Source organism: Diabrotica virgifera, chromosome 1, assembly GCF_917563875.1.
Source record: "Diabrotica virgifera virgifera chromosome 1, PGI_DIABVI_V3a".
In the NCBI taxonomy this organism is placed as follows: Eukaryota; Metazoa; Arthropoda; class Insecta; order Coleoptera; family Chrysomelidae; genus Diabrotica; species Diabrotica virgifera.
Window position 1 is genome coordinate 45,747,620 of NC_065443.1, and position 115,367 is coordinate 45,862,986.

A 115,367-nucleotide genomic window follows, 5' to 3' on the forward strand; every position below is an offset into this window, starting at 1 on the left:
GTAAAACTTTTATTTTATTTATTCTTGAATATTTCCTGGCAGAAATGGGATAACAACACGAAATTTGGTAGGCGGAGGTTTTTTGGGACGAGAAATCTAAATTAGCCACCAAAAATGATGTATTATCCAGAGGGCGTCACATATGTCTTTCAGAGCTATTTAATACGTTCAATTTTTTTATCCTCCACTCTACATACTTTTTGAATCAAAACTTTTATTTTCTTAATATTTTTACTTAAGAGGATCGGTACGTATTTTCGGCTGCAATGCTATTCAAATGGGGATTCATTTTTTTCGAATCCTGAGAAAACTAATAAATATGTTTGAAAAATTTAAACGCAGAATGAAAGATTACGTTATTAGCGAGGGCCGAAAGTCCCTGAGAACTTCTATAATGTTTATTTTAATAAGTTACAGGGGTGAAAAACTAAGAGAAAATTTAGTGTGATTTTTAATTTCAAATATATCATTCAAAATAAACATTTTATTTATTCTAAGGGACTTTCGGCCCTCGGTAATAATTTAGTCTTTTATTCTGCGTTTAAATCTTTCAAAAATATTTATTGGTTTTTTCAGGATTCGAAAAAAATGAACACAATGCTGTGGTAATATTTTCCAAATCTATCTTTGTCTTACAACGCACTCAGCCGAATATAATATTGTCAGCGTATATTGTCAGTCAGACACTGACAATCAGTGACAATTTTAAATATTTGACATTGCATCGGGAATATGTTGAGTTATTGATTAAATATTATTGATATATAGTGTATTTGATAAATATTTGATTTAAGACGTGAACTTAATAAAAAGTTATTTATTGTGTATTATTTGAGGAAGATCCGGAAGATCCAAGCAGAGAATACATCAGGATAATATATTCTGTGATCCAAGTATTTTGTTGTTAAAGATGTTCTAAATTGTAAGCGTTCCATAAAAATATATTATTAAAAAATCACTTTAACACTTTTCCTCTTTCCTCGATTGAGTATTAGTCCTTGTTGTACAAATATATTAGTACAATCACTGAATACATAGTTAGTGAAAAAATTATCACATTTATTAACTGAATTAATAATTTGCAATTATAAAAATAACAGTTATCCAAGAACATTCAAAACCCATCTCTTTAAATTAATGATGACATTTTCAAGTAGAATGACATTCTAGACTAGAATTTCTAGTAATGTTTCCATATCCATACCAGTGTGAATTTTACTACACGTAATTTGCCGTGTAAAGACAGAAAAAGTTGGGATACATCTAAAATATTTGCGAATTATGTACCCATAGCCTTATCTCGCTAAACTCAACTGTTTTCGAGATAAACGCATTTTAATTCTGCGGTGCAATATAATTTTATAATATCATTGTCTCAATACTAAATATCAATACTTAATCATATACATAATATATCATTGTAGTTTTTTTATTAAGCGCAACAGGCCTTGTAGACCTAGGACTAAAATGTTTACATTTCTGATTACATAAATAATAAATTACTTAATATAACTTATATACCTTATAAATTGTATTTAATTACACTTTAGTCTTTTTATACACTTCTTCACCACCTCCCTCCATCTCTTTCTGTCCAATGCTAGTTCTTTCCATCTCTCAATGTTACTTTTCTTCAGGTCTTCATACACACTGTCTTTCCATCTTTTCCTTGGCCTGCCTTTCCTTCTCTTTTATATTGGTCTTCGTGAGAGTACCATTTTTGGCATTCTTTTACTTCCCATTCTCTCGATGTGCCCCAAATATCGTATTCGCTGTGCTTTGATCGTCGTCGTGATCGTTGGTTCTTTATAGAGTTCTTCCAATTCTTTATTGGTTCTTCTTCTCCACTGACCTTCTATTTTCACACCTCCATATTACATATTGCTCTTTGCATTTTTCTCTCCCATCTTTCTAAAAGGTCTGTTTCTGATTTTCTGAGCACCCATGTTTCGCATGCATATGTTACTGTAGGTCTGATAAGAGTCTTATAAATTCTTATTTTTTTTCTTGGTACGTATTTGGATTTCATTAATGTGCGTAATGCTCCATATTTTTATTTCCTTTAGTTATTCTTGCTTTTATCTCCCCTTCCTCATGACTATTTTCATCTATTTTGGCTACCAGGTAAATAATTTCTTTGGCTCTTTTCAACGAGTATGTTTTTTCTCCATCTATTTGTACTAAGAAGTTATTTTCTTTTTCTTTTTGGATCTCTCCCATTATCATATACTTTGTCTTTTCTTCGTTTATTTTAAGTCCCAATTTTTTGGCTTCTGTTATTATGTTTTTCATTAACTTTTGTAGTTCTTTCTTGCTTGTTACTAATAGTGTCAGATCATCTGCAAATGCTATGCATTGGTGGCCGTTTTAAATATCGTTTCTTGTATGTTTATTCTGCTTTTCCTGATTATTCCTTCCAGTGTTAGATTGAATGCAGTTGTTGATAGTGAGTCTCCTTGTCGTAATCGTTCATTGGTTTCAAACTTTTTAGGTATATACTCTTTCCATGCTATTTCATGTGTTGTGTTTTCCATCGTCATCTTTACCATCCTGACAATTTTACTTGGTATCCCCAATTCTTTCATCAGTTCGTACATCTTCTGTCTGTTTACGGTGTCGTAGGCCTGTTTAAAGTCGATGAACAAAACATATAGTACTACTGTTTTATGTTCGTAACAGGTAGTCTGTACTTCTTTTAAAACAAATATTTGGTCCGTCGTTGATCTGTTGTTTCTAAAACCTGCCTGGTATTCTCCCAATATTTATGTTTTCCGAATATTGATTTAGTCCTGTTTTTATACTTTTTGCCAGGATTTTGTAAACTATTTCTAGTAGTGCGATACCTCTATAGTTTTCGCATAGCATTCTATCACCTTTTTGTGTATAGGGCATATCCTTGTTATGGTCCACTCTTCTGGCATTTTTTCTACTTCCCAGATTCTTTTTATCAGGTCATATATCTCTTTTTGTAGTCTTTCCCTCCTGATTTTATAATTTCGGACGATATTTCTGTTGTTCATGAGCTTTTGTTTAAGGCCCTTTATTTCGTTCTCTATTTCTTGCTCTGTGGGCATTTCTATTGTTATCTGATCATATTCAATTTAATGGTTTGTTTACTTTTGTATTTCGCTCTTATTTGTAGTTACACCCATGATACTATAAATAACAAGATAATATATTGCACATCCGGAAGTCGTGACGTAACTGGAGACCGGCCAGTTCGTAATGGTTCGCAATCATTCGTAATGTCCGATTAGTTTGAATTGTTCGCGGTTGTAAGCTAATTGTATTTTATATTTTATTTTTGACAGTTATTTTGACAGTAATCTCGACACTAAATTTTTTTCGAATACATTGAAGTTTAATGTTATTTAGCTAATTGAATAATTTCATCACAGAATGCATACAAATCCCATTTAACTTTAACAAGAATTCCAATTCAACTTCCGGTCTCCAGTTACGTAATCATGCGCGAACTCGGACGTATTTGCGCAAACGGGAAGATACTATCTCGTTATTTATAGTATTATGGTTACACCCGAAAAATAAACTTGAAACCATAATAATTGTGCAAGTTACCATATTTATGTCATTGCATCACAAATCCCATTTAAAGAAATTTGCGATACTTTTTTGAAAATTATTATGGTGTTAAGTTTATTTTTCGGGTGTAACTACGATATTATGCAAAAAATTATGTTGCATCGCAGTTTAAACTGCGTTTATCACGAAAACGTTTGAGTTTAGAGAGATGAATGTAGTATAAGTTTTTTAAGTAAAAATAATTAGAGAATAAAAGTTTTGATTTAAAAAGTAAGCAAAGTGGGGGATAAAAAAAATTGAACGTATTAAATGAGCGCAGAAAGACGTATGTGGAGCCCTCTGGGTAATACATCATTTTTGGTGGCGAATTTGGATTTCTCGTCCCAAAAAACCCTTACCTACCAAATTTCGTGTTGTTATCCCATTGCTGTCAGGACATTATTCAAAAATAAATAAAATAAAAGTTTAAATTTGACACCCTGTTTTTCGGTTATTATCAACTTTCGTACTAAAGTAAGTTAGCTTAAATCGACCTATTTTAAGCTCAGGAATCTAAGGTTAAGCTATAGCCCATTCTTTACTAAACACCCATAGGTATCAATTACAAAAACAGTTAACAGAAAAAAAAACAGTACATTTGAAAAACAAATAATACAAAATGTGAATAATGATACAACAATTACAGAAACAATATCGAGGTTGAACGATATATACAATACGTATACTTTTCTTATACTTCATTATAGATTAAGTATTCTACCTTAGTCATCTTTAAATTATCAGTACGAGGGGGTTCAATGAGAAGGGATGCGCAATACAAGATGTTGCTTCCTGATAACACCTGTCACTCCTACTCCTATCCTTACCTACAAGAAGTGTGGCTAATCACCACAGGAAAACCTGAGCAACCTTGCCGGAGATTGGGTAACCAACCTCAGTGGAAATAAGGGTCAGGGCTGATGAGGAAGGGAGAAATGGTCCTCAAAAAATAGGGTTGGGCGATGGGCCAACTACTCATCTCTGGAAAAATACTACACACCCTATTCTACAAATTGGCAAACCAATTGGCAGTAAAGAGCTGAGAGTGGCGTTCATAGTGGACAAGAAAATAAAATGCAATATACTAGACTCCCAAACGTTAAGTGAAAAAATGTGTAAATTACGAATTAAATCAAAGTTCTTTAATATCACAACTAGCAACATTCACTGTCCAACTAAAGAAAATGACATAGAAGAAAAAGAAATGTTTTATTAACATCTAGACACTGCATACAATCAGTCACCAAAAAATGACATCAACGTAATAATCGGGGAAATGAATGCTAAGATTGGAAAAGAATCTGAATACATTGGAACAATAGTAGGCATAGCCTTCATGAGGGAACTAATGAAAATGGAAGCGTAATAGACTTCGCTGCTAGCAAGGGAATGATCATAAGCTCAACCTTTTTCCCTAAACGAGACATCCATAAGGCTACATGACTCTCACCGAATGGTAAAACAACCAACCTGATAGACCATATTTTAATAGACAGAAGGGCGGCAACAAACGTAATCGATACGAGAGCCAGGAGGGGAGCGGTATGCGGCTTGGATCACTTTCTTCTACAAATAAAATTTAGATGCCGTATAAATAGACAGGAGAAGAATAAATACCCAAAAACAGAAAAATTAAACCTGGACATCCTGAAGAATCCAGAAATAGAGAACGATGTCTAGAAGAACTGAATAGAGAACTCTTAGAACAGAGATAGGAAACAATACAAGAAGAATGGAGCACTGGCGAAGCGTCCATGTAACCACTGGTACCATTGGTAACAGTTAAAAATCTTGCAAATAAACATTTTATGACTGCGGTGAAATAATTCTGTTTATATTTTTACCAATAGAAATATATTATATGTTAATAGTACCCAATTCAGTAAATAGCCAACTACTCGTAGACAGACGAAAATATTAGCGAGTTTATGTGACTCAGTTGCACTTTATTATACGTTGTTATCACTTTCAGTTGTGGTTACATGTAGTGATCCTCGCTGCCGGTCGGGACCGGCTAGTTTCTGAAAATTTTGAAGGAGCGACGGCGTGGGTGCGCTGTGTATATCAGTAGGCATGTTACCAGTTTTTGATTTGGTTACAGTACCTATTACAGTGTGCGTGCAATTAACCATGGATGAGTGTCGCTGCGTAATCGACCAACTACTTGAAAAGTAATTCTCCTTGTATAAGTTTGAAGAAAAAATGAGATTATTGAAAATGGAAGACCTATTTTAAGCAATTTAAAAAAGGAATCAAAAAAACTAGTTCGATATTTTAAATTTAGTAGGTACAGTGAAAATCCTTGGTTATGTGGTTGCAAGAAAAATAGACTGTATTGTTGGCCATGTCTTCTTGTTTCTACAGAAAAATGGGTGGACCAGCGGCCGAGTTCACGATTTAAATAGTTTTAGAGTTTTAAAAAGGAGACATGAAATTTCTTCGTTACCTACATGTAAGATGTATAGCCAATTTGATTCAGTTTGGCAAAACAAGAATCGAAAGTTTTCTTAACCAAGATTTTAAAACAAATATAAATTCTAAATAAGTTTGTTAAAAAATAGATAGGTAGGTATATCCTTATAGTCCAGAAAGCCACTGCGCATCCGCTAGGAAAAATATTCTGATTCGGATTTTTTGCACAATCTTACTCAAAAAGGACTCCTTTTAACAAATTTGCGTGTTGCCAGGACTAAAAGGTGGTCAAAAATTTTTTAAACGTTTTTTTTTTGTTTTTTCCTAAAATTATTTTTTTTTTGCATGGAAAAAAGTTTTTTTATGTTTTTTGGATCATTCCAAACAGAAAAGGTCTTTAGTGACTTTTTTCTAAAATTGATAGTTTTTGACATATAAGCGATTAAAAATTGAAAAATTGCGAAATCGGCCATTTTTAACCCTCAAAAACTATGTGAAAAACTAAAAATTTGAATGTTACCAAGGTAGGTAGATATTCTTTAAACATCGATTGATGAAATCCCGAAGAGTTTTTTGCAATACAATATTCAAAACTCCTTTGTTTTTTAATTGCTAATCAAGCGTGCGCGACACTATTTTCCACCGACAGCATGGTGCAAATGAAAGTAATAAATTCGTTATTTCGTAAACCGGCGACTTTAAGGAAAAATCCCGAAACAGGTCGATTTTTATTTTTAAGTTATGATATTGTAGAATATATGGTATACTAGTGACGTCATCCGTCTGGGCGTGATGACGTAATCGATGATTTTTTTAAATGAGAATAGGGATCGTGTGGTAGCTCATTTGAAAGGTTCTTCAATTCTCTATTCAGTAATGTAAACATTTATATAATTATTTATACAGGGTGTCCTTCTACTTCTTTTTTTGTCAAATAATTTAATTTAATAAAAATCTTTTGGACACCCTGTATAAATAATTATGAAAATGTTTATATTACTGAATAGAGAATTGAAGAACCTTTCAAATGAGCTAGCACACGACCTCTATTCTCATTTAAAAAATCATCCATTACGCCATCACGTCCAGATGGATGACGTCACTAGTATACCATATATGCCACAATATCATAACTTAAAAATAAAAATCGACCTGTTTCGGGATTTTTCCTTAAAGTCGCTGGTTTACGAAATAACGAATTTATTCCTTTCATTTGCACCATACTGTCGGTGGAAAATAGTGGCGCGCACGCTTAATTAGCAATTAAAAAACAAAGGAGTTTTGAATATTGTATTGCAAAAAACTTTTCGGGATTTCATCAATCGATGTTTAAAGAATATCTACCTACCTTGGCAACATTCAAATTTTCAGTTTTTCACATAGTTTTTGAGGGTTAAAAATGGCCGATTTCGCAATTTTGCAATTTTTAATCGCTTATATGTCAAAAACTATCAATTTTAGAGAAAAGTCACTAAAGACCTTTTCTGTTTGGAATGATCCAAAAAACCTAAAATAACTTTTTTCCATGCAAATAAAAATCATTTTAGGAAAAAACAAAAAAAAACGTTTAAAAAATTTTTGACCACCTTTTGGTCCTGGCAACATGCAAATTTGTTAAAAGGAGTCCTTGTTAAGTAAGATTGTGCAAAAAATCCGAATTAGAATATTTTCCCTAGCGGATGCGCAGTGGCTTTCTGGACTATTAGCACACTTATAATAGATACCGTATGTTTTTGGCCAAACAAGAATTAGCGTTTCGTGGTCATTTTGAGGGCGACGACTCTGACAACCGAGGCAATTACAGGGAATTGTTAACAATAATTGCCAAAAAAGATTAAAAATTTTTCCAACATCTAGAAACATCAACTGTTTTTTCGAGAGTTTCAAGTGATATACAAAATGATATTATTAAAACCATACTTATATACATTTAGCCATATCTTCATTTTTAATAAGATTTTTTGCATTTGGTTTTGGTAACACTTTAGAAAAAGTCACGCGTCGCCACTGGAATGGAGTAAGATTTAAAAAAATAGGAAATGGCTAAAAGAGTGATAGGAATTAAAGAAACATCAAAGAAAAGAGCTTTGGTTTGATGAAGAATGTAAACAAACAATAGACAAAGTAAATGAACTATACGTACAATACCCAAAAAAGTCAGTGGTTCGTCCACATAAGTAGGAATAACAATTTTTAATTTTCTTGTTTTTGTAAAGAATGTTTTAATTCATTTTCTTTTCAATATTATGGGACACCCCGTATATACGAGTAGGCCAATACCTAATTCAGTGAGTATGTATTAATTTTTATCATTATTTTCAAGTAAAAACCTTAAAGTTTTTTGTATGTAATTACCTGCCTACTCGCCTCATTTTAAAAAGACAATTCGCCAACCAACTCTCTTGGTTAACAGTCACTTACAATTATTCCGAAAAGTGTATAGAAACTCAATATAGTCCTCGCGAGTGATTTATACTACTCAGCAATAGCAGTACGAAAAATAGCAGGCCTGCTCCAGCTTGTGCAACGAGAAATGACAAGGTAGGAAATATTTTTATTACAATTTACTTTAAGGTCTGGTTTTTTTACTGTTATTTTTTTTATTCTATTTTAAATTCACCCTATGCTAAACAGTCCACTAATAAAGCTCTCACTGAGTTAGTAGTCTCCTCTAAGATGATTTATTGATCCGTTACGAGCCTGATAGATCCATTTTCTATATTTTTTTCTTGCATTTTTCATTTTTCTAAGAGGGTAATATAGTCGAGGAAAGTTTCTTTTAAACCTGAATTGTTTGATTTTATTGTCATACTTTGCTAATTTACAAAGATCAGAATCAAATTCAGGTTATTTAACCGCATTTCCTTTGACTTTATTTTTTTGTTATTCTTTAACATAAGGCGATAAAATATTCTTTACAAAATTAAAATCACGTATCAATTAGTAAATTGGTTTTTTGTTTGTGCCGATCGTTAGTGGTACCTATACCTCAGTTAATGTTGTTTTTTAAGTAAAAAAGGAACACATTAATGTAAAAGTAATTATTATTAAATTGTCAACGTCGGCCAATAGACAAATTTTGTTATAATAATTATTATACAGGTTGACTCTATTATAGATGAAACTGTGTGTTTATTTTACACAGTAATTTTTATTTAAAGGGTTTATGTTTTATAATTATTTTTTGTCTATAAATATTCAAATACCAGAGGACATAGTTTTCTATTTTACTAGCGCAAAGTTCGGTTGTATTTTATTAATTTTCGTGTGGTGAACCTATTTTATTTCCTAACGCTAATTTCATATTTTTCTAAATTTATTAATTCTACATTTAAATTTACAAAATGGCAGATAAAATTAAAAAATATCAATCTTTAAGACAAGTTGAAGTGCAACAAATGACTGAAATTCATGCTGTTGCTTTAAAGGTAGCTGCTGACGATAAGAATTTTTACCCGGTTTTGGAAGTTATGTATGAAGGATTGGAAAAAATTCGTGACAATTTTTATGATCTTCATAATAAAATAATTATGTTAGTTTCTGAGCAAGATAATGAGGACGCGCTATTTAAAGTCGAAGATGATTGCCGTAGTAATTTTGACAAATTATATTATAAAATTAAATTAACATACGTGCAAGCCTTTAGAAAATCTTCAACATCAAGTCAGCAAACTACATCAACTTCACAGTCTCAAAATCCTTTACCTATAAATTATTTTAATTTACCGAAACCGGAATTGCCATCTTTCAGTGGAAAAATAACTGAATTTAGAAGTTTTATAGATCAGTTTGATGCTCGCGTTCATACTCTTACTTACTTACAACCAATTGACAAATTTAATTTGTTACTATTGTGTTTAAAGGGTGCAGCGCGCGATGCTGTGGATCATATTGACATCACAGCAAACAATTATCCAATTGCCTATGATCTGCTTTGTGAAAGGTTTAATAATGTTAGGGTAATCGCTGCCAATTTATGGAATAACCTTGAAAGTTCACCACAACTGACTTCAGAAGATCCAAAAGAACTACGCAAGTTGTTAGATACATTTTCGAAAAATGTGGCATCTCTAAATAAGCTAGGACTACCCACAGTACATTGGGATTTTATACTTGTTCAAATGATTTTAAAACGATTAACTGTTTCTTTAGTAACACGTTTTGAGCTTTTTCATAATAATTCAACCATCCCAAGCTATAAAAAACTGATTGATTTTTTAAATCAAAGTTGTCTCGCTTTAGATAATATTGATTTTCACACTAAACCAAAATCTAACTTTTCTAAAAAACCTAATTCTTCCAAATCTACATCATTGCTTGCTCAAACAGAACCTGAACCAAAATGTTCTATCTGTAAAACTAATGATACCCATGCCATTTATAAATGCTCCGTTTTTTTGGCAAAATCTCCTGTAGATCGATTTCAATTAATAAAAAAGAACAAGATGTGTATTAACTGTCTTGGATCACATCGTTCTAGCCTATGCAAATCTACATGGACTTGTCACTCGTGCCATAAAAAACATCATACACTACTTTGCTTCTCCTCTTCTAAGAAAGAAGAGAATGTTCAAGATTCGGCGGCATCCACTTTAAATTCAACGACTGGATCATCCGTTTCTGTGTGTTTTTCTTCCGCTGATAAAAGTACTTTGCTTTCCACTGCATGTATTGAGGTACTTGATTGTCACGGTAACTACCAACCTGTTAGGTGTCTGTTAGATTCGGGAAGCATGACGTCCTTCATCTGTCAAAAGACCCTTAGGCGTTTAGGTTTACGTCCCATGAAAACTTCAGCTAACATCCAAGGATTAGGTTCTATGCAGTCGAACACTAATTTAGGTGGGGTTACCATTTCTTTTAAACCAGTACGTAAATCTTCTCCTATTTTGACAACCGATGCGTTAGTCTTGACAAAAATATGTGAGGATCAGCCTTTATGTAATTTAGAAGTTAATACTTGGCCCCATATTGCTAATTTAAAGTTAGCAGATGATAACTTCTTTCGTAGAGGATCCATAGACATTCTTTTAGGAGCTGATGTATTCTCTACAATTCTTTTGGATGGACGTATTTACGGCAATCAAGATGAACCTGATGCAATTAATACTATATTTGGCTATGTGCTTATGGGAAAAGTAAATATTTCAAAGGCACCTACTCTTACGTCTTTATTTTGCCAATTTGAAGATACGGTTTCTTTGGATCAGCAAATAAAGAAATTCTGGGAATTAGAAGCAGTCCCTGAAGTTTTTTGCTTAGCTCCTGATGACGCTAAAGTGGAAAATATGTTTATGAATACTTATACGCGTGAACATTCAGGACGCTTTGTAGTAGATCTACCTTTTAAGGAAGAAAATCCTGTCTTTCCTAATATTAGATCACTTGCTCTTAGTAGGTTTTATTCATTAGAAAGAAGGCTTCAAAAATCTCCTGAACTTTATGACCAATACCGCACCTTTATGAAGGAATTTGTTGAGCTCGGTCACATGGAACCTGTCCCATTGAATAACTTCGATTCACCTTATGTTTACTATTTATCGCATCATTGTGTTTTAAGACCTGAAAGTCTAACAAGTAAATTAAGGGTCGTTTTTAATGGTTCCGGGCATCTTCCAAATCAACCCTCACTCAATGACAAATTATTCACTGGTCCTAAGCTTCAGACTGACATCTGTACAATTTTGATTAATTTTCGATTGCATGGTTATGTAATTACGGCCGATATTTCTAAAATGTATAGGCAAATTTTAATTAATCCTACTCAAACAGATTATCAAAGAGTACTTTGGCGTTCTAATAATTCTGAACCTGTTCGAGATCTTCGTATCAACAGAGTTGTTTATGGTCTCTCTTGTTCTCCTTATCTTGCTATTAGATGTCTACATCAGTTGGCTAATGATGACGGGGATTCGTTTCCTCTAGCAGCCGAGGCACTTAAAACTGGAACCTACGTTGATGATATCGTTTCTTCCTGTCCTAGTTTCGAAAATGCCTTAGCACTAAGAGACGAACTTATTGCCTTACTTGCCAAAGGAGGTTTTGAGTTGAAAAAATGGTCCAGTAATGTACCCGATTTATTGAAAGGGTTAGCTGTATCAGATTTAGCAATAAAACCTCTTACATTTAATGATGATATTTCGTCCAAAACACTTAAAGTATTAGGGTTGGAATGGGACGCTTCTTCGGATACATTTGCTTTTAAAGTTCAAGTTTTAGACTCTTCTTGTACAAAACGTCATCTTTTGTCCAATTTAGCAAAAATATTTGATCCTCTTGGATTTTTATCTCCAATAACATTTCTAATTAAACACCTTATTCAAAGAATATGGACTCAAAAGATTGGTTGGGATGATGCTCCATCAAAAGAAATTATCCGTTTGTGGAAAAAATACATTGATGATGTAGCATATTTGAGTAAATTAAATTTACCTCGTCGTTTATTAATTGACGATATTTTACCCTTAGAAGTTCACTGTTTTGGTGACGCTAGCGAGAAAGGTTACTGCGCTGTCTTGTACTTTCGATGCTTATCACCTTCAGGCCAACCTTTTGTTTCTTTTGTTATAGCTAAATCTAAGGTCGCACCCATTAATAAGGGACTTACTATTCCCAGATTAGAATTGTCTGCTGCGGTTTTAGTGGCTCGACTAGTCTCCTTTGTTTCTTCTGTTATTAAAGATAAAGTAGAAATCAAGGAAATATACTGTTATTCTGATTCTGCTGTTACATTACGTTGGTTACAATCTTCCCCTCATCAGTGGAAAACTTTTGTGAGCAATAGAGTAGCTTATGTGCAGGAACGAGTAACTTCTTCATGTTGGCACTATGTTCCTTCTGAAGAAAATCCTGCTGACATTGGTTCAAGGGGTTGCTTACCCTCTGAGTTAATTAACTGTTCCAAATGGTGGGCGGGGCCAACCTTCTTACAATCTGATCCGCTAACGTTCTTTGAACTTAATTCAAAGGAGTCTACTAATGTAAATTTGGAAGTGCGGACTGTCGCATTGATTGCTGAAATTCCCAATAATTTTTTAGATATTTTATTGGATCGTCATTCGTCTTTAAATAGGTGTGTTCGATGTTTGTGTTACATTCTTCGTTTTTTCCATTATGTAACCAAAAACCGATATGGTAATCTGGAAATAGGTTGTTTAAGTTTATTGGAGCAACATAACTCCTTACTGGTTTTTGTTAAACGAACACAGCAGATCTTTTTTAATACTTTAATAAATTTTATCCAAGATAAACAGCTGCTTCCAAAAAATTTAAGAAAGCTTTCACCTTTTATCGATGCAAAGGGAATTCTACGTGTAGGTAGTCGCCTAGCTAATGCGCCAATTTCGTATGATCGCAAATTTCCGGCATTACTTCCTAACAGTTGTAAATTAACTGATATGATTATTGAATCTACTCATCTGCAATATCTACACGCCGGGCTTCAAACTGTTCAATACCTAATTTCTCAGCGTTTTTGGATTATATCTTCCAAACGAGCCATTCGTAGAGTACTGTCTAAATGTGTTAAATGTTTTAAGGTGAATCCTTTGTCTCCAGTTCCGTTAATGGGAAATCTACCGCTAGCTCGAATATCTCAACTAAAACCTTTCAGTAATGTTGGAGTTGATTTTGCGGGCCCTTTTCCTATAAGAGCTTCCAAACTTCGAAAGTCTCAAACTCTCAAAGCGTATTTGTCGCTTTTTATTTGTTTCTCAACAAAAGCTCTTCATTTAGAGCTCGTATCTGATTTATCCACTGACGCGTTTTTAGCTGCGTTTAAGCGATTTGTCAGTCGTAGAGGCCGATGTCAACATGTTTATAGTGACAATGGCACTAACTTTGTTGGAGCCAGAGCAGAACTTAACAGATTGGCATCACAAGCTGCTTCTCATGAATCTATTCAATGGCATCTCATTCCCCCTTCTTCTCCACACTTTGGAGGTTTATGGGAATCTAATATTAAGACGGTAAAGGGTCATTTAATTCGCACAATTGGAGAACAAGTACTAACTTTTGAAGAGTTATATACTATTTTTTCTCAAATTGAGGCCATCATGAATTCGAGGCCAATATGCCCGTTAAGTTCAGACCCAAACGATCTTAGTGCGTTAACTCCAGGACATTTTTTGACCATGGAGCCTTTGAGTGCTCCGCCCGAAGAAACGTTGCTCGATGTTCCGCACAATCGGTTGAATCGTTGGCAATTATTAAATAAGTTGCACCAACAGATTTGGGAACGGTGGTCTAAGGAGTACCTCCAAACTCTTCATCAAAGGGCTAAATGGAATTCTCCGTCTCCAAACGTCCAACTAGGTACCTTAGTGGTAATCCGCCAAAATAATATTCCCCCGCTACAATGGCCTTTGGGCCGTATAATTGAGGTTCATCCTGGATCTGATGGTATAGTTAGAGTGGCCACAGTGAAAACTAATAGTGGTATATATAAACGCTCTATAGTAAAATTATGTCCTTTGCCTTTTGAGCCGTAACAATACTGCGTATTGTGGTGGGCGGTTGTGGTTCGTCCACATAAGTAGGAATAACAATTTTTAATTTTCTTGTTTTTGTAAAGAATGTTTTAATTCATTTTCTTTTCAATATTATGGGACACCCCGTATATACGAGTAGGCCAATACCTAATTCAGTGAGTATGTATTAATTTTTATCATTATTTTCAAGTAAAAACCTTAAAGTTTTTTGTATGTAATTACCTGCCTACTCGCCTCATTTTAAAAAGACAATTCGCCAACCAACTCTCTTGGTTAACAGTCACTTACAATTATTCCGAAAAGTGTATAGAAACTCAATATAGTCCTCGCGAGTGATTTATACTACTCAGCAATAGCAGTACGAAAAATAGCAGGCCTGCTCCAGCTTGTGCAACGAGAAATGACAAGGTAGGAAATATTTTTATTACAATTTACTTTAAGGTCTGGTTTTTTTACTGTTATTTTTTTTATTCTATTTTAAATTCACCCTATGCTAAACAGTCCACTAATAAAGCTCTCACTGAGTTAGTAGTCTCCTCTAAGATGATTTAGTCAGGTTACTACGATGTTATATCTTTCCTATACTGTTGTACGGAGTTGAGTCGTGGATTCTCATAGAGGCCACCTGCAAGAAACTTAATGGCTTTTGAAATGTGGCTTTATCGTCGAATCCTGAAGATATCGTATACCGACCATATTATTAATCAGAGCTGAGAATGCAAAAAGAAAAAGAGCTGTTAATCAAAATAAAAACAGCCAAAATCGAATACCTCGGTCATATCATGAGGAACAGTGAAAGATGATATGGACTGCTGCAACTAATCTTGCAGGGAAAAGTAGAAGAAAAGCGAGGACCAGGAAGGCGAAGGATTTCCTGGAAGCTAGGACAAATAATCCCCGGACAAATAATCCCGGACAAAAAATCCCCACAATTTTTTTTGGACAAAATATCCCCACAAAAAATCTCGGACAAAAAAATCCCCAAGAAATATTTGCTGCCGAATAATTATCTAAAAGTTTTCCCGAAATTTTGACAAATTTCGAATTCCAATTCCATGCTGAAAACTTTATTTGTGTTATATTTTTGTTAACTTTATTTGTTTATACATGACAAAAAAGTGTGAGTTTTTTCAAAAATCGTGGAAAATATGGGGAATGAGCTAAGGCTCCGTTTTCATGACAGGCGCTTAACGCACATTTTGGTAACGCGCGATTACAACTACATACATTTTACTTGAGACCGTTCACATGTCAACGAGCGTCTTAATGATCTAAAACGCGCATTATCATGTGAACGGCCTTGGGTAAAATGTATGTAGTTGTAATCGTGCGTTATCAAAACGCGCGTTAAGCGCCTGACATGAGAACGGGGCCTTAGCTCATTCCCCATATCTTCCACGATTTTTGAAAAAACTCACTCTTTTGTCATGTAAAATTTGAAGTTTTCAGCATGGAATTGAGATTCGAAATTTGGTAAAATTTCGGGAAAACTTATGGAGAACTATTCGGCAGCAAATATTTCTTGGGGATTTTTTGTTCGGGATTATTTGTGGGGATATTTTGTCCAAAAAAATTTGTGGGGATTATTATTTATCCGTGATTTTTGTGGGGATTTTTTGTCCGGGGATTATTTGTCCGGGGATTTTTTGTCCGGGGGTTTTTTGTCCAGGGATAATTTGTGGGGATTTTTTGTCCGGAATTATTTGTCCGGGGATTATTTGTCCGGACCCCGTTTAAAGTGCTTATTTTTGAAAAAAATTGGTTTTTTTTAAATCAAATAAAAACTAAATTTTTTTTAATATTGAAAAAAACTTAAAAATTATTAATGATACCAAGAATCTCAAAGACTAAAAAGGTAGGTTTTGCTTTTCTGAATACATATTTTGGATCTTTTGTTTTTGTATAAGACAAAAATTGGTCAAGATATGGCTGTTCAAAATGTGCATAAACTCGTAATTAGTGACTTGTTCAAGTCCTTTCAACTGCAGTTCTTTAAAAAAATAAGCACTGAACTGATGAAACTTACAGATTATATAAACAATACATACGTAAAGTAACTTGTGAAGCGTACGTAAAGTAACATGTGTACCTTGTGATATTGTTCAAATTTTATTTAAGATGCTAATCAGGGGGTGATTTTACGAGTTTGTTTACCAAAAAAATAAACCAACTTTATTTTGAGGGTAACTTGTTTATTTCTGATGTTAGAAAATTTTTAAAACAATAAAAATAAAGTTTTTTTTAGAACTTTAAAAAGTTTTTTTGAGTTTTATCCGAAAAGTGTTTTATTTTTTGGTTACTTCACGTTGAAATATTCGATTTGGAATTTGAAGAATAATAACCTACTTTTAATAGCTACAACTCTGCTTCTACTGGGTCTACAGACTTGATACATACACATTTTTTTTTTCACTTTTTTACGAGCTATATTTTTCTAACAATATTTTTTCGATAAAATACTTACTTTTTGAGTTATTTGCGACAAACCATATAAAAACGTGCTTTTTTTTGTTGAAAAATGAACATATTCACTCGCATATAACTCGAAGAGTATTGACTTACTGAAAAACTATAGAACACAAGTTGTTTAGAATTAGTAAAATCCATATCCTGACTTAAATATCCATCTTGATTGTTGTTTTTTCACCCCTGAGAAGGGGCGATGCTCACTCCCAGGGCAAAAGCACACATCGGAACACTATCACTTTTTTTCTTTGACATGTTAGCTATGTGTTGTGTAAATGTGTATGCCAAATTTCATGTCAATCCAAGCGGTTCTTTAAAATTCAGAGGTTTTGCAATATTTTACCGTGAGAGAACGGGCTTCTAGCTATGTTTTACAGTGTAATTATTCGATATATATGTAATAATAAAGTAACATTCATATACAGTTAAGAGCATATTAAATAAAATATTTAAAGAAAAAACCACATTATAGACAGATTATTATTTTTTTAGAAATAATATCCATCCAGAATATTTTAAAATTAATTTTTTTTATAAAGTATCGTTTTACCAAAATGCCCAATAGCTTATTACAACCCTGATGTTCATGTTTATTAACCATTGATAACTTTTTATGCGAAAGAAGGAACCAATAAGTCAATGAGATGCTTTTATCTCAGCCATCCCGATTTAACGAATATTCCCCCTGATGATAAACAAAATATATTGACTTCTTATTGAATTGACCCATGACCTCTTAAGAGATACCCGTATTTCTAGATAACTCCCTACAAAGTCAGTTTGCTGGCTTAGGCCTTACAGCGCGGACCTAGAAAAGTACTTTATCGTTCACTTCAGATAAAATTTCGATTGTTCTAAAGCCAATATTGCCGCAATTATCAGTAACTGTTTATAATAAGTAATTTTATTTTTAATTTTTTTTTGTATTTTTGGTAGGGAAATCCCATAAAAGTTTGGAATAGTTATATAGTTATGTGGCTGTCTATAGTGTAATGGTGAGAACAAGTTAACAGTGGTAGTGACAAAACACCTAATGAAAGTTTTATTTCTAGTAAATAAGTATATTAAATTGTTCAGTATGATAGGTACTTTACATTTTAATACATTATTATTATTTAAAAAAATCTTAAACTGTACGCGGAGTTAAAGAGAAAAGAAAAGCTCTACAATATTTCTTTAGACAAATTCCCAATCTTTTTATATTTCCATTTACCGTGTACTGTACATCGTTTTATTGTCGCACACTCAAATTCTTCATATTTTTATCCTGTGAATCTGCGTATCTGTATACCAATTTTATTACTGTTTTCTCTTATAATTTACTCCCTTAGTTCACATTGTTCTTACCTTATAATTATTGGTTATTACGTCTGATTCATCATCATCAGCCAACCAATTCACGTCCACTGCTGGACATAGGTCTCCCCCAATTGTTTCCACACTTCACGGTTTTGTGCTGATTGTTGCCAGTTTTTACTAATCTGCCTGATATCATCTGTCCATCGTGTAGGCGACCTTCCTCTACTGCGTTTATCTTCTCTTGGTCTCAATTCCATCAGCTTTCGTGTTCATCTTGAATCTTTCAGCCTGGCGACGTATCCTGCCCAGTTCCATTTGAGCCTGGTGATACGTTCTATAACATCTGCGATACCGGTTCTTTGTCTGAGGTCTTCATTCCTTATTTTATCCCGTAAGGTTACACCCAGCATGGATCTTTCCATACGCCTTTGAGCAACCTTCATTTTCGACGCTGTTGCCTTGGTTAGAGTCGGTGTCTCTGCTCCATATGTCATTACCGGCAGCACACATTGATCAAACACTTGTTTTTTTAAACCGATCGGTATACTGCTCCTAAATATGTCTCTCAGACCTCCGTAGGCTGCCCAAGCAAAGTTAATCTTCTTTTTATTTCGCATGTTTGGTTATCTCTGCCAATTCTAATTTCATGACCCAAGTAAATGTACTTTTCCACTAGTTCTACTTCTTGTTCACGTATAATCAGCTATCCACTAGGAATCAGATTAGTCATATATTTAGTTTTAGAACAGTTCATTTTCAGGCCTATTTTCCAGCAGATAGCATCTAACTCATTTAGCATTTCCTTTACTTCTCCTAGGTCATCAGTTATAAGGACCATGTCATCTGCAAAACGAAGATGATTTAATTTTTCTCCGTCTATTGTGATCCCTTTATTGTCCCAGTTGAGCATCTTAAAGGCATATTCCAGAACAGTTATGAATAGTTTTGGCGAGAGTGTGTCGCCTTGTCTTACGCCGCGTTCTATGCTTATTTGTTTGGTTTTCTCATGTAACTTAAAACTCATTGTTGCCTCTTTATAAATATTATAGATGAGTGTACTGTAACGATAGCCAATGCGGCATTCATTTAGAGCTTCTAAAATGCTATCCAGCTCTCTCCAGCACAAGGGGCATATTATATTCTATTGACGTTTCAATTAGTAACTTTACTGCCTGCAGATGGTCGTTTGTTCCAAAGTTTGATCGAAATCCAGCTTGTTCTTTTGGCTGGCAAAAATCTACCTTCTTTTCTACTCGTGATGTCACTACTTTTGTAAAGAGTTTGTATAAGTGGTTTAGCAGGCTAATGGGTCTGTACTGTTCTAAGTCTGTCTTATCTCCCTTCTTATGCAAAAGTATTGTTACTGCGTTTTTCCATTTTTCAGGTATTGACTTTTGATGAAGGCATAAGTTGAAGAGATTTTTTATTTTACCTATAAGAATGTGGCCTCCGTTTTTAATGGCCTCTATTACGACTCCATCTTCACCTGGTGCTTTTCCATTTCTCATTTTTCTCAGTACTTGATGGATTTCACTAGTGGTTAACTCTGGTAGTATTTCGGAGCCTTGGTTTATTATTTTCTTTGAAACCGCTTCCCTCAGATTATTTTAATTTAGCCTTTGGCTCCTATATAGTTCCGAACAAAATTCTTCTACGATATTTAGTTAATCTTCTCTGTTTGATGTTATTTCGCCCTTTTTATTTTTTAATTTATGTATTTCGCATTTTCCATTGTTCAATTTCCTTCGTAAAACTTTCAAACTTTTGTTTTCTTCTATGGTTTTCTGGATGCCTTGAGTTTTAAACTTCCTTAGATCTTTTCTTTACGTCTGATTACTATTTGCTATTTGATGTTCTTATTTTTAGTCCCCTTAGTCTTTAAATATAAATTTCTGTTATGTTTCCTTTGTTCTCCATTTTTGGTAATCCGTTCTATAAATCACCTTCCATACCTAGTTTGGAATACGGCCGGTTTGCGCTCGACCGTTTTGCGCCCTTACCTGAAATCGACCGGTTTGCGCTTTGCAATTTTCATAATAGAAATATCTAACAACTACTATAGTTTCCTTAATCGGCCGATTTGCGCTCTCTTGCAATATAATTTTAATTTCATTCTACAATAATAGTCTGGTGAACCTACCTGACTCAAAATCTGTGGGGAAGGAGGAAGACCAAACCCTTCGGTCCTAACTTAACTTTCGGGTATTTCCGTCTTTAGACATTAATTTTCGTAATATTATCAAGAACCACATACTTCAGTGAGATATTAAATTAAATTTAAATATTAAAATAAAAGATTATCGCAATTTTTACTATACCTACAGGCTACAATAGACCAAGAGGCAGAGCTGAAAAATCTATTTGAATTTACTAAAGCTAGATTTTTCACAGTTGATTACTGTGAGTGTGTAGCGAAACATACTGCGGTCGGTCAAGCTAAACGTAGAACAGGGGTTACTGAGAGGGTATCAAAGTTGCTTTCCTACGAAGGTAATTATTTCCATTTACTAAGGCTGAAAATCGGTACACACATTCTAAATTAAATATAAATAAAAGTTATTATAGTCGGTCAGCTGTATGATTTGACAGAGCCGGTCAGTCGGCCCCAATAGTCGATTGAGGAAATGAAGTATTTTGGCTCGCAATTTTTTCGTCAAGCATGGATTTACTTGAAATTTTCACAAGAAGGTAGGTAATAGTCCAAGGATCATTTTATGTATCATGCCGCTATCATACGCTAAAACCTTGGGGGTGGTTGCCACCCCATCTCGGGGGTGGGAATTTTTTATTACATTTTAACCATGTAATTCGATGTAAAAAGTAATTGTAAGAAAAAAATGTTTTTACATTTTCTTCGTAAAGCTAATATTTTTCGAGTTATTCGCGCTTGAAAATAACAGTTTTTCGACGAAAAAATCGACTTTTTTGGAGGGTTTTTTGAGAATACCTCGAAAAATATGCATTTAATCAAAAAAACTGTCGATATCGAAATTGTATCTTTTAGTAACACAAACCAAACTCTTTTCCTATAATATCTTTAAGATCAATACAAACCTAGATACGGCATGTTAAAGGTTAGCTTTTTTCGTCAAATGCACAATTTTAAATATTCAAAGCCAAATAATGGGAAAAATTTGCATTTTTCGAGGAAAACTTAAATAATCTTTTTTCAAGTATACAATTAGACCTTTCAAAAAAATAATAATAAAACGTTTCTAGCATGAAAATTAAGCGACTTACAAAAAAATGTCGGTACCTTCTTTTCTCTACGAAAAAATCAGTGAAAACAACCCCCTAACTACCTTCCTAATTCAAAATTGGTCTTCAACTTTCTGTAGTTCCTTTTATATTTATATTATCAATACACTCAAGGAGATTGACCTATTTAAAATGCCTAATTTTGAGAAAATTGGAGTTTCACCTTTTACTTCAAAGTATCTCCGAAAATCCTGAAGATATGAAAAAAATTATAAACTACTAAATTGTAGCATTTTTAATGACTAAAATTAACCTGTGAATAGATTTTCATTACAGTGAATAGTTAGTCAGACATAGCTGTTTAAAACCTCTAATTACCAGCAAATGCCCCCTTATTCGAGCCCTTTAAACCCGACCCAATTAAAAACTAAGGCATCTTACGGAATTTAATTTACACAGTCTTATAGCTTTTAAAAATCCTACAAAATCATTTTTGAGGGGTCTCATTACTGAGAGGGTATCAAAGTTGCTTTCCTACGAAGGTAATTAAATCCATTTACTAAGGCTGAAAATCAGTACACAATGAGATATAATATTTTTTCAAAATTAGGCATTTTAAATAGGTCAAACTCCTTGAGTGTATTGATAATATAAATATAAGAGGAACTACAGAAAGGTGAAGACCAATTTTGAATTAGGAAGGTAGTTAGGGGGTTGTTTTCACTGATTTTTTCGTAGAGAAAAGCAGGTACCGACATTTTTTTATTATAAGTCGCTTAATTTTATGCTAGAAACTTTTTATTATTTTTCTGAAAGGTTTAATTGTATACTTGAAAAAAGATTTTTTAAGTTTTCCTCGAAAAATGCAAATTTTTCCCATTATTTGGCTTTGAATATTTCAAATTATGCATTTGACGAAAAAAGCTAACGTTTAACATGCCGTATCTCGGTTTCTGTTGGTCTTAAAGATATTATTGGAAAATAATTTGGTTTGTGTTACTAAAAGATACAATTTTAATAACTACAGTTTTTTTGATTGAATGCATATTTTTCGAGATATTCTCAAAAAACCCTCTAAAAAAGTCGATTTTTTCGTCGAAAAACTGTTATTTTCAAGCGCGAATAACTCGAAAAATATTAGTTTTACGAAGAAAATGTAACAAACATTTTTTTCTTAGAATCACTTTTTCCATCAAGCTACATGGTTAAAATGTAATAAAAATTTCCCATCCCCGAGACGGGGTGGCAACCACCAAAAGGTTTTAGCGTATGATAGCGGCATGATACATAAAATGATCCTTGGACTATTACCTACCTTCTGTGAAAATTTCAAGTAAATCCATGCTGGACGAAAAAATTGCGAACCAAAATGCTTCATTTCTTCAATCGAGTATTGGGGCCGACCGACCGGCTCTGTCCCGTCATACAGCTGACCGACTATAATAACTTTTATTTATATTTATTTTAGAATGTGTGTACTGATTTTCAGCCTTAGTAAATGGATTTAATTATCTTCGTAGGAAAGCAACTTTGATACCCTCTCAGTAACCCCTGTTCTACGTTTCGCTTGACCGACCGCAGTATGTTTCTCTCTACACACTCACAGTAATCAACAGGGCCGGCAATAACGGGCCTGCAAGGGATGCATTGCAGGCGGGCGCCCCTGTTTGGGGGGCGTCAGAATGAGCATTTTTTCTGCTGGTATTATGTATAAATTCATTTTTTTAAAATGTGGTTTAATTTCGTCATAATACCCTAATCTGTGTTTGTTAGTTTTGCATATCAAATAATATACAAAAATATGCAACGCCGCATAGAATTCTTACCATGTAGTAATATAATTTATTGGTCAAAGATATCATATTATTTCAACCAAACAACTTTGCTATGAGAATGCTTTGTTTATGTCCTTCAAATTTCTTGCAAGTTGTTAGTGTTGTATCATCAGTTATGAGAGGAAATGAATAATTTCTAGTAAAGTAAACAAGATTGTGATACTGTTTTCTTGCCGCTCGCGCCTGTATTAATCCCATAAAAACATAATATTTAAAATAAAGATTTTACTTTAAATTTAGTTTAGAGCTCTTTAGATTTAGTATTATTTCATGTGATTATAATACAGAATAGTTTGTAAGTTGTACTCTGCAGTTAAAAAATCTATTAGCATTCAATTAATATAAAATTATATTTGTTAAGTACTCAGTAGGTACATACTATTATTAATCTACGCTTAAGTTATTATTTTTATTTAGTTAAATAAAAATGGATTAAAAAATTTATCTAGGAATCTAGGGCACAAATCGAAAAAGAAAAAATGACACAAAAAACAATATCAGTTCTCTTAGCCAATTTCTTAAAAAAGTTAAAGTGAAGTTGTTGTGTCAGATGATGGGTCCAATTAAACTGTAACCGAAATTTATTTACTGGGTACATTTGCGAATGGCGGGACACCGACTTAAGTCGCTGCCCGGAACACACATTTTTAGGACACAAGTCCAAAATCAAGTCATTAATAGGGAGAAAAGCTCTTCTAGCTACCCCTAAAATCAGGGGATTTAACACATAAAGTAATACAGAGGATGTTCCATTACCCAGGGCATCTAAGGTAACGTTCAGTACAAAGCCTCCTTATTCGTTATGTACTGCGATGGGGAGGGGTGGTGGTACAGCTTGGGAGTCAGGTTACGCAGTGTAACCGGTTTGATCTTCGGACATGTGGGTCTCACTGTTCCATTTGAACACACATGATGTTCCCGAGGCTGGGGTTGTACGAGTATCTGTGTATGGGGGGGGGGCGCCTGTGCTAGTTTTGCAGGCGGGCACCTTATACCCTAGCACCGGCACTGGTAATCAACTGTGAAAAATCTAGCTTTAGTAAATTCAAATAGATTTTTCAGCGCTGCCTCTCCGTCTACAAGCAAGTAATTAAAACAAAATTGTCCATGTTTCTATGTGTATTTCTATAATGAGAATTATAAAAAAATAGGCATTGAAATCTAAAAGCCGTGATTTTTTTAGCATTATAAAGTGAGTACAAAGACATACATAAGATTTTTTGTGTTTCCACTTTCCAGGATATTTCTGAACCGCGATAGTCTTTTCCTTGCTAGTCCTCTCTTTCCCTTTCACTATGAGTTGAGCATATTGGTACTTATTATTTCTCAGTATGTGGCCTAGGTATGATGTTTTTCTAACTTTCACTGTGTTGAAAAGTTCTCTTGCCTTACCTATTCTATGCAGGACTTCTTCGTTTGAGGTATGCGATGTCCATGAAATTTTGAGAGTTCTCCGGTAGTTCCACATTTCAAAGGCCTCCAATTTATTTACGGTTAATGTTTTAAGTGTCCACGTTTCAACTGCATAGAGAAGAGTCGACCAGACGTAGTCGAATATTGATAAACGTAGTCGAATTTCGACTACAAAAAATTATTTCCTAGTTATCCTTACTTGATAGGTTTGCTTAATCTCCACGGTTCTCTTTAACTTTCCATTTATTATTCTGCCTTGATTAGTTATACAGGGTGTCCAGAAACTCTACCGACAAACAAAGACAGGAGATTCCTCAGATAATTTTAAGACAATTTAACCCAATTCACCTAGTCCGAAAATGCTTTAAGGGATCTAGAGCTCTTTGAAGATGGCGTCATGAAATTAGTTTTTCTTAAATACCTCCAGAACGCTTCTATTTAGAAAAACGAAAATTGGTATGTATATTTACTTTTCAGAAATGAATCGATTCCATCCATTGCAGATTTCTAGTACCAGTCATAGGCGTCCGTTTTGGGTAGAGCAACGGGTATTTTATCGCATAACTTTTTTGTCCTTAACTTTTATGCATTTTTGACACCGGATTATTAAATCGTGAGGTATTCTAGTACTAAAAGATACTCTTGCTTTGAGTCGGCAGGACACACCATTTTCTAGAAAAATCAATTTGAAAGTTTTTCGTTTTTGGAATTTAAAAAAAAATTGAAAGAACTTTTCAACAAAAAACGAAGTATTTTACCAACATAAAGTAAGAGTAACTTTTAGTACTCGAATACCTCATAATTTAATAATCTAGTGTCAAAAATGCTCAAAAATTCAAGACAAAAAAGTTATGCTATAAAATAACTGTTGACCTACCCAAAACGGACGCCTATGACCAGTACTAGAAATTCGCAATTAATGAAATAGATTTATCTCTGGAATATAAATAAATGTACCAGTTTTTGTCTTTCTAAACAGTTTTTTTTTTTGAATTTTTTTTTTTAATTCAAAAAGCGAAGAATTTTCAAATCGATTTTTCTAGAAAACGGTGTGTCCTACCGATTTAAAACAAGAGTACATTTTAGTACTAGAATACTTCACAATTTAATAATCTACTGTCAGAAAAGCATAAAAGTTAAAGATAAAAAAGTTATGCGATAAAATAACCGTTGCCCTACCCAAAACGGACGCCTATGATCGGTACTAGAAATTTGCAGTAGATGGATTAGATTTATATCTTGAAGATAAATACGCGCACCAATTTTTGTTTTTCTAAATAGAAGCGTTCTGGATGTATTTCAGAAATACTAATTACAAGACGATATCTTCAAAGAGCTCTAGCTCCCTAAGCCCGACCGCACATCAAAGAAACATGAAACGTAAATTACGTTTCATGGAAATAAACCACTGCTAAACAAATATACGTCCGGCCATTTATGAAACTCTCCGAAAATAAAAATGTGCCATGAGCATGAATCACACTCGTTTCATTGGTAGGCGGACTTTGAGATTTGTTTAGCAGTGTTTTAGTTTCATGAAACATGTTTTTCGTTTCATGTTTCATGTTTTTCGTTTCATGTTTCTTTGGTGTGCAGCTTGGCTTAGGAAGCATTTTCGGACTAAGTGAATTGGGTTAAATTATCTTAAAATTATCTGAAGAATCTCCTGTCTTCGTTTGTCGGTAGAATTTCTGGACACCCTGTATAAATCAGCAGCCCCTTCTTTATAAAGTCAAAGCTTCCAATCCACAAGTTATGTTCTCTATAGAGATACTCAATAGTAGCTTTTGTGAATTTTGTGTATTTTTGCATATTGTATTATTCCAAACTAGGACAGTCAGTCACTTGCTTAAAAAATACAAACAAAATAAAATGTCTCTTTTATGTTATTTTATAGCACATAAATACATAAAGTCTCACAATATATCTAAGAACCTCATTAATATTCAGTTCAGCGGGGTGCTTTTGTTCGAGGTGTGAAATTATATAAACAAGGTATCATTTCATAAAGCATGTAGAACCCTTGTTTAAGGAATTTCACACTTCGAACAATAGCACTCCAGTTAGCTGAATATTAATGAGTCTCTTAGATAGCTTGTCAGAGTATACTCTATAACCCATTTCCATCTTAACCTAATTTAACTTTTAGAAAGTTTTTTAAAGGAATCGGCAAAATTGGCTTGAAACAATGTCGAGTTGATATTTTCTACTGACCAAAAAAATTTAGTTTATGTTCTGTAGGTTCATCTGAAAGATGAAGTTAGTGTTAGGGACACTTTTGTATATTTTGTGCCTTATCAGTGACGGACTTGCTCTTCCTGAAGGGCTGTTATATTTATATAATGTGCCAGAAGCGATACCTTTACCAAAAGGGGATGATATTTCCAGTAGTGAAATTAGGTTAAGGGAGCCTATTGTATTTTTTGGCGTAACCTATGAGTCTATTTTTGTAAGTATATAATTATTTTTTCATAAAATTATTAAGTAATATGTTATACACTAGATTTTAATTTAATTGTTCAGTGGGTTCTAAACTACTTTTTTTTTGGACATGTTAAGTCAAATATTGTGTTTATATGATATTAGTCCACAATTGATTGTAATAATAATTACATTTTTAACTAAAAAAATTTGATGTTTTGATTTTCACTCCGAAAATCGTTTTGAAGAGATTATTCAAGATTTTTTGTAAAACGAAAATTGTTTGTTATTTTCACACAATTTTTAAATAATAATCTTTTGAAAATGATTTCTGGAGTGAAAATCAGAACGTCAAATTTTTTAGCTAAAAATGTAATTTTAATTACAATCAATTGTGGCTTAATCAACACAATATATATTTACAGGGTGGTTAATTAATACATATATATATTTTATGCAAATATACAGTACGGTACAAATGTCTGGAATAAATTCGTTATTTCGTAAACCGGCGACTGTACGAAAAAATCCCGAAACAAGGCAATTTTTAATTTTAAATTGTGATATTTTGGCAAATACTTCATGCTAGTGACGTCATCCATCTGGGCATGATGACGTAATCGATGATTTTTTTAATGAGAATAGGAGTCGTATGATAGCTCATTTAAAAGGTTATTCAATTATGTATTCAGTAATATAAACAATAACATAATTATTTATACAGTGTCAAAAAAAATTTTTTAAATAAAATAATTAGCAAAAAAGAAGAATATATGTAATTTTTTTAATTCAAAATAAATTTTATCGCTGTCAGAAAACAGAAAAAATGTTTATTTGACAAATAAATATTGCTTTTCGCTTAAATTAAATGTTCAAACTTCCAAGAGGCAGGTGGTTGGCGGGAGTTGGTTTGAACATTTAATTTAAGAGAAAAGTAATCCTTATTTGTCAGGTAAACAATTTTTCTGTTTTCTGGCAGCGGTAAAATGTATTTTGAATTAAAAAAATTACGTATATTCTTGTTTTTTGTTAATTATTTTAATTTAAAAAAATTTGGACACTCTATATAAATAATTTAAATAATTATATTACTGTTTATATTACTGAATAGATAATTGAATAATCTTTTAAATGAGTTATCACACGACCCCTATTTTCATTAAAAAAATCATCGATTACGTCATCATGCCCAGATGGATGACGTCACTAGCATGAAGTATATATGCCAAAATATCACAATTTAAAATTAAAAATTGACCTGTTTCGGTATTTTTCCTTAGAGTCGCCCGTTTACGAAATAACGAATTTATTCCAGACATTTTTGCACCATACTGCCATGCCATACTGTAAGAAGATTTAAACTAAACCATTTATTGCTCTGTTATAGATATAAATAGCGTCTTACTACTTTATGTGTTTTAGTTAAATATTTAAAATGAAGCTATTTTGATAACGATTATCGAAGTGCACGTCAAAACTTAAACGTGAAATAAATTTCATTTCAAACTCAAATTGTGGCTTATTCCCAAATAAAATATATAGTTTTAAAATGAATCATATTCATTATTTTAATACTTCCTGAAAGGTATTTATGATATCAGCAAGGTCAATCAGTTTACAATACGCAAAATTAAACTAAATAAATTTTCTGGTTATCCATAGGGATAACGGGGGAAGCACGGATAGAGCTTATAAATATAGTATGTATCAAAATAAAATTACGTTTTATTATACGTTATTCAATTCAATGTTTATATATCGAAACCGTACCGGACAGACTGCGTTATTTATCGGATTAGGATTTTATAAGATTAGATTATAGGTCTGGATCCCGCGTATGAAAAAAAGTTGATTAATAGCAAGCTGAAAATTTGTTAATAGCTTAAGGGTGTCTAGTCGGACAAACTTTGATATATGGAAACACTGGAACAGGGAAAGTTTTAATTGTGGAACAGGTTAAAAATTTGGAACGGACAGACCACGAAAACGGCACATGTATTTTATCCGACAGAACAGACTTAAACTCTTCGAACAGAGATTAAACTCTCATGCAAAAATCAGACTGCTATTTATCAATAAATGGGCGTTTTAATGAGTGGAACATGTAGAATATGTCAAATGCTAGGAATTATGACAGGTGATAAATAGCAGTCTGATTTTTGCATGAGAGTTTAATCTCTGTTCGGAGAGTTTAAGTCTGTTCTGTCGGACAAAATAGATGTGCCGTTTTCGTGGCGTGACCGTTCCAAATTTTTAACCTGTTCCACAATTAAAACTGCCCCTGTTCCAGTGTTCCCATATATCAAAGTTTATCCGACTAGACACCCTTAAGCTATTCACAAATTTTCAGCTTGCTATTAATCAACTTTTTATTCATACGCGAGATCCAGACCTATTATGGTATTTTTTCAAAACGTTATTTTTTTGGAAAAATATTTTTCAAATTATATTTTAATTTTTTGAAAATCTGATTTACTTCATGTCGTTCTTACTTAAAAAAAAATCTTAAATATAATTTAATAACTATGTGATAATTAAATGATCTTTGATTAAATTTGAAATAACCGCATCTACTGCTATTAAACTTACCTTATCACCCTAGAGATAAAAAATCTCAAAAATATAAAATGTTTTAAATTAAACAATATTTTAACAAAAATATACTTAAAATAGAAAAAAATATACCGTTCAGACAGAAGGTCAAACGTTTATTAAGATTAAATTTGGACGTTCATTTTTTCTATCATTTCTTTCGCAAAAAAAATTATGATAACAACAAATATTTTACTTTTTTATTTCACAATAATCTATAAACTAATAGATTTTCAATCCTTTTATCAGCCGACAAATTAAAATTCTATTAGTATTATGATAAATGATAAATAAATTTATTTTTGGCAATATTAAATATGACATTAATTATATAAAAGTGGTTATTATCGAAATGAATTGATTATCCAGTTTTACATTTTACTCTATTCTGAAAAGGTTTGTGCTGATAATAGCACTATCACTAAACGACAGCTAAAAGAGAACGATCAAAACGATGAAAAGGCAAATACTGAATGTTAAACTACCAGGATGAAAAACAAGTAGCCATTCGTTATAAAAACAAAATAAAATATGTTCTGACACAAAAAAAAACGACAAATGGAACAAAATAATTATACACATGTGACTGTGGAATTACAAAAGACCAGAGGGAAAACCAAAGGTTAGGTGGTCATCATCATCAGTGGTGCTACAGCCCTCGACCGTCCCAAGTCTATTTCGCCAGTCAGCAATATCTATTTCCAACCGTTGCCAATTTGCTACACTTATTTTTCTAGCATCTTAATCTACGCCTTCCTTCTATCTAAGTTTAGCCTTCCTTTCCGTCTACTTCCCACCGGCTGTGACATACGGATTTGACTAGGAGGGTTCTACTACTTAAAGTTCCATCTCCTATCGGAGGTTGGGTATCATAATGGTTATGGTCACTTTGTTGGCTGCTGCTCTGAATAGTTGTAATGAACTTCAGTTAAAACATTCTCTAAGGTTCCTCAGCCAGGAGATGCGTCTTTTTCCTATGCTTCTTCTTCCTTGGATCCTTCCTTGGATAAAAGTTCTCAGTATGTAACTCATATTTTTCTCCTCTGGTTATGTGACACAAATATTCCAGTTTTCTTGTTCTTATACTATTCATAGTTTCTACCTCCTTATTAATTTAAACGTCGTACCACTTCAACATTGGTAATCCTTTGAACCCACTGAATTTTCAATATTCTTCTGTGACACCACATTTCGAACGCTTCTATTTTTCATATCTGTTGTCTCTTCAATGCCCAAGCTTTCATTCCGTATAGTAATATAAAATATATTATGTAGCATCTTAGAGCTTTCAATCTGAGAGACAACTGAAGGTCTTTGTTTGTAAGCATTGTATTTATTTTTATAAATGCTTACCTTGCAGTGTCAGTTCAATAGAACAAAAACCATACTAATCAGTTTCTCATTAGAAAAATTCATATTAGTAATGGTAACAAAAGCAACTGGAACTATAAAAATAGTGTGATGTGAAATGTTTAAGCAAATTTAATTTCAAAGTCATAGCCAACAAGGTAGAATATTGTATATTTTTATTAATATTTTACGCACCAACAATCTTACTACGTTGTCATTTTGATATCTCATTCAATATTAATAAATTAAAGATTAGTCCACAGCGTATTTCAAACATGCTATGCAGTGTACAAGGATAGCCCCATGCGAACTAAATGAAAATTTGCTGACAACGTTGCCGCTCTTCACGGCAGTGGCCGTGAAAGGTAGTATTAGGCAGGTACTTGTAGACGATTATCGCTGTTAACTGCTGTGGAATACTAAAGTAGAATTTATTTATGGGAATTCCCAGAATGGTAAACCCGCTTGCAATGTACAACCATACTGATTCTAATGTTTGAAACGGTGTGTAAATCGGTATTTATTTTCGAGAAATTATGTTTGATTGAATATTTTCACGGCCAACCTAATAAAATTTCACGTAATTTTTGTTACAATTAATGTTTGACTTAAAGAATCACGAATAACTCACAAATTAAAGCAGTTTAGGGAATGTTTAAAAAAAGTAAGTACCATTAAATATAAATTAACTACAATATACAGCGTGTTCCATTTAAGAAAATTTAGAAAATGCTTGTTACGAGTTTCGGCCAACCACTAAAATTAAACATTTCGCTATATTAATAATTTTTAACAATATTAGACTATTTTAAAAATCATTTGAACACAAATAAAGTTTTTGATGTCAAATCATTATATTTCTACAGGGTGTAGATGTTGCTACGAAATTAATAAAAAAACGTAATTATCTTTTAAACTACCCCGTATGTCATTACAAAACCTCATATTTTAAGAAAGAACACATCGAGGAGAATCCAAAAATGTAACATACACAGGGTGTACCATTAAAAAAACGAAGTTATAAGCCACTTCCGTTATAGATAACCAGACGTAGCAAATTGATGAAAATATTTTCACTAAACAGTTCACTCTTCAAAACCCCTTCATTCCAATGTTCATGATTCAGTTACCTTTAGTTCTCGAGATATTTCTAATTGACCGTTTATCTGCCTCATCCTGTATATATGTCTAATAGAAATAAGTAAAACAAACTCCAAAATACCGGAAATCTAAATATTTCTTACGTTGGAAAACAAATTCTGATCACAACCTAAATCTATAATAATGCTAAATCTATAAAAAATCTATAATATGCATTCCACATGTCAATTTATCTAGGTAAAAATTCAACGAATTTGTTTTTTATTAAGTAGTAGGTACTTAATTTGTGAGTAAATGTAGGTAAAGAAAGACAATTTAAGATTTAATTTCGGTACAGAGACCACCAGTCCCACCACCATTCGATTAAATACATTTCATCTTCTCGGGTTCCTCAAACTTGACTTTCTAAATTTTCAATCCTTTCTTTTTACAATATTTTCGTTATTCCTTATCATCATTTTAAGATCATTTAGATTCACTCATTTTAGTTGCATGTTCAAGGATTCTAAGACTTTGTCGTCTAGAATTTTCAATCAAGCAAAATCTCTCATACTTCTTTTGTATTTTATAAATTCATAATCGTTAGTTTATAATTATTTATGTCATTGGAAAACATATAATCAAAAAATTAAAAAGGACCACCATCACATTCATTTTTAAACATAAATGACTTATTAATCTAATATAATTATTATCTCTACAAGGCTATTGAACTTCTAATTTATGAAAACAATTGCAAGATGTTAGATGTTGTTTTCTGGGAACAAATTTTGTTGTTTTATTTACTAACACGCATCATAATAAAATAAATAGTCGTCGACATTCTTGTATGATAAGTCACAAAATACTATTGTTTTTACAAATAAGCCAAACAGTGTCTTTTCGTTACTCACGCTAATTAGGAGGATTAACTGTTTCAATAGACTCTATTAAATTATCGTTAATAGTAGCTATGATAAAGTGGCCCTACAATAATTAAAATGTACCATATCGGTTGTTCTATCTATCAAGTTTCTAAAATATCGAAAGCAAAAGAAAGTTATTGGCATAACGTTTGAATAGGGGAAAGAAGAGTAGTCTCTTGCAATTTTCTAGTAAAGGTCATTGTAATAATTTTATTGTGCCAAATTTGATCCATTTCTGGACGTATACATCTCTTTCTCTTCCACTGATCTCTGTCCAGTGTAATTTAGTTCAAATATTTAACTAGGCAAATTATATACTTATAAATTTTCACAATACATTCAATGGAAATACACTTACTTCAATGAAAATTCGTCTTTTTCTTTTTATACAGATATGACTCTTTAATGTGTCTCCTTGGGTTAGGCCATGGAGTTGGGATGTCTACAGTTGAGATGTTACATTGTAAAATGGCGTACATCCTATCCTCCATGCTATGACATGCTGGATGAGCCATACAGCCTGTAGTCAACACCCCGAAGTATGAGCGGGAATACAAAGTATAGCAATACTCATACGCTTATGAAACGCGCCTGGCGGATCATAAGGGCCTTTACATTTTACTCATTTTCAACTAGTCTTGAGTAAAATGTCTTTAATCTTTCCTATCAGCCTCTCTTGGCTAACTCTTGTTTCTTCCGACCCCGAATGGCTATTAGGTTTCCGAGGGCAGACGGGTCACTATATTTATTTCTACTACATACTCTTCACCGAATAATTGCCGGTATAAGCAATCCTCCACTTACTGACCAACGGCTTCGGGCGGATGAGTTGGTAAGTGGTAGGGCACTCTTTTGTCCTAGGGTCAAGAAATTGGCCCTAAAGGCGGATGAACCAATGAAGTGGTCAACGGCATAAGGATACGGAAGGAAACGGAAAACCACTGTATTAAAGGTCTAACATGGCATTCCTAGACAATCATAATTGCATCTAAGAAAGCCCAAAGACACCTTACTGATCATGTAAGGCGGAAACCAAGATCCGGCAGGAGAGGTACACTTGAAGAATATGAGGCCTCTCAGGTCGTCAGCAAACCCTCAGAAACCCTCATAATCAGAAGGAAACCAAGAAAACCATTGGTTTAGAAAAAAAAATAAAAAAAAGAAGAACCCTAAGACTGGCCACATGGAACGTGAAGAGTTTGTATCAACCAGGTAAGCTCGATAACCTAACAGCTGAAATAGATCGCCTTAAGATAAATATATTCGGTATCAGCGATGTTCAATGGTAACAATGATCTAAGACATCGATATGGAGTTGCCATACTTGTAGACAAAGAGACAAATAAATCTGTCGTTGGTTTTACTCACTACTCAGAAAGATTAATGATCAGTTACAAACATTCTCTAAAAAGATAAACGTTTTGCAAATATATGCACCTACTGCCGACAAAGATGAGGCCGAGATAGAAAGTTTCTACATGCAATTGAACAAAATCATAAGATCCACAAAAAAAGATGACATATTGTTGGTGATGGGAGATTTCAACGCCAAGATTGGAAAAGGAAAAGTGGATGGATGTATGGGAGAATTTGGCTTGGGAGAAAGAAATGAAAAGGGGGACAGACTTGTCGAATTCTGCCAAAGTGAGGAGCTAATAGTAATGAATACATTATTTAAATTACCTAAAAAAAGACTTTATACCTCGATATCACCGGCAGATTCGGAAGATCACATTGTAAGAAAACAGATGGATTACATTTTAATCAAATCCAGATATAAAAACACTATAAAGTCTGTGAGAACATACCCCGGAGCTGACACAAATTCAGATCATAATTCATTAGTAGGCGTAATGAAGCTAAAACTGAAAAAGATCCAAAAACAAACAAATATACCACGATTTGATGTCTCAAATATAAAAGAAGAACCTGTACGTCAGAGGTTAAAACAAGAAATAAATGATACCTTTTAAAGAAAATCAAACAAGACGTGATAAAAACAACAGATGTTAATGACAAATGGAACATGATACAAGAAACGTTAGTAGAGGCAGGAAAGAAGATATTACCCACAAAAATAATAAAAAAATAGAGATGGATGACTTCAGAAATCCTAGAGCTAATGGAGAAAAGAAGGAAACATAAAGACAGGAGTAAAGCAAAATACAAGGAAATACAGAGATTAATAGGAAAGAAAATAAAAGAGGCCAAATCCACCTGGCTGGCAAATCAATGTAGTGAAATAGAAGAATATTCTAAAAAGTATGATAGCTTGAATATGCACAAGAAAATAAAGGAAATCACAAATACACAGCGAAAAAAGAAAGATGACCTTCTTAAAGACATAAATGGAAAAATTATTATAGAAGTCACGGAGAAATTAAAAAAGTGGAAGACATACATAACAGATCTGTTTGAGGATAATAGACAAGAACCGGAAGAAATCGACAGCGAAACATGACCAGAGATCATAATGGAGGAAATCGAACAAGCAATACGAAACGCAAAAAACGGAAAAACTGTAAGTCTAGACGAAATACCTGCGGAATTACTGAAATGTCTAGACGATGAAACTCTACCTGTACTACTGGATCTGTTTAATGAAGTATATAAAACCGGAAAAATCCCTCAGGAATGGTTGGTGTCCACCTTTGTAACAATACCAAAAACAATATATGCCAAAAATTGTTCGCACTATAGGACAATATCATTAATAAGCCATACCCTCAAAATATTTCTAAAGGTGATTCATGGAAGATTATACAGAAAGCTAGAATATGATATGGATGATACCCAATTTGGGTTCTGCAAAGAACTTGGATATTTATTCCTGTTTCATTGACTTCGAAAAAGCGTTCGACAGGGTCCGATATGAAAAACTAACAGAATTATTGAAAATCAGAGATATAGACAGACGAGATTTACGAATTATCATAAATCTGTATTGGAATCAAGAGGCCAATATAAAGATAGAACAACAAAAATCCGAGAATATTGATATAAAGAGAGGGGTAAGACAGGGTTGTGTTCTGTCGCCGCTACTGTTTAACCTATACAGTGAAGCCATATTTCAGGAAGCGATAGCGGAGCTAAGTGATGGAATCTCTATAAACGGCAGAATAGTAAATAACATAAGATTCGCTGATGACACCGTTATAATGGTAGACACCCTGGAATCGCTACAAGAATTGCTAAATAGGATTAACGATTATTGCATTCGATACGGACTAAAAATAAACAAGAAAAAAACTAAATTTATGATCGTCTCAAAGACAGAACATGGAAATGAAAGGTTAATGATAGAGCAAACCCAAATAGAAAAAGTAAAGACATACAAATATCTGGGAACCTGGGTCGATGACAAAAATGACCAAAGCAAAGAAATTAAAGTCCGAATTGAAACTGCAAGGCAAGCATTTATAAAAATGAAGACACTGCTTACAAACAAAGACCTTCAGTTGCTTCTCAGATTGAGGGCTCTAAGATGCTACATATTTTCTATATTGCTATACGGAATGGAAGCTTGGAGATTGAAGAGACAACACATAAGAAGAATAGAAGCGTTCGAAATGTGGTGTTACAGAAGAATATTGAAAATTCAGTGGGTTCAAAGCATTACCAATGTTGAAGTGCTACGACGTTTAAATAAGGAGTTAGAAATTATGAAGTGTATAAAAACTAGAGTACTGGAATATTTGGGCCACAATACCAGAGGAGAAAAATACGAGTTGCTGAGAATTATTATGCAAGTAAGGATCCAAGGAAGAAGAAGCATAGGAAGAAGACGCATCTCCTGGCTGAGGAACCGTAGAGAATGGTTTAACTGTAGTTCATTACAACTGTTCAGAGCAGCAGGCAACAAAGTGACCATAGCCATTATGATATCCAACCTCCGATAGGAGAGAGAACTTTAAGAAGAAGAGTGTGCCTCCATTAAGTTGTCGTTTCATCGTTTTCGTAGTCTTCCCACTGATCGTCTCCTTATTGGAGAATCTATGTATGCCATTCTACTCTTCTCTTTCTCACCCTGTCCTTGATGTTCTCCATTTTGCATCTCCTTTGTATATCTGTACTTATAGCTCTCTCTCTCTCTCTCTCTCTCATAGTGTCTTACCGTCAACCTTTATAAGGGCTTTCCTTTCTGCTGCTTCTATCATTATCTTTGTTCTTTCTGTATCGGGTCACGATTCTGCAGCATGACATTATTGGACTGATGGCTATTTTATAAATTCTACCTTTCGGTCCTTTTACAATATTTTGTTCCTTCATATTGTTACATTCAAGCATCATGTTGCTCTGTTTTGTCTATTAACTTGATTATACGATTCTATTTCGAGCTTTCCGTAGCTAGACAGTGAGATGCCCAGATATTTAAACTCCATCAGTTATTCTATATAGAATAAGACGGACACAGAAAAGAAATCTAACTGATTCTGATGGAAACATTGTCTTAAACAAATAGAGTAAAATAAAAACGTGGAAAGAACAACTAGAGGAATTGTTTGATTGCTGAATAGAATACAGCTTTGAGCTACAAGAGGAAGTAAATGATGAACCAAGAATATTGCAGCAGGAAGTTCAGTCGCTGTAAATCTGAGTTTATTGCACTTCCAAAGAAACCAATCGCCAATAAATGCGAAAATATCGTACGATAAGCCTCATGAGCCATCTCCTGAAATCGTTTCTAAAATAATCAAGAGAATTTACGAGCTCTGTGAAAGTCAAATGTAACCCAACCAATAACCAATTCGGGTTCATAAATGCTTTTGGTAAAGGAGACGCTTTGTTCTCAGTACAAGATTATTCCAGAGATGCAGAAACATTAACTGCGACGTACCTGTACGCATATGTGATTGATTACAAGAAAGCGTTTGGTCGAGTACAATATGTCAAGATGATGCAAATACTAAAACCATCAGAAATTAACAACTAAGATCTGAAAATAGTTAGAAATATTCAAAGAAATTAGACCGCAATCTCAGAATTGAAAGTAAACATACAATTTGTGAAAATCATGCGTGGAGTGATGCGGTCAAAAGACTACAAGTCCTTATGCACAAAATCATATATTAGAGTCAACAATATAAATTCAATATAAAGGTAAAGAAGACAGATCTCATGATAATGTAAGAAAAAGATAACATAAACTACCTCGGCACCTAGATCCTAGAAATGCTAGATCCACCTTATAGGGCAGTCAATGAGGGTATTAAGCTCCGAATTCCATCCTACTACATCGATTTACTTGATATTTTTACAGTAAGTACGGAATATCTCAACAAACAAAGTCTACCCTATGCCGACGTGCGCTTTTATCTTGGGGGTGGTTCCCACCTCTTCTCGGGGGTGAAAAATGTTTTGGTTAAAATAGCTACGGAAAAGGCTAGATAACCTAATTTTAAGCAAAAACTGATCTATGATTATTTTCTGAAAACTCAATACTTTTTGAGTTATTCGTGATTACTTTCGTGATACTTTCATTGAAAAATGACACCTATTCGGACGGATTTTTGCGAATACCTTAAAAACTGTGCATCTAACAAAAAAACTATATAAAATATTTCTGTAGGTTATAAAAAAAACAAAGAGATTCGTTCTTTCATAAATCTTCTAGTTAAAATACAAAGAGGGATATGGTAGGTAAGAAGAGTTTGTTTCTTGCTGCATGCTCAAATCGGTGTATTCAACTTGAAATAACAGAGAAACTGTCGATTTTAGGTGTATAATGGTACTACTAACTTTTGTAGTGCTTGAAAAGACCTTTAGAATGAGCAATACTAAATGTCGATTACATTCAAACTAAGCGAGATATTCTGAAAAAAAGTTGATGACTAATGTATTTTAAGAAGAAATGCGAAGTATACTTAACCCCTCATTCATCAGAATTTAAATACACCGTTTTCCTTCTACAATAATTTTTATAATAGTGTTATTTCTATTTTCAAAATGTTAGGCTGGATTAAAATGAATGGTTTTTGAAAAAAATAAGATCAAATTATAGAGCGCATTTTTAAATTTTCTTAAAAATCTTCCTTTTCCTCCATGACTCTCTAAAAAGATAGACACGAAAAAAGATACCACTCAAAAATGTAGGGTTTTTTTATATAAAAATTTCCTTTTGTTTTTCATTACTGTATCTCTTATCATTTTCAAGTTACATGGAGAAAAAGGAAGATTTTTAAGAAAATTTAAAATGCGAACTATAATTTTATCTTTTTTTTCAAAAACCATTCATCGTAAACCCGTCCAACTTTTTGAACATAGAAATAACACTATAATAAAAGGTATTGTAGAAGGAAAACCATGCATTTACATTTTGGTGGATGGAGGTTAAAATTACTTCTCATTTTTCTTAAAATACATTAGTTATCATTGTTATCAATAGGGAGCGGATTTTATGCTAAATGCATATTGCATGCATATTTCGCATTTTTGAGAACTTTACTAAATTTTGCATATTTTTAAAGAAACATGCATATTTTGTGCATATTTAAAAGATTTAAGTCCAAAAAAAAAAATTTTAAATTTTTTAATTCGACACAAAATATTTCCCCGCACAAGCTGTCGTATCTATTAATTCGGGAACTACCTGAAGAGATGCCTTTTCATTTTTTCTTAGAAAATACCCGATCTTTACACAAAGTACTTATAGTGCTTATAGTACGCCGTTATAAAATGATTGTAGGATGTTAAAATGATGAAGGATGGTTTACCGGGAAATCCAAATTTTATTCACTTTTATTATATTTAGTACCTACGTACCTATAATCCTGGTGATTCTTTTAAATCCCCTATTGTTAAGAGAATTTACACCTTCAACCATAGTTTTACGATTTTCTAACGGAAATTGAAATATTCAAGCTTTAGGTCAGATCCCGTAAATCAGTAAAATTAGTAAAATTACATGGTTAAAGCTGGTCAACAAATTAAATTAATTTATGCAAATTTAGTTCACGTAACTTGTTTAGGGCATGGATGTAACAGAGTAGCTGAACATATTAGGGGTGAATTCCCTGATGTAAATGTACTAATAAGTAGCGTAAAAAAAGTATTCGTCAAAAGTCCTTTACGGGTCTAGTTGTACAGGAACAAATTACCTAATGTACCTTTAGCTCCCGAATCAGTACTGAATAGGTGGAGAACTTGGTTGGAAGCTGCAATTTTTTCTGCTGAACATTTTGTGGCAATTACGGAATTACTTTTAGAATTTAACGCCGAAGACAGTGCTGCTATTATAAAGACACAACATATTGTTAAAACGACTTCTTCATTGACAAACCAGCTAACTTTTATCAAGACACATTATAGTTTTATAGTAAAAACCATAAATAATTTAGAAAATCGGAAAATGTCTTTAACAGAGTCCGTCGAAATAGTTAGAAATTTTAAAGCACACATTTCGAAAGTTCCCGGTAAAATCGGTAATTCAGTTAAAAAGAAATTAGAATTGGTTCTAGAAAAAAATAACGGCTTTAAAATTGTGGAGGACATATGCGAAATTTTTAGTGGAAATTTTGAAATTGATTTTGGTGCAGAATTTTGGGCTTTAACAAGTTATTCTAAATAAGCCCCAATTACTTCCGTTGATGTTGAAAGGAGTTTTTCCAGTTATAAAAATATTTTATCTGATCAAAGAAAATGTCTCGTAAAAAATTTGGAAAAACACATTGTAGTGAATTATAACCGAAGATATATGTATATAGTGATATTGTTGTTTTATTTTAAATAGGTAACTATTGGCATCAGTTTTTGTAAAAAATGTGAATAATTTGCATATATGAAAAATAACGATTTTATTTGAAAGATAATAAATAAGATTGCCCCCCCCCCCCCATATAAAAGAACCCCCTAGAATAGAATAAAACAGAAAATTTGTGGTTTCTCGAAATGAGCATTTTTTTAATTTTTGTGCATATCTTGCGCATATTTCGTAATTTTTTACTGCATATATATGCGCATATTTCATCAAAATTGATTGCATATAAATCCGCTCCCTAGTTATCAATTTTGTTTGCAGCATATCTCGCGAAGTTTTAATGTAATGGACCTTTAATATAGCTCATTTTGAAAGTCTTTTCAAGCACTACAAAAGGTATTGGTAGCGTTTTACCGCTAAAATCGACCGTTTCTCTGTTATTTCAAGTTGAATACACCAATTTGAGAATGTACCAAAAAACAAACTATTTTCACCTACCATATCTTGTTTTGTATTGTAACTAGAAGATTTATGAAGGGGAGTGTCTCTTTGTTTTTTTTAACCTACAAAAATGTTTAATATAGTTTTTTTATTTAGATGCATAGGTTTTAAGGTATTCGCAAAAAACCGTTCGAAAAGGCCAATGTTTCAATGAAAATGGCCAATTTTCAACCAAGAATATCTCAAAAAGTATTAAGTTTTCAAAAAAAAATTATAGAACAGTTTTTGCTTAAAATTAGGTTCTCTAGCGAATTCCATGGTAATTTTAGCCAAAAAACTTCCCACCTCTAAGAAGGGGTGGGAACCACCCCCAAGATAAAAGCACACATCGGCATAGGGTATACTTTAAATTAGGAGATAAGTAGGGGCTAGGCCCAAAATTTCATTAAAATCCATGCAGTAGGATAGAATTCGGAGGTAATATCCTATTCTTGCTCCCATTGACTGGCGTATTAAACTGGACGGGGCCTTTTTCGACGCCATCGGTACGAGCAAATACATAACTTACATTAGTTTATCGTCAGCCTCAAGTGAGACGTCTTTAGAGTCATCCGCAGCGAAAGGGTTTCAAAAATATGAACAATGAAAATTCATACTGGAACAAATAAAGCAAAAAAAATTAAATAATCATATTTATTTATCATAAAAAATATAATAAAGTTATGCTATTTATTATGTACACGACACGCAAACCCTGCATATAGCTTCACAAAATATAAATATGGCAATGTTGTTATATGTACTATTGCCATCATGAAGTTGGATCTCTTGTTAGACATAAATTAGATGGTGCAGTGGTTGACTTCAGACGAAGCCTTAGATGTAGCTGAATCTGAATGACGGCAAGTTCTTCAGATATCCGTTGTGTTTTTTAAAAAGCAGCTGCAGTTTTATTTCATGTCGGCGAGTTATGAAAGTCTTTGTGTGGTACCACGAAGCTAGGAAGTTCCATCTATATGGATAGGGTGTGTCCCACCAAAAGGTGGACAAGAAAAACAAGGCCAAAAAAATTCTTCCATTGAAATAACATACTTTATTTTTATGTTGTAGGTAAATTCAAATGGACTCTTATCGTTCCAAACGGAGATCCCAAGATTTATAAACATAGAATTTCCACTAGATTATCCGATCATTGCACCTTTCTATTCTAACGTGGATACTACATCGGTGGGAACTGTATCCTACTACGAAACAGAAAACCCAGGATTAATACAGAGGGCCACGGAAAATGTCCATGATTCATTCCTGAACTTTTCTGACTACCAAGCTACTAGTTTACTCATAGTTACATGGCAAGGTAAATATTTAACTAAATTAAATTAAAGCGATCTAAACTAAATATCTAAATAAAAATGATCTACATTATAATACAGCAAGCGCCAAGCTACTAGGCACATGGGTATAGGTAGGTACCTAATTGCTATGCTTATGGGCTAATCCGGTCCGTTCTCAGATGTGACTTTCATTTATGTCATGTTATTGTTAAGAAACTATTCAAAATAGTTTTTCCATACAAAAAATACATTAAATCGTTACTATGTTTTAGAATACCTTTATTCAAACACCAAGAATATTACAATACTTTAAAACTTTTTACAACTTTAACAAAATGACAACTATAAACACCAAATACAGCTGTTCTATTAATTATCAACTTTCTATGTTGATATTCGGTTTCTATGCATTTTCTGACGTTTTAAACGTCACTATAATGCGTTCCACGGTCACATTTCAGTACAGACTCTTATGAAGAACAGTGTTGCCAAGAGATATTAATATTTATATTACATAAATTTTAAAGTATTTTTATACGTCACTTGGTCTATTAAATGTGTCAGTATGTATGAGAAATCTTGTAAGCTGTCAAAGCAAAGGGAGTTTAGCTCGGTGGTAGCGCGTTCGACCGGAGATCGAGAGGTCCCTGGTTCGAGTCCGTGTGTTATCTAACTTTTTTTTATTTCTAGTATTGTTTTAATAAAAATTTTTGGAAAGCAGTAAGTAAAAATTAGTTTAATATTTAAATACAAATAACCTGTTGAAAGTATATTTATTTCGTTGAAATCATATAATAGAAGTATAACTTCTTACGTGCGTACAAATTACACGTGTTAAAAAGAAAAAGTACCTACATTTTTAAGGCACTCATGTGAATTGCAGAATTCACTCTTCACAAGTGAAGAGTCCAGGACTGTAATAGCTCAATGTGCTCTTGTATCTAGTAGCGTGGCAGTTATTGTATATTAAAGGTACACTATGGATCTCGTTCCCTTTTTTAACAAGATCTATAACTATATAGGCAGATATCTTCAATAATATCACGATTAGAGAAAATTGGTATTGAAAACATCTCTAAAAGTCACACTACAACGCCATTCATCATCAGCATTAGCCGTTTTGAGTCCACAACTGAACATAGGCATCCCGCAAATAATTTCCTTGCATCCGATCTTGAGCACATTGAGCGCTTGATGTCGACCAATCATATTGTTGGAGGACATTCTCAATTACGATAAGCATCGTGTCTAGATCTTCATTTTAAAATTTTCTTGACCTATCTTTCATCTATGACTCCAGAAACATGGTATGTCCAGTTTCATTTCAGCTTTGCAATTATTTTAATTGCATCGGTGACACCAGTTTATTTTTCTAAAATACTATTTTGCTAAATTAATTATTATGTAGATCACTTTAAAAACAGAAATGTATTTTTTTAACAATCGAAGTAGCACAGAAAACGACAATAAATATTGTTCCCATACCACCAGATTGACAACAGGTGGAATACTTTCTTTGGTTACAACCTCCCGAGATTTTCAGAAATTATAAATCATACAGGATACCGAGGAAATTAAGATGAGAGAATTTTAAATAATTCACAACCCATCTGCTCAGCGTGGTAAAACGATATTTATTGTCGTTTTCTGTGCTACTTCGATTGATAACTTACTTTGTTCTTCGGTAGATGGCTCCAGTACATCCGCGGTATTTCGTTCTTTGCAATTCGGAAGGGCCCAAAGTATGATACCTGGGGAAATCGGAGAGAAGAGGATATGGGACTACTGATTAGGAGGAAAAAACCTCCGAAACCGGTATATACTCTTCCTGCACTCTCCGATTTAACCAGAGTATTACGCAGCTGCTGCATTGTCGTGTTGCAAATAAATTGAAAATGTTTATACATTTAACTCATTTACTCTTTTGTTGAGTACTAAGGAATTTTTCTTGTTGGAACTTTTACCACGCTGAGCAGATGGGTTGTGAATTATTTAAAATTCTTTCATCTTAATTTCCTCGGCATCGTGTATGATTTATAATTTTTGAAAATCTCGGGAGGTTGTAACCAAAGAAAGTATTCCACCTGTTGTGAATCTGGTGGTATGGGAACGATATTTATTGTCGTTTTCTGTGCTACTTCGATTGATAACTTACTTTGTTTGTCGGTAGATGGCTCTAGTATATCCGCGGCATTTCGTTCTTTGTAATTCGTAAGGGCCCAAAGTATGATACCTGGGGAAATCGAAGAGAAGAGGATATGGGACTACTGATGAGGGGGGAAAACCTCCGAAACCGGTATAGACTCTTTCTGCACTCTCCGATTTAACCAGAGTATTGTGCAGCTGCTGCATTTTCGTGTTGCAAAGAAATTGAAAATGTTTATACATTTTAATTCATTTACTCTTTTGTTGAGTACTAAGGAATTTTTCTTGTTGGAACTTTTACCACGCTGAGCAGATAGGTTGTGAATTATTTAAAATTCTCTCATCTTAATTTCCTCGGCATCCTGTATGATTTATGATTTTTGAAAATCTCGGGAGGTTGTAACCAAAGAAAGTATTCCACCTGTTGTGAATCTGGTGGTATGGGAACGATATTTATTGTCGTTTTCTGTGCTACTTCGATTGATAACTTACTTTGTTTTTCGGTAGATGGCTCTAGTACATCCGCGGCATTTCGTTCTTTGTAATTCGGAAGGGCCCAAAGTATGATACCTGGGGAAATCGAAGAGAAGAGGATATGGGACTACTGATGAGGGGGAAAAACCTCCGAAACCGGTATAGACTCTTTCTGCACTCTCCGATTTAACCAGAGTATTGTGCAGCTGCTGCATTTTCGTGTTGCAAAGAAATTGAAAATGTTTATACATTTTAACTCATTTACTCTTTTGTTGAGTACTAAGGAATTTTTCTTGTTGGAACCTTTACCACGCTGAGCAGATGGGTTGTGAATTATTTAAAATTCTCTCATCTTAATTTCCTCGGCATCCTGTATGATTTATGATTTTTGAAAATCTCGGGAGGTTGTAACCAAAGAAAGTATTCCACCTGTTGTCAATCTGGTGGTATGGGAACGATATTTATTGTCGTTTTCTGTGCTACTTCGATTGATACCTTACTTTGTTTTCGGTAGATGGCTCTAGTACATCCGCGGCATTTCGATCTTTGCAATTCGGAAGGGCCCAAAATATGATACCTGGGGAAATCGGAGAGAAGAGGATATGGGACTACTGATGAGGAGGAAAAAACCTCCGAGACCGGTATAGACTCTTCCTGCACTCTCCGATTTAACCAGAGTATTACGCAGCTGCTGCATTTTCGTGTTACAAAGAAATTGAAAATAGTTATACATTTTGTATTTTTTTAGTTACACATAAAAATTACAATTACAGGTGTTGGTTACTTCAACAATGGATCCGATAAGGTAAATACGTACCAAGTTGTCATTTCCACAGATGGTGAGCAGTCGTACGTCGAATTCTTATACCCTGAAAATGGGATTCAATGGATTCAGGGCACAGGGGATGAATCAGGTTTACCAGATGCCCGAGCTCAAGCGGGGATCATTTCTCCCGAAGGAAAAGTGTTTTCACTACCTGGATCCGGAACCGAACAAGTGAAAAATTTAAAAGAGTAAGTGTTCTTCTTGTAGTATTCATGTATTGCTAAATTACTAATGTTTATAACGGCAGCTTTGTTTAAAGTTGCTAGAAAGAAATTCATTATCCTATAATTTATCTCCTCTATGGAGATATCTGCACCTTTGTGGTGCAGATATTCCATCAGATGAGAAAGTTATAATAGGAGGTGATTTCAATGCACATGTGGGCCAGGTGGGATATGAAACAATACATGAGGGATTAGGCTTTGGAACTAGAAATGAAGCTGGAGATGACATGCTTGAATTAGCAAAAGCATTAGATATGGCGATTGTTAACATTCTTTAAAAAGAGAGTAACTCAACTTATTACATACAAAAGTGGACAACATCGCTCCCGAATGGACTATTTCATGATAAGGAAAGAAGACATACGTGAATGCAAGGACTGCAAGGTAATAGTTAGTGAGACAGTAAGCCAACAACATAAGCTGCTTGTTCTGGACATCGAAGTAAAAAAGCGAAACTAAACAAAAATATCGGAGAGGACCACAAAAAATCAAGTGGTGGATACTAAAAGATGTGAAAGAAGGTCTATTCAGGGAAAGAATAGTAGAAAAAATATGTTGGAATATGAAAGGAAGCCCTAATAAAATTTGGAGAAAAATGGTCAGTATTATTAGAGAGACTGCTATTAAAATACTTGGGAAAACGTCAGGAAAGAAGTGTGAGCATAAAGAGACTTGGTGGTGGTCAAACGAAGTACAAGGAAAAATAAAAGAGAAGGGAGAATTATATAAAAAGTGGCAAGAAAATAGATCGGACACATATCTCAAAACTGTGTGGTCGCCAAACAGGAAGCGAAAGTAGCAGTAGCAAAAGCTAAAACAGAAGCGTATTCAAACCTATACGATCAAGTTGATACCAGGGAAGGCGAAACAAAGATATATAAAATAGCCAAATAGAGAGCAAAGAAAGCAAAAGATTTTAATCAGATTAGATGTATCCGAGATGAAAATAATAAAATACTAATTCACGATAAGGATGTCAAAAGGAGATGAAGAAATTACTTTGACAGTTTATTAAATGAGGAATTTGACAGACAGCCTGTGGAGTTAACGGAGACAGTAACAGCAATGGTCACCAAAATAACAAACGAAGAAGTGGCTCAAGTGTTTCAAAAAATAAAGAAAGTAAAAGCAGCCGGACCAGATGATATTCCTGGGAAAGTATGAAGAGCATTGGGGGAGACAGGAACAAGTTGGCAGCAGGTCTATTTAATAAAATTATGGAAATTGGACAAATGCCAGACGAATGGAGAAGCAGTATATTAGAACCTGTTTACAAAAACAAGGGAGATATACAACAATGTACAAACTACAGGGATATAAAACTACTTAGCCACACCATGAAAATTGTGTGAGAGAGTAATTGATAGACGGATACATGAAGAAACCGAAATATCCGATAATCAATTTGGCTTTATGCAGGACAGATCAACAACAGATGCAATTTTCATTAGAAGGCAACTGATGGAAAATATAGGAATAAAGAAACAAACGCTCATATGGTATTCTTTGATCTTGAGAAAGCATATGATAGAGTTCCTCGAGAGATTCTTTGGAGGGCACTCAATAAGAAAGGAATCCCTGGTGAATATGTTAAGATTATAAGAGATATGTATGAGTGAATAACGACTAGTGTTAGTACAGGTGTGGTAAAGACTGATAAATTTCATGTGAAAGTAGGATTGCACCAATTATTTTCATTAGTTTTGAACCAGATAACAGCGAAACTACAGGGTAACATTCCATGGTACTTAATGTATGCTGATGATATAATATGGTTATGTATGCTGATGATGATTAATAGGAAATAGTAAAAGAGACTTAGAACAAAAACTGGAACAGTGGAGACAAGCTCTGGAGGAAAAAGGTTTAAAACTTAGTAGGACAAAAACAGAGTATTTGGAATGTTCATTTAAAGATGGAGTTACTACAAATAAAATGGTATCTTTGGATGGTGAAATGATTGTAAAAGCAATAGTTTTAAGTACCTAGGATCGGTATTACAGAGTAATGGAGAAATATATAGAGATCCATGCAGTAGAATTAGGGCTGGATGGATGAAGTGGAATGAAGCGAGTGGTGTGTTGTGTGACAGAAAAATTTCAATGAAGCTGAAGGGAAAATTCTATAAAACAGCCATAAGAACGGCTATGATGTACGGAACTGAATGTTGGGCAGTGAAAAAGAAAGAGGAACAACGAAAGCATGTGGCGGAAATGAGAATGATTAGATGGATGAGTGGAGTGACAAAAAAGGATAAAATTAAAAATGAGTACATTAGGGGAAGTCTACGTATAGCACCAATTGATGCCAAAATGATAGAGCATAGGTTGATGGTTTGGTCATGTTCAACGTCGAGACTTTAATCACCCAATACGAAGAATTTCTGAAGTGGAGATTCCTGTAAAGAGTAGGAGAGAAAGACCAAAGAAGACCTGGGGGAGACGATTAGTCAGGACATGTTGGTAAAGGGGATTAATATTGATATGACCCAAGATAGAATTGTGTGGAAAAATGCAATTAAAGAAGCCGACCCCGCATAGGGATAAGGCAAAGAGAGTGATGATGATGCAGATCTTTGTGGTACCCTCACCTAAAACCCACATAAATGTGGTAGGTTCCCCAATCTCCAAGGTTTTGTAGTTTTTTGCCATTCAGAAATGTATGTCATTGTATCCAAGTGTTTTGGACAACTTTTCCAAGATACTCCAATTTCAATTTCCCTTCGGTTTTAATTGAAATTGCTGTCAACTTTTCTGAAACACTTGATTTTGCACTTAAATTTTGTTGCAAAGAAGAAAAAACAATAAATAATAAAACATTTTTTATTAAATAATATATTTTTAAACAAAATCTTTTGTGTTATCTGTAGATGGACAAATATGGGATTGGAAGGTCAGTTTATCTATAGGATCGATCAATTGGAAATTGTTGAACCTGATGTCGATTTCGGTAAGTCTTATAAATAATTAGATGTCATTACGTCAACGTCATTAGTGTCAAAAGTTCATAACAGTGGAGTAGTGGAATAAAATTGCCTGAGGTTGGGCCAATTATCAACAAGTATTACGACGCGGTAAATTTGAATTACTCCTCCTGATTTGAAAACAGAATAACGTATGTCCTAAAAGTTTTGGCACAAAATATTTATCGAATTTTTTTATGAATGAAGAAATTTATTTAAACACTAACTAGTTATCATAGATTACAATTTAATACTTAACTAAACTATACTATCGAATTATGTGGAGTTGTCCACTCTTCTCTACTAGACGCAAATTTCTTCGAATGTCTTTCGTGAGGTCCTGGGCGGAATTCAGATCAATTTTCCTTAGTTGTTCGCAAATTCTTCGTCTTAATTGTTCCTCATCTTTGGATTCCAGCCACCATGATAAATTTCCTAGACAGTAAAGCCCAAAAATTCTTTATTGGGCGAGCCTGCGGCAAGTTTGGAGGATTATCGGTTTTGGGAACAAAGGGTATTTGAATTTGGTGTTGTAGCGGCCGGTTTTGGGTATCTCTTGAGTAATATAACATCTCAAGGAGTTACGCTAGAGAGTATCTGGGGCATTTACGTCTGTTTCGATATTTTACACCAATATTCGTCAATTCCAACGATAACATAGTACTCTTAGAAGGTCTGTATTGACGAGCCAATCTTCTAATTTCCATTCCAAGCTAATTTTTTGAAAAACGACTAAAATCATTTATTAAAGGTATATTTGTTAAAATCCCTAAAAAGGGCTACATCACAACAGAACTAGTTTTCGATCGCCTGACCGATCATCATCAGTGCTTACGTGATCTAACATGCTAACCACTAAAATATAAAAATATGTGGACAAATACCCTTTAAAATTGATCCGTCAAATTTAAAAGGTTTAAAGGGTTTTTACCCACATATTTTTATATTTTGGTGGTTAGCATGTTAGATCACGTAAGCACTGATGATGATCGGTCATCCGATCAAAAACTAGTTCTGTTGTGATGTAGTCCTTTTTAGGGATTTTAACAAATATACCTTTTAAAAGGATTTTAGTAGTTTTTTAATATATGGTATACAGCCAACTACAGGAAAACTTTTTCCTCGTGGATTTCTAATTTTTTGCTCCTTTCGCCAATCTTTCTGACTTCTGGGAAGTAAGTGTACGTGATCTTCCACATGTTGGTATATTCAGCCATGGTATTCCCTACTCGCACTTATTATTGTTCTATAAATGATTCTGCATGAATTGGTTTCATTCTGAAATAATCGACAGATTTTAACTTTGTTTACCCGCCCAACCAACTTGTAGATACTTTTTCTTATTTGTAATTTATACTAAATCTTAAAGCGAAAGATTAAAAAAAAATAAATCTACATAAACTGATAGTAAACAATGTAATCAAGCTTTTGTTTCCAGAGGCAACTTGAAATTATTTTATTTTTGTTAAAATTAAAGCCCATGAATTTTGTTCCAAAACTTTTAAGACATACGGTATAGTTATTGTATTTATTTTCTCACCTCACATATTTATTTTATTCTTAAAGGTGGTAAATCTGATGAAGACGACAACACTTGTACCAGCGCTAAAACTTTGTGCCATATCCAAGCAAGGTGTATAGACTACGACGAAGGATTTTGTTGTGAATGTAATCCAAAGTACTATGGAAACGGAAGACATTGTATTAAAAAAGGTAAGAAATGGATTCTAAATAACAGTACATTGTGTACCTAGTAGGAAAAGCATTCCTACATTCCCAGACGATGTAGAGATTGCCGTCGAGGTGCAAGCCGAGACAAGGCAATACAGAGTGTGGCTTTTCCTACAAGGTATACTTACTATTTTTCCCTAAAATCAAACATTTAAATTATATTAAAATAAACATGTTAAAATTTTCAAATAGACATATTATTATTTTGACTCAAATATTCGTGATGCCACCAAATACAGGTTTTGTAACTATAGAAACAAAAATATTGAATTGGAAAATTTGACGCATTTGCTTATTTTTGGCAGTGTTTTTCGTGTTTTTCATCTGCTATTAGGAAAACATATTTCCTTACAGTAGGAATAGTACATTGTTTACCGGGTAGGAAAAGCTTAACATTCCTGGACGACTGTGAAGATTGCTAAGTCGAGGCGCAAGCCAAGACTTAGCAACACAGAGTCCAGGAATGTGGCTTTTCCTACGAGGTAAACATACTATTTTTCCGCAAATCGTTTAAAATTCGACAGATATTGATTGATTTAAAAAAAACGCGATAATTTTATTCCCAAATAAATGGTGCTTTGAAATTCCTAATAAAATTACTTGGGTTACTATGGAAACGTATTGAGGTTGAATTATCATTTATGTAGAACACTAACAACTGTACGGAAATATCATTTCCTTACAGTAAGGAAGTCCTGACTTTTTCTTCAAGAAATTTTGACAGGAATGTCAAAATTTCCTGGCGATTTGCGGAAAAATAACATTTTCGTACAACTATTTTTCGTTTCTAGGCAATGGCTAAGTGTTATAAGGAAATATCGAACGTTTATTTCAAAAATGTCTAAATTCCTGAGCGATTTTAGGAAAAAAATATTAATTAACTAGTTTATGATTTACGTCTTATGTATTAAGTTTTCTAGATCTAATTTTCTAACAGGATAAAATCATACACTGAATTGATTTGCGACAAGGTAGCATGCGAAACAAGTAAATAAGACTACTCTCGTAATGAGCCTGCTTGCTGCTCTCGTCATCATAAAAAGATTTCCTATATGGTAATTTCATTACATCCATTTTAGTCCTGCCTTGGCATAATGGAAGGAGCAGTAGGGAAATATCAGTGAATATTCAGAAAAGGAGGTCCACTACAAACCAAATATTTGTAGTAGGTAAAATAAATATTAGACAAATTAACTGAACGAGATACATACTTATATCACCTCTTCGTATACTTCAAATAAAATAAAAATATGATACCATAACAATTAAGATGAACTATATAAGACAATGCACGTTTTGAAGATACCATCTAAATTAATTAGACTGCTAAAAATATGCCTAATTAACACTGAAAGTCGAGTAAGGATCCAAAATACATTTTCGGAAGAATTAACTAGTAAAGAAGAAATACTACAAGGATATGAGAATTTTTACTGCCCCTTCGACGATTTTTCTTCCAAACTTCATCATTTTTATAGTAATTTGGTCTTCTTACACACATTTATTATGGTAGGGGAGCCCAAGCGGGGAAATATGCAGTTACTCTGCGCGTCAAATTATTACATGGAGAGAAACCTTGTATCCTGTAAAAGCACCTCTACCATATATTGGCTCCTAATACAGGGGTCTCCAAAAAAAAATCTATCCTTAAAAAAACTCGAAATCATCAGATTAAGATCAGGTAAGTTAAGTACATGCAAAACAGTGTATATTTCAAAAATCTGACGATTTAAGCGAGGCCTAAGGATATGGGCGAGTCACAAAGTTTCACAAAAAAGCGAATATTGCGTGAAATGAACGTCAGATCGAAAAACTGAAAAATACACGTACCTATTCAATATTTTTGAAACATTTATCGAATGACACCAAACACGACACCCCCTCCCGGAAGTGGAGTGGGGGGTTACTTTAAAATCTTAAATAGGAACTCATATTTTTTTATTGCAGTTTTGTATTCCTTACGTAAAAATAAGTAACTTTTATTTAAAATAAGTAACTGCAAATTTAGCATACTTTCCTCCCCTACTATTATTTTTCGTCTGTCTGAGAGCTGATTTTATTTCAGCATCGGCGATTTCAGGGTCGCTTCTGAATCAACGTTACAGATATACTGTCAATAAGAGGTATTTGAAATTATTACGAATCTATATTCAGTGTGACTACAGATACACTCATGTTTGATACATCATATTTACTGTAACTCAAGGGCCAGTGCTAAAATCCATGATATTATTAGGAAGTTTCCCATACAAAGAGGGGTAAGACGGGATGATAATTTATCTTTAAAACTTTGTAGCACTGTTTTAGAATATGCTTTTAAGAACCCAGAATGGAATAATAAGTATCAGTACAGTAAGTAATCAGTACAGACGAAAAAAGATTAAACTGCTACGATTTGCGGATGACATAATACTGATTCAAAGATAAAAGAAGAGGAGCAGGCAATAAAAAAGTTGACATGTAAAAGTTGTAAAATATGATTGGTGGTTGGGATCAAGTGCTTTAGTCTTTAATTAATTAAACGTTTAATAAAACTTCTCCCATCTGACTTGAATATACTTTATTTACTGGTATTCAAACTACGTGTACCTATAAACATCAACAATAATGACGACCTATCCCAAGCATATCATCGCAATCGTCTTTACATTAATAAATACTTACCACAATATCTATATCACCAGGGTTATTGTTTATATACACATTTAAATAACAACATGCATAACATTTCAATGTTACTAAGGTCTGGTTTCACCAACAACAACTAAATCAATGAATAGTTATTCGTCGAATAAAATTTATTAATGTTTATATTGATATTTTGTTTTAATATAATTTTGATAATTTAAAGTTAAACTGGCGAATTTACTTTCTTATAAATATTTACAGCGATTAACTTTCCAATTTATTCGAAGAGTAAGTACGTATTTGATAAATTAATAAAATAAGTCTTATTTGACGTTAGTAAAATGGAGAATAACGTTAATCACAGAATAAACTACTATTTTTCGTTGGTGAAACCGGCCATTAAAGTTACTGAATTCAAGAATTAATAATACCTCGATTATTGGCTTAGAGTGTTAGATTATTGACTTATACAGAGTGTTCTAATATTACTACACTGTGCATAAGTCTTCAAAAAAGAAAACTCATGACTAAGTTGGTAGGTAATCGGGGGAATTATATCTCTAGACAACAAAATCATTGAAGAAGTCCTATCTAGGACACAATTAGAATAAATAGAGTCAACTAATCACAGGAACTACAAAAAAGAATTAGTTTGAGATGGGCCTCATATGGAAATCTGATGGATATTTTTAAAAGCAACTTACCAATAAACCTAAAAACAAAAGCAGTAATGACTTATGGTGCCGAAACTCTTATGCTGACAAATAACAGCGTAAATAGATTAGAGATCGCTCAAAGAAAAATAAAATGGAGAGAGCTACACTTGGAATTACAACCCAATGGAAGACCAACAACATGTATTCGACAAAGAACAAAAGTAGAAGACATAATGTTACGAATTACTCCACCAAGTCGTAATTACGTCATTAATAATATTAATTTGGAGATCCCGCGCAGACAATAGAAGAGGAGGCAGATACCCAATACGTTGTAGCTACGATTTAAAAAGTGTGGAAGGAACCTGGATTATAGCAGCTCAATACCGAGCCCAGTGGAACAGATTAATGGAGGCCTATGTCCAGCAGTGCAATCAATACCAGGCTGGAAGATGATATTCGGCGAGCCAGTTACTTACTTTGATACATAAACTTTTGAAAATGTTAATATTGTTCCCTTTTTAATTGCATTATCATATTTTAATGACTTAAGCAATAAGCAGTGTTAGCTTCCAAATAATTATAAATATTCTTCTTTATTTTTTAGATGTACCTTTACGAGTTAATGGAAAAATCTACGGCAAAATCAATGGCGAAAAATTGGATGGTTTAGACTTGCAATCTTATGTGGTGATGTCTGATGGAAGAGCATATACTGCTATATCAAAAGTACCCGAATCTATCGGATTTGACATTCAGTCAATGCAGATCTTAGGAGGAACCGTAGGATATTTGTTTGCAAAACCTATTAGGACTGCACTAAATGGGTAATATATATTTTTATTGTGAAAACTTTTCTATTTAGTTTAAATATAAATAAACGTGGGAAAAGTCAAAGGAACAACTGAACAAAGGAAGCAAAGTACAAAAAGAGCTCTGGGCTGAGTACTGAATTTCTTACTCACAAAAAGTATATCTATCATATTAGGCTGACGTGTCATTAATTTTAAGTTTATAAAAATATGACCACTCTGGTCATATTTTGCTGGTACTATATCTTTTTGACTTCTTCTTCAAGTGCCATTTCCGCGACGAAGACCGGCAATCATTATAGCTATTCTGACTTTAAAGACGGCTGCTCTGAAAAGTTCATTTGATGTACGGGGTGTCCCAATAAGAATGGCCCTCGGCCATATCTCAAGAACCATTTGTAGTACAGTTTTGAGAAAAAAATATTTATAACAAAAGTTGCCTCGTGAAAAGCCTGGAAATGATTTTCATAATTGTAGGTTCACCGCTAGAGGGCGTAATTAAATATCAAAAATTTAAAAATCAAAATTTTACAAAATTTGCCTAATGAAAGGGCACTGGAAATCCCATCATCGTATTCTTCATAAAATTTTGCGCATATTTGATTCCACAAGTTTAAAGTCTACCTTTGCAAATAAGAGGTGGGGTGAGTGGGAACCTTCTTATGAAAAAATGGCTGTAAGTCCGGTTCTGCTGAATCGAATTTTGCTTACTTGGTCTTGTTGAAAACAGCTCTTATTCGTCAATGTAAGAGTCTTATTTTCGAAATAGCCTAAAAAGTAATATGCCAGCTAGTAGGCGTTATTTAGTTATTTTCTGAAATCTAGTTTTCTTTGGTTAATATTAAATACAACTATGCATTTTTAATCCTGTATTACAAAATTAGACCAAATTAGCAACAAAATACCGAAAACGGCATATCGATACTTTTTTTCTATCTCGAGATATCTTAAGAAACGTGTAAATTTTAAACAACTGTTAAAGTCACCGGTAAACGAAGTTAAAGGAAAAGTAGTGTGCTATGGAAAAAACAAAGAAACATTTTCCAGATGTAAGCGCATATAATTGATTAAAACAACAATAAGACAAACAACACTATAAAATATAACAAAGAAATAAAAGCAACTACTTACTTAGTGACGACCAAAATGTTCAAATTGCTGCCCATCATTTTCGATGCAAGCATTTACTCTTTCAAGAGTAGATTGAACAGCAGTCTCAATTTCTGCTCTCGCAATGCTAGATGGCGCTAGTAGTGGGCCTAGCTTTAAAAACAAGGTCTTTAATCCGTCCCCATAAATAAAAGTCTTAAAAAGTTAAATCTGTTGCTGTTCAAACTACTCTTGAAAGAGTAAATGCTTGCATCGAAAATGATGGGCAACAATTTGAACATTTAGGTCGTCACTAAGTAAGTAGTTGCTTTTATTTAAGATTTGTTATATTTTAAAGTGTTGTTTGTCTTATTGTTGTTTTAATTAATTATTTACGTTTACATCATAGAGAAATAACAACAAACCTTGTTGTTAACCTTATTGTTATTTCTCTATGGTTTACATCTGGAAAATGTTTCTTTGTTTTTTCCATAGCAGACTACTTTTCCTTAACTTCGTTTACCGGTGACATTAACAGTTGTTTAACATTTACACGCTTATTAAGATATCTTGAGATAGAAAAAGGTATCGACATGCGGTTTTCAGTATTATGTTGCTAATTTGGTCTAATTTTGTAATACAGGATTAAGAATGCATGCTTGTATTTAATATTAACCAAAGAAAACTAGATTTCCGAAAATAATTAAATAACGCCTACTAGCTGGCATATTACTTACTAGGCTATTTCGAAAATAAGACTCTTACATTGACGAAAAAGAGCTGTTTTCAACAAGACCAAGTATGCAAAATTCGATTTAGCAGATCCAAACTTACAGCCATTTTCTCATAAGAAAATGACCATTCACCCCACCTCTTATTTGCAAAGGTAGACTTAAACTTGTGAAATCAAATATGCGTAGAATTTTATGAAGAATACGATGATCGGATCTTCAGTGCCCTTTCATTAAATAAACTTTGTAAAATTTTGATTTTTTAATTTTTTATGTTCAATTACGCCCTCTAGCGGTGGACCTACAATTATGAAAGTAATTTCCAGGCTTTTCCCGACGCAACTTTTGTTCTAAATATGTTTTTCTCAAAGCTGTACTATAAACGGTTCCTGAGATACGGCTGAGAGAGCCATTCTTATTGTGACACTCGGTACATCCGTACCATTCTCTGAGGTTGGGCAGCCATGATATTCTACGTCTCCCTATGCTTCTTTTTCCTCCGATCTTTTCCTGCATAATGAGTTGGAGCAAGTTGTATCTCTCTCCACGTGTAACGTGTAATATGTCCGAGATATTAAAATTTTCTGGTTTGGATTGTATTTAAGACTTCCATTTTTTTATTCATCTTTCTCAGAACATCTTTGTTTGCGACATGCTCTGTCCATGATATTTTCAGAATTCTTATGTACACCAACAACTCAGATGATTCCAGGTTTTTCATTGATTTCAAGGTCCAAGCTTTCATGCAATAAAACAACTCTTCGCTCTAATTTCAAATCTCTGGTGCACTCGCCTCATTTTGTTCTATCCTTTTTTATTCTAATTTTAATTTCCTGGAAATAATAATTTGTGGAGTTGGTCATTGTTCCAAGATATACATATTGGTTTACTAGTTCGACATTGGTTCCGTTTATGAGGAGATTCTCGTTATTTCTTTGAGTTTTAGATATTATCATAAATTTTATCTTCTTGATGTTCATTGTTAGACCATATTCTTATTGGTCATAGATACTTACACTAACTTTTCTAAATATTTTTCTGTATTCATATATGCGCAGAATAGTTGTAAAGCTTTCTTTATTGTTATGGCGCGCATTTTGAATATATGCATTATAAAAATTAATAGATAAAATAATATATGGGTTAATAATAAAAGCCATTTCTTTACATTATAGGTATCAAATTACAGGAGGAGTTTTTAACCATTCTGCTACAGTAACTTTTCTAAATACTAGTCAGACGGTACGACTAAAACAAAAATACCTTGGTCTAGACGTTTTTGATCAACTAAGGCTTGAAGCTGATATTCAAGGAGATATACCTTTACTTCCAGATGAATCACGAGTAAGTATATATTTTTATATTTTATTACTTCTACTCATTTCAAAAAAATTGTGAGGAAAAATCAAAATTATTTTAAACGTTTTAACTGTTTAACTGGTTTTCTTCCGGTAAATCTGAAAATACTATCACTAGGGGGTGTGACAGTGAAAGTAATTTCATCGTTTTATTTGTTAATATCTTTATATTTAACAACAAATTAGGATGGCACTATTACTACCATTTAGAGCGTAATAAACAATTCGACGGAATGTGGGAAATAAGAATACAAGTATTAATAAATATCTAATTTAATGACTAACTTTGTTACTACAACTAAATTAAGATTAAGATAATCAAAACCGCTGATTTAATGTCCAATTTACACTAGTCCGCGACACGCCACACGAGAGCACGGTTAGAGTTAAAATATCTTTAGTATTAATAAACTTGATTAATAATAAGCGTTTATGACACGTGTAGCTTTTGAACTATAAGCTAGACACATAATACCTCTAAACAATAAATGCGTCAACAAGAAACTGGTCGCATATTAACAAGCTACTTTTTCACTACAAATACGCGAGAGTTAAAAATTCTAAACAAGAAGCGTCCAACTACGCTGGCTGCTATGAAACTAATCGCGAGAGTTGAAAACTCTAACCAAGAAGCGTCCAGCTAGGATGGCTTACAATTCGACACTAACTACTAGGCCAGGGCACAGCCATCTATATCGTGGGGCACAGCATAATAAACGCAATCTCATTTATTGTGCTGTGGCCAGGGTAATAAGGCAAAAATATACTCTGTTCGTGACACTTCAACAGCCAGGTACTGAAGCATTTTTTCGAAAGGTAATACCTATAAGAACAAATTGTAACTATTTTATGCGTAGGATCTGTCGGCAATTTTAATTTATAAACAATTTAGTGTCAAACAAACGACCTTTTTTTCTTTTTTTTTTTTTAATAAATGGAAAACAGTGAAACTTCTTTTTTTTTAGTACACACATCTTCGAGAGCATGTAAATAGCTTTAAAATGGCATATTACAAAGTTTGATATACTCATTTATTGTAAATATAATTGCGAAAAAAGGTCGAAATTGCAAAAAAAATTTAATTTCGCAATAACTATTGTAAGAATTAGTGTACAGCTTTGAAATTTTTGCCAAATGACGGTTCATTGGTGCCTAATATGTGACAACAATTTCAAAGCGATTCATTCAATTGTTTAAATTTTATTCAAATTGTTCAACCCAGAGAGCTTTTTTTGCAATAACATAAGTCAGAAAAAAATGATGTTAGGACAATTCTACAGGTGTCTAATGAAAGAGCATGAGCTGAATTTTCAAGTTGGTTTAAGAAAGTGAATAAAAAATGCATTTATTAGTAATAAATAATTATGCAAAAATATCGTCAGTTTTTCTTTAAAAACTTTTTGAATAATTTTTTTCAAAAAAACCTATTTTTTACCATGTTTTATTTGCACAACTATTAATTAGTGTTATGTATATAATAACTGATAAAAAATTGTAATAAATATATACAATTTATTATATAAAAAAATAAAAAGTTTATAAGGAAAATTTGACGATACTTTTGCATAGTTATTTATAACTAATAAATGCATTTTTATTCACTTTTTTAAACCAATTTGAAATTTTAGCTCATGCTCTTTCATATTTGACACCTGTAAAATGGTTCTAACATCATTTTTTCTGGCTTATGTTATTGCAAAAAAGCTCTCTGGGATAAACAATTTGAATAAAATTTAAACAATTAAATTAATCTCTTTGAAATTCATGTCACATATTAAGCACCAAAGAACCCTCATTTGACAACAATTTCAAAGCTGTATGTATACACTGATTTTTACAATAGTTATTGCGAAATTAATTTTTTTTGCAATTTCGACCTTTTTTTCGCAATTATATTAATAACAGATGAGTATATCAAACTTTGTAATGCGCCATTTTAAAGCTTTTTCCATGCTTTCGAAGATGTGTGTACTAAAAAAACCATACATTTCAATGTTTTCCATTTATTTGAAAAAAAAAAAGGAAAAATGGCCGTTTTTGACACTAAACTATTTATAAATAAAAATGGCCTACCTGTCGAAAAAACGCTTCAGTACCCTGGCTGTTGAAGTGTCATGGAAAAAACCTTATTACCCTGGACTATACTTAAGATTATAATTGTAATACCTAGCCAAGCTCAAGGGGTTATCGGGGGACAACCAGGGCCTATTTTACCACTAGGCCAGTGAGACACCTGCCTTGGGCCCGCATTTTAATGGGGCCCGGAAAGATCATCAAAAAATTTTTATTGCAATAAAACAAGATCAATTTTCAAATTTTTCAACTGTGGTCTTAGAACCACATGAGACACACTTTGAAAATCTTTCTACGTATCATCCACAGTAGAATCAGAGATAATAATGTGAAGACCAGGATGAAACACAATTTGGCTTCAGAAATGGACTGGGAACCCGGGTCGCACTCTTTGCACAAAATGTATTATTGCAGAAATGCCGAGAGCAAAGGATTGCTGTATTTATTGACTATGAGAAGGCCTTTGATCGAGTACAACATCAAAAATTAATTAAAATATTAAAGGATTAAGGAGTTGATAGTCAAGATGTAAAAATTATAGAAAAATTATACTGGCGTCAAACAGCGACAGCTTGCATAAAAAGAAAATCAACAGAAATATGCAAAATACAAAGAGGTGTCAGACAGGGTTGTATACTGTCCCCACTGTTATTCAATTTATATTCAGATAGAATATTTAAGGAAGAGCTCCATATTTTGGAATGGGGTGTGAAAGTTAATGGAATTCTGATAAATACAATCAGATATGCAGACGATACAGTTATTTTAAGTGATGATATGAATAGATTACAACACCTTTTAAATGCCATTGACACAGTGGGAAGAGAGTTTGGCCTAAACATAAACTGTTCAAAAACAAAATACGTGGTATTGAGCTGTTTGGCCCATCAAGATTCACAGTTATATGTTGATGGTCATATAATTCAAAGAGTGCCCAGTTTTAAATATCTTGGTTGCCATATTACTGAATAATTAGATCCAAATAAAGAGATAAAATGTAGAATCGAGATAGCCCGCACGACATTTTTAAAAATGAGGTCATTCTTCTGTAATGATAACTTGCAACTTAAACTTCGAAAGCGCATGATCAAATGTTACATTTGGTCAGTCCTCTTGTATGTTGTCGAAGCATGGACATTAAAAATATCGATCATTAATCGTTTGGAGGCCTTTGAAATGTGGCTGCACAGACGTACACTGAAAATACCATGGACGGCTACTCTGACAAGTGTGACAGTCCTTAAGAGAGCAAATGCTGCCCGCGAGCTGCTTGATAACATCAAATATAGAAAGATGGCCTATTTTGGACACGTAGTAAGGGGAGACGGGTATAATATTCTTCAACTTATTATGATGGGTAAAATCGAAGGACGCAGAGGAATTGGTAGAAAGCAGGCATCTTGTTTGAAGAATATCCGGGAGTGGACACGAATAAAGAAAGCAGAACAACTATTTAGAATAGCTCGAGACAGAGACAGTTTCGCCATGTTAATCACCAACGTCAAGAGGACTTGATAGGGTACGTTAAGAAGAAAAAGAAGGTCTTAGAACAATTAAAAAATTTGATATCAATATTAACTAATTAACTTTAAAATTAATATTATTATTAAATTATATTTAGGTGCCCGAAAATTATGTAGTGCCTCGGCCCTGATTTGAAGTAAAATAGGTTCTGGGGACAACTTCGAAATTTCAATAAGTAAATAGATAAAACTACAGCTTTTGAATGTTTGCTAACCGGGAATATCCTATACCAAATCTACAATCAAGATGCAGTTAAATGCTACTAGGAGCACTCCCGAATCATAATTTACAATGTATATACTTTGTAAATCCCAAATCATGATTTCCAAAGTTTATACATTGTAAATTATGATTCGGGAGTGCTCCTAGTAGCATTTAACGTGTCTTGGTTTTTTTATTTCTACTGCATCTCGATTGTAAATTTAGTATAGGTCAGTGGCGGCCGGTCAGGGTCGGCAGGGCCGACCCACACATTTATAGATATAGATTTTTTTTAATATTTAATTTAATGAGATGAGTTGATGTCATTTGTATCTGTGAAATAAAAAAAATCTGTCAGATAATACAGACTGAATTTTATTCATGGTTTTTAAAAGGATTCGGCCAATCCGAGCATTAAGTGATACCTGCGCATAAGAGACTTTTCAAGAAATGAATGATCCGAGTCATTTATCTGACTGTTTTCGGCAAGCCGACCCAGCTCATCTCGAGCTTGACGATTTACATGTAAAACTCAACGAAATATGAGTCAAAGAGCAATCAAACGTATATTTCTCTCCGTAGGCATTAAGCGGCAGATACGGCACATTTAGTTTTACGGCCATTTAGGCACAGTTTTACGCCGTTTAATTGATATTGTAATTTATTTAATTTGTCAGGAATTATCATTTACGGGACATCATGAATCGGAGCATTCGTTAAGTGAAAGTAATTATAGAGAACTTATAAAATTGTTTAAGAAATACGATTTGAAATTTTCCAAATTTTTTTTCTGATTCTAAGATATTTAGCGGCGTGTCTAAAACAGTACAGAATGAACTAATATAATCAATTAGTTACATTTTTAATAACGTTATTAAATCTGAGATTCTGAAAACCATTTGCTTTTCGCTAGAAGTAGATGAAACTTCTGATTATCATGTAATTCACAACTATCAATTGTTGTTAGATAGGCGTTACGTGGTAATATTTATGAGAGGTTTTTAGGTTTTACAGACGTCAGTAAAAGCATTAAGGCAGAATATATTTTTGGTGTTTTAAAGGGCAGATTAAAATTTTTGGATATCAAAAATAAATTGATAAGGCAAATTTACGACGGCGCTGCCGTGATGTCCGATGAATTGAATGGTCTCCAGGCAAAAGTTAAAATTATTGCACCACAATCTTTATTTACTCACTGTCATGCGCATAGAATGAGTATAGTTTTGCAGGATACGTGTAAAAAAATAAAGAATATCGTCTTTTCTTGCCATTTTAGCTCGCCTAAACGGACTACTGTTTTAGAACAATTTGTTTCGAAAAAAAAATGCAAACAGTTTGTTAGACGCGATGAAATTTTAAATCTCGGTTAGTTTTCACTGTAGCAGATTTTTGTGAACAGCTTTTTGGAATTATTTTATTTTATTATCAAAGGCGACGATTTTGAAAGCGGTGATATCTCGATCCGTGAAGCAATCGGTTTGACAACTTTATTAAATGATTACTCTTTTAATATTCTTTTAAATATTTTTAAAGAAAGTGTTTGTCCAAACCCATTTGATATTCATTGTTGTTAAAAATCAGTCAATTGTCATTATTTATTCCAAAAATAAAATAAGAAAGTTGGTGCAAAATCTCAGAGATTTTCGTAATGATAGAAGAAAAAAGACAAAGGCATGATACATATCTCGACAAAGGAGTTTATTTTGAAATTTTAAATACCTGCTATTATGCAAATAGATCTCGTTTTTCAAATTTTGAAGATTTGCAAATTTTTAACCTCTTTGATAATTCAAAATTTAAAAGTTACCTTAAAACAAAAAAATCTCCTATGATGATCTAAGCCTTTTAATTAGATGGTATACCTATATGGAGACAAAAAAATCTTGCCGACCCTGTCTCTAAGGCCACTGGTATAGGTACAAGTTTTTAGTGGTTAAAAGCATATTTTAAATGCATTATACACGGGCTTTCTTGGGAATTTACTCGGGAAAGTTACTCGGTAGGTTGTATAAACGTATAAGTTATTTTGCTGCCAGTGGCGCAGCAACACTTTATCCAGTAATTTCTAAAGCTATACTACACCAAACTCTAATAGACCTAAATCCCTCGTATCAAAAAAAAGTTGATTAATAGGACGCTGAAAATCTGTTAATAGCTTAATGGTGTCTAGTCGGACAAACTCTGATGTACTGGAACACTGGAATAGGGGAAGTTTTAATTGTGGAACAGTTTAAAAATTTGGAACGTCAGATTACGAAAACGTCCCATGTATTTTGTTGGGCAGAACATCCAATTGATTTGCTACCCTTTCATTAAACTCTCATGCAAAAATCTGACTGCTATTAATAACCAACATGATTTCTGTCATTTGATATGTTCTTCGTGTTCCACTCATTAAAATGCCCAGTTGGTGATGAACACCAGTCTGATTTTTACATGAGGGTTTAATGAAATGGTAAAAAATCAATTGGAAGTTCTGTCCGATAAAACACATGGAACGTTTTCGTAATCTGAGGTTCCAAATTTTTAAACTGTTCTACAATTAAAACTTCCCCTGTTCCAGTGTTCCCATGCATCAAAGTTTGTCCGACTAGACACCGTTAAGCTATTAACAAATTTTCAGCTTGCTATTAATCAACTTTTTTTTTGGTAAGCGGGATCCAGGTCTATAATACATGCAGTAACAATATAAGTTTTTGTTATGCATCAATAACGAATATAATGACAATATCTGTCTGTATGTTTTAGGTTTCTATCGATGAATACCAGGAAGAATACACCCGTACAGCCCCTGGAGTGATTCAAATGACATCTCAGAGAGTGCTTCGCGTTTTAAATCCCAAAGGCGACGAAACGGTGCAGTACTACACGGTGGACCAAAATTTTGTATTTGATTATTGTAAATTCGCAAATATAAGTGTAGGAGATACGTGGAAGTTAAAAGTTGGGAAAAACTTCATCAGCTATGAAAGTAGAGAACAAATTATTCGATTTGGATTAAGTAATAAGATTACACCCTTAGGAGGTAAATATTTTTTCTTCTTCTTCAGATTCAAATCCACTAATAGATGTTAATGATTTTCCATTACCTTTCTGTTTCTTGCAATGTGTAAGTATTAGAGACGTATGTCGTTAATCCCTGTCTGTTGCTTTATGTTTCGGAGCCAGGACATTTTCTTGCGTCCCATTCCTCTCTTGTTGCCTAGATACGCCGTTTTCCTTATCTTGATGGTTTCGAAAAGTTGGGTTCTTGGTTGATTATTGGTTGTATCTTTAGGATATGGCGATAAAGCTACATTTTGAAAGCTTCTAATCTGATTATATCCCTCGTTTTGAGTATCCAGCCCTCTACGTAATATAGCAACACCGACCATACGTAGCACTTAGTAAACCTAACCTTAGTCTCAGTTGAAGATCGAACTCTGAACAGGTCTAAACTTCCTGACTTATACGAAAACTTTTCGAGCTTGCTCAATGAGACATTTTACTTCCCTATCCAATGCCCAGTCTTCAAAAAGCCACGTTCCCAGGTATTTAAATTTGTTCACTCTCTTAATGGACTTGGTATTCAGTGATATGGTGAACTTTTTAAGTGCATCCAAGTTTCTGGAGATGATCATGAATTTGGTCTTTTAGGTATTATTCTCTAATCTCATTCGCTTACTGTATTTTTCGTTTATAGTGACAAGTTTTTGATGATCGACTATGTTCTCACAAATTAAGACATCATCATTAGCATATCGTATGTTGTTGATCATTACTCCATTCTCTTTGAATCCGATCTCTGCATCTTCCAAAGACTCTTGAAATATGGCTTATATATATATATATATATATATATATATATATATATATATATATATATATATATATATACATGGCGAGGTTGTAATCTCGCATTCCTTGTCCATCCGTACTCCGTATAATAATGTAAAAAATACATAGCCTCTGACGATACAGATTTTCGTACAAGTGGTAAATCGTCACTTGAAAAGATACTTTATCGTTACGTTTAGAGTGATCCCATTGACTTTTTATATTGGTACCAAGATTTTATTTATCGTATGGCATAGATACAGTAAGAACACATAATTTGAAAAAAAAAGTATATAAAACGTTACATGAAGTACCTATCACAAACGAACATCTAATGCAGAGGTCCCAACCAGTGTGCCGCGGCACACTGGTGTGCCCTTAAGTCCCTGTAGGTGTGCCGCGAAATTTTACCGTCTTTTTTACTAGTATATTTACTTTTTTAATTCGCCGTGATAATAACTTTTACCGACTATTTTTCATCAATCATTCAATCTAACGTAATTGAACAGTTTTTATTTTGTAAAGACCTCCCTGAAAATACAACAGAACTCGACATTTTTCAATTAGTGAACAGTTATTTTATCACTGTTGGTTTGTCTTGGCTGTCTTGTTTGAGTGTTTGCACAGACTGTTGCCCTGCGATGGTAGGACAGTTAACAGGGTTTCTGATAAGGAAAATCCAGATATTATTTTTTACACACTGTTTTTTACACAGAGAAGCACTTCTTGCTAAATCATTGATGCCTGAACTGAATGACGTTTTGCAAACTGTTGTGAAAATGGTGAACTACATCAAAATTAGGCCTTTAAAAGCAAGATTATTATAACAGTTTGTGTTCTGCTATGGATTTTGAGCATACGCAGCTATTGTTGTATACATAAGTAAGATGGTTATCTCCCGGACGTGTCGTTCAAAGATTCAATGAACTTAAAGAGGAGCCGTTAGTATTTTTTACTTGTGAACTCTAGTAGTACTCTATTGATAAAAGTAGTTCCTTCCAGCAAGAGCTTTTACTGTGGATAAATAAAGTTGAAAATCCAGCCTCGTGGGACATGCTTGAGTTAACAAACAATTGCAATGTAGAACCAAATCTCTCAGACCTTTTTTTGAAGTCTTAGTAAGCTGAATGACAATATCAAAAAGTATTTTCCCTCCCTCGATATGTCATCAATAGACTGGATGTGAAATCCATACATCGAGTTGGCTTATGACACGGCCTTGTTCACCATTGATAGATATAAAAACGACCGTGGACTTAAGTACAGTAAACTAGTTGAAGAAGCAGAGGCTCAGTCAAAAGCTCATTAAAATTTTGTTTTCTTAATTTTCCTAATTAGTTTCCAAAATGAGCACAGCATTAACTCAATGAATTATGTTTTAAATTATATTTTTAAAGAATGCAACATAGTAAAAAAATCACATAACAATACATTATGATTATACTCATCATAGAGATTATTTACCCAAGTGTGCCGTGGCTGAACGAGTTTTTAAGTTACTGTGCCTCAAGGTAAAAAAGGTTGGGAACCGCTGATCTAATGTATTAATGTATGAATAATATAAAACATTTTCGGTCGAATTCAGGAACTCATCGAAAACTCCCGGGTACCGCCTTCGGGACAGGCGCGTAGATAGGTTTTTTTTCTAGGGGGGGGGGGGTACTTAGTATCTTATTTTAAGTGCCGAGAGCAATTTTTTGCGCCAGATACCACGCTCAAACAGCTAGGTAAATTTGAACTTTTATTAAAGTTTATTTACACAAGAAAATACAGAAGTAATCATTGGGAAGTGTATCATTAATTTCTCCTACATCTTTTAGTATTTTATTGCTTCTATTAGAATGCTTCTTAGGGGGGGTACTGTCCCCCAGTACCCCCCTTATCTACGCTGGTGCTTCGGGAGCATTCCTCAATAATGTGAAGAACGGTCTGCTGTTGCGCACCACAGTCATACTCAGGAGTAAGGTGTAAGTTTCCCCATCTATGCAAGCTGTAAGCACATCTACCGGTACCTGTTCTTATTCTGTTCAGCGACGTCCACGTATTGCGGGGTAGTTCAAAGCCTGGCGGTTTCTGATCGATACAGTCCATTTGGTGTGCTTCCTGTGGTGGGTCGCTCTCCCATTGTCTTCTCCAAGCGTTGATGAGGTCGAAATGTTCCTGATGTAAGGAGGTGGCTCTTAGTATTGGAGGATATCTGGAGCGCAGTCTGTTCATTTCGATATCAAGCTTATCATGGTGGGTGGGTAGTTGAAGGTTAGCCTCGATTTTTCGATATTCTCTGAGAAGAGAATGACTTCTTGTTAGTTTCGGCAGTGACATGTGACTCAAAATGGGAAGCCAATAGTTCGGTGTTGGTCGAATTGTACCTGAGATCATTCGCATTGTCTGGTTTAATTGGATGTCAATAATCTTCGTGTGTTTGCTATTGAGCCATACCGGCGGAGCATATTCAGCCGCCGAGTATACGAGTCCGAGAGCGGATGATCTGAGTACGGAGGCTGAGGACCCCCATGTGGTGCCACATAGCTTTTGGATTATATTATTTCGCGTCTTCAGTTTTTCTGCCGTTCTTTGTAGGTGTTCCTTAAAACTTAAAGTTCTGTCAATAGTCACTCCAAGATATTATGGTGTTGTGTTATGAGTGAGCAGTCTGTTTTCAAAGTGAACGGAGAGTTTTTTGTTGGCTTGGGTGCCAAAACAGATCCCTGTGGCAGTCCATTGCTGAGCTTCATTTGGACACTTTTTAAGTTGCCCATTGTGACGTGAAAAGGTCTGTCGGTGAGCATGCTATCAATGAGTTTGGTTATCTTTTGGCATGGGATGGCACGGATTAGTTTGCAGATTAGTCTTTGTCTCCGGACGGTGTCGCATGCAGCTGATAGGTCAATGAAAGCAACGGATGTTTTTGCTTTCTTTGAAAAACCTGCTTCAATATGTGTTGTTAGAGATAGAATCTGATCTGTGCAGCTGCGGTTAGGTCTGAACCCTGCTTGCTCAATAGTTATCAACCCAAATATGTTGTTACTAATTATGTTGTGGATTAAGCGTTCCAACAGTTTATAGACTGTACCAAGGTACAGGTACCAAGGTATGTGTAGGTAACTGTCAACTGGTTGTTGGTTTGCAAGAAGTCGTGTATTTAGTATACTTTGTTTTTTTTTCGTATTGAGATTAAGTATAAATTGTAATAGTTATTATCACTATTTTCAGATTTTGATCCGTGCGAAGAAGGTCGTTCCCAATGTAGCCAAAACAGCGCTTGCGTAGTAGACAACGACTCATTCAGATGTGTCTGCAACCCAGGATACCAAAGCTTCTTCGATGGAAACACAACTACATGTTCCGATATCAATGAATGTCAAACTGGTCAACATGAGTGTGATTACAACGCTCAGTGTATAAATTTAGTAGGAAGCTACGCATGTCAATGCAATCCTGGCTTTGAAGGCAGTGGACACATATGCGACAATGCCAGAAGTTGTCAAAATGTTACCTGTAATGAAAATGCTGAATGTATTGAAAGTAACGGAATAGCATCTTGTCGTTGTATGGCTGGTTTTAGAGGTAAGATGAGAGTCAATATCTGGTGTTTATGTCAGAAAATGTTTAAAACTGAGATGCTATAAACAATTTACGAACAATAGTTTATAATTATGTTGATAGTAATAATTTGAAACATTATTTTTTAGGTGATGGTCAATATTGTAATCCTATTCCAGACCACAGCTGTCACATAGCAAATAACTGTTCTCCATTTGCTTACTGCGCTATAAACCGAGAAACCAACCAATACTCTTGCGCCTGTCTCCCAGGTTACCTGGGCGATGGATACAGATGCTTAGAAATTGAAACAACTACACCAGAACCAACTACTACAGAAACGGTTGAATATACTGAACCAGGAAGTAAGTAATTAAGTTGAGCAGAATTAGAATTACTCTAATTTTAATGAACCCAGCAGAAGTGCTACTTGCGAAAAGTACTATTTCATTAGGCCAGTTATTTTTTATGTTTAGCTATCTTCTGCATTTTCAGACAAATATTTAAAGACCCTAAAGATTATATCTGACACAGTTAGATATACCATCAACACACATAAATATAAAGCAGGGCCGTGCCGTGCTATGATGCGGTGAGGCAATCGCATCAGGCGGCATCACAAGGGGGCGGCATAATCAGTAAAACCAAAATACAAATTGAACCATAGGGCCAAGTGTCAGCTGAAAGTGTAAATATTATATTACATACAACGCAACGCTTATATTTTTCTATAACTTCGTCGTTATTCCGACATTGAGGTATTCGATTTATGGATTTATGTTTTTAGAGCCATGTTTTGTCTAAGCGAAAAAATGAAAAGTTGCAGACAAATGAAAATTGCCACAAATGAAATTGCAGAAAATCTTGATATAAGTTGATATCTTGATTTAATTTGATTACGAAAAGTTTGGAAACAGTGGAAGATAAATTTAAAATAAATGTTTTCATCAATATTTTAGACATCATCTTGATGCTTTGATTGATCGATTTTCGCTTCTAGAAACTCATAAAAATTTAAATTTTTGATAGATTTTATTATAGTTTTAAATTGAGGGAAATAGATGATACAACACTAGAAAAATGTTGAATGAATCTTCATTTAATACTTTCAATAGAAAAAGAAAAAGAATCGGATACAGAGTCAAATGATCTTCAAGAAGAATTTCGTGATATATCCCAAATGATACCATACTCCATGAAATCTTTGGAAGTTATGAACTATGTATTTGTGCCAAAATAACGTAATTTATTTATACCTAAATGTAGTTGTGCCACTAAGAATTTAATTAACAGTCCCTGTCTCGGTAGCTAGTGAGGAAAGAAGTTTTTCAATATTAACAATTATTAAAAACTTTTTACGAAGCTCCATAAGACAAACAAAACTAAAAAATTTAGCACTCATTTCAATAGAGTTCTCAGTAGCTGCTACTTTAGAGGGGTAAAATTGTAATTTTTGTAAATGTTGTTTTTTGCAAAAGTTTTGGTTCATTTTGTGTTTCATTTAATAAAAATAAAAGTTAAGTTTCAATACTATTTAAGGGCGTAGGCGAAAAATTTCGGTTTTTAAATGCATTCATTTTTTTCGAATCCTGAGAAAACCAATTAATATTTTTGAAAAATTTCAACGCAGAATGAAAGATTTAATTATTAACGAGGGCCCAAAGTCCCTTAGAATACACAAAAAGTTTCTGTTAAATCAGATATTTAAAATTAAAAATCACACGTAATTTTCACACACTTTTCTCTTTTTTTTTGTCACCCCTGTAACTTATTAAAATAAACATTATAGAAGTTTTCAGGGACTTTTGGTCCCCGCTAATAATGTAATATTTCATTCTGCGTTGAAATTTTTCAAATTTAAAAAGCGTCGTAGCCGAAATTTTGCGCCTATCCACTTTAGGGGCGGCATTTCGAAGACTTGCATCATATTGAATAGATGTACCGCATGTCTCTGATATAAAGTACCTACTAGTCCACGAGTCGACTTTCTTCATATCGAGAAGCACATGAAGAAAAATGCTTAAGTCTTACGTGGGAATAGATTATGGGAATATCCCTATTTCATTCTCGGACATATTTTATTCCGGTGTTTCTTGAGATTCATATCTTTATTCCACAATCTATTAAAGAGGAAATTTCAGGCCAATTTTTATTTGTAATTTTCTCGTTAGGAGTATGTCTGGTGGACACATTCCACTGTGTTTCTGTGGTGATCTTGCTAATGTCAGCACCATACTCCCTCATATTTCTTGTTGAACTCAAGATAAGTATTGCCTCGAGATACCTAAGCTTTCTGGGTGTGTTCTATAGCAGTATGCAAATCATCTCCTAAGGTTGAATTCTGTTCCGATGTTATAGAGACCAAACTCTTCCTTAATCTGATGGACAACCTATTTGGAAGCAGCGTTGTTAGTTTTGTAGTTTTCCTTATAATTTCACTTATTTTGTTCATTTGGTCCATTCTGATTCAATGAATATGACTTAAATAAGACTCTGTACATACGAAGCTCTCAATCTAGGTAGTATGAAAGAAGTTACCTACGGCGTGGCGTATCCTGCAGAGTGTTAGTGACAGTTTTTCTAGACGTGCAACAGCTATGCAGCTTTAGCCACATTGCAAAACCATTTTACTACATTTTTAGCATTAAATTTTTGTTGTAAATGTATCTGTAAATAAAATTTTTATCTACCAATACATATATTAAAAATTTTCTCTTCACTGATTTTTGGTAATCTTTAATTGTAGATCAGGAGATTTTACAAACATGTAATTCCGATGGTTGTTATTGTCCTTCTGGTTATGTAATAGAAACTGGTACGCCTTATTGCGTTTTAGAAACTACAACTTTACCAACTACTGTTCCGCATCCAACTGAAAGATTACCAGGTTTGTATAAAGTCTTACTGCATTTATATACAGTAGAACGTCAATAATCCGGATTAGTTGGGACCGGACAACATCCGGATTATCAAATTATCCGGAATATCGAAATTACCTAAAAAAAGCCAGTATACACATTAAAGTGCAACAAACGTTTTAAAATTGTATGTTTTCTCTTGTACAGTAAAGTGTCTAAAAATAGAGGTGAAATTAATCAAAACACTTTTTTTATGTTTAAACACTGTATTGTAATTAATTTATAATAGCAACATGTGTACAGTAAAAAACATCAGACATTATTTGGGCTTTTAAAAAATGTGTAAAATATTTTTGAACTGCGGTAGAGGTTCGTTTTTCGCACCTAAGTTCTTAATTTATTTTAAAGGAATCAGATATTTTTGCTAGATACAAATCCGGATTATTGACGGTCCGGATTTTTGACGTCCGGATTATCGACGTTCTACTGTATAGACAGGTAAAATGATATACTATTTCCTGTCTTAGGATAATATTATACACTTGCGAGCAAAAAAAACGACCGACTCGATAAATTATTGTAGTTTATGCTTAGTAATGCCATGTTGGCTTCTTTGAATTAAAACAACTGGTGCAAAAATATACTGTTTATTATAGATCTCCCAAAAAATAATTGTTTTATGTAAATTGACAATCTGTAACATTTTGCCTACTTCTGTCTTCTGTATGATATGAGACATGCAGCAAAAATTATAACGGGCATGTTCTACGCAGTTTAGACCTCTATGAATTTGCCGGTGGTCGTCTCAGTCGCTTTTCAAACGTTGACGTGTGTGTCACTTCGAAGTGCAGTAAGTGAATATTTTATAAATGGATACTTCACCGGCGAAGGAGAACCAGGTAAAAGCATAATTATGAGAGCGCTAGCAGAGAACAATAACCACAGAGAAACGACACGCCTTTGATCTTTCGTGGCTAAGCCGACAACAACCAGAAAGCAACCAGAGCGGCCATCGAAGCAATAGTCAGTAGGCATATCACACAATATAAATTCGTAAATAAAATTAAACATTTATGTTGACTTTCAATAAATATAAAATATCTCACCGAGAAAAAAGTTGCGTACAGGGCCGGCTTTTGTTGGCATTCTTTATAATAATGGAATTATTTTTGATTTACAAAAGGTTGCAAATATATCGCACAATGCAAAGTAATGGTGAAAATCATATGGATTGGAACCATAAATGAAAATACCTTTTTGTTTATCCTGATTTTGGCATTGAAAGACCAATAATAAAATATATCTATTTATTACGGTAGGTGTGACATTCACTGCTTGTTTTTGGCTTGGCTGATACAAGATATAATTTGTTCGTCGAGGTATTTCCTAATAAATTATATTTTTTAATATAGGTTATCGAAAAAAAAAACACAGCCATTGTAACGGCCACGGAAATGTCACAAACTCTGAAAGTTCCAATTATCTTTGGGTGACAAATGTTCGTGATCGATAACAAGAAACTTTATGTTGAAATTGAATGTCAATATTGTTCTTGTCTTGGAAACCTATCAAAAGTACATTTTTCCTTTAAAGTCGAATACCGGAGCAAACGAATAAAAACCCAAGAAGTACTGTAAGAGTATATTTCTATAAATATAAATAGGCAACAATCTAAACAATAATAAAAAAAGTCTTATACGAATCGTTACAATTACACCGATTTGTAACATTACATACACTACATACATTCAGTATCATTGTAAATCCAAGATGTCCACCGCTATAAAATGGCGGATTACATATTTTTCACAACTACTTCAATATGGGTATCAAATAAAAGTGCTTGACTATTAATAAAGAGTTCATTATAGAAAATCCAAAAGGGCCGCCAAAAAAAAACAGAGTTTGATTCGTACAGCCCGTATACAATGAAAATTTACCTGTTTAGCAATAATATGATTACAGCGGTATTGTTTAAGAATCAAGCTACAACATATTAAGAAATCACTTAAATCGGCCAACAGGTTTAGGAAATACGAGATATCAAAATGACCAAATTTTTAAATGGGCTGATTTCTATGCACGCAAGTTTATTTCTCCCTCGCTTTTTTGCGGCACTCCCCATCGGCTCGTGCCAACAAACTTCTGCGCTCGTGAGAAATATGTGTTTTTTCTCACTTGTTGTACAATATACTATTTTTAACTGAAATGTACACAAACCTAAAACGATAATCTTTTTTGGTGGTTCTTGAATATCTCCACCGTGGTCAATTATATTGCTTATATTGCATGGAAATATTGTAGGTACTGCGTCAGAGACTAATGTTTTTCTTGTACCTATTTCCTTTTAAAATAAGCTTGTCTTCAAGGTGCAGTTCACAAATCCTATAACTATTATATAGTGAATCCATTTTAAATAGCAAATCTTGTCTGTTACAAGCTTTTATCCATGCTTGGGCACTACAAATGTTAAACAAAGAATTTATAGATTTTTAGATAGAAAGATATTTTTAAATTTTATGGACTATATATGGACTCTGATATATCTTTGGAGCAAAAGTATGAAGACATTTTACATTTAATTCTCTCCATGTTTCATAATTTGACAATTTTTCTTGAAGTTGAATTTTATCTCTGTATTTTAAATAATAGTAATAATAATAGTTTTAATATTTTAAATAGCTCTAAGCAGTACAAATATTGCCGAACGTCAAGAACCTAAAGCTTGTCACGCACGGGGACCTATACTATAATATTCGGTGATAAGTGCGCTAATACCCGAAAAAATAACGCAAAAAACGGAAAACATAATACGTTGTGAAATAAAACACAAGACTACAATATAATATCGATGTATCCACCTTTGTACCTTCCATCCACAAAAGACATGTTAAACTAAAAAATCGTCTATTTTCTTTGTTTCTAAAGATATCAGGTACATTCAAAAAACAAAATGTTAACAAAACATATGACTACAATACGATTTAGATGTATACTCCGATCGATATATTTAATCTTTGTTATATTTAACGAATTAAAAGTTGGCAGTATTTTTGTATACTGCACTGCAGAAGGTAGATAAGTATTTAATTTTTTCATAATTTAATGTAAGTTTGTTAATTTGCAACCGTGTTTTTGCAATTTTGAAGTCTTGTTCTGCTATAATTTTAAGATTTTCAAAATTATCGCCCCAATTATGTCTCCAACAATTTTTAGTTTGAATAGTATTTTTTTGCGTCGTTTAAATCAGATCAGAAATTGTCGTGTATATAGAACTCTTTATATATTTTTATTTTATAAAAATAGAATATCTTGGAATGCGATGACACCCGGACAACATCTGTTTTGACCTGGTTGGCCCTTTGCAGACTTGCGTCTGTTATGAAATACATGCACTGACACCAAATTTATTATTTTTTGAAATATCCGTTGCTTGGCAGAACGAAGTTTAGTTTTTTTATGCATTACTTAGGGGTAATGTATACAAGAAAATGAATCACTTTCGTTATGATTTATTATCAATAATATTTAATCAAGTCAAATTAAGACTATTAGAAACCTAATAACTAATATGTATAAATTACAAAGCAATAACAATTACCTGTTATTATTCTTAGGAAATCTAAATAAACTTATTCCTCTTCCTGTCGCAGAGGAACATCCGTGAACCACACACGAGTAACCAGACATTTTAACTATTATGTATAATTATTATATAAATGCTCAAACAAACTTGTTAAGTCGAGTATTTACCATACACGCCTACGGACTATCGTAAAACAACCAGAGCGACAGAATTAGCTGGAATTAGCATGTGTTGGGAACACTTAAAGCAACCAGGTTCACGCATGCGTCTACAAAAACAGTACACGTTTTAAGTACGGTCGTGACGCTTCTCTGTGGTTATTGTTCTCTGGCGCTAGTCAGAGGACTGTCGCTCGTTGCCTCTTTATGACGCCGTTCCGTCTGCAGCCTCAAGGTCTTACTGTCAAGACCAGGAGTCCGGTAGCTACAGTCGACGACCAAGTTCTGGTCGGCGTCGTGTAATGCCAGAGAAGGATGATCGATTTATTTATTCATTGTCCTGAGAGCCTTGTGGAATCAGCGCACGACACGAGTTGAGCTTCAACAATCCTTGAGAAATGTTCGAGGTGTCACTATCACTCAGTGGATAGTTAGGAGATGAGTTTAAGCTGCAACTTTAAATACCAGACAAGCTAACACGGGCCCAAATTGAATACACGTCAGGAACAAACTCGACTTCAGTTTGCACGAGAACACGCCAATTGGGACCTTGGCCAATGGAGCAGAGTTTTATTGTCTAACGAGAGTCGAATGTGCTTGTAAAGCACTGACAGAAGACGATGCGTCTATCGAAGGCTCGGAAAACCATTTTCCCAGTGCTGCAGTGTCAAAACAGTGAGCTGTGAGCTGATTTGTGAGACGTGTATGTTTTGGGGTGGTATATATGTATATTTAGAAGGAAAAACAGAGCTTTTGTTTGGGCACGGTGATGGTCGCGGAGAGGGTTTGACAGCGGTTACAATATACAATTACTCTATAAAGCTGAGCTTATAGTATTATAGACAGTAATTTTTGCTTTACTTGATAGGTTCTTGCAGTGTTGTTAACAATTGCCACGCAAACGCCTCATGTCTCTACTCAGATATCCTTCGTGATTATGAATGTATATGTAACGAAGGTTTCGAAGGAAATGGATACTCGTGTGAGCCAGAAGTAATTTCCTGCACTATTGTTGATAACTGCGATCCTCAGGCTACCTGTGCGTACGACGAAACTTTGGGTAAATCGAAATGTATATGTAATCCTGGATATGTGGGAGATGGATACTATTGTACTATCAGTGGTAAGTAGATAATTCAATATACTATTTAGGGGAGTGCATATAGATTTTCACTTCGGAAAAAATCAAACAAGATAGAACTTTTTGTAATTTCATTTAGAAATGTTTAATAAACAATATAGCAAAAAGTTTTACTCGAGAAGTGGATGCTTCATTTTTTATTAAACAAATGAACTGCGAAATTAGATGTTTTTTTTAAATAACTCCGAAAATATAAATTTTAGAAAAAAAACTGACTTGACCATTGCAAATATCAGAAAATTTCACAAAAAAAACCTTATATAAAGATTTTTCTAAAACTAAAACTCTAGCTTCTATAATTTTTTATTTTTAACGCTAAAGTCACCCTTCTCACAAACATTGGCGCACTGTAAACTAGCGTACGGCGAAGTGCACGGTTGAGTTATTTTAATGTAATTCTTTAACTAGTCAATCAAATGAAATTTTACAAATTGGACATGAAAGAAGAATAATTAAACTATCTTATGGTTATAATAAAAAGAAATATAATGTATGGGCATAAGTACGGTGTGGGCTGAAAGTGAGACTTACATGAATTTTGTTTAAAAATTATTTAAAAATATGTAACTAATACAATTTTTCTTATAAAACTCTAAATTTTGCACAACTTACCTTTCAAACATCTTACTAAACGATGCGCGATGTTTTATTAAAAAAAAATCTCAAAAATTTAATTTAAATGATACGACTTCTCAAAAAATGTAATTTTTGAAAATTTTATAGTTTTACTGAATTAACACCACTTTAAGACGGTATTACTCAAGTTTGAATAGATCAGTTACAGTTTTGTAGGAGTTTTTTAAGATTAGGATGTAGTCTTTAAACTGCACTAAATTAGTTTACTTTAGAAATGAAATAAACTATTTCTTTTTAAGAAAATTAACAAAGATAACAAAAATGTAATACAAAAACCGAAAATTACCATCTAAAAAAATGTTTATACAAAGTGATCAAAACTTTTTCTGTAAAACTTACCTAAAATACATTTAATAATAAGCTTCAACAAAATAGATGTTCAACAAAAAAATTTTTTTTTAGTTTTTATACGGTATGTCTGCGTAACTTGGAACCTATTGATAACTTTTTTATTATCAGTCTTACGAAAAAAAGTTATTCTTTATAAAATACTCTGTATCGTATATAATCTAAGATGCAACCATCAAATATAAAATTTTATTAATTTTATACGAGGTATGTCAAAAAATATGAATTTCACTCAAGAGTAAAGTACCTTTATAATTTACAATTTCGAAAATTGTTATTAAGAAAAGTTGTTTGGAATTAAAACATATGTTTCAGTGTTCAATTACATCCTTCTAATTAAAATATTGTCAATAATAAAGCCACTTAACTCAATTCGTATTATTTACATACCTCGTATAAAACTAAAAAAATTTGATATCTGATGGTTGTATCTTAGATTCTAGACCAGGTAGAGCATTTTATGAAGAATAACTTTTCGTAAAATTGGTAATAAAAAAGTTTTCCATGTGGTACCTAGCTACGCAAACGTACTGTATAAGAGCTTCTATATAAGAATTTTCAAATTGCAATGCCATATTCGGATTCAGCATAACCAAAAACAAAATAGAAACATATTTGATCAAAGTAAAATGATGAATTCAATGATATTTTTAAAATTATTTATACAAAAAAATTGTTATTGTTTAAACAATTAATAAACAATTAGCGGCCAAATCTGCGAGTAGAACTTTTTACTTTTAACAAAAAAGTTTTAGAAGAATATAATGCATGTTTTCGTTCTAATTGCACTCCCCTAATTCTATTTAATAAGTTTTGCCGTATAGACTTTTTGAACAATAATACTTCTTCTTCTTTAAGTGCCTTGTCCTCGCAGAACATTGGCGATCAGTCGCATAATCTTTACTTTGTCCACAGCTGGCTCAAATACTGTCGTGGTGCTCACACCATACCACTGGCGGAGGTTCCTAAGCCAGGATATTTTCTGCATCTGGGGCCGCGCTTTCACTCTATCTTTCCTTGGATAATTATATGTAGCATTTCATATTTCGGATTTCTCACCACGCGGGCAAAGTACTCTAGTTTTCTTCGTTTTATGATGTTCAGTACATCTCTTTCTTTGTTTAGCCGCTGCATTACCGCTTGATTTGTTACTCTGTACAATAATACACTTAACAATAACCTATTTCAACGAGAATCTGATTTATAAATTCCATCCCTGAAGCGAGAATCTGGAAGGGCCTTAAAATACGCTTCCACAGCTGTTATGACCTCAACATTTGATCAACACGCTTTCCACGCATGTTTTTTTAGGTATTGAAACATATGGAAGTCGCTAGGAACCATATCTGATGAATACGGTGAATGCTTCAACAATTTGAACTTTATCTAACAATAAAACACTGAAAACGTTAGTTTTCTATACTTCCACAAAATTTATTACAACTAAGTGACTACAGGTGTTTCGGCAGAGTGCCTTTCTCAAGTGATATATGAAAAAAAAAATAGTTTACAATGTATTTGCCTTTTAAGTCTTGTAACTGAAGAGGTTGAGGAGTGGGGAGCTGTTTGTCTCGAGTTGGTCATTCAGAATTATATCCGTATTTTTTAATTTATTAATTTCCATAGATTCTAAAAAAGATAGCTTAAGGCCTTTATTTTGAATATGCAGAATTTGAAACTCTTCATTGAAATAATGATTATGATCTAGAAGGTGAAGTGCGTATGTAAAAGTGTCTGTTTTTTTATTGTTGAAAGCCCTTTTGTGTTCTGCTATCCGTTTGTCAAAGGTTCTGCCAGTTTGACCGATGTAAGTTTTCGGACAGTCACCACACGTTAGTTTGTACACACCACTCTGTAGTTGCTTTCTATTTCGGATTTTATTGTTCTTAATATATTTGCTTAAGTTGTTATTAGTTCTGAAAGCTGGTGTTATTCCTTTCTTTTTTATGTATCTGGCTATTTTTGTTGTTATCTTGTAAACTATATCACTTGAGAAAGGCACTCTGCTGAAACAGCTGTAGTCACTTAGTTGTAATAAATTTTGTGGAAGTATAGAAAACTAACGTTTTCAGTATTTTATTGTTAGATAAAATGAACTTCCATCAAGTAACGGTCGAATCCATCAATAATTTGAACTTTAATTGATCGATTTTATTCATTGTTAAAATGCTCATATGGCACGGTGCATTGTCCTGGTAAAAAAGAATTTTTCTTTTGCAAATCAGGTCTTTTTCACGAAGTTTTTTCTTCAGCTGTTCCAAATGGTTTTAATCATATCCATAATTTATTGTTTTACCAGTTTGCAAATAATCCACAAACAAAATTTCTCTCGAATCCTACAAAACTGATCCTAACACCTTCTTGGCACATTTCTGGACACGAACTGGTTTCGGAGCGGAAGATCCAAGTTCACACCACTTCTTAGCCTCTTGTTTTGATTCAGCATCATGGTGATAGCCTTAAGTCTCATCCACAGTGATGAATCGAAGCACAAAATCTACTTTATCGTTTCGAAAAAGCTCAAGATGTTGCTGAGAAAGTCGCATTCGAATGTGTTTTTGTTAAGTTTTTAACGAATGCGGCACTAATTGCGAACAGAGCTTTCTGAAACCCAATATTTAGTCAAAATATTGCTTGCACTGCCCAATAAGATGCTTCTTTCGGTTACTCTACGATTTTCCAATGCCATATCCTGTATTTTTCTATAATTTCTGGTATTGTTACTCTTTTTGGACGTCCTTGACGTGGATCGTCTTCATGGCTTGCACAACCAAGAAAAAATTGTTTAAGGTAGTCGACGGTTATAAAGTGAGATAAAAACTTCTTTTCTTTATGACATATCGAGAGAGTGGCGAAAACACGTCTGTTGTCTATGATAGTCAAAATCAGAGAGAGCAAAAAAAGCACGTCTGTTCAATGCGAGCACCAAAATCATACAGAAATTTTGTCTTTATCATTGTCCAAGAATGTCTGTATTTCTCTCTGATTAAGGTAAAAATAGGTAATAGGAATTATTACTTAGGGTTAGCTTAAGTCCTGATTTGAAATTGAGGGTGGTAATTATACAAAGGATAGAGCGAAAAATATAAGATTATTTTTCGCATGTGAAAAACTGAACACTCATGGATCTTCTATTTAGCCCTAGTGTAGCCATGGATCTTGTATTCAGATGGCATTGAATATTCTCAAAGCAAGAGTAGGTAAGTACTTAATGCGCTTTTTGAGACGCACAAGTTAGTCGATTGTGATAAGTTCTTCTTGAACACAGTCATGTTCTAATGCAAGAGTAAATAATTTTGGAGAGATAGTGTCTCCACTAACAGTGTGATTAGTGTCCCTGTCTAACTTCTCTCTTCATTTTAACACGTTCCCTGTTACGTTGGTACCATGGGACCAACACTATTACCTATTGCCTTTTTGGACCGCGTTGGTCCCATGGTACCAACACCTTTTTAGATGTTTGTTAGGCTGCTGGCTCATATTAGTGTGCAATATCTCACACTAAAAGACCAACGTGGCCTAGAAGGTATATGTGTAAGAATGGTTTGTTAAATATAAGTGCAATAATTTTGACGAAATAACCAAATAGCAAGGTTTTATAAGTATAAAAAAAATTACCGTATATATGACCCGTAGAAGTATAATATTATATCAAAATATAGTTGGCAAGGAATGTGTTAATGGTATAACCGCCACTATAAGGATTATAGGAGGATAGTCTGTTTTTAAAGCAAGAGAAGTAATTCAAATTTCGTGCGAAGTAAAGCTTGTTTGTAATTGGTTCAACCTCAGGCAAGTTTACTCCACTGTTATAAAATATTGACACTAATGACATTTATAAAATTTTGACACTATTGGCATTTCATGGGTTAATTAAGTTATATCAGCAATTTTTTGTATTTTCTGAGTTATTCCTTTTAATTTTTAGATTTTTAGTCTGTTTATATATAAAAAAAAACAGTTGTTCTTAAAACTCTTTAGCGACGTATTAGTATAATATAATATTTAAGGATTACCGTCAAAGAACGATATGATCAACAAAAAAAAAGATGTATTTGGTGATATTTCTAGTGACTTTCTTGCGTGTGAATCTGTCTTTTTAGTTTGCTCCTCTTGGTTTAAAAACAACTTAGTATTATGATTTTTAACATAATTTAGGTATATCATAAGTAATGTAACGATGTTTTTTCTTTCTCTCATTTTAATTTTTCTCTCAAGGTTATATGACTTTTTTTATTCCAGTTGGATGTACCTCTAATCAAGATTGTACGGTTACAGAAGAATGTGTCATAACACCTTCACAGAAATATGAGTGCATATGTAGGGAAGGTAAGTTTTAATAACCTTTAATGTAAACCTTCAGATGCCATTATAAATTGGCTTTACACCAAAAAAATAATTAAATCATAATATAAGAACTCCACCAAGTGATTATTCACTGCAGTTATCATAACAGAGGTGAGATTACGAACACTCGCGCCTTATGGTAAAACATGGCGAATACGATTCGTATCGAGTGTTCGTAACAGAGATATGTAAAGAGAATAGATCTGGCTAGGGATATGCCACTCAATGCATCGGGGTGTAACGCCGATATCAAGTACGGTGGTCTAGCTATCTTTGTTTGTCGTGCGAGTGTGAGCGTATCTACCAATAGGTGGAAGTAATGGAACGACAGTTACACAGAGGCGGCAGCCATCATGTGCTAGAGAGAGAAAGTTAAGCGCCGGTAGAGAGAGATAGACAGACCACCGACCTGAACTGGTCCGCGTTACGCTATGTGTCCGAGTTGGCCAAATCTATGTGTATAAGATCTTTGGTTCGTAATCCCTAAGCTGGTTTCTGGATTAATTCATCAACAGGTTCTTCTTCTTTGTATGTAGACATGACTCTGTCTGTTTTTTTCAATATGCGTAAGTTATTATTCCATCGTTTTCGTTGTCTTCCACTGATTGTCTTCCTATTGGGGAAAGGTCTCTCGCCGTCCTTACTATTTTATTTGTTGTCATTCAGCAAAGGTGGTCGTTCCACTCTACTCTTCTGTTTCATAGCCAGTTATTAATGTGCTCCACCTTGCATCTCCGTCGTATATCTGTACTTCAAGTTCTGTTCCATAGTGTCTTACCATCGATTTTTCGAGGGGTTTTTATTTCTGTTTCTAGCATTCTTTTGCCCTCTTTTTGTCAGGTCGTGTTTCTACCGCGTATGTCATTAGTGATCTGATAATTCTACCTTTCTTTTTTGTAAATTCTACCTTTAATTTGATCTTCCACTTCTGTTTCAAGCTCTCCGTAGATAGATATATAGTGTGATGCCTAGATATTTGAACTCCATCATTTGTTCTTTTATCTGACCCTCCAGCTCTAATTTGCGTTGTTAATACGTTGTAAATCATCTTCACTTTGAGAAATTAATATTGCATCGTCTGCTTAGCAGATTATTTTAAGTTGTTTTTCTTCCATTTAGCATTCCATTTTTTAGTTCTTACTTTTTTACTATTTCATCCATGATCAGATTGAAAAATAGAGGACGCAGTGAATCCCCTTGTCTTATCTCCTTGCCACCTTCAATTGGGTTAGTTAGTTCTTGTACTTTTACTTTTATTGTCTCTATAGTTCTGGTAAATACCTTAGATTGTATTTTCGTTCTTTTTAATTATTCCTAGAGGTACCTCTCTTGTGTACAATAAAGGGAAAACTTCTTTTAATTATACCCTATCAAATGCCTTCTTGAGGTCCACGAAACATAAATATGCCGGTTTGTTTTATTCTAATAATTTCTCTTGAACTTGCCGCATTATAAATAGCGTCGCGGTGCATTATTTTACCGATCTTAAACCTTGTTGTACTTCTGCTAATGATATAGAGAGGTATTAGGATGCTTAATCTCCATTCTTCTGGTATTCTCTTTTGTTCTATTATTTTTTCATCAACAAGTTAACTTACACAATATCTGAAAAATGTCTATTTATAAAGATATTTTAAAAATTTTAACAAAACTGTTATAATATAAAGCATATTGCCTTCTTAGGTTACACCCGTGATACCCAGAACCAATGCGTGCTCATCGCAGGGTCCTGCGGTGGTGGTACATGCGTCGATAATGCCGAATGCATATATGATGAAGAATACGAAACATTCTACTGTCATTGTAAAAATGGATTCATTGGAGATGGAATTACTGAATGTAAGAAAAAGGTCATCGGTTGCGACACCCTTAACAACTGTGGAGAACACGCTACCTGCAAATATGTAGAAGAAGAATTAGCTTATAAGTGTTTCTGTAAAGACGGGTTCTTTGGTAACGGATTTGACTGTTATGCCGAAAGAAACTGCCATATAGATCCAACCATGTGCCATCAGCAAGCTGTATGTCTTACAGGTATGTATATTTTACTCTTTTTACTGTTATAGACTAGATTACTATTTTTTCTCTATTCTTCCTCATTCATTTTAATATTTGGCACTCTCATTTTGCTAGTTATTCATTTTCGATTTTGTTGAGCACCCAAAGATCGTACGCATAAGTTTGATCTTATTATTGTTCGATATTGGGGAGAGTCGGCTAATTGTGCGCGTCAGGTAATTGTGCGCATCAATGTTTCTAATCTCATATTTATTAAAATTGCAAAAACTATATTGTCGGGCCATCTAGTAGCAACTGCCATATCTATCCGACACAAACGAACGTCGGGAGATACTTTACCGGTTGGCAGTTATCGTTTACATGTTTTCGCTTGGTATGATATTGTTTGTGTGTCTGAGAAAATAAGTGATAACTTTTCTTCTTGACAGAAATAAAGTTTAAATAGTATTTATATCTTTTATGTATTTACCATTTTAAACACTGATATCATTTTGTGTTATGTGTAACGTCGTCTAATGGTGCGCATTGCGCACCATTAGCCGGCAAGGTATAGAAAGGCTTTTTTACGTTTTGTGACTGCGCCATAAAACGCAAACAAGCGTTAAACAACCGTCAAAGTAGAGAAAGGGGCAAAGAAAAAACCACGAAATTGAAAAAGGTACAAAAAGGAAAATTTTTGAACACAACAGCTCCAAAGTTATTTCAGAAAATGAACTGTGCCATGAAGATGAGTTGAACGATCTCGTGTCAGATTAAAATGACTTCTGTGTATTGCGGTGATGGTAGCAAAAAAGACGAGGTATGGTGCAAGTGTTCGATATATTGTCAATAGTCTCATGCCATGTGTATACGACAGGATAGTTCAGAAGGATATATTTGTGACTTCTGCAATACTTAGATTTTTTTTAAATATCTGTAACTTGGTTTCTTATCGTTTTCCTTATATTTCTTTGTCCCTTTAATATTTATGTTCAATAGGCTACATTTTCGAAGGTCATTTTTAGGTTCTATTATTTCGCACAGTTATCCGACATATGCGCACCATTAGCCGAATAGTTCGGGTAATTGTGCGCATTACACTAATTGGAAATTTCTTCTCTCACTCTTCTACTGTTCAACCATTCATTAAATGAGGTCCCTACCAATATACCTAAGCCTTTGAAGTACATCTTCAAAAAATTTGGAAACTGAAATGTTTCAAGTTTGTGAAATATCCTGAATTAGCCTAGGTGTGCACCAATAGCCGACTCTCCCCTACTCGTAATTGTTTGTTCCTGAAAAACATGACTATTACTTCCTGCGCATGGCCATTCTCTTTCAACCGAAGTATCAAATTCGTCTATTTTTGTCTTCAGGTTCTCTTGCCAGTGCATGGGTATACAACACGGGTCTAAAGTCTTCCCTCCCTCCACCTATTTTTGAACCTTCTTCTTTGTGTGCCGTGCTTGTTTCAAGCGTTGGCTATTTTCGTGTTAACTGATGAAATGTGCAACGGTCGGCAACTATATACAACAATTCCTTGTCAATTGTCTAATGTTACACAGTCAGGACAGTTATTCTCTTCCAACCCAGCGTTTTCCTTCGATTTTACCCTGAATGATCAACCAGAGTAAGCGATATTTAGGTCCTCTCATTATATGACCGAAGTACTGAACCTTTCTCATTTTTATGACGTTGATCAATTCTCGCTTTTCTTGAATGGTCTCCAGCACACCTTCGTTGAATATGTATGCTGTCCACGGGCTTCTGAGCATGCTCCGGTAACACCAAAACTCGAACGCTTCTAATTTGTTGAGATTCTTCATTTTTGTTGTCCAAGTTTCACATCCATAGAACAAAACGGACCAGAAGTAGCACTTCAATACTCTTAGACGTGTGGTCAATGACAGACTTCTACTGCACAATACACAACGCCAGCTGCTAAAGCTTTTTCGTGCAAGTTCTATTCTGGTAGAAATTTCTTCATCACTTTCAACCCTGCAGTCAATCCAGCTACTCAGATATCTCAAGTGTTTCACCATTTCCAGGATTTTGTTATCTAATTTTAGTTTTAGTACTGAGTCTTCGATATTAATTTTTCCGACCACCATCCATTTTGTTTTCTTTGCGTTTATTGTTAAGCCCTTTGCAATATTTTCGTTGTTTACAGCGTTCAACAAGGTTTGAAGGTCTTCCAGACTCTTCGGTGTAGGCATTGAACAATGTCGTTCTGAAGCTATTTCCTTGTGGCATTTTTGCAAATAACTATTCTAAATGGGAAATAAGCCACCATTTAACTAAAAAATGATTTTATTATAAAAATTTATAATAAAATATCAGTTTTTAGTTAAATGGTGGCTTATTTCCCATTTAAACAAGTTAATTGAACAATGTCGGTAACATAACACATCCCTGTCTGACATCACGCTTAATAGAAACTTTAGCTGTAACTTTTTGATCCAACTTAATACCAGCGGTCTGATTGTTGTAAAGATTTTTTAGCAATTTAATGCCGTAAGTGTCCAGGCCAACTAAGTCCAAGCGTTGAAATAGTAATGTATATGGTACTCTATCAAAGGCTTTTTCGAAATATATAAAGCATACGTAAATAATTTTCCTAAACTCAATGCTCTTTTGTAAGGCTAAGGCCAGACAAGCGACATTACAGCGCAGTAAGAGCAATAAAATGAAGCGCGAAAAATGGGTCCCACGGAGAGTGTAGTGAATGGCCAGACTGAGCTGTAAAATATCGCGCAGCAACATAGGATAGGACTCATTTGTCGCTAGACAAAGAACTAATCATAGCAGAACAAAATCAGGGAATCCAATGTTACCTGCCAAAGCCTTACACCTACAGAGGCCACAGATTATTCGCTGTGGAAAGCAACGAAAAAATTAAACAAGTCTTACTTGCCTAATCCACCAATCAGAAATGATAATTCCTGGGCCAGAAATGATAAAGAAAAATCTGAAGATTTTGGCAAATATCTGAAAAAATTCTTCATGCTTATCTGCTGAAAGAATTATCTGCTGAAGAAGAACACGAAATTACCGACTATCTAAATGTACCCTTCCAAATGGATCTGCCTCATAACAAGTTCACTATTAGAGAAGCCAAAAAAACAATTATGGAAGAAATTAACATAAAAAAAGCTCCTGGTTTCGATTTGGTATGTGGAAAAATTCTTCAAGAACTATCCGAAAAGTGTTATAGACTTATTACTTACATTTTTAATTCTATACTACGACTAAATTATTTTCCTAGCATCTGGAAAGTTGCCCAGATCGTTATGATACCCAAGTCCGAGAAGAAAACACAAGAGTTGTCTTCCTACAGACCGATAAGTCTACTGCCAATTATTTCCAAGGTATTTGAGAAGCTATATTTAAAACGCTAAAAACTATAATAGACGAAAAGAAGATAATTCCAGATCACCAATTTGGATTCCGCGGGGCAATAGAACAAGTTCATAGAGTGGTAAATCAAATCAATAAGGACCTGAATAGTAAAAGATATTGTTCAGCCACTTTCTTCAATATATATATATATATATATATATATATATATATATATATATATATATCAGGCTTTCGACAAGGTGACTCATGAACTTCTAAAATCATCCCCACTTTCAACTTCTAAAATCATACCTGACAGATAGGCACTTCCAAATAAAGCATGGAAGTGAATATACAGAGTTGCATCCAATAAATTTAGGAGTTCCACAAGGTAGCGTACTTGGACCGATTCTATACTTATTGTGTACTGCAGACGTGCCATCAACACGACTTACCACTGTTGCGACATTTGCCGATGATACAGCCATTTTGGCGTCACACACTGACCCAACATCAGCCTCTAGGAACCTGCAAACTAGTCTAAACAAGGTTCAAAACTGGCTAAAAAGATAGCGTATTAAAGCAAATGGATTGAAATCAACACATGTGACATTTACCCTCCGCAGAGGAACGTGCTCACCTGTTTAATTTATTGATTGTCAACTTCCACAATCTGATAGCGTCAAATACCTCAGAATGCACCTGGATCGACGACTGACTTGGACAAAACACATATTCACTAAGCGCAAGCAACTTGGCCTCAAATTAAGAAACATGTATTGGCTCATCGGTCGCAAATCAAAACTCTCCATAAACAATAAAATATTATACAAAACAATTTTAAAACCTGTGTGGACCTACGGCATCCAGCTGTGGGGAACTGCTAGCAACTCCAACATATCCATCTTGCAAAGGTTCCAAAATAAAGTACTACGAACTATTGTTGATGCTCCCTACTACGTCAGTAACGAAATCATTCAGCATGATATCCCTTTAGAATTCATCAAAGATGCCATACATCGTTTTAGTGTCAACTATGGTGAAAAAGTGTCCCCAAAATGCACCAACCAACCAAAAGCGGCCCAACTAAACGTGCGCGATGCCAATGAAATCCGTAGGCTAAAACGTCTACTGCCATCCGATCTATCTACATCACATAGACTTTAGTTTAGCTTTTTAAGGCAAATTATTGTAAATTCATACCAACAATATTTAACTTAGGTTTAGATATATTTAAAGGAGATTATTCATGATTAATTATTTATATGGGAAATAAGCCACAATTAAAATGAAAAAATAATTTTATTAACGTTTCGACGCCCAAATCGGGTGCCGTTGTCAAAATACAAAATATTACTAAAATAAACAAAAGTATTGTTGCTAAGCAAAAAAATTCTTCTAATAATTTATTTAATCTCACTCATTTATATTGGCAATTCAGACATATATTATACATTTTAAAGTAGAAGACTTTAAAATGATATTGCCAATATTTATGAGTTGCGTTCCTGGGACGACTTACTGAAAGATAGTTCATTCGATTACATGAAATCAACCCCAACTCAAGAATATCCGTCATAAAAAATTATAGCATGTGATATGTCTTTAAAAAGACAACCAAATGCAACGACAGTAAAATTCTCGCGTTAGAGACTTCATAGTAAATCACAAGGGAAAACCAGGAAAAACCCTGTGATACTATCCCGACATCGTAAGTATTTGGTCTTACATTAATTTACTCTCAAAAAATAATACCAAATTCTGACTTGTAGCATGTTTAAATTATAAATAATATTAATAATACTAGATATATAAGTAATACTAAAATATAAAATATGTACTAGCTCGATATTATTGACTTACTAATCTTGGTATTTTCTTTCTATTGACTTCCTCTTTCAGTATGGGTAACCACATCCTACTGCATTCTACCGAGGAATTTGCGACACAATTGGTTTCATTTAGCATAATTAGAGCCGCTTCTTTGATTTTTCTCTTTTTACTATCTGATTCTTTCAGGACTATACTTGAATCTCTCCACTGAACTCTATGTTCATTATCCCATGCGTGTTGACATATTTGAGATCTCTCAAATTCTCTATTTTTAATATAAGATTGATGTTTATGTATTATATATATATATATATATATATATATATATATATATATATATATATATATATATATATATATATATTAAATCAAAAGGTTTAAACTATGCTGTTACTCATCCATCTATTCCAAAATTAGACATAATCAGCTCAGTGGAGAAAATATCCCAGTGTCTACCAACTCATGAAAAAGAACAATATAGGGTACTATGTAAACTTGAATTGGAAAAGTCTAATCAAATTGAACAGAACATCAGCAAAGAGGAAATGAAAGCTTTAAAAACTTTAAGAAATGATGACTCCATAACAATCCTACCAGCGGATAAAGGCAATGCAACTGTAATAATGAATAAAATACAATATGAGGACAAAATTACAGATCTAATTACAAATGGACCTTATAGCAAATTAACGAAGGATCCAACGAAGACACTGGAAAACAAAATATATAGAACTTTATTCAAATTTAAAAATGATCTAACATACTATCAAAGAAAATTAATGACACCTCACTACAGTAAGACACCACATTTTTATGGAGTGCCGAAAATTCATAAAGCGAACATACCACTTAGACCCATTTGTAGTAGCATCAATTCTCCTTGTAGTGAACTATCAAAATTCTTATTAAACATTCTAAAACCATTTGCTAATAATGATGACACTTTTATAAAAAATACAAAACATTTTTTAAACAAATTATCAACTATTGAATTTAATCCAAATAATATTTTAGTAAGTTTTGACATAAACAGTTTATTTACAAATGTACCATTAGATAAAACTTTAAACATAATCAAAACGAAATTAGAAAATGATAATACATTGGCAACTAGGACAAGACTAAATGTATCAGCTATAATGGAGTTATTGACATTATGTACCAATAATACCTATTTTCAACTAAACAATGAATTCTATAAACAAAATTTTGGTCTAGCAATGGGCTCTTCTTTATCTCCATTATTGGCTAATATATTTATGGAGGATTTCGAAACTAATATTATTTCTAAACAAAATTTAAAACCCACAGTATTGTGGAGATATGTAGATGATGTGTTTTCAATATGGCCTCATAGATCAGAATTGTTGGATACGTTCCTGAATATTATAAACGATCAAGAACAGACAATAAAATTTACAATGGATAACGAATACAATAACAACCTACCTTTCCTCGATGTTTTGATCTCAAAGAAGGATATTGGATATGAGACTCAAGTGTATAGAAAACCAACACACACCAACAGATATCTCAATTACAAGTCAAATCACAACATCAACGTTAAAAAGGGAATCATTAAATCCTTATATGATAGAGCCAAAATTACTTGTTCTAACGAAAATTCCTTTTTAGCAGAAAAACAATTGTTAACATCTGTTTTATTAAAAAATGATTATCCTTTATCGTTTATAAATAAGGAATTGTCAAGATTGGATCGAATGGAACAGAACAACTTAGAACGGGATCCTACAACATTCACCAGAAATAATACGAGGAAAATATCAATACCATATATAAAAGGACTATCCGAGAAACTTAAAACAATAGGAAATAAATTCATCATTTCAACAACATTCAAAACAACAAACACATTGAGATCTATTATATCTAAAACTAAACCTAACAATGATCAAGAAAGAACAAAGAATTGCATTTATAAAATACCTTGTGAATGCGAACAATTTTATTTAGGTGAGACATCAAGACCATTAGACGTTAGAATAAATGAACATCAATCTTATATTAAAAATAGAGAATTTGAGAGATCTCAAATATGTCAACACGCATGGGATAATGAACATAGAGTTCAGTGGAGAGATTCAAGTATAGTCCTGAAAGAATCAGATAGTAAAAAGAGAAAAATCAAAGAAGCGGCTCTAATTATGCTAAATGAAACCAATTGTGTCGCAAATTCCTCGGTAGAATGCAGTAGGATGTGGTTACCCATACTGAAAGAGGAAGTCAATAGAAAAAAAAAATACCAAGATTAGTAAGTCAATAATATCGAGCTAGTACATATTTTATATTTTAGTATTACTTATATATCTAGTGTTATTAATATTATTTATAATTTAAACATGTTACAAGTCAGAATTTGGTATTATTTTTTGAGAGTAAATTAATGTAAGACCAAATACTTACGATGTCGGGATAGTATCACAGGGTTTTTCCTGGTTTTCCCTTGTGATTTACTATGAAGTCTCTAACGCGAGAATTTTACTGTCGTTGCATTTGGTTGTCTTTTTAAAGACATATCACATGCTATAATTTTTTATGACGGATATTCTTGAGTTGGGGTTGATTTCATGTAATCGAATGAACTATCTTTCAGTAAGTCGTCCCAGGAACGCAACTCATAAATATTGGCAATATCATTTTAAAGTCTTCTACTTTAAAATGTATAATATATGTCTGAATTGCCAATATAAATGAGTGAGATTAAATAAATTATTAGAAGAATTTTTTTGCTTAGCAACAACACTTTTGTTTATTTTAGTAATATTTTGTATTTTGACAACGGCACCCGATTTGTGAGTCGAAACGTTAATAAAATTATTTTTTCATTTTAATTGTGGCTTATTTCCCATATAAATAATTAATCATAAAAATGCCACAAGGAAATAGCTTCAGAAAACATAGAGATTATTCATTGAAATAATACTCTACATGTCATCAGCTTCATTGTCAGAAAAAACGCTTATTGCCTAGTAGGCAGATTGCTGATCTCTCAAGGAGTTAATAAAAAAAAAATTTACTGCTCTTACAGCGCTGTAAATTTTCGCTTGTCTGACCGTAGAGCCCAAGAGTATTCGCATGCAAAAAAGATCTTCCCGAGTACCCATACCGTTCGTCACCAGTTATCCCCTCACAAAGATTGTATGCGAGAATGCAATATTTTCATAAAAATTTTGAGTGTGTGACTCATTGAATTTGATAAGTCGATAGTCGCTACAATGTCTGGCATTCTTTTTCTTGGGAATATGAGTCTTGTAGTTACAAATATTGATTCTAACCAGTTGTCTGGTAATTTGCCGCAGCTTTATATCTTGTTAAAGAAGGAGGTGATAATGCAACACTCTCATTATCTAATAGTTGTAACAATTCTGTGGGTATGTCGTCAGGGCCAGAAGACTTTCTTTGTTCCGCTTGGTCGATGGCCTTCTGAACTTCTAAGATTAGGATCGGTGGACCTGTATTTTTGAACCACAAAACTTAAATTAGTATAAAAATTGGAAAAAAATCATTTGTAAAAGGTATAAAATTTTAATTAAAAATCCCTTTAAGAGCTACATCACAGAACGTTTTCTATTTTATTAAAAATCATCATCAGTGTTAAAACAGGTTGGATGCCAGCTGAGCCACCAAAGAAATACTAGGGTAAAAATCCTTTAAATATTATATAGTTGCATTAAAGGTGCATACTTAAATAAAACTCCATAGGATGGATATAGATTAAAGAGAATAATGCCCTTAGGTAAGGTATGGACCTTCCCAACACGTGGGATGTAAATTGAGTTAGTTACATTACGACAATTAAATAGCAACTGGTGCTAACTGCTAAATTATTATGTCTTTGAGTAGCTGGACCAAAACCGCCTCATAATTTTTATGTAATTTTATTTACGTACTCATAAAAAAGTAGTCCCTTTATTACATAATCATCAGTCTAAAAACCTCAATATTATCATTATGCTTACTAGCATTAATTAAACAATTAATTACCTATCATTCTCTGAACGATAAAACTTAAATTATTAATGATTTTTAATGAGATCATATAGGGCTTTTCATTCACAGTCATTTGTTTCGAGCTTCTGTCATGTGTCACATAATATTAATATATCTACGTCATACGTTATTGGTGGGGTTCAAATGGGGTAGTGAAGCGCAATACAAGATGCTGTTTCCAGTTAGCATCTCTAGCCTCTCCTACTCAATTCCTATCCTCACCTCCACGAAGTGCGGCTTGGGCTGCACGGGTGAACCCTGGAGAACCTGAGCAACCTTACCGGAGATTGGGTAACCAACCCCAGTGGAAAGTAGGGTCAGGGCTGACGAGGAAGGGAGAAATGGTCCTCCGAAAAGGGGGTTGGGCGATAGGCCAGTAACCTATTCTTGTAAAAAAGTACTACTACGAAACCTTCAGATAGGCCTCGGAATGGACGGATATCAAGACGACGACTTTGGCAACGGAATATGGAATTTATGCTGGGAACATGGAATGTCAGAACGCTAAATAGACCAGGAGCACATAGGATCCTTCTACACGAACTGAAAAGATATAAAATAGGAATCACTGCAGTACAAGAAACTAAATGGTTGGGAAAAAGTATCCGGAACCCTAAAACACACACTATACTGTATAGCGGTAAAGATGAAGGAAATAAAGAATTTGGAGTAGCCTTTATCGTAGATAATAAAATGAAGCATCTGATAACAGATTTTCAAGCCATCAATGAAAGAATCTGCAAGCTTAGGATAAAAACGCATTTCTTTAACATAACCCTTATAAATGTACACTGTCCCACAAACGAACAGGAAGAAGACACTAAGGTAGCCTTTTATCAAGATCTAGAACGAATCTATGACTCAATACCAAGAAACGACATTAAAATGGTGATAGGCGACACAAACGCCAAGATCGGAAAAGAAGAAGAGTACATAGGGGTAATAGGGAAACATAGTTTGCATAGAGACACAAATGAGAATGGTCAGTTTCTAATAGATTTCGCAGCTGGAAAGAATATGATTATCAGTTCGACATGCTTCCCACATCGGGACATACATAAGGGCACTTGGATATCACCTGACGGAAACACAATAAATCAAATAGACCATATACTGACTGAAAAAAGAATGGCGACGAGTATATTAGATGTAAAAAGCAGACGTGGCGCAAGCTGTGACTCAGACCATCTACTAGTGCAGACACGGTTTAGATGCAAAATCAGTCGACAGGTAAAGGAAAAATATCCAAAACAAGATAAACTAAACTTAGATAACCTAAAAGTCCCTGAGGTACAAGAAAGATTTGAGAGAACAGTGGATGAAAAATTACTAGAAGAAAACAGAGCAGACTCCACAATAGAAAATCAATGGAACACCATAAGCAGTATCATACTAAACACAGCGAAAGAAGTCATAGGAACAAAGACACAACGGAGAGAAGAAACATGGTTCGATGAAGAATGCAAACAAGCTATACAGGAAAGAAATGAAGCACATAAGAATTACATACCCAGACATACTAGAGAGAGAAAAACAGAATTTGAGAACAAAAGACGAAGAGCAGATAAACTGTGCAGGCAGAAAAAGAGAAAGTACGAAAACCAACGGATACTAAACATAGAGAGGGAGTTTAAGGAAAACGAAACACGTAGTGCATACCAACTTATTAAACATTTAAGACAGGGATACAAACCGAAGACTAGCCTCTGCAAAAATAAGAAGGGTGAAATCATTAGCGATATGGACGAAATTAAGGTAACCTGGATGACATATTTTAAGGAAGTATTAAACAAAGGGGCACAACCACCATTACAACAAGAGAGGCAGCAGCAGGCCCGGCAGGAGGTACAACAACAAGAGCTGGGGGAAGATGGAGAAGAAAATGAATTAACTAGACCCCCAACGCTAGAGGAGGTCCAAACGGCAATCCACATACAAAAAAGCCATAAAGCACCGGGAATAGATAAAATACCGGCAGAACTACTCAAGCAAGGAGGAAGGAATTTGACACAACAGATGTACCAGCTAATACGAGAGATATGGATAGAAGAAGAAATCCCCCAACAATGGAAGAAAAGTATAATCTGCCCTATTCATAAAAAAGGAGACAAACTGTTGTGTCAGAATTATAGAGGCATCTCTTTACTTTGTTCGGGATACAAAATATTCACAAACATCCTTAATCGAAGACTTCAACCTCTCACGGAAAAAATCATCGGGGAATATCAAGCAGGGTTTAGGCAAAATAGATCTACTATTGACCAACTATTTACAGTTAAACAAATACTAGCCAAAGCATGGGAATATGACATGGACGTTTACAATCTCTTTGTAGATTTTAAACAAGCCTATGATTCAATAGATAGAACAATTCTACCTAATATATTGGAAGAATTTGGCATACCATCAAAATTAATACGACTAGTGCAAATGACAATGACAGAAACAGAAGCACAAGTATGTATTCAAGGACAGATCACTGATGCGTTTACGATAACGCAAGGACTGAAACAAGGCGACGGACTGGCTCCAACGCTTTTTAATCTTGTTCTTGAATATGTAATTAGACGGTTGACGGTGAGTGGAAATAACATACTTACAAACAAATCTACCCAATTAGCAGCATACGCGGATGATATAAACATAATGAGCAGAACAATGAATGCAGCGGAAGAAACCTACGTTGAGTTGAAACAGAGTGCAGAAGCAGTAGGGCTAGCAATAAACACAAATAAAACAAAACTACTCATACAAACCAGATCAAATAGACCGGCGCAACAACACTTTATTGACGATATAGAACATGTGAATAGATTCACGTACCTAGGAATGGATCTGGTTGCAAGCAGTGAAGAAGAACCGGAAATAAATAGAAGGCTTGTGCTGGCAAATAAAGCCTATTTCGCGATGGGCCACATTCAAATCGCGAGACGTACACCGGAAAACAAAACTCCGGGTATATAAAACAATAATCAGGCCCATAGTAAGTTATGGCTGCGAAACATGGGTGGTGACACAGAAATCTGCCAATGCATTAGATGTGTTTGAAAGAAAAGTATTACGTAGGATACTGGGCCCAATAAGTGAAAATAACAACTGGCGAATTAGGTATAATAGAGAAATATACGAGCAATATAGCGAACCAACTCTAGCACAACACACTAAACTGCAGAGATTACGGTGGGCAGGGCACGTGGTCCGCATGCATGAGAATAGAATCTCCAGAAAATTGCTGAATGCAAGAATGCAGGGAAGAAGACCTGTTGGAAGACCTAAAAAGAGATGGGAAGACGAAGTCGATGAGGATGCCAGGAACTTCCTGGGAACGCGTTCATGGAAAAGAACAGCGGTAAATCGAAATGATTGGAGAAGCTTATTGAAGGAGGCCAAGGCTCGATTTGGGCTGTAGTGCCATTGGATGGATGGATACGTTATTGGTATATACCAATGATACAAACCAAAGACGTATGGCGTAGATATATTAATATTATGTGACACATGGCAGAAGCTCGAAACAAATGACAGTCGATGAAAAGCCCTATTTATGGTAAGTAATAGGGACTTCGTTTGAAATCTGGTTTCAAGTCCCTTTTCATCACTGATATCCACAGCATTAAGTATATGTTATTATATACGATATATTATTTATATATATATATATATATATATATATATATATATATATATATATATATATCTGATAGAATGTGTTATTTTTCTACCATTATTAATATCAGATCACAAGATTATCCACCGATGCATTTTGGATGTTGACGCTAAAAATTCCAGATTTCGTACTATTCAATTAACTTGTGCATCATGTATTCTATGTCTTCTTTATCATTTGATATAACTTCTTGCTCATCAGCAAACTGCAAAGTGTAAAGAATCGTGTTTTCGTGTTGTATTCATATTCCTTCAATTTTTCTTTTACGCTGTTTTAAAGCTACTGCAACAGATTTTGAACAATGTCGGTGATATATTTATGACATCCTTGTCTTAAACCTTTATATTCACTTAAAATTCATCCGGGATACGTTTTCCTGGAATTATTTCTTCCCGGTAAATAAAATCATTGCTAAAAAATAATTTATGTGTTTTTCAGACGCAAGCCGACGATTCTTGTGTCAGTGCAAACCTGGCTATGTTGGTAACGGTACCATGTGTAAAGCAATATCTAAACATGAAGGCAACTATCTTCTCCTTAATCAAGGAATGGCTACTTTACAAATTCCCCTTGATAGAACTAGAAACAAGGTGAAAAAGCCTGTTCAAGTCAAGGCTTATCAAACTGCGGTAGGTCTAGACGTGGATTGTCTCGAAGGAAGAATTTATTGGAGTGATATCAGTGGAAGGGCTATCAGTAGCTCAGCTTTAGATGGTACTGATAAAGAACATTTTATTGTCAATGGTGAGTATATCTATATAAGTTTGTATTTTTTATGTCAAGTGACCTGCTTATTATGTTAGTCCAGAGAAATAGGATTTTCTTAGGACACTAAAATATCCATGTAGCTGACTATTTTTTAGTTATTGTAGACCTATAGGAAGAAAACCTACCTGTTTCCTGCCTATAGTTCGGAGCCGTTTTTAATTCCTAACAATTTAGTGCAAAAAAAGAGATTTTTTCTATTTGCGTACCCCATTAAAAAGCTAAATAAGTAGTTGGCATAAAATTACAAAATTTGATTTTTTTGAACATCGAAAAAAACTTCAGAATGCCGTTTTTTGAAAGTTAAAAATTCAATTTTAGCTACCTAACAAACCTTCAAAATTTGAGACCGATCCATTAATTAGTTTAAAAGTTATTCTACTTGTTTATCCCAGAGAGCTTTGCAATAACACAAGACAGAAAATAATGAAAATAGGGCAATTCTGCGTATGCCAAATAAAAGTATTATCAAAATGTATTAAAAAAATATTTAATTATTATTAAAAATGATTAAATTCTAATGCCAAATTTTTAAAATTGTGTAGTTTATAAACATTTAGAATAACTTAAAAAACATTGTCCGTAGAAAAAATCTTTTTATGCATTCGAAAAGCTAGTATTTTAACACGAATTTTCAAATAAAAAAATTAGCTTGATTTGAACCAAAGTTAGCCATATGTTATTTTTAATTCACAGCTAATTTATTTATAGTAATTAAGGAATTTCATTGATGTCATTTTAAAGAATGGGATTTGTATTTTTTGTTAAAAAATTTGCACAAACATTGTACCTTCACAGGACCCTCTAAGAATTTTTAAAAATGTAGTGCAAATGGATACTAGGAAAAACCTACAAATTCACCGAGTTCAAATACCGAAAAAACAATTTCAAACTAAAACAATTTTCTGTATCTCCGGATCTACTCAATGGATTTTAATCTTTCTTTTTTAATTTGTATGTAATTTCTTCATACATTACAAATATGCAATTTGTTTATAAATTTATTAATTAATAAACAGTCTAATCTGTTTAAACAATTCTTGAAAAAATATTTTTTTTAAATCTATTTTTTAATTATTATAGATCATTAATGATCATAGAAAAAGTTAAAGTAATAAATAAACGAATTTTATTAAATAATTATTTATTAAAGATCATTTATTTATTAAAGTATACCTTAACTTTTTCTTTGATTACTAATGACAGTACGATTAAAATAATATATTTTTGGGAAAAAATTATTATTTCAAAAATTGTTTAAACAAATTAGACTGTTTATTAATTAATAAATGTCACAACTTAAAAATATATAAATACACACAACTTAAAAAGGAAAGATCAAAATCCATTGAGTAGATAGCGAGATATAGAAAATGATATTAGTTTTAAGTTGCTTTTTTAGTTTTCGAACTCGTGCATTTGTCGGTTCCCAGCTCCCCTTCATTTACCACCATTAGTAATCATTTGAAATACATTTTTAAAAATTCGTGTAAAATACCAGCTTCTCAAATATGTGAAAAGATTTTTTCTACGGACAATATTTTAAAAGTTATTCGAAATGTTTATAAACTACAAAATTTCAAAAATTTGGCATTAGGATTTTTGACTAGGTATATAATATTTTTTTTATTTTTTAATACATTTTGATAGTATCACTTTTCTACTTTCATTTGGCATACGCAAAATTGCCATATCTTCATTATTTTCTGTCTTATGTTATTGCAAAACAAATGTCTCTGGGATAAACGAATAGAATAACTTTTAAACTAATTAATGGATCGATTTCAAATTTTGAGCGTTTGTTAAGTATAGTCCTGTCGCCAGGGTACAACGGCCTCCTTTATTCAGATGGACTTACCCAAGTTTTTTTATGTATTTTGACCCGTAAAACACGAATTTTTTGGGTAACAGTTGATCCGGATGTCGATAAGATTGTTATAAACAAAGAACTTGAGGAATTACATAACAGCGATTTCTCGCAAAACAAAACATTTTTTTGGGCCATTCTAAGCAAAAATGTTCTTACCAGTTTTTTCGAGGAAGCATAGTTTTCGAGATAAACGCGGTTGAATTTAAAAAAAAATCGAAAAATTGCAATTTTTAAACTCGAATAACTTTTAATTAAAAAAGAAAATAGCAATTCTGCTCACAGTATTTGACAGTTCAAGTCAAATTATATCGGTTTTGATTATTTGCATTGCTAAAAATTTATTTTTTATTGTTAAACAAAGCTATAAACATATAGCGTTTCCCGCGGACAATACATGCGTTTTAAAGCATGCTACATAGAAATTGCCTCGCTTGCGCTTGTACCTATTAATCTACCTACTCGTTCGATTTTAAATGGGAGATCATTGAAAACATCACTCACACACTATGTGTTTATAGCTTCTTTAACAATAAAAAAATAAATTTTTAGCAATGCAAATAATTAAAACCGATATAATTTGACTTGAACTTTCAAATGCGGTAAGCAGAATTGATATTTTCTTTTTTAATCAAAAGTTATTCGGGTTAAAAACTTGCAATTTTTTGATATTTTTAAAGTTCAACCGCGTTTATCTCGCAAACTATGCATCCTACGAAAAAAGTTATCAAAACATTTTTTGCTTAGAATGACCCAAAAAATACAAATAAATGTTTTGTTTTGCGAGAAATCGCTGTCATGTAATTCCTCAAGTTCTTTGTTTATAACAATCTTATCGACATCCGGATCAACTGTTACCCAAAAAATTCATGTTCTACGGGTCAAAATACATAAAAAACTTGGGTAAGTCCATCTGAATAAAGGAGGCCGTTGTACTCCCCCACCCCTGGCGACAAGACTAGTACCCCAATACCCAACTTTTGGTTGAAACACTAAAGTTCTAAATTAGGTTTAGTAAAAGTTATTAACAAATAACGATTTTAAATTATTTTGCAGTTTGCGAAGCAACAAATTAACTTTTTAACTTTCAAAAATCGGCATTTTGAAGGTTTTTCAATGTTTGTTTTTCAGTGTTTCAATTTTTGCACTAAATTGTTAATAATTTAATTAAAAAAGAGCTCTGAATTCTAGGCAGGAAACAGGTAGGTTTTCATTCTATATGTCTACAATAACTAATGGTTCTCCACAACAACTAGTCTATTTAAAGCATCAGTTAATAAAATGATTATAGCCAGAATGATCGCCAATATTCGAAACGAATAGGCACTAAAAGAAGAAGACAATAACTAAAAAAGTTGTCAGGTACTTGCTTGCTTATTTCCCTGGAGTATGTAGGTATCTATTGGCATGATAAACAATCATTTATTTAAAGATACTAACAAAGAATTGTGTAAAAGAATATTAGCCCAAATTAAAAATAATAGCATAAAAAACTGTTCACAAAAGTCTTCAATTTTAATTTTTATCCACTCTATGATTTCTTTTATTAATTTTTATTTTTAATATCAGATATAGGATCACCTGAAGGTCTAGCTATAGACTGGGTAGCCCGTAATGTTTACTGGACTGATTCAACGTTAGACACGATAGAAGTAGCGAACATAGAATCAAAATTACGCCGAACCCTTTTCAACACTGGCTTAGTAAACCCCAGAGGAATAGCCGTTCACCCCCAAAGAGGTAAGATTTTCTGGACAGACTGGAACCGCAAGGATCCAAAAATCGAATGGTCCAACGCTGACGGCTCCGATAGAAGAATTTTCTTGCAAGGTTCGGATGTGTCCCTTCCCAATTCTTTAACTATCGACTTCGAAACAGAACAGTTATGCTATGCGGATGCTGGTACAAAGAAGATTGAATGTGTTAATATTGATAGTAAGCAGAAACAGACTATAGCCAGTAACTGCACTTATCCATTTGGTATTACCACTACAGATAAGGAGATATTTTGGTCAGACTGGATCACGTAAGTAGGATATCTATTCATAAAATCATCATCAATAGCTATTCCATCCATCTTCGGATGTAAAGACTCCCTTAGGTGTGTCCATTCATATTTGTTTGCTGTTTGCTGCGTCCATTCGTGTCCAGCCATTTGCTTGATGTCATCAGTTCATCTTGTTTGAGGTCTGCCTCTACTTCTTTTGCTTGCCCTTGGTCGCCATTCGAGAAATCGCTTTGTCTAACAGTTATCTTCCATTCGTCCTGCCCAGTTCCATTTTAACATAGCAATCTTCTGGATAACATCTGTTACTTTTGATCGTTTGCTTATCTCTTCACTGGACTTGCCATTCTCTGTTCCATAGCTCTCTGAGTCACTTGAAATTTGTGTACTACGCTGTTGTTAAAAGACCAAGTTTCAGTTCCGTATGTCAGAACACGTACTAATCGAACGTTGCTGCCTTTAAGTAGGTATTTGGTAAGTTTGATTTAAATACTTTTTGTAATCGATCAAATGCTGCCCATGCTAAGGAACATTTATTTAAATCAGCCTTCAGTGCTTCAGGTTAAGCTTTGACAGTTCTATATTTTGTCCTAAGTATATATACCTACGACTCAAACTTTTCTATATTATTGTTGTACAGAGTTATGTATATTCCCACTTATATCTAGAGATTCGTTGGTTAGATATTTAGTTTTTGCTAGATTTATTTTTAATCCTATTTCTTTTGATTTGGTATTTAGGTCTAATATGCATTTCATGCAATTTTTTCTCTGTCTTTTGCTATTAGCGTAACATCATCGGCAAATCTCAGATGGTTTAGGTTTTCGCCTTCTATCGTCACTCCTTTATTTGCTCCATACCATATATTTATTTTTCTTAATATGTATGCGAGTTGGGGTGTTATGAATAGGATCGTCTCCAACTTGGTGTCTATGCATTTTGGATTTATCGTAGTTACGTCTGACGTTGCGATCCTGACAGAAATGGTGGTGACATCTGGTGATTGTCTCAATTTAGAATCAAACAAATTTTCCTGTTGGGTTGACCAACTAATACTATATAAACGATGATATTATTAACCATAAATTTTATTAAACTTGGATTTAAATAAAAAAACTAACTGAAAACATTAAAAAACTACTACCTACTTTAAAAAGTTATGAAACACACTTTGTTCTTAATTTCAATTTATAATTAGGTTTACACTAACGATTATATTTATATTTTACAGGAAAAAAATTGAAAGAGTAGAAAAATACAACTTAAAGAGGCTTCCACCCCTACCTGTCCCACTAGGAGGCACCGGAAACAGGCTATTTGCACTGGTAGCTGTAGCAAACAAGTGTCCATCTTTAACCAACGTCTGCGAGTACTACAAGAATCAATGTCCCAAAGATCACATCTGTCTTCCAAATGGCTTAGGTGGCAAACAGTGTCTGTGTGGCAAAGATTCACAAAATAACGATGTTACACCAAGTTGTAATTTATAGATAAATTGCGTAAACCGAAATAATTCTAGAGGTGTAAGCACAAGAATTGAACAATGTTCAATGAATCGTCATTTCCTGTATTGTTCTTGTAGTTCTCTCCAAAGATTATTAGTTTCATATTATCCCGACTACAATATTAAGAAATATTCTAGTTGTTATTGTTCAAAAATTATTGCTTGTGCCATCGACTAAAAATTATTTCGAAATAAATAAGTGTTAGACTGAGTGTTTAATTAGGAACGGTACAAAATGTAAAATAAAACTAATTTTTTCTAAAAAATAGAATATTGTTTTTATTTTCATTATACTAACAATATACAATAGTCACTTATCACAACCTATACAAATCGTAATTTAGATTAATCGCAATCATAGACTACAATAATAAAAAAACAAATAAACTATATAGAATCATATGTTGGGTATGATGTATAAGGAGTCTAATACTCACAATCTTATTGAAGGTGTTTATTTAAAACAGTTTGTGGGCGACCGGTTTCGGCATTCACAATTTATATGCCATCTTTAACATTAGATTAGTACTGGTCGATTTGTAACTTATTAACTATTGCTAAACTTAAAATGTCACCTAGGGCAACTATTGAAACATTTATTAATTTTTAGCTTGTTCAGTTTCTTTAAGGGCCTGACGATCCTGTTTTTAAATAGCCTTACGATGGCATATAAACTGTGAATGCCGAAACCGGTCGCTCACAAACTGTTTTAAATAAACACCACATTTTCACAGTAAGTAGAGAAGAGCTCAAGACACAAAGTCTACCCTATACCGGTATTGTGCTTTTATCTAGGGGGTGGTTCCTACCCCTTCTCGGGGTGGAAAACTTTTTGGTTAAAATAACCACGGAAGTGCCTAGAGAACCTAATTATAAGCAAAAACTGTTTTATATATTTTTTTTTGAAAACTCGATACTTTTTGAGTTATTCATGGTTGAAAATTGGCCATTTTCATTGAAAAATGACACCTACGGACTTTTGCGAATAACTTAAAAACTATGCATCTAACGAAAAAAACTATATAAAACATTTTTATAGCTTATAAAAAAACAAAGAGAGTAGTTCCTTCCTAAATCTTCTAGTTATAATATACAAAGAGATATGGTAGGTGAGAATAGTTTGTTTTTTGGTGCATGCTCAAATTGGTGTATTCAACTTGAAATAACAGAGAAACGGTCGAGTTTAGTTGTATCATGCTACCAATACCTTTTTTAGTGCTCGAAAAGACCTTTAAAATGAGCAATATTAAATGTCGATTACGTTCAAACTAAGCAAAATATGCTGCAAACAAATTTGATGACTAATGTATTTTAAGAAAAAATGAGAAGTATATTTAGACCAGGGCGCATCTGTAAAAATATTAGTACATTTGGACGTTGAGAGGTGCCTCAAATTTTTTTGCAGAAATTGCTTGAAAATAACTTAAATAATAATATTTGAGTTATCCTCCCTCTCAAAAAGGTCCGGAACATTGTTTAAATAATCAAAATGTCAAAAAATGAAGGAAAAATTCGATTTTTTTCTTAGTTTTTTGATTATAACTTTAAAAGTATTCATTTCCGAGAAAAGTTATACCAACATAAAAGTTGCGTAATTAAATTTCCTACAATACAGAATTAGTTAAAAATTTAAAAAATAGTCACCCTTGTTGTAAAATAGCAATAATTGCGAAAAAACCATACAAAAACAAGTATTCGCATTTTACGTTTTTCAACCATTTATGCTAAACTTAGGACCTTCATATTTCACCCAGAAAAACTTTATGATACAGTAAAATAATATTGTAAATTTCATTAAGATCGGTTCAACAGATTTTGCAAAATAAATTTTGCAATCCAGCTTTCGCAAAAAAAAAATCATTTTTTCAAAATGTTACAGGACTGAAAATAAAGCAGATAGCAAGTTGAATTTTTTTCTGCGTATAGAAGTGTACTGTACCTTTCATTTTCAATTTGCAAAATTAAAATCGATTAACTACCACGGCGTCAGGAATTTTTTTAAATAAACATTAATTATTAGTGCTACGCGCAGGACAGCGGATAGTTTGCTCTGATTGGGCGTTCCAATGACCTTTGATAATGATTGATACATTTTAATTTTTATTACATTTTGATATAAATAAATAAATTTGTTTATTGAAAAATAAAAACACATACTTCTATCCTTTGAAATAACACTTTTTTTAGCAAAAACTTTCTTTGTTCATATATTTTAACTTAGAGAATAAAAGTTTATTATTTTTAAACATATGTAATTGTTTAAACAATAATAAAATTAGTTTGATTTTTGTGGAATTAAAATATTAAAATACAACAAAATATAGAGTAAGAAAATAATATATTAGATACAGATTGGAAGAAATTTTGGTGGAAATCAACTTGTGTGAATCGAACACCGCTGTCCTGCGCGTAGCACCAAAAATTAATGTTTATTTAAATAATTTCCTGACGCCGTGGTAATTATTCGATTTTAATTTTGCAAATGGCAAATGAAAGGTACAGTACACTTCTTTAAGCAAAGAACAATTCAACTTGCTATCTGCTTTATTTTCAGTCCTGCAACATTTAAAAAAAAATGAATTTTTTTTGCGAAAGCTGGATTGCAAAATTTATTTTGCAAAATCTGTTAAACCGATATTAATGAAATTTACAGTGTTGTTTTATTATATCATAAAGTTTTTCTGAGTAAAATATAAAGGTCGTAAGTGTAGCATAAATGGTTGAAAAACGTAAAATGCGAATACTTGTTTTTGTATGGTTTTTTTTTCGCAATTATTGCTATTTTGCAACAAGGGTGACTATTTTTTAAATTTTTAACTATTCTATATTATAGAAAATTTAATTACGCAACTTTTATGTTAGTACAACTTTTCTCAAAAATGAATAGTTTTAAAGTTATAATCAAAAAACCAATAAAAAAAATCGAATTTTTCCTTCATATTTTGATTATTTAAACAATGTTCCGGACCATTTTGAGTGGGAGGATAACTCAAGTATTATTATTTCAGTTCTTTTCAAGCAATTTCTGCAAAAAAATTTGAGTCACCTCTCAACGTCCATCTCAAAACAGATGCGCCCTGGACTAATTTAACCCCTCATCCATCAGAATTTAAATGCATCGTTTTCCTTCTACAATACTTTTTACTAAAGTGTTATTTCTATGTTCAAAAAAATGGACGGGTTTAAAATTAATGGTTTTTAAAAAAATAAGATCAAATTATAGAGCGCATTTTTAAATTTTCCTAACAATCTTTCTTTTTCTACATGTAACTCGAAAATAAAAAGAGATACGAAAAAGGATACCGAACAAAAATGTTGGCTTTTTTAGGCAAAAATTTTGTTTTGGTTTTTCATTACTGTATCTCTTATTATTTTCAGTTACATGGAGAAATAGGAAGATTTTTAAGAAAATTTTAAAATGCGCTCTATAATTTGATCTTATTTTTTTTACAAAAACCATTCATTTTAAACCCGTCCAATTTTTGTAAACAGAAATAACACTTTGATAAAAAGTATTGTAGAAGGAAAACGATGCATTTAAATTCTGATGGATGAGGGGTTAAATATACTTCTCATTTTTTCTTAAAATACATTAGTCATCAATTTTGTTTGCAGCATATCTCGCTTAGTTTGAACGTAATAGACATTTAATATTGCTCATTTTAAAGGACTTTTCAAGCACTACAAAAGGTATTGGTAGCATTATACACCTAAAATCGACCGTTTCTCTGTTATTTCAAGTTGAATATACCGATTTGAGCATGCAGCAAAAAAACAAACTCTTTTCACCTACCATATCTCTTTTTGTATTATAACTTGAAGATTTATGAAGGAACAAATCTCTTTTTTTTATAAGCTACAAAATTGTTATTTATAGTTTTTTTAGTTAGACGTATATTTTTTAAGGTATTCGCAAAAACCCGTTCGAAAAGGTGTTACGTTTCAATGAAAATGGGCAATTTTCAACCGCGAATAACTCAAAAAGTTTTGAGTTTTCAAAAAAAAATTATAGAACAGGTTTTGCTTAGAATTAGGTTCTCTAGCCACTTCCGTGGTTATTTTAACCAAAAAATTTCCACCCCCCGAGAAGGGGTGGGAACCACCCACAAGCTAAAAGCGCACATATATGCATAGGATAGACTTTGAATTAGGAGATAAGTAGGGACTAGGCCCAAAATTTCATTAAAATCCATGCGGTAGGATAGAATTCGGAGGTAATATCCTATTCTTGCTCCCATTGACTGGCGTAAGTTATTTGTAGAAAATAGGATTACACAAGGTATGTGTAATACTCAAAACTGCAGTAATAGATACATACAGGGTGTCCAGAAACTCTACCGACAAACGAAGACAGGAGATTCCTCAGATAATTTTAAGACAATTTAACCCAATTCATTTCTGGAAAGTAAATATGTACACCAATTTTCATTTTTCTAAATAGAAGCGTTCTGGAGGTATTTAAGAAAAACTAATTACATGACGCCATCTTCAAAGAGCTCTAGCTTCCTTAGGAAGCATTTTCGGACTAGGTGAATTGGGTTAAATTGTCCTAAAATTATCTGAGGAATCTCCTGTCTTCGTTTGTCGGTAGAGTTTCTGGACACCCTGTATAAACCGCGCTAAACTAAATGGGGATGATCAGATATGGCGAGAAAACTGAGAAGTGGCAGCTGGCAGTCACAAAACTGAACATAGACAAAAGCTTAGACAGTAGAAAGCGCAGTGTTATCCACAAAAAGATATCTGTACATCTGAAAAGTAGGGATGGGAAAAACCTACCGGTTTAAACCTAAAACCGGTTTTTTACTTCGCAATAACCGGTTTTACCGGTTGTTTTTTTGTCCCTGTTATAACCGGTTTTTTCTTTTTAAAGTAAAAACCGGTTATTAGGTTTTTACGGTGATTAGGATTAGGTTAGGTATTATTTCGGATCCCAATCATAATTATTATTCTCAAGTAATTATTCCAAACAAAACCATAATTTAAATTTTATTTTATTTTATAAAATACAGAAGCAAACTTAAAGTGCAATCTCACGTCAGCCAGAAACAATTATTAAGTTTTATTATACTATTTCCTTGAAAAGGTATTTATAATCATAATATTTACATAAGAAGTCATCTGGTTGAATTAGACGCAAACATCATCTATTTTTCACACTTAACTCTTGATATTGAAAGTGGGTGAATGACTTTTTCTGATTACCAAAAATAATGCTCTGACTATGAATATCGAATTACTGATTGCGAATACTAATCTCCAAGAATTTCGCTACGTTTTCAAAACGATACACTCATACAGGAAGTATTAAATGAGTTAAAATGTACCTATTCTACAAATATACAAACGTGTTAAAAGTAGTACATGTTCTTTCGATAGTACTAATTTTGATCATATTGATATCGAGTCGAATGGAGTATCGCAAACTAAAGTGTATTGTAAATGTAACTTTGTAACCTATTGGATTAAAAAAACCGAAAAGGCCGGTTATAACCAGCAGGTTAAACCGTAAGCAAAAAAAACCGGTATAACCGAAAACCGGTGTTTTGTCAAAAACCGCCATCCCTACTGAAAAGTAATAAAACGAGATACCACCTTATTATATTACTCTAGTAATGGCCATGGCTGAAGATAATGACAACCAACAACTTACTAATCATGGTTCTTGGAGACTAAGAAAATTCGCCAGGGGAAAAAAGAACAAGGACAGCGAGGGTTGAAAACCAATAAATCTCGTGGTCCAAACCAAATATCGAGAAATATCAAGGCACGTATCCATTACGTTGGTGCTCCGTGTAGCTGCTCCACATAGTGGATACGTTGGCGCTCGCCCTCGGCGATCCAATCGGTGACGGTTTATATGTAGAGGAGCGCATGCCGTATCCATTGGAGTAGTTACACAGAGCCGGAGCACCAACGTAATGGATACGTGCCTTTAGAATCGACATATACATTGTACCAAATAACGCAAATTCAACAGAATGCAAAGACTGCCAAAATATTAATCCCTTGTTACATATACTACAGACCTTGTTAAGAATTTAATGTCCGACTGGTCTATTATTTGACAAATAATGACATTATTTCGAACTCTATTACGTACGATATAACGCCCAAGGGCGTGTTATTGAAAAATAACGCCCTAGGGCCTACTAAATTTAAAGAACGAGTTAAATACTGTCAAGTTGACAAATAAAACTCTAAGTAAAACTATGGTTACCACAATTACGTTACGACTATTTCTGGTAAATGTACTTATTTAAAAACTAATTAATTCAAAATTCATTCAAATTTTTTGCATATAAAGAATAATTTAGTCGGATATTAAACGTTGAAGGCACCACGGGTATTATAATAATAACGCTTTCGGTCAACGTATATACCTCGGGCCGAAGGCCCTCGGTCTATACACCATTGACCTCAAGCGTTATTATCCTTATAATACCCTTGGTACCTTAATAACTATAATGTTCGACCGGGATATTATTTGACAAATAAGGACATGATTTCGAAGTCACTTAAATATGATATATTGCCTTAGGGCGTTATTTTGAAAAATAATGCCGTTGGGCATTAAATTTAAATAACTAGTTAAATACTGTCAAGTTGACAAATAAAACCTAAGTAAAACTATGGTTACCACAATTACGTTACGACTATTTCTGGTAAATGTACTTATTTAAAAACTAATTAATTCAAAATTCATTCAAATTTTTTGCATATAAAGAATAATTTAGTCGGATATTAAACGTTGAAGGCACCACGGGTATTATAATAATAACGCTTTCGGTCAACGTATATACCTCGGGCCATGGTTACCACAATTACGTTACGACTATTTCTGGTAAATGTACTTATTTAAAAACTAATTAAGGGGGGGGTATGGTTTGAAATATTTAATTTTTTTATTATTTCAAATAAAAGTGCATACTTTCAAGAATACACTCTGAAAATTTCAAAATAATCGGAGTAAAATTACCAGAGATACAGGGTGTTGAATATCCCTACCTTCGACTCGCTTTGCCGCGACTTCGCGCCAGCACGCTTGAGCGTAGTGAGAAACGTTAAACAACTGTTCGCCTTCTCTTTTGTAGATTATTCCTCGATTCAAAAAACATATTCCAATGTGCATCACTTTACGATTTGGCAGACAAATAAGAAGATGAAGATGCAGTTGTCAAAACTTTAAACGCATTTTTCTCAAAACTGTTTTTTCAAATGCGGTGGACATTGTAACTGAAAAACTACTAGGCCGATCTACCTGATATTTTGCACATATTTTCTTTAGACATTTCATGAGGTAACAACGTCGAGATATTTTTCTTTTTTGCTTATTTTTTGTTCAACAATAATAAATCTGTTGATTTTCACAAAATTTTTACCAAAAATTTAATTTTTTTGATTTCTGAGTGATACCAAAAATTCAAAAATCATTAAAAATAAAAAAAACTCGACGTTGTGACCTCGTGAAACTCATAAGCTAATAAAATCTTTTTGAATTTTTTGTTTCGTATGATCGAGTGTCGAGTTCTGATGTCCACCGCAAAATCCATTTTTTTGTGAGCTGCCTGTCAAAATTTGTCACCAATGGATTATTTTTCAATATTTTGGATTGAATTTTTTTCTAACATATTCTTTGAATTGTACTTAATATGCTTATTTAATTTAAAAATAAAATAATTCTACCATAGCTTCGAAAAAAATTCACAAAAATGTGCTTGATATGTTGATTTCAAACCATACCCCCTCCTTAATTCAAAATTCATTCAAATTTTTTGCATACATATAAAGAATAATTTAGTCGGACATTAAACGTTGAAGGCAGCACGGGTATTATAATAATAACGATTTCGGTCAACGTATGAACCTCGGGCCGAAGGCCCTCGGTATATACACCATTGACCTCAAGCGTTATTATCCTTATAATACCCTTGGTACCTAATTAACTATAATCTCCGACTGGGATATTATTTGACAAATAATGACATGGTGTCGAAGTCACGTTGACAAATAAATACTGTCACGTTGACAAATAAAAACCTAAGTAAAACTATAGTTACCACAATTACGTTAGGACTATTACTGCTACATGTACTTATTTGAAAACTAATTAATTCAAAATTCATTCAAATTTTTTGCATATAAAAAAGAATTTAGTCGGACATTAAACGTTGAAGGCACCACGGGTATTATAGATAATAACGTTTTCGGTCAACGTATATACCATTGACCTCAAGCATTATTATCCTTATAATACCCTAGGTACCTTAATAACTAAAACACACTAGAATAAACACAACTGTGGGCACAAGGGAAGCACTATTTGCTTCATATTTTGTAATGTTCTTATTCAACAATGCTTAGATATTAACCAAGACCTATACGCCTGCTTCGTAGATTACAACAAAGTGAAATATCCGAAGATAAAGATGATAACAATATTAACAAAAAAGTCAGTTAATCAAAAGAGGAATCAGTGAAGAAATGATAGCGGAAATTTTTCATTTGAAAGCGATATATGATTGATACAATATAAATACCGTTGCACGTCATTATCTACGTCAGAGATCTAAGTTGACACTGTTGCCAAATTACAAAAAAAATCCTGAAATCATTTTAAACCAAATACAGTGTGGGCTAAAGAAAACAGTCCATCTCGATATTTGGCAGTATTTATTAGATTTTCAGGAAATGACGAAACAGGTCGATTTTTGATCTATGGGGGACACATTTTTACGGTACATACATCATTTGTCAACCCCTTCCGTTCCACTTCCCCACAGCTTATTTTTAAATAGGGAATAGGGGTCGTGTGGTAGCTCATTTGAAAGGTTATTCAATTCTCTATTCAGTAAATTTAACATTGACATAATTATTTATACAGGCTGTCCAACAAAAATTATTTTGAATTAAATTAATTGACACAAAAAGAAGAATGTATGTAATTTATTTAACTCAAAATACATTCAACTGCTGACAGAAAAATATGATAAATAAACATTGTTTGTTGCTTAAATTCAATATTTAACCTACCAAGAGGCAGATGGGTGGCAGCTTGAACATTGAAATTAAGCGAAAGGCAATGTTTATTTATAAAAAAAAAAATTCTGTTTTGTGACGGCAGTAGAATTTATTTTGAATTAAATAAATTATATACATTCTTGTTTTTGTGTTTATTAATTTAATCAAAATTTTTTTTCTGAGACACCCTGTATAAATAATTATGTTAATGTTTATATTACTGAATAGAGAACTGAATAACCTTTCAAATGAGCTAGCACACGACCCCTATTCCCTATTTAAAAATCAGGGGTGGGGGAAATGGAAGGGAGGGGATTGACAAATGACATATGTATGTACCGTAAAAAGTGTCCCCTTAGATCAAAAATCGACCTATTTCGTCATTTCCTTAAAATCTAATAAATACTATCAACTATCGAGGTGGACTGTTTTCTTTGGCCCACACTGTATAACACATAATTATTGCAGAAGTGGATTATACAACAAAAAAATATTCAATGTAAATAAATAAAAACTCTAGAAATAGAAAACAAGAATTAAGGAATAATCTTAAGTTAAAGTAAATAATAGAAACAATAAATATAAAACAAATATTTCTATAAATAATAAAAACAAATCTGAAGTGTCAACACGACAATTGTCAAATAAGTGTTACCAGTTTAATAGAAATCTTCAAATATTATTTCTACGCGTATATAATCAAATGTCTAGCGGCTGTAATTTCAGTGTACTTGGTTAAATGATTCTAAGAACAAACAGACCTACGACTTAAATATTTTGTGTTGGTAACATGTGACGTCACTTACTGTGACGCGGATGACGTGCAACGGTATTTATATAGGAGGAACCATACAAGGATTGCTGCATTGCAACTTTCTCCAATATATTTCCCAAGTAAAATTGAACATCTTCTGGAATCATTATTTCCAAATAATTTTTTAACGTTTTTGAAAACATTATGTATACCTAAAAATTTCAAAAACGTTAAAAAATTTGAATTTCGCTCCAAACATTTTCTAAAAAATAATAAGTTATACGCAATAAAAAAACCTACAAATTAAAAGATAAAAAATATCTATGATTTTTTGTTAGTTTGATCATGATGCCCACATTGCCCACCCTATAAAAATCTGAAAAAAACATAATAGAGATAGTGTGATACCCATTAAGTAATATACTTTTTTTTCAGAATTTTGTTCGGGTTAATTTTTGGTTAAACCAAGTTTAAAAATTTCAAAAGAAAAAAAAATGAATTACGCGTCAAAAATTTTGGAAAAAATACTAGCTATGCTGTAGGTAGGCCATAAAAGATACTGCAAAATAAAAGAAAAAAGAAGTATGTACGATGATTCAAACCGAAGACATCGCAAATAACGAAAAACCCCTTTTTAATTTTTTGAGGTTATGGATCTAAATTTTTTGGTCGAATAATTTTTGATGGAGAACAGCATGGTATGCTAATTTTTGGCATATCGCTGGGGGCATTTTTCACTATCTTAACCGGCTAGGGCTAGACCGTTTCAGTTAAGAAGAATCTCGCTACAAAACATTTAGAGTCGAATATCTCTGGAAAAAATTGTAATTTAAAAATTAAATAAAAATACAAAGCTCCATTACCAAAGAAAAGCAGGCACACCAGATGCAGCGATTTTAGGCTAATCAGTTTGATGAGCCACACTTTTACGAATTATACAAAACCGAGTAATCCTTCTGTGAGAAAGTAGAGTGGGTAATAAGCACTTTGGATTTGGTTTAGGAACTAGAGAGGGACTATTTTGTGTGCGCGTTCTCTTACAAAAATTACACAAATAAATAATCTGAATAAAAAATTTACAACATATTATACAGGGTGTAACGAAAATACAGGTCATAAATTAAATCACATATTCTGAGACCAAAAATAGTTCGAATGAACCTAATTTACCTTAGTACAAATATGCACATAAAGAAAGTTACAGCCCTTTGAACTTACAAAATGAAAATCGATTTTTTCGAATATATCAAAAACTATTAGAGATTTTTTATTGAAAATGGACAGGTATAATTCTTATGGCAGGAACATCTTAAAAGAGAATTATAGTGAAATTTGTGCACCCCATAAAAATTTTATGGGGGTTTTGTTCCCTTAAACCTCCCCAAACTTTTGTGTACGTTCCAATTAAATTATTATTGTGGTACCATTAGTTAAATTCAATATTTCTAAAACTTTTTTGCCTCTTAATATTTTTTCGATAAGGCAGTTTTTATCGAGTTGCGGCTTCTTTTTTAATATGTTTACATAAAAAATTTATGGGGGTTTTGTTCCTTTAAACCCCCCAAATGTTTGTGTATGTTCCAATTAAACTTTGACTGCGGTACCATTAGTTAAACACAGTGTTTTTAAAACTTTTTTGCCTCTTTGTATTTTTTCGAGAAGGCACTTTTTATCGAGATATTGCTTCTTTTTTAATATGGTTCAAAATATACCTAAAAATGTAAATCACAAATAAATTTTCATATTATTACCAAGTCTCCATAATCCTACTTTGCCATATACAAATATGTGGTGGATTTGACAAATATTCAAAATATCTCGATAAAAACTGACTTTTCGATAAAGTACGAAGAGGCAAAAAAGTTTTTAAAACATTATGTTTAACTAATGGTACTACAATAATAATTCAATTGGAACGTACACAAAAGTTTGGGGGGGGTTTAAAGGAACAAATTTCACTATAATTTTTTCTTAAGATACTACTACCATAAGAATGCCACATGTCTATTTTCAATAAAAGATCTCTAATAGTTTTCGATATATTGGAAAAAATCGATTTTCATTTGGTAACTTCAAAGGACTGTAACTTTTTTTATGTGCATATTTGTACTAAGCTAAGTTAGGTTCAATCGAACTATTTTTGGCCCCAGAATATGTGATTAAATTTATGACCTGTATTTTTGTTACACCCTGTATTATTGT

The 115,367-nt window shown here is 33.3% G+C and overlaps 1 protein-coding gene across 3 annotated transcripts; it reads left to right on the top strand.

The window, feature by feature from the left end:
- Positions 1 to 17,681: 17,681 nt before the first annotated feature.
- LOC114331339 (nidogen) lies at positions 17,682 to 103,661 on the top strand. 3 transcript variants are annotated; one of them, XM_028280872.2, is made up of 18 exons: positions 17,682 to 17,765; positions 26,922 to 27,143; positions 42,311 to 42,557; positions 45,927 to 46,167; positions 49,073 to 49,152; positions 50,732 to 50,878; positions 54,788 to 55,007; positions 57,988 to 58,156; positions 64,717 to 64,993; positions 68,998 to 69,351; positions 69,477 to 69,692; positions 72,074 to 72,214; positions 76,798 to 77,052; positions 82,297 to 82,383; positions 84,085 to 84,435; positions 97,688 to 97,993; positions 101,451 to 101,907; positions 103,118 to 103,661. In XM_028280872.2, the coding sequence occupies exons 2-18, from the start codon at positions 26,949 to 26,951 to the stop codon at positions 103,374 to 103,376; spliced, it is 4,002 nt and encodes a 1,333-aa protein (XP_028136673.1). In that variant the 5' UTR covers positions 17,682 to 17,765; positions 26,922 to 26,948; the 3' UTR covers positions 103,377 to 103,661. The 3 variants fall into 3 exon arrangements, with proteins under 3 accessions (XP_028136673.1, XP_028136675.1, XP_028136674.1); XM_028280874.2 differs by having other exon boundaries at positions 17,747 to 17,765; positions 26,936 to 27,143; XM_028280873.2 differs by having other exon boundaries at positions 17,751 to 17,847.
- The last annotated feature ends 11,706 nt before the right edge of the window (positions 103,662 to 115,367 follow it).

Bases quoted from the DNA above. Each gene is read 5' to 3' on its own strand.
- LOC114331339 (XM_028280872.2), top strand. From the start codon at position 26,949: ATGAAGTTAGTGTTAGGGACACTTTTGTATATTTTGTGCCTTATCAGT. The intron at 77,053-82,296 runs GTAAGTAGATAA...TTTTTATTCCAG, and splicing joins ATACTATTGTACTATCAGTG to TTGGATGTACCTCTAATCAA. The intron at 97,994-101,450 runs GTGAGTATATCT...TTTTAATATCAG, and splicing joins AGAACATTTTATTGTCAATG to ATATAGGATCACCTGAAGGT.